Source organism: Anopheles moucheti, chromosome 2, assembly GCF_943734755.1.
Source record: "Anopheles moucheti chromosome 2, idAnoMoucSN_F20_07, whole genome shotgun sequence".
Classification (NCBI taxonomy): Eukaryota; Metazoa; Arthropoda; class Insecta; order Diptera; family Culicidae; genus Anopheles; species Anopheles moucheti.
In genome coordinates this window covers 11,011,534-11,154,293 of record NC_069140.1, presented here as the reverse complement: position 1 = coordinate 11,154,293, position 142,760 = coordinate 11,011,534, and the positions used below count along the sequence as shown (strand labels likewise).

At 45.0% G+C, this 142,760-nt stretch overlaps 10 protein-coding genes and 1 pseudogene across 10 annotated transcripts; 4 read left to right on the top strand and 7 right to left on the bottom strand.

The window, feature by feature from the left end:
• Nucleotides 1-14,814: 14,814 nt before the first annotated feature.
• Nucleotides 14,815-19,220, bottom strand: LOC128310867 (MFS-type transporter SLC18B1-like). Its single transcript, XM_053047606.1, has 7 exons — nucleotides 18,047-19,220; nucleotides 16,090-16,738; nucleotides 15,850-16,015; nucleotides 15,687-15,782; nucleotides 15,284-15,619; nucleotides 15,076-15,201; nucleotides 14,815-14,954 (listed from the first exon to the last, which is right to left on the bottom strand). The coding sequence occupies exons 1-7, from the start codon at nucleotides 18,155-18,157 to the stop codon at nucleotides 14,870-14,872; spliced, it is 1,569 nt and encodes a 522-aa protein (XP_052903566.1). The 5' UTR covers nucleotides 18,158-19,220; the 3' UTR covers nucleotides 14,815-14,869.
• A 4,436-nt stretch (nucleotides 19,221-23,656) lies between these two features.
• Nucleotides 23,657-35,285, bottom strand: LOC128309336 (protein takeout-like). Its single transcript, XM_053045692.1, has 5 exons — nucleotides 35,245-35,285; nucleotides 31,742-32,043; nucleotides 24,670-25,044; nucleotides 24,433-24,582; nucleotides 23,657-24,331 (listed from the first exon to the last, which is right to left on the bottom strand). The coding sequence occupies exons 2-5, from the start codon at nucleotides 31,815-31,817 to the stop codon at nucleotides 24,177-24,179; spliced, it is 756 nt and encodes a 251-aa protein (XP_052901652.1). The 5' UTR covers nucleotides 31,818-32,043; nucleotides 35,245-35,285; the 3' UTR covers nucleotides 23,657-24,176.
• Nucleotides 35,286-42,143: 6,858 nt separating this feature from the next.
• On the bottom strand, nucleotides 42,144-50,592 carry LOC128299042 (uncharacterized). Its single transcript, XM_053034881.1, has 8 exons — nucleotides 50,231-50,592; nucleotides 50,019-50,152; nucleotides 49,792-49,941; nucleotides 49,579-49,712; nucleotides 44,654-44,885; nucleotides 43,158-43,250; nucleotides 42,750-43,084; nucleotides 42,144-42,656 (listed from the first exon to the last, which is right to left on the bottom strand). Exons 1-8 carry the CDS (start codon nucleotides 50,419-50,421, stop codon nucleotides 42,414-42,416), a joined length of 1,512 nt encoding a protein of 503 aa, XP_052890841.1. The 5' UTR covers nucleotides 50,422-50,592; the 3' UTR covers nucleotides 42,144-42,413.
• Nucleotides 50,593-58,436: 7,844 nt separating this feature from the next.
• Nucleotides 58,437-60,992, bottom strand: LOC128297706 (protein takeout). Its single transcript, XM_053033393.1, has 5 exons — nucleotides 60,914-60,992; nucleotides 60,352-60,470; nucleotides 58,884-59,139; nucleotides 58,654-58,806; nucleotides 58,437-58,585 (listed from the first exon to the last, which is right to left on the bottom strand). Exons 1-5 carry the CDS (start codon nucleotides 60,990-60,992, stop codon nucleotides 58,437-58,439), a joined length of 756 nt encoding a protein of 251 aa, XP_052889353.1.
• A 2,066-nt stretch (nucleotides 60,993-63,058) lies between these two features.
• LOC128297148 (uncharacterized) lies at nucleotides 63,059-70,833 on the bottom strand. The gene is made up of 5 exons (XM_053032722.1): nucleotides 70,414-70,833; nucleotides 65,600-65,709; nucleotides 64,061-64,191; nucleotides 63,670-63,953; nucleotides 63,059-63,594 (listed from the first exon to the last, which is right to left on the bottom strand). Exons 1-5 carry the CDS (start codon nucleotides 70,478-70,480, stop codon nucleotides 63,443-63,445), a joined length of 744 nt encoding a protein of 247 aa, XP_052888682.1. The 5' UTR covers nucleotides 70,481-70,833; the 3' UTR covers nucleotides 63,059-63,442.
• A 7,709-nt stretch (nucleotides 70,834-78,542) lies between these two features.
• On the top strand, nucleotides 78,543-79,434 carry LOC128298377 (uncharacterized). The gene is made up of 3 exons (XM_053034130.1): nucleotides 78,543-78,714; nucleotides 78,795-79,217; nucleotides 79,283-79,434. Exons 1-3 carry the CDS (start codon nucleotides 78,543-78,545, stop codon nucleotides 79,432-79,434), a joined length of 747 nt encoding a protein of 248 aa, XP_052890090.1.
• A 166-nt stretch (nucleotides 79,435-79,600) lies between these two features.
• Nucleotides 79,601-84,502, bottom strand: LOC128309908 (soluble guanylate cyclase 88E). Its single transcript, XM_053046408.1, has 11 exons — nucleotides 84,335-84,502; nucleotides 83,960-84,241; nucleotides 83,683-83,888; nucleotides 83,446-83,569; nucleotides 83,114-83,382; nucleotides 82,699-83,050; nucleotides 82,504-82,636; nucleotides 81,689-82,425; nucleotides 81,556-81,626; nucleotides 81,245-81,496; nucleotides 79,601-81,124 (listed from the first exon to the last, which is right to left on the bottom strand). Exons 1-11 carry the CDS (start codon nucleotides 84,500-84,502, stop codon nucleotides 80,857-80,859), a joined length of 2,862 nt encoding a protein of 953 aa, XP_052902368.1. The 3' UTR covers nucleotides 79,601-80,856.
• Nucleotides 84,503-114,725: 30,223 nt separating this feature from the next.
• On the top strand, nucleotides 114,726-134,855 carry LOC128299534 (nuclear protein localization protein 4 homolog). Its single transcript, XM_053035528.1, has 10 exons — nucleotides 114,726-114,883; nucleotides 115,154-115,303; nucleotides 115,388-115,489; nucleotides 115,557-115,765; nucleotides 115,830-116,557; nucleotides 116,619-116,779; nucleotides 133,410-133,643; nucleotides 133,723-133,910; nucleotides 133,988-134,113; nucleotides 134,172-134,855. The coding sequence occupies exons 1-10, from the start codon at nucleotides 114,863-114,865 to the stop codon at nucleotides 134,182-134,184; spliced, it is 1,932 nt and encodes a 643-aa protein (XP_052891488.1). The 5' UTR covers nucleotides 114,726-114,862; the 3' UTR covers nucleotides 134,185-134,855.
• Nucleotides 120,847-128,544, bottom strand: LOC128298653 (keratin, type I cytoskeletal 10). Its single transcript, XM_053034423.1, has 3 exons — nucleotides 128,527-128,544; nucleotides 121,844-124,505; nucleotides 120,847-121,422 (listed from the first exon to the last, which is right to left on the bottom strand). Exons 1-2 carry the CDS (start codon nucleotides 128,542-128,544, stop codon nucleotides 121,878-121,880), a joined length of 2,646 nt encoding a protein of 881 aa, XP_052890383.1. The 3' UTR covers nucleotides 120,847-121,422; nucleotides 121,844-121,877.
• A 220-nt stretch (nucleotides 134,856-135,075) lies between the features above and the next one.
• LOC128299041 (uncharacterized) lies at nucleotides 135,076-137,653 on the top strand (annotated as a pseudogene).
• A 350-nt stretch (nucleotides 137,654-138,003) lies between these two features.
• Nucleotides 138,004-140,481, top strand: LOC128299039 (uncharacterized). Its single transcript, XM_053034877.1, has 2 exons — nucleotides 138,004-138,901; nucleotides 139,651-140,481. The coding sequence occupies exons 1-2, from the start codon at nucleotides 138,151-138,153 to the stop codon at nucleotides 140,433-140,435; spliced, it is 1,536 nt and encodes a 511-aa protein (XP_052890837.1). The 5' UTR covers nucleotides 138,004-138,150; the 3' UTR covers nucleotides 140,436-140,481.
• The last annotated feature ends 2,279 nt before the right edge of the window (nucleotides 140,482-142,760 follow it).

Here is a 142,760-nt window from a genome sequence, read left to right as displayed (position 1 = left end):
AAAGTCCATCTTAAGACTTTTCCAGAAGATCAGATATATTTTACAGCATGGTTGAAGTAATTGGAATTTCATTAAAACATGATTTAAGGTATTGGAATCTATTGAAGAATATTGGAATGGAGAGATAAGTTGGACTAGATTCATACCGTATCCCAAATTGGGTTAAACATCTACTACTTTTCATATATTTTAACAATTATTCCATTTATTATAGCAATTATAGCATTAATTATAGCATATGCATATACACGGTGTGTACCCTCATCCTATACCCTCATCATTTTTGTTTTACGAAGTATCTTGTGTTCTAGAGACGGACCATTAACATAAATTCAATAAGCTGATTTAAGTTTAAGCCGTTCTTAGGCAATCACAACCTTAAGGGCGGATTCTACAATTTCATTAACAGCTTATAAAATTAGAAAAATAATCCATACCATTTGTACAGTTCACTGATTTTACAACCCTAATGCTACTTCACGGCATATCAAGAATTATGATCGACAATATCGCGCTACAGCTAATCAACAGTCGTGCATCCATTGATGTAAATCCAACAGCGATGGTTTTGTAAGTAAAGTTTCACCACAACCACCCGAATACCACCCGAAGATAAGCAAACAAGAAGAAGGTCATAAACATGGGTGATGCAATAACAACCCGAGAGGAAGATGCGTCGTGTCGAGTTCCACATACCTAAGCGACTTCCAAACTGTCGTCTTCCCATTCGTGTGCCAGGAATGTCAACATTTCTCCACACACCTCTCCGGGGATGTCCCTCACCTTTTGACATCCAAAGAAATGCACACGGCACGGCAAGTTTTGGGCCATCGAATGTAAAATCTTAACGGAATCCCGTTCCTCCCCGGTTCCAGGTGGAATTATGTTGAACCATTGGGGCACCCACTCAACTCACTTCCCCACAGGAAAGGACGCAATGCGAAGAGAAAGATAGAGAGAGAGAGAGGGAGTACGGTGCAAAATCTTATCCGACGTTGATTTGTTTGCATCTCCGATCATCTGCTGACCCTTTTACGTTTTGTGGTTACTCTTCTTCGAAATGATTTCTCGGTGTGTCTTCTGCTGGCCAAGTTCCTCGCACAGTGAACTGCATGCCCAGGGGAAGGAGAAGATCTTTACACGATCGAACGATAGTCGTCCGAAAGCGTCATCGATACGCGATCGTCTTCGCTGTCGTCGTTGCCGTCGATGATCATAATCAACCAACGACGACTATCAAGCCTATGGAAGGCCGGATTGGCGCTGGCTCATTTGAATACTGCCTCACACACTGTCTCATAGTGGAGTAGTGCTTTTTTTTTCGTTTCGTGTGTGCCATCACCACTCCCTAGCTAGTGCGGGGTGCGTTTACCCCATCTTTGGGGAGTCATTTTTATGATTCCGTTCCCTCCGTACCCTTTCACCGGCACTATCACCACACTTCCGGCGTCCGGTGTGGCCTCCCCCATTTGTTTCGGGTTGAGGACGGCTAACTGTAAATCGAACGGATTGGTTCGGAGTGCTAGCATAAAAATGCCTTCTAATTCTGATTCATATAAAGGTCAGCAGCCCTTGTTCTGCACGGTAACGGTGTGCGCCATAACAGGTCGTACCGATCGTTCGGGGGATCGTACAAAAATCCCTTACTCATGCTGATCGATTCATCTACGCTGCGTTGGAGGATTTGCTGGCAGAGTTCGGGTCGCTAAGTGCGATTCTTCCATGTGGGGGTTACGGGGCGCGTAAAACATGTGAAGAAGACAAACCGGTTGGGCGAACCAATACGCGTCTTCCATGCGCGAAACTTGCGCGATTCAATAATGGATTGGTTATTAAATTAAACAAACGAAATGTGATGGCGAAGCGAAACCAAACAGCACGACCAGCAGCAGAGTGCAAACTCATCCCGCGGGGTGTAATCGAACGTTTCATTCATGTCCGCCACGATCCGTGGTCTAGTTTTGGCGAAAATTGAACCTGCGTTTCTTGCGTTCGATGCGTGGCGTGATTGCCAAAAAATGGGAGTGAAAAATTCAATCGAAAACGTGTTAGTAGCTAAAGGTACAGTTAGGCCGAAGCTGCTGCTTCAAGAATGAAGTTTAACCGCCTGGTGGTGAGAAAAGCCACTAAAACCCATTCCCTCTGTTGGATGCGTTTTATTCTTCGCCCAAAACAAACGGCTCCCTGATGAGATGAAATGTTCTGCGAGAGCTGTTTAAACTGATTAAAGTTTAACGGAAGTTTGGATGCTCGAATGTCCACCCGAACTCCCATTCCTGATTGCGTAGAGACACTGCCTTAGTGCTTTTTGTTTGCAAATGGTGCCGTGGTTCTAGAATGTCGTCGGATAATGACTTCAATGGTTGAGTGGTGAGACCTGTTGAGAAGAATATCCGTGTTGAGAACATGATGAGATTCATTAAAACCAATCTTCCATCTTTCTCACGAATGTACCCACGAAAAACGCTGGCTGCAGAAAAAGCCCCGATTTCGGAACGATGCTTACTCGCTCAAAATGGCTGAACGACCTTCAGGAATTGGTTTTTGGGTCCCAGGTTTACCGCTTAATATGCAGATTCGCCCCAGACAGTGGTTGTAGTTCGAGGTGTGATATTTCGATTCGTAAGCAACCGAGAGCGACTCGAGAACGAGAATTTCCCCGCTTGTCGGTTGCGTCACGCAGCAGAACAGAAATACCCCACGTGAGTTGTCTCTTTACGCGGTTTAGGGCTGCGTATGTCACTTGCACGAACAACCGTCTCCGCACAATTTGAATATTCAATGCGAACGGGGTCGATTAAAAACCGGTGCCGAACGCCAAGGAATCTCGAAGGTGGGTGGAATTCGCTGCGATCGTGTGTGGTGAGTAAGCGGGCTTTACGTGTGTGTTTGTGCATTACCAAATGTTTTGCGGATCGGGAGAACTGAGGGGGGGGGGGGGGGGGGGGTGGTGGTGGCAGGAGATGGTGTTTACCACTTTTGGGTCGCTGGAAATCCTTGTTGGAGAAAACTCGTCATCACCGCCTTGGTCTTGGAGGAGTCGTTTGTTAATGTGTTGTGCAATCGATCTGTTGCGTTCGGCGGCTAGATCGTGGCGACCTGAATGTTATTGCTTTATTGAAAACAGGTGAATAGATAAAAAGTTGGCGATTGTTTTTTTGAGCTATTTTGAGAATTGGATAATGATTTGATGAAGTTAAAATCGAATATTCAGATTGGAGATAGTCCATGGTATCTCTTTAGAGTTTTTGAATGTTGGACTCCCTCCCCTGGATTTTTGGGAATTTTAATTCATTTTTACAATCACATTCAAACGATGACTAATATTCTTTCTTGAAGAACCTGACCTGAACGAGTTAGCGTGATAATTAAACCAAGAAAAATGTTTAAACTGTGGCTGACTGCATCTTTTAGACCAACATCATCAACTTTTCCCCAACGATTCTGTCATTCTTCTACGAACGTTCGCTAAACATTTGAAATTTATTTGCCAACGATCGTTGCAACAACAAAAAAAAACCCTCTGACGCCGGCTCCTTCTAATTGAATCAACGTATAAATAAATCGTAGCATAAATCAACCATGTCTGCATTCCTGCAACCTTATCGACACGTTGCAACACACATCAGCTGACGGTGTGCATATAGTGGAGTGCAAGAAGCTTAAAGTATGCGAGCAAACCCCTAACAAAACCGATGCTGGCAGGTGGCTTACCACGTTCTACCACCCCGTTCCAGAGCAGATTGTGCAACGAAAGTCGGGAACGCTTAAAAGCTACGGCACTACGGGCAGTAATTGATACGGTTTCGCTTTCCTTCAACGGTGAAACCTGTCCACCATGCGACTTGTTTGCCACCATTTATCCCACTTAATAAGCTTGAATGCCACCCGCAAAAGGAAAAAATGCCCCGGGGCTGGTTTCCCAGGTTGGGATGCCGAAGGGCTCAGAACATGTTCGCGCTGGAGGCGCAACAGCATGGGTGTGTTGGGCCCCGCCGTTGGGCCACAGATGTTTTGGAAAATCTTCTCGTGCAATTGGGCCTCCATTTTGTGGGGCCGCTTTGCGCTAGTTCTTTGGTTAATTGGCACCGGGAATGTGGTGGCACGTGACCACCGACGGGCGCCAGATGGTGACAGGTGTGGGCGATGTGCACACCCGGCACTCAACGGGGTGACTTCTATCGGCCAAGGTGGGGGTCTCGTCGAGGGTTGCGTTTAATTTTGAATTTCAACACATCGCGTAATGCGCGCAACCTTGTCGCAAGTACACACCGGTGTGTGAGACTATTTTGTCGCTGCTTTCTTGCGCAGGTACTATGCAAACGAAAGATAAACGAAAGATGCATAATGTGGACGGTTTCTACAGCCCTGCTCATCAAGGCTCCGGAAAGTGCGGTGAAACGGTGCGCTAGGTCGGGTTAATGTGATCATGACACTGGCGTTTAGCGGGCTCTGTTTTCACCCGATTTGACATATGCTGATGACGGTTGATGAGCATTTCGAAAGCAATTAGAGTGTTCCGCGGGCAAATAGTGGTGAGAGCATCCCGTGCATGGGTTTGCTGTAGGTTGCCGTGTTACGCGACGGACGATGGACGATGAAAAATGGACTCGTGCGCCCGTTCGTCGATCGATGGCTTGTTTGAAAGGAAAGTTGACGTAGGAGAAGTAACCGCCTCCTAACGGATGTGTACGGAGAGATACTAGCTGATAAGCGGTGAATGTTGTAATGCGATGAGTGAATGTGTTATTAAATTGAAAAGACACACGAGCAGACAGGATCATGCCTCAAATGGAGTAAGTAAACGTTGCTCAAAAGCAGTTGCGGTTTGCTGGAAGCGGTGTAATTTGTTGAATTAATTTAGGAAGTAATTATGGAGGTTTAATAAAAATTCAACTTGAAAGTTTCACATTGGAATTGGAAGTCTGTGAAGTCATTAAAACGGACGTTTGTTTGTACGGACGTGTGAAGATAGACTTCTATACCGCGGGAGTGTGGTAATAGTCAATCCGGTTGAATAGAGCTTCCAGTAACTTTGGAACTCTGGGGCGACCCGGTGGTGTATTGATAGCAGGCGCAGGACTTCACATGACAGGATTGATCCAAATTCCCATCCGGACCAATCTCTCGTAGGAAATAACCGGATATATGTTAAAATAAATCTAGTAGACCAGAAATGACAGCCATGATCTAGTAGGTCGTTGTTCCAAGAAGAATAAAAACTCTGGAACTCAAGAACAAGAACGCGAAAACTTTCAATAAAATTCAATGAAGGTTGAAATAATTCTATCTCAGGAGACAGATCTGAAGACTAAGCAGAGATCGATCCCAACATGGTTAGAATAGAAGTTCAACAAAAAATGGCGATGTGGAGAAGAAGAGAGATCATTAAATTTTAAAGTTATTTATGCCTTCTCTTTTTGAGGATTACTTAAAAGGATTGCTCAAATTTGCTCTGTTTGGTGTCATTTTCATGACGTGACTAAAGACATAGTAATTCTAGTGAGAAAATTTCCTGGATCATAATGTGTAAGAGCTTTGTCTGACTTCTTGACACGAATTCATGCGAATCCACGAATTCACAAAGAATAATCATCAGAAGTTCTTGTTTGTCTATAATTATTGTATCTTTTATTGATCTGCTCCATGCTTTGTTCAACTCAAAACCACTGTCAGTAAACATTTGAAGCCTTTGGATATTTTCTCCTTCAAATTCCAACTATTATTGACATTATTAACACCATTATTTGCACACACAAAAAGCTTCAACAACCATCCGTGAAGGTTCGGCTTCAATCAGCGCAGCACGATCAATAATGCATTCATGTATGTTTCGCAACATATTACATACACATACAAACCGAGAGACAGCTTACTGATCAGATCGATCGGTTGTGTCGGTTGATCAGCATAACTGCATCGCAGCAGCATGCACCGTCCCCAATGCATCTGGCTTCAGGGACAGCATGTGATCGCCTCCATCCGTAACTCTCGCATCTTCGCCTTAGCTCTCCTTGCACCAGCAGGCAACATGCCTACACAGGTTGACATTATTTGCCCTTTTTTTTCTTACAAAGAGTTTTTCTTCAACGGTGCAATTTTTCTCTTGCCGTATAGAGACGTACAAAGCAGATAGCGTTCAGGTGGGATGGATATGTGTTTTGTTTTATTTTCCTTTTTGCCCGCTTTTAGCCTTGGCCCGAGCGTCGGTCGGTAGTGGGCTAATTGAATTTAACTGTTTAATGCCGATACTTCTTGGTTTGCTGTTACTATATTAATCCTCCCTCCTGAATCGACCCACTCACGATCGCTGCACCGACCATGCAAAAACGACCATCGCCGAAGGACGTTTATTAACTTTTTGTGGCGGAGTGCTTTATCGTTTCAATCGTCGGTGGAATTAAAGGTACGTGCTAGTGTCGGTTGTTGCGTAAAGTAACGTTTGCAAAATACAAAAAAAAACCCAAATAATACTCCGCTAAACGGTGCCGGGTAAATTGACCCCAAATGGAATGGTTTCGGTAATAAATGTGCGAAGCTGTAATTGTTTTGAAATTAAAACCGCACGTCGAAAAGTGAAACCGATCAGATTATTTCGTACATGGTGCTGAAGTTTTTTTGTGTTTGAGTGTGCGAATGTGTCTGATGTGTCCAAAACAAACGAAATATTTCCGCTCACGAAACAACACCGTCCAACACCGTGGGGTTATAATACTCAGTTTGGAAAATTGGCGATCGCGTTAAACGTTGCAAAATGTCTTTTTGTTGATAAATTGCCCCTATGCTGGACTGCAATTCAGGCAGTATCGGGAGGATGTATTACACCAAGCGAGTCAATAAACCTCATCGATCATAAGAAATAATTTACTATCCCAATAAAGAAATGTTTGCAAAAGCCGTTCGGTTCCGTATTTCGGTTTGCATCCCGTTCACCGGGGGGAAATTCGACTGGTGATTGTGGGTACCGGAATTTCGGGTGCCCTCATCTGATCTCGAACTTTCGCTTTCCTCGAGTCCCTTGCTGCTCGGGTACCAGTTGCATGCGACGGCCACGAGGCACGGGATGGAACTTTCTTTCGGTAATCGGTGGTTTATTTCTTCCTTCGAAAAAAATAAAACCCGAACCTGTCACTTTGCCATACTGGCAGGAACGGCCGTAGGTAGCGGGACATGGATTTAATTTTACTTAGTGTTTCGGGAGGTTTTTTTTGGTTTTATTTATTGTAAGTTGCTTTTATGCTGCCGGGAGCAGGTTTTCTTTGCTTGCGGGGGTAACATGTGTCCGTGAGTGTGATGCGAGAGCCTTTTCGAAATAATGTTAATTGTACAAACAACTTTGTTTTCTATCAAACACGATAATGGGGGTTTGGTTTACATAAATGCAAGACGCCTTTACGACTATGGCCGGGGGAAGCAAACAACTAAAACACAAACCCACCAGAAACTGGGATAGAAAACCCGGTGACACTCGATGAGATGCAGTCTCAGTGCTGACGGGCTGCAAAACGGGCTCAAATATCGCCATCATCGTCCCTCTAGGGGGTTGAAAATTGATTCGTGCTGTTGCAGCGACTCCATGCCCCAACCCGGCAAAGAAATGCAGTTTTGCAGACCCGACCGTAAGGTCATTTGCTGCGGCGTAGGAAATCGAACCGAATTCGAGTGCACTTTTGGAAGGCTTCGGACTCGCACCTTTCGCTCGCATCGAAAGTCGCACCTTTCGCCCGTGGTAACGTGTGTGTGGCGGACACTCTAGATGCTGCAACGGCACGCACGGGCACATGGAAACTTTCGCTTTCCAACCGATGGGTCATACGAAAAAAGCACACGGGGAGGGGACAATTGCTGAACAACCTCCACAATCCAGCCACTGTGTCGGACAAATCGATCAATCAAACGCAAATGAAGCGCCCGCACGGCGAATTCGCGAAGGACGATGCGCATGCTGCGAAGGTCGCTTTTCTTATTTGTCGCGCCAATGGTCAAAAGAGGACGCAAACGTGTGTTAGGAAAATGTGCTGCCCTGCGAGCGATAAACGATGGCCGGTTGCAATTAATTAATGGCGTTAAGCAGCGTGGACGATCTGTCGCCGTCATTAGAGCGCTTAGCTCGCGGTGTTGAATAGGATGGGAATGTGACAGACAAGTGGGCTAATATTTGAATGATTTGTCGATGCACATACTCCTTACATGGGGTGATACGTGTGACCGGTTAGAGCGCAGGGGAATACGTGTTGAAGGTTGATCGAACGTGATGCGATGAATGATATAACAAAGTATTATTGTCACCTCTGAGCGTAGCTTCATTTAGGAATGTTCGTCTTAGAAAATAATATTTTTATGGCTGCTGTGAAGTATTTTGCTGTAATGTACTATAATTTACTAATATGTGTGTTGTTTTAAGATTGCTGTGATTGTTTTCAAACACATTTATATTTTACCAGCCATTAATCAATTAAAACAAGACTAATATTAAGCATTCCTCCTTAGAGTAATAATCGTCAAAAATTGCTTAAACATATTCTTGTCTTTACGAGATGGCAAACGATTATAGCAAATAGTGGAATTCCCCTTAAAGGCCATTTAGTGAAGAGATATAATCTCGTCTAATCCTATACTATCGCACCGCCCTGCCTCATTATTTGGCTAGGTGTTAAAGATTCCAAGTTTATAACAAGCCATCACAGTGTAATATGGCATGATCTAGCAGATCGTGTTACGTCAAACAGGAAGTCGAAAAAGATTATTATTTCCCCATTGACGTACTGCCAAATTGAAGTCCATCAAAACATACCTTCTGGCACATATTCAACGGAAAACACATCGCGTGCTAGACGAACAGGAGCACCTCCATAATAAGCTATTATGCTTTATTTGGCGTCGGTTTGTTGGTAAGTTCTTGATTTAAATCACGTAATCGTTTGACACGCAAAAACGATTGTCGCTTGCGCCTTCCTCTTGGCGGAACTAATTAAACTGTGTTCTAAGCACCTTTTGCTGGTGGGCATCTGTCCGTAGAATTTGAAAGGGAAGGGCTTAAGGTTTTGTTTTTGTAGCTCACGTGTTTAAATTAATCTAGCTCTAGCTGCTCCCTCCGGCAAAAACAAAAGCAATAACGACGATCAAGTGGTAGGTTGATGAAAAAAATGAAGCAAACTATTGGACACTAAAATTATGACAGATGATCGCAACGCTCCGTATTGCGTTGGTTCTTACGATTGGGTTCCGGTTCGAATGAAATGGATCTGATGAAGTAGGAAGTAGTCCGGGGGCATACACACACGCATTTATTCGGATGTGACCGACCCGGAAGAAGACCTTCGCGAAGGTTGTTTATTTCTCTGTCAAGCGAAAGATTGGAGCGGCTATGATAAGCTGGCACCGTAAGCGAACACTGTTGGAATGTGGTGTCGAAATTGGTGCTCGAATTGTATCACTCAAATATTGCGGCTAAGGAATGGAGCAAACTACATTCACCAGGTTGCTTGAAACGATTTTTAATCAAACCGCGTGTTGTTAAACGGACGGAAAATAAAAACCGATCGCGATTAGGGTGGTTTTTGGTGTGTCTCTGCTACCGTGAGCGACGATCATGACCCTATGGCGCAGTGTGCGGTGGAATGTGCTGTATACATTTTCCGGCCACTTGCACATCTGTCTTCAGCCGAGCCGAAGACACGGAAGATTGGCTAGCGGGCTCAAGGACGACGTTCACGAAATTACATCCAACATGATGTGGTCAAACGGCAAGCAAGCCGAACGGTGCCTTATCGTTGCACCGTTTAACGTGTCCTGTAACCGCGGGATGTCACACGGTCTGGTCACATGATGACATCGCGCATCTGTGGAGCGCAATAACGCAAACCCTGTGCGATCAGGTGAGTGTTGGTATAATGTGGCGCAGAAACTGGAGCACCGCTACATAAATAATGCATCACATTTCTCACATTGCAACGCGCACATTTCTCACTAGGGTCAGGCGGTATCGCGGGTCGCGCCCGTAACTCCCACGAAAGAGCCCTTCTGCTGAGCCGTTTGCTACGCAATTGATTGCAGACTGCAGACCGTACCCTGAGATCACCCGAAAGCCACCATTAGCCACCGGTTGGGCAAGTGTTGTTGGTTGGTTTTGATAGTATTTCAGTTGGCACCTTCTCTCGAGCTGGGTCTCGTGTTTTTGTTGTTGTTGCTTTTGGAGTTGGTTTGTGAAACATCACTTAAACGCCAAAAAGCAAACAGCAGTTACCATGTGCATGCGATGCACATCTTGCGACAGCTCGCGGGTCGTTTGTTTGTGTCACTAATTTTCAATCGTCGTTTCGAACGTCGAACAACGCTTCGAAGATTTTCGTTTGTCATGGTTTACGTGGATTGTTTTCCGAAGATGCACCCGGATGAGAACGGGAGAAAGAAGCTTCGATCACGGCCGATTCGCGCGCGATAGTCCAAGGGAAGGAGAAAGTTTCCGACGAGTTGCAATAATGGTTGCATAATTGTTTGCATCGCTTTTACAGTACGATCTTAATTGAACATGATCGTGTGCCGGTGCGCTGTTCTGCTGTGGGTGGAACCGGAGACGGACGAGCAGACGAGGCTTTTATTGAACGCTTTGCTTTGTAAAGTTCAATTTCGAGTGGTTACCTACCGAAAGCGCGCAGGGAAGGAAGTCCGTGGGAAAACGGAACCTTGCGCAGTCGGTGGTTTTTGGTGGTTGCTTGAGCGACCTTTCGAACACCAGATGGAAGCTGCTAGACAAGAGCTTTAAAAAAGTTTATATTTACCAAAAAATCCCCACCCAGTATGCCATGCACAGTGCAGGGTTGGCACGAGCCACATGCTACATTCTTGAACAATAAACTGTTTGATTTATTGATCGAAAACAACAACTCCAATATTTTGTGCAGCATTTGCCACAAGGCACGTACACACGTTCTTGAAAGTGTATGTGTATGTGTGTGAGTGTGTGTGTGTGTGTACATAGAAGGGGAACGGGTTGTCATAAAGTTAGGTTCCTTTCCAAATTCAAGCGCCAAAGTGCGCTGACTCACCCGTTTGTCACGGTGGCACGGGGTTCGTCGCTTGCAAAGCTGTGGGCGCTGGGAGGAGATTAAATCTTTCGTTTCCATATTTCTGACAAGGCCGTTCGGGAGGGGATTGTTTTTTTTGCTCTTCGCTAACTCTGTTTAAATTGTTCATTTTTGCTGACCCCATTCGCTAGTGCTGCACTTACATTGGCGGTGTAGTGAGATGTGGAAATTTGCTAAAATTATTTAAAATAAAAAATACGCAGTTTGCGTTCTTACCTTTTTTTTCGGGCAGTTTTTATCAAATCTTTTCACTTTTCACCGTATCTAGCGACACAGTTTTAAATCAACTTTGTTCTCGATACCTTCACTGCACTAAACACCGCACTTTGAGTTCACATTGAACATTAAGCTCTAACGGCCTGTAGAATTATAACAGAAGTATAAAAATGCTGAAAAACTTATCACTTCTTTAAATTTCCTTTACATTCACAAATGGAGCTGGGTTAAATCACTTCAATATTAAACTCCAATCGAACAACAACAAAAAAATGGCCACCAAATGTTTGTGAAGAGAATTTACACCACAACAGAATCGAGCAAAAGTTTTCTCCATGCTTCACTCCACCAAACGTACGTAACTTCCTTCGGGCACTTTGGGCGAACAATTACCATCCTGCCGCGAACTGTCCCGTGCACAAGATGGAAACGGTTCGATGCCGGTACGGTTGTGTTGGTGCGCAGGAGTTCGTTTTGCGAAATACGTACGAAAACGAAGCGAACGATCAGCAGCGGCCAACGAATGGATGGAAGCAAAGGAAATAAATCGCAAACGAACGTTTTGGGGGATATCATGCTGTACAAACAAATGGGAAATGGAAATATACAAATCATGACCATTTATGAAGCGGGCATGGTGCTTTAGTTTTGGGTTTCGGGAAAGGTGAGAATCGAATTGGACGATCATGAAATTTGACACCTTTGGGAATGTTGCAAATTAGCTATCGCCACCGAACGTGATCTAATTCGAGTAGCGGTGGTGAAAGATTTGAAACAGAAGAGAGAAATTGTTGGGCATTGCCCAAAAGAATGCTGGGCAAAAAGGGGAACGGTTGCTTCTTTTTCTTTCACTCGCTTTTCCTATCGCACTTTGTCACTAATGATCACATGAATGTCGACGTTTCGACCGTCCACTGGTTGGGCACATCTTGGGGCACACCGAGTTCGCCTACACACCGAACCGACTGGCAGCAGCATTTGAACGTCTTGCAGTTCATGGCTTGCGGCCAGACACACACCTCGGCCTGTGCGACACTTGACACTCACATTGGGAAAACGCATGCGCCTTCGAACCGCACAACGCGCCCAACAACAAGCCGTTCACTGCGAATTCGAATTCCCTCCCCGCCGGGCGTAGGAAGGCAAACAATAACCGGTTGTGTGTCGATCCCTACCTTCACTGCTACAAAACACGGCCTGCAGAGTGTTCACCGACTGCCACCATGCGCTGCGAGCTCTGGAACGCTACTAAGCTGTGATCGGGCGCCGTGCCGGGTCCGAAGCCATCGAGGGTTGCTGTTTTTCGCTGCTCGGCCACGCACGCCAGCGCCATCCGCGAATCAAACGCAAACATACGCAGGGCGAAGCCGTGCGCGGACGGTGTGCTTGAGTTGCTTCTGCGCCCGCTGCGATGGCTGTTTGTGTGAACGCGGAAAAGCAATGTGACACCGGCAATGAACGGAAGATCAGTCTGTGTCGTTGGGGGTTGAGGGTTGGGGTAGCTAGATTGGCGAGTCTGGTTGACCGGTTCGTCGCTCACTTGCGCTTTCAAATCGTTCGATTACTTTTGAAACGCCGGCCTGTTAGTAGCTGAGCAGTGCAATGGAAATTGTTTCAGATAAGTTTGCGAATCAGATACAGTAAGTTGATACTTTTGCAACTTCAACGGTGAATCTAGAATCTTCAATCTAGAAGATGAGGAGAAACTATGGAGAAATTATTTAATTTTGCCTCAAAATTTAAAAGTGTATGAAGTTTAAATGGACTTGTTGGCGTTGTTTTGCATATTAAATTTTATCCATACTAATTTTATAATTATTTGTTGGTTTTTCATTTAATTTTCCCCAATTTACAGTTCAGTAAATCGAACACATTTCCTTTTTTGTCAAGTACTGTCAGGTACAGAAGTTGCAAGTATTGACATATAGGTGGCGCTGTTTACATCGTTCGGAATTGTTTTCGCTATCGAATGGATTGTTCACAAACTTTTTATTTTAAACCTTTTACTTTTACTATTACATAATTGTTTCAACTTCAACCTGATATACTTATTTGTTTATACTTATACCGACTGTAATTGGTTTTACTATTTGACATGCAGAGGACGCTAGTTGCATTTTGAGCCTGTTTTTGAATTTGATGTTATTTTGGTAAAATATATTTTCTACTCTGGTTTAATAAAGTGCTTCAGAAAATAAAAGCTTTAAACTACGTAATTAAATTCCACTTTAAACAATAACGGAATGAATGAGTCTTGAACAGCTGGGGCCGAGATGTTGTTTGATTACAACATGTAAACGTTCGATAAGATTGTTTGCTGCCAGATGAGGTTGCAGTTCGTCGCAATAGGAATAACCATTGTACGACAACGTCGTCGTCACTGGTATTACTGCAACACGCTTGTTTGTATTGAAACAACATCAAAGGAAAGTTCGTTCGGTTCGGAGCACCGAAGAAGTTGACAGCGTAACGTTCTTTCACAAATCCAACATTGTCGATACGAAATTTCTCGAACTGGAACCAGCCACCACCCACTCGGAAAAACAAAAACCCACCCCATCCATACACGCCGACCGTGTCCGTTGATTATAAATACAATATTTTATTTCCTTTTCTACTTGTGTGTTTGCTCACATGCCTTATCTAACATACTCCCATTTCACACCGCACAAAAACTTATCAACATCACACATAATGCTGGGATTACTACCACTCGCTCCCTGCCAACCGTCGTGATCGGGCGCATCAAATTGCAAACTGCAGCCTCCAGCTGTTGGACCGAGTGTCTACCTCAGACGGATGCAATTTGCCCAGAACCGCTACTGATACTGGATGATGGTATTGCGGACTGTAGAGAGACCGAGGTCAGCGGCAGGAAGCGAGCAATCGAGTGACACTACACACACGGAACAGGATAGAAAGACGAAGGCCCGGACTAAGGCTCGGGCCGGCTATCAAAATGGTTGTTGGCTTACATTAAAATTAAAGGTCGACAATGAATATCGTTCGTGCTGGACGAACCAACGGTGATGTGGACAGCACGATGTTCAAGGTGGTCGGACGTACGGATGCAAAAGTTTTGGCGTAGCCTTATCGTTGCAGCTGATAACTGTTGAAACCTGCCAACAGTCTGTTTCACCTTGTGGCTGTATAATCTGTCTGCAGGGGAAGCTATCCGTTTTGACCGCCAGTCCGCCGAGTATTGCATGGGTATGGTACAGAAGGTCTAGCAGGCCAAGTCTTTTGCAATGGTGTGTATAATGTTCCAGAGGCCCTAGAGTTGCCCGTGGGTCACTGGACCTGAAGAGAGTATAGTGTGCCGTCCGTGTAGCGCAAGTGACGACGTAAGAAAAATGTCCCTCCGCAAGGACGAATGCGCTCATAACACGCAGGAGGTAGTTACAACTAGTTAAGCTGGTTGTCTTTTGGCAGGTATAGGTGTGCGCTTCGATTGTTGCGGAACGATCCGCATGGTCACGCGTCGCTGTTGCCGGCATCAGGGGAGCGACATCGAGGTGACCGGTACATGGGACACACGATGCTACAACAGCAAGGGGGGGGGGCGATTAAGCCATCGTATCGTGATAACCGGGTCGGGCGTCAAAGCTTCCGTAGTGTGTACCGTACTGTGTGCCAGTATTCGTCTCTAACCTGGTTGGTGGATTTGAAAAAGCCAAAGTCAAAATTGTCAAACGATCAACAACAAGGGGTCGCTAATTTCATGGCACGCCTCGACCTGGCGCTTGTTTGTTAACCTCATGTGACTACTTACTCCGTGACGGAACGTGCCCAGTGTCCTTGTTTGCTTTGATAGCTGTTGCTGATTAGCAGATTGTTTACCGACGGGCGCCAGGAACCGATGAGTGAACTCTGACTGCCGGAGAATCCCGATTTGTTACTGCAAATGGTGCAACCATTATTTTTATAATTAGTTTTTCTTGTAAGTTTCGTACACGCACAGAGCCGTACAACCAACTTACCCCCGGTAGGTGATGTCAAGACTGCTGGTGCGGCTGACGCTAGTCTCGTTGTGCGAATCACCATCATGTGAGCTTGTGGCGGGCTTGATCAGTGACTCGACGGATGAAATTTCTTTGTACGGCGTTGGGGAACGCTCGAAGCAGAGGAACAGTATGGTGATGATGCCGACAACAAGCTGCAGCCCGATAATAAACACGGTCGAAGCACGGAAACCAATTGCATCAAACAGCAGCCCGCTGACGGACGGTCCTACGAACGCACCGAATGCGAACGTCGACGTCCACAGGCCAGATATGAGTCCGTACGTTTCAATGTTGTCTGGAAGTCCTTTTTTGCTGTGGAGAGAAGCAGAGAGCTGTGGATGATCATCATCCTAGAGATGGTGAGATGGTTGCTACGTACATCGAGATGTTTAGTGCGTCTGTGAAGCTGGAAACAAGCACCGCAGCAATCCCTAGTCCATGTAGCACCAGTCCGGTAATGACGTATGTCAGATTCCTGTAATACAGTCAAGGTTAGACACGAAGTTCACAATACAAGGCTGCGAAGATAACACGCGACATACGTTTCGAGCGGGATGAACGACGCGGGTCCGACCATGCAGAACGCTCCGACGACCAGGAAGCATCCCACGGCGGAGACAATTTTCGGGTTGAGGAACTTGTCCACACCCCAACCCCAGACCGGAGCGGTCAATGCGTACACTCCTCCGTTGATGACGAACACGACACCTGCCACGGTAATGGCAAAAGAGGATATCACCCAAGGTTGCGATTATTGAAAGACTTTCCTGTCCGGTACTTACCAAGCAGAATGGGACTGAGGTCGAACTGTCGCAGGTGAGGCTCCATGGTCGCACTGAGGAACCCGATCGATGCGCTGGTCGCACAGATGGCAAGCGCACAGACGACCACACCCGGTATCTTCAGCACCGAGATCAGCGAGGCGGACTTTTCCCGGTTCGGTGCTTGATCGTTCGGGTGCTTCGGCAGAATGCACAACGTCAGGATGGCCGTCACAAACAGTGCCGAACCGAGTACGACAAACGGCAAATAGTATCCACCGACGGCGTACAGCGCACCACCAACCATCGGTCCCACGATCAAACCCAGTCCGAAGCACGTCTCCAACGATGCGAACGTCGTGGCGACATTGTTCGGGAACTCTTTGGCAATGATGGCAAACGATGCGGTCAGAAAGGCGGCATTTCCAAGCGCCTCCACGATGCGTATCACGAACGCGAGCGTTATGAAGGGCACGTGGCCCGGCACGCGATCCAGCAACCCGAACAGGATGGCCGAGGTGCCGGTGGTGAAGATGCCACTGTTGAATAATACTTTCGGCCCGATACGGTTGATGTACTGGCCGTAGATGGGTGAGATGATGAATACCACCAGCTCGAAGATGCCGAACACGAGCCCGTACTCGGTGGCCGTCGCACCTTTCGATTCAGCCTGCCGGATTGGAGGAGGACCGGTGGTAGGGAATAGATCATAGGAATAGGGTGAGTAAAGAAATGAGATTTACTCTCGATCATATTCAGACGCAAGCATCTTGACTATACTAGGCAAGAGATCGAGAGGGAATCAATAAACAAGGCGCCTCACAGCCCAACTAACAGACACGGTTAGATAACGGTGTTGATGACATTCGAGTGTACGGGAAATATGAGTCGTTCTAGTCGGCACCCTTCTCATCCCCATCCCCACCCTCGGGGCGGGTGAGATGTGTTTTTCATCCCCCATCAACGTAACATGGGCCACCGCCTTTACCACGGTATGGCTACAGCAACAAACCAAGAAATTGGCATCTTCCAATGATTCATGGTCATTCCGTACATTATCAGTGTTTTGTGGCACTGATCCATTTCTTGATTCCGAACGGATGGCACAGGAGAGGGTGCACAGTTCAATGTCAGATTTGGCAACAAAAAGTTTATTTTGCTCGCAGATAACAGCAGAGCTGTATGTTTGTTTGTGAATAGAATCGCGCGAGTTGGGGGAATTGGAGTCGTTAGATTTGGGATGTTTTTAAAAGAAATTAATCAAATATGGAGTGGACAGTGCGGTAGCCAATAAGGTTATTGACGATAAATCATAATGGACGTCCTTTGTCAAACTGAACTGCAGAGAGTTCTGACTAATTGTGGTTCAGTTTTGTGAGATTGTACCCATGAAGAAGTTCAATGATTATTTCGGGGATTGTCGGGTTTAGACTTTTCTCTGAGATCTTGATCGTATTGTTATCTTGATAGTTTGATGAAGAATTTCTTTAAACATCCTTAAGGTTGTGTACAATACAAACATACAGTTCTAAAACTCGCGATGCTACTATCGTAGACTAGGCATAGGACATCTGGTTAAGATTACTGATGTGATTATTGCATGATTTATAGCAGAATTAATCATCTTCAGATTAGACGGTCCTTGGGGTTTGAGGTTTGTTGTCTGATTTTTATTTTACATTTAAGAAAACACAATGGAACTGTGAACACTGAACTTCAAGATGGATAATAGTTTTCATGATAATAGGCTATATCTACGGAGGAAAGAAGTTGAAGCGTTGTAAACTATAAGACACTATTAACAAGGATCTATAGCTCTGAGTCTTACAGCAAACACAGTGCGTAATAAACCATTGAAATTATGTTTCACTTGCTCAGTTTGTATTTACTAAGCACAAAACTGAAGTAACGTGTAATAAGCGTCAAGGAGGATGGGTATACGTGCCCTAAGGATCATTTCCATGTTCGTTCTACGTACCTCGTTCGGGAAGAATGGTGCCTGTAAGCTCACGCAGATCGCATTGCAAAAGTCGGCCAGTCCCATAATCATCAGTGTCAGCCACTGGCGTCGTGTAAAGTCTAACGCCATCGTGTGTTAGCTTTTCTTTGGAGCTTTCAGTGACGTTTGAATCTCGCAAGAGGACGTCGTTAAGGATTCGACGGGAAAAGATAAGCGTATAAGAATCGTTTAGCAGAGCCGTTCACCTGAGTGTACAACAGCGCGTACACTTGTCCACTAGCTCCGATGTGTCCGCAATGGATGCAATCAATACTGTCGATAAGCCTGCGTACACCACCCTGGATCACTTTTTTGCGCTTTTGCTTAAGGACTGCCACACATTATCTCACTCACACACTGTGCAGTCACCTACGCAACACAACCACTACGTCTCGTTGCCTGCGCCAAATAAAAAATGAGGGCACGAAGGACACACGGACACACTAGCATATACGGCAACGTTGGTGTCGTCGTCACTATCGTCGGGTTGGGTCAGAAGGCTGACACGGTACCTAGCACGGGATTTAGCATCTTCTTTTGCGCCGCCTGTGTGCCGCCGTTCAGCAGCACACCTTGTACCGCGATTGGCAAGCTCTACTTGGGCCGCGAGAAGGGAACAGACCGCGCGCGCACTATCGATGTTGATAACTGACCGCAGGGTTCGCTACCCGTCCAATCAGCACAACACGTTCGATACGGCAAGCGTTCCGTGCACGGTGCAGAATCACGATCCGCGGACAAAAGAATCGCGCCCGGTATTGGCGTTCAATGCGAGCGCTGGCAACGATCCGTAACTGCGGCTGTTCGAACCGTGTCGGGAAGTGTGCTTCCAGCACGATAACCACCGTGCTCCGTTTGTTCTGATACACTGACAAGTGATGGGCACGGGCGTCGCTAGGTACGAAGGTATCGATTATAGACTTTTGCTTGGTATGGATTTCGCTACACTAAGCATCTGAGCACTGAGCATCGTTTGGTGACGCACTACACAGAGAAACACTTGTTCGGCAGGATCGGCGTAGATCGGGCGAGACACTGTACGGGAATGGCAGGCGGGACGTAAAATGAAAGGACACTGCGCGAACACTGCTTCGATCGGTGCTTGGGAGCTCCACGGCAGAGCACCACGGTTCTGCGTGCCTGGGCGGATGTTCGGTCGTTGGCTGCGAAGGGACTGATCGCGCTGGGATCGTACAGCTCACAGGGAAGATGTGCGCTGCCGCGTATCAGCTCGAGTGCCGAGCATGCTTGAAGATGATCGTGTGTTTTGCGGAACCCATCGTTACGGATTAATCAGCTTGTAGCGGTGTGCGAGAGGCACGCGTTATCAACGCACTATGGGCACTATGGAAACACTGGAGGACTGCAGACATGTTGAGGTATTAAATATTACTGATTTAAAATATAAAGTTGCTGAGTTGTATGGCTCAAGACCTGAGTTTGTGCTCTGGCATTATTTGCAGATATCCTCATCTTGTGTACGAATCAGTCTGATTGTTTATCAACAACATGTAGAAAAGTGTGCTTTAGACAAGTTCACTTTCGTCATGTACTATAATCCTGACTTATGATGAATCTAAGATTCTTGGAGAGAATTGGTCTAACTCACTCACTCGCTTCTTGGAGATGTAGTTTTCGAATCCATCAGCAATTACTTACTTACTACTTAATTAAGGTTAAGTTCTTAAAATCATATAATAATAAGACTTAATTTTTATAACAGTCACATATAAGCTTCTCATATGTGACCTGCTAGCAAATTATGCGTAGACATTTTATTCTATATTTAGATTCTTTCATTTCCCAGTATTGTAGTACCCTCAGTAGTTCTTCGTTTCCTCTTTTTTGCCTTCGGTACGAGTCCGATCTGCGTTCCCCGGTTGGGTTCGATGCTATCATCGCACTGCTATCGTCCTATCATCCTGCAGCATATCAGCAGAGAGCCATAAGGTATGTGTTAACATAGCGCCGTTCAAATTCTTTACCCAATATGAATCACTGTACTGCCCGTCAGTGAGTGATGATGACGTGATGAACGGCGCATACCACGGTGATGAGCGGACCTTTTGTAAATGAACAACTTCAAGGGTATAAAATTAGGAAAAGCACGAACTGTGCCAAGGAGGTGATATCGATAGGCATTTAAGCCATCCTTATTTGAAGGGATATTAGATTTTGTGGAATTCACTTTTTGAATTTACATGTTTCTTGATTTCTTCGCACATGCAAGAACAACACGAGAACAGAACATTTTTGGCATTCCTGTACCTCTCAATCTCAACTAGCAACAGCGGCACACGGTCGGGGGAATCGAAAGATGATGCAACAATCCTAAAATGATTGTCATTCATTTCGGAATCGCTGAAAATGTGGCGTAAAAAATGCCGCCCAAAAAGCTTTCCAGTTCGCAACGGCCTATTACAAATAGTTGTCCCGTTGGGTGTTGCCCAGTTTGCAGAAACATGCTCCAAGCTGTGCGGTTGAGCAGTCGGGGGGGTCGTTCTTGCGTAGCGGGGATTGGACGAGCAAACTTACGCAAGGCCAAAGGTGGCGAAGGATTTCACGAGGCACGTTTGATTGGAGCGGTCCAATGCGTTGATAGTACTGCTGGGGCTGCTTGGAGTCGGAAGTAATGAGACGACCATAATGTCACGCACGTATTTGAGACTGTTTGTTTTTATTTCCCTTCCGTTAAAGTTCATTTTTTTCCGTTTTCCGAGTATGATTGTATGTCGTTTGATTAGCGTGATTGTATTTGTTGCTTTATTTTTAGAGCTTGCTGATTCTGATAGTGGGAGATGCTGAGGAGCACTGTTTGGATTTATGTCGGCGTTTTCTTGATTAATTTGACGTATGCGTTGCTTGCTCGTAAAATGCGTGCTAGGGGGAAAATTATTGAGATAGACATCGGGGAATAATCGATGTTTCGAAGATGGTTTGTCTCTCTTCGATATGTTAATATTAAGTTATTTACGTACTTGATTTAATTACCACCACTAACTGCCCTACAACAACGTATAATAAAAGCGACAAACTGATTCCGGTGCAGCTAGCGAACCGATTTTCTCACGCTAAGAACTTGAAACGCATGAATGGTGATCGTGGATGACCACCACCCGGAAAAGAAGCTCGTTTTACACAGCGCATCCAAAAAATCCTCCTTGCTGTTCATCTTATCAGCTAAGCCGGGGCGGTCAAGATTGTGGGGCTAGCAGCTTATGCGACGACGACGAACCACGAGCCGCCACAATTGGGATAGAACAATTTGGACGTTAATAAATTACTCGCACTCGCACGATTGGGCAATTAACATTATCGCTTTGTTGGCGACCGATTCGGGAAGGCCATCGGGAGGACGTAGTTGGTTGCCGGTCACTGATCGCGAAATTGCGCAAAAATTAGTGTACACCGTGCCGTGCCGTGCAGCGATGGCAGCTAGTTAGGGGAGAGTAATTTTCGGGTTGAAATGGACGACTAATGGGAGTGGTGACCTTCGGTATGGGATGTTTATGTTATTCCGCGGCACGTTTCGTGTTCCTGGAGCTAGATTTGGAGTTTGATTGTTTAGACAGGCTGAAGTAATTGGTTTGTTTACCGTTTTATGAACTGAGACCCAATGTGTGCGATAAAGACTTGTAAAGTTAAAGTATAACTTAGTTGAAAAAGTCTGCAGTTTATGCAGTTTGAGTTCAACTACCAACAATAACTCTTATAACAATGTTCAATATAAATACAGGTGGGAAAGAGTTTTTTGATGTAATGTGTTTGAAATACTTCAATGGATACAGCATTACCGCCACGTAATTATTGCATCGCCTTGCCGTATACAGCAATCTAGCACCAGCAACGCAGTCAGTTGATCGCTTTCCGATCACTTCATTGCAACGGCACGATGCGATAAGAGACCCTGCAGCAGACCCTTGTCTCTGTCCAGAACAATCGGACACATTCGAGGGCGGCCACAATCGAAGGGCTGGCACGCGTAGCTCTTCCTTCTTAGATTGTCTCTCCCAAGATCCAAGGGCCTGTTGTGCTCGTTCCACACGCAGCTGCAGCTGGTGCGTCGACCAGCCGAACCGGTGCGAACCGGACCTTCCTGCCCGGGCCGCCTTCGGATCGATCGTTACGTTGAACCGGACCATCGAGGCGGCATCCACATCAACATCAGTGCGCTTCAGCTAAAAATAAACCCCAGCCCGGCCACACGACGACGGTGGTAGTCCAAGTCGGCTTGGACATCGCGTCCAACGTGGGCATTCTCACTTTCGTCACGATAGGATGGCTTGAAAATAGATCAGCTACGGACCGGAGGTATCGGTGGGTTTCCCCGTTGCGGCGCCCTCCTGCACGCCCTAGTGACGATTGAAGGCGCCAGAAGTCGTCGCACAGTGTGCACTTTGATAAGGCGTCGAAGAAACACGGAACGGAAACAATAAATTTGAGCGAAAAATTAGTCCTCCTTACCGGGATGTGGAGCAGATCGGAATGAAACCGATCGACGTAGACAATTACGCATTCGAAGGAACCGTAACCATAATCAGCAGCGACACAGTGTCGCTCCCTTTTTTGTAGGGCAAGCAAGTAGAATGTAGGGTGAACAGTGAAGGCGTGTGTCGGAACAGAGACAGGCGGAGCTAACGGTAGGCGAAATAGGCAGCCTACCGGAGGGCCACCGAAGAGTAGAAGCGTGTAAGAATTTAGCATGTAGTATGTGTATACCAATCTAGTATACGTCTACTGCTGTACTAATTAAGTATTGTTTTGAGATAAATTTATCATCCGCAGCAGGTACGTGCTACTAATATACCCCTTTCTATATAAGTATATGTCATTTTAGTTTGCATATACCACAAATGTACTAAATTAGTACTGTAGAATATACAAGAAACGTACTATTTTAGCATTCGAGCACTGTAAACATACTAATCTGGTATCCGTATACTATCCATAAACTAACTAATTTAGTATAATCTCCAGTATTAATAATGTACTAATACATTATCCGACTACTAAAAAAATACATCATGTATCAACACAATCTTGCAATAGTTAGTAAACGTACACTACAAATGTACTACTATATAAACTGATTTAATGGTTCAGAAGTATACTAATATGATATTCGTATGCCGGAGATATACTATTATATATACCACCGCTACTCTGCTATGGACTAATTTAGCAGTACAGCAGCAGTCGCCCGTCGCAAACAGTGCAGTAAGGGTTCAAGTTGTTTCAAAATATTGTCATGTGTGAATCAACTTTCCATGCCGCCAAAGAGGAATTAGATGGATCACTGTGTGTAGTAAAAATGGAAATTTGCAATGCGAAAGTACTTGAACAGCATCCCTTACATAAAAATCCGGGACTCTTACAACCCCAAGGCAACATGTTTCGTTAACACTGAAATTGATAAAGGATTGGTATAAAGGATTTTACATGCATGCTCCTGAAGGTATGCAATTTAATATTCAATTTGTCTTTTATTCATCGACGACACAAACGGCCGTTACATGCAGCTAGATCAAAAATCTACTTATTCTTTTAGGGAAAATGCAAAACAAAGGTTAACAAATAGTTTCGTTTTAATTTCGATTTATTAAATTGTGGTTTTGTGTTTTGAAAATCGCTTTTGCAGCCACGCTTTGCATCATCACGACGAAGTATGTACACCTTAAATCTAAGAAAAATGATCGCGTCCGCCTTGCTGTTCGTGTTGTTTGTTTCTCTTCGTTTAGTTTGTTTGTTTGTTTTGCCACACTAAACCACAAGCATAACCCTTGTGGTGGTCGATCGAATTGTATTGAAAAAAAGAAGGGCGTTACGATGAGATTTGATCTCGTGCAACATGTTGGTGTGTTGTTAAAATTTTATCATTTCCATTTTATAATAATCTTTTATCATCAGTTTTATGCGAACTAGAACATTGCCGAGAGATGGCGCCCCTGTACGTGGATTAGTTTTCAAAAAAACAGTACACGATACACGATAATCGTTTTGTATTGGCGTTAGGCACGGGTACGCGATCCTTAAGACTACACTGTGTATATCACCTATGCTTTAAAGACGAATGCTAATGCTACGAATTGGAGAACAAGTCGTACGGGTTCTAGTCGTCCAGCAGCCACAACCGCGTCGGCAGGTTGGTGAAGGCATCGTTCAAGAACTTTCGGAACAGCTTGCCAATGCTCTGGGAGGCCGCCGGTCTCATCTCCTGGATCAGTTCGTTCGCGTTCTGGTTGAGGAACTGGTTGATTGCTTCGCCTGATGGAAAGGGTAATCGTACAGCAGGGTATTAGCAAACAGAGCCTACAGAGCACACACCGACTGCATCGATGATGGAACCCAGCAAAAACCATACTCACCCAGCACGTTCTGCGTGTTAACATGATCCTTCACCTTGAAGCGAGCGTTCTTCATCGTAAAGTCGACATTGATCTTGTCGATGCCCATAAACGATTCTCCGTCCCGTTCGATAGCTTTACCGTAGATCTTGGCAATGGCGGTGATGTCAGCTGCAAGTAAAGCACGCGCAATAGTTAAAGAAAACCCCTATAAATTGAACATCATTTATTTTTTGAAGAATTGCCACATTCACTTACAGAACTCCGTCCAGAACTCGCCGTTCGATCGCACTGGAAGCAGCAGTACATTGCCGATCACCTCGTACTTGCCGCGCGACTCTACCCGCGGAATGGCGATGCTCATGTCAATGCGTAGCTTCTTCAGATCGCTGCGCACCTCCTTGATCGTGTAGTTACCGGCACCTTGCGCCACGATGTCCGTGAACAGGGCCTTTATCCGCACGGCACCGGCATTGTTTTCCATCGCCAGCTCCTCGATGCGCAGCGGTTCGAGCGGTGGTGTCTTGAGCTCTGGCAGACCTCGCGAAACGTACGGTTTGACGAAGTTCAGCGAGTTCCGGATGCATTTGTTGATCTCTGGATCGTTTCGTCGGCAGGGCAGAATGTATGAGGCTGCGGAAAATGGGAGGAAAACACACGGTTAGTAGTGAAGGTAAAGGTAAACGATTCATCCTAACTTGAGGAATTAAAAAAAAAGCACATGTGAAATTATAGATTGCATACTTTCAGGCGGATTACATCAGCATAGCATATTCAGCATTTATTCATCCACCAACGATTTACCAAGGTAAAGTTTCAAAACCCTTAAACAAATCCATCGGTATCAGTTATGGCTACCGATTCCTTCTCATTGTGCTAATAGTGAATAGCTTTTTGGAGCGTAAAGCAATTAAAACCGGCCCAATTAATTTGGGCCACACGTCCGGTGAACATCACATCCGTTGAAGGCGATTACTGTGGATGATTGTTGCGATACTGCTGCAACCTAGTTCACCGTGCTGTGAGGCTTCCGCTTTGCAAAGCGTCCATCGTAAAGGCATATTATAAAATGCCACCGGTAGCTTTTAGTACCAGCCAAGGCTTTTGTGCAATGGGCGATGAAGATAAATGAAGAATGATCCAATTCATCAATGGAGGCTCATGATGGATGATGGAATACGTTACTTCATCGGCTGGGTGCAGCTGATAGGCATCTAAACGATGCAGCTGGTGGACTGTCCAGGAGGTTAGCGGTGTGTAAGTATGTCCACTTGGGGTCCCACTGTGCGGTAGCATTCTGCCGCTTGTCCACTGTGGCACTTGTTTGCCATTTTGCATTGCAACACAAACTGCACACTATACAGAGCGTGGTACAACAACGTACGAGTACCTTTGGAGCGGATAACGATCAGATCGTAAGGTGCAGTATGTAACGTAGCGTCGAAATGGAAAAAAAAATACTCGACAAACTAGGAAGCTTACACTACGAAGCGAAGAAGAGTAGAGAAACAATAACGGAAAATTTCGCTACACACTTACGCACCATTTTTTTGCTGATGGTGGTGCAGACCAGTGGCAAAATGACCTCCGAAAACAAAATAAATCAAAACGATTGCACCAGCAGGACTGTTCGGTGCGCCACCCCCGGGGGATTGCGGAGGTATTCCTAGCGCATGCATCGTGCGCACTTTGACGCCGCTCATGGTTGATTGATTTTCGACACTTTCTCAACACGCTCCTACGAGCCACGATCTCGTCTCCGATGGGGTTTGGAGCGCATGCATGAAATTCGTGCACACCTTACCTTGCGACCTTGAACTGTCTTCATTTCCAAACGATCCTTGGCCCGCTTTTACAAGGTCCTGCCACGTTTGCATACCGTTTGCAACCGCCATCGCCCACCCAGTGATCCACATGGAAAGGGCAGATCCCGATTCAGGAAGTAAAAGTGTGGACTTCAATAATTACGGTAATTCTGTCGGTTTAGCTTTTGCTCGTTCTAAACAAAAAAAAGCGACCAGTACCTGCCAAGGGGACAGAGAAAGATCTCGACCGCGGGAGAGAAAAAAAAAACCCGTTTCGGCTAATTGAACGGTAGGAAAGTAGGATAATTAAGATGCCGATGAGGTTGGGTGGGTGATTGTTGCAGCGCAAATCGTTGGCCGGATTATGCAAAGCAGTGCGTGCTGTTTTTCTGTTGTTACTGGTACGCGCGCGCGCGTGCGCTCGCGGAAAGTATCAAGAATTGTGGCAGCTTATTTCCTTGGAATGGAGCCGCGAGCGGTCCACAATATCTGGCTGCTAAAGGTGTTAATCGGGAAACCAGTTTCAGTGGGCCGGTTTTTCACCGATAGCGCACCCTTAAATGGGAAGCCAAACGTCCTCTGAGCGGGTAGCAAATGGTATCTAACATTCGACAGAAGATGAACAATCTGTTCGGTGTGATCACATGTGATCGCGTTCTAGTGTTTGCTTCGATTCTCGATTCCGTGGCTGCGTTGCAGTGCTGGTGCGATTACTAAATAGCTATCGCCACGGGACATGCGTGCAGATCAGCGGTATCTCCACCTGTTTGTGTGTGTGTGTGTGTGCTTGTTTTGGCCTTGCTACCATCGCCCCATTTGCACTGCCCCCTTTTCCGCGCACACCACATTGCACATTTCGGGGGCCCTTGAAGCGATCGGGCTCGATCGGTGTTCGGTGGCGCGCTCGGCCCTACGAGAAAGAAGACAGAAGAACACAGATTCGCACCCCGTTTGCCCACTGCACAACGGTTGGCAAAACCTGCCACCGATTGCGCCACGCCACTCGGCGGCGGAGACTTTTGCCGAGCAAGGCGACGAACCCCGTGCGTATGGATGGTGCCGCACGCCACCGAAGAAAGACACCATTCTTGATGGCGAGCGCACCAGAACAGCGAACGCAATGCGTACGGCGTTTGCAATTAAAAAACACACAAACAACCGATTTCGACACCGGCCATCGCGCGGTTTAAGGGTGGATAGGTCGCGGGTGTCTCGCGACAGAGTATGCTCGAAGCGAACCGATCGAAGCGGAGGCAAGCAGGAGAAGGGCTGGTAGAATGGTTCTGTGCGCGCGCTGTGTAGAATGTGAATTGGAAACCGGGGCCGTGGTAACTGGGGCCGTCGGTTGGTTGTGTTGTGCCGTTTCCTGAGGACATGTGTTGTGCGAGTGCTCCGAACAATGATGCTGGGGCGCTGACAGACTGTCTGTTTCCTGGGAGGTATATTACGCGAACAGCTTCACCTTCATGGATTGAAGTGAACTGGAGAGTGTGGTTATGAAAGCAATATAGGGGGTCCATGTACTAGACGGCTGTGTAATATTTTGTCTTGTAGGATTTTTTTTGGTTGAGAGATGTCACAGCTATGTACTCCAATGTTCCAAGTACGCAGCCTTGGACGTATCTTGGACCATCTCTTGGACCTTAGTCTGAAGCTTGGGGACAGAATCCGCACTTTTGGCCCAGGACTCCTGGTCTAGGACTCCAGAATAGTGACATTTACTGACATTCGTCCAGAAGTTCACAGATGATCAGGAGATCCTCAAACTTCTAGCAATTCAATGCTAAACCGGAGCCAGTGATCCAATTAATAAAGCTCAATCTCCAACTTCAGATCGTCCAAGAAATTCATGTCCAAAGGATAAAGCAACCTTTAGCTGAGCACCTTCCGAAATGCATATCGCAGATGCCATTCGTTTCGACCGTCGCACACCTTCACATCCGTTAAAACGGTGTTGTTTGCAGATCAGCAGAAGCAGCAGCTGACGGTTGTGGTCCCTTTCGAATTAAGTCAGGGTCGTACATTTTGGACTAGCCACCCCAAGCCAGCTTTGCTTTCAAAACAATGCTGTCCACTGTTTTGCCTGCAGTTCAGGCGCATTCTTTCCCCCCCAAACGCGTTCGAGATCCGCTTGCCGGGCCGATCTTGATCCACTCTGGGTGAAGTGTTTTGCTTTTTGTCGTTGTGCAGAATGGGCAAACAATGCTGGGCCCCCACCCAACTGCACCGTCCAGCATCATCAGCAGGTTTTCGACACGGCTTGCAAACGAATGGCCGAAACGAAAGCATCCTAAGCGCTGACACACGCTCTGAAACACACCCTACCTTCGGTTGCATGTTGGGACCACTCGCCCTCTCCTTCCCAATGAAAGTGACTTGCAAAAGTCGGCACTTTTCCGTCAACCACCATCAAGGTGCATGGTGGCTGCGCGCTGAGTAGGTTAAAGCGCTTTCGTCATCCACCACCATGCGAAGTGCGAACCGTTCCCGGGGACCGCCGGGCCGGCCACAGTTGTCAGGTGATTCATGCATACCCATGCCGGGCCAATGCTGGAAACCTTTCAAAAGCCCACCCCGGCCCCACCGAACTTCCTGTGCCGGGCGGGTGGGGGCCGGGTTCTTTCGGGCACTTTTCCCTCGGCCGTTGCACAAATCGGTTGGTCGGTTGGTGTGTGTCAGCATCGAGGGCGCTGTGTCCGTTTCATCATAACTTTTTATCATTAGCCGTCCGGTTGTCTCGAGCACCCCCCGAGAGAGAGATGGCCCCCATCTGATTCATTCATTCAAACACGGACGGTCCACGTACACACGTACGACATTGAATCGGTGCTGAGGAATTAAACAATAAAGCTTCCCCACTATGGGAGGGGTGGGCGAGAATACCTTTTCGCCGAAAAAGGGATAACAAACGCCATCAGCAGTATGGTTCAAGTTCACAGCAACAAAAAAAAAACATAACACAATCACACACACGCCATTCGCAGATGCGCATTGTCCAGCTGAAATTGATAAACCAAACATAAAACCGTTTTCACGCTTGCGCAGGGGTCGCGCGCACGAGCTGAGCATGAAAATAACTAAATGAAGGAGAAAAGACGCTTTGGTGAACTTGAAACGGGTTTTGTTTGCCGTTTGTGTGTGTTGTGCTTCGCTGGGCGTAAGGGGTTGCGTAATCCATGCTGGAAAGTGGCACAGTGCGGCCATCTTCGCCGCAGACAGCGACCACAGTTTCTCGTGGATTGTTTACTTTTGTTAGGCAGATTCAACAACTAGCTGCGTTTTTGGCAAGATTTATTAACAAACTTTGGTGCCGCTGGGTGTTTCTTTTCGATCCGTTTTGATATTGAATTTTGTTACCGTATTACGCAATGGCTGCTGCTACTGATATGTTGGTGCGTACGCCCAGACGAGTTTGAGATTGATGTTTTGCAATTTTTGCGACGAAATGTTCGACATCCCTGGCGTTGCGACAGCCCTGGCGCGGTGACAGGCGACAGGACGAAAACGATCGCAACGTCAGGGACAGACAGAACTAACCAAACACGTGAACAAGAAGGAGCAAGCAAACGCTAGGAAGTTAGGAAGTAGTTAAGAAGAGGTACGAAAAGTGAGTAAGTAAGTATGATAAGTTTCAGAACCTTCCTGTGTATAAAATATAGGTTGTATGAAAATTCCCGCACAACAGCAATTATAATACTACAGAGATCGAGAGTATTAACGAATTTTGCAGCTTCCTTCCAACACCAAACAAAAAGGGTTTGAAAACTGACCATCAGCTGTTGCTGTTGGAGCTGCAGCAAACGCGAAAAAGGCGAGCTGTGCAACGCTACGTTCGGCACAGGGAATCCATTTAGCCGGTGTGAATGTCGCTCTGGCCGATCCTAAGTAGCGCAGACAGGGAGACACACTCTGGCGGGAGGGTCGAAAATAGGTCACGCGGTACGGGTGGGGCGCGCAAGGGAAACCCCATTATGCGCATACCACGCCGGAGCCGGACCGGTGCGCGCGAAAACGGTGTGCGTCGTGGCCGTAGTGAAGGTGCCGGAATCTCCACCGGTTTTGCTCACTTTTACTCTCATTCACAGCCACCGCCGCCGTCATCGTCTGCAAGGGACGCTAGCGAAACCGCGGGCACGGTACTAGCGTTACGTCGTGAGATAACAAGTGTGGGCCTTATAATACGACACCCGAACGAAACCTTGCATTTTGTCGCACAGGCAACCCCGAAGCCGGTTGTTGGGGAATCGGTTGCTCTCTCGTTGCTTTAGGATTTGGGAAGATGATGGTGGGTTTTTTCTTCGTACTTCACGTCCTTTTATTTGTAGGTTATGTTTCGCACCACACGCCGGACACCGAACTGTTGCCCCAACAACATGCCCGACACGTGTGTCGCATCCGCGTTTCGGGTGTGCGTATTCGCGTACGGATGAGCACCAATTTAACAAAACGCTTCAAACGTAATGAAATGAAGCAGGGCAGTAGTAGTAGCAGAAATGCGTATGAGGCACCATCTGATGTAATACGCACACCGTGCTGGTCGGTGCCAGCCGAAAACGATCGCACTCGCAGCTCGTTTACTTCGTTTTGCTACGCAGGTGGGTTTTGTCCATCATAATCTGATATGATGACACCGCGCGGTACCGTGGCAAAGAAATGGCCTCCAGCGGTGTAATGAAGGTAGCAAACACAGCACCTTCAGCAGCAGCAGCAGCAGAAAAAAGAGGCTCAATTCAATGCGAATGAGTTAAGCCACCGAGGGGAAAACCCTCCGTTTGTTTCGTGCGGATCGAATCAAGGAAATGAAAAACCGGGCCGAAGTCGAAACGCAGAACTATTAATGCCCACCCAGAGGGTGGGTGCCGGTTCCGCATCGGGTCCCGGCACGGAAGGCAACCGACGAAAATGCGCCGAAGCACTTTCGCTTGAACGCGGACGCACACGCAACAATCCGCAGTTGTGAGGAATGGAATGGACGGCATTGTTATCAAGCGACGACGTTTCTTTCCTGTTGATTAAATGGGCGAACCACAGCAACAGCGGCAGCAAAAAGAAACACACGACCAGCCAATTCCAGTGGTGCGTTGTAATGACACGAAGCAGTTTCAAGATCATCTTCTTCAGGTGATCCTCCCCTTCTACCAGGGAGTGCTTTGGGAATGTCAACGAGCAGAGACTGGAGCAGATCACCTTGATCTCAAAAACCATGCGCGGTAGGATTGAACACTTTTTCGGAAGTCAGGAATGGCTAGCTCAATCATCTGCCATGTTCAGCGTCGCCACGGGAAGAGAATCACACTCGCATGAACGCTAACCTTGACGCTGGCTGTGTTCCGAAATTAACAATTTAAATTCATCTTTCGGCGTCCATTCGGCGGAAATCGGAGAAACAAACAAAAACACGCTCATCGCAACCAGTAAAGGTCGGCCCGAGCGCTGTGTGCAGAAATATAACACCGGACAGGATTGTACGTACGCCTTCACAAGGGGCTGCGATAGGAAGGATAGCTTAGCGAGCAAACACTTACGTCTTTCGTAGACACCCGCGGCGGATGCGGTGGCGATCACCAGCAGACTCCACACCAGCAGACATCGAACGGCCATCGTGAAGGACGTACTCGGGGCAGGGGACAACACGGGGTACCCACGGACGGCTCGCTGGTGCTCCAAAGGCAAACAAAACGGGACGTCTGGAGCTGAGTGCTGCGGGAGCGTCCTTGCGGGTGACTTATGGTGCGGTCGTTGTCACTTGCGCCGTTGTGTGCGACCTAGCTGTCGGTATCGGTGCACTTAAACTGAACACTTCTAACGCATACGATTACTCCTACCCCTGTACACGGTGCACGTTTTGGGTTGGGAATAAAAGAGGAAAGGAATTCGTTGTTGAAGCATCAAACAAACAGCCCACCGACAGGTGTGTTTGCTCGTGGAAGACGCGGTCGGTGACGGTCCCGATTTTGACGGTACGGCTTCTCCCGGTGGGAAGAATTATCACCATATGATTAGTGCGTTGATCGATTGAGCCCCTGACATCATCGAGGCGTAAATTAGAGGGCACCGTCTCATCGAAACCCCTGATTTACTCCTCGTGGCACGAACTAGCGATCACAAACCGATCCACCCATGGCTTTAATCGGCGAAGGATCGATTACTAGAATGTGCGCTTCATAGAAAGGTTACTGACGTACCTTACTGCAGTGGCACGTGTGGTAGATGATTGAACATTACCGCTGGACATTAAGCGCTATAAAGGGGTTGTTTAATGTGCCTTTTACCCTCAGCAGCAACAGGAACGCTGTGAGATAGACACTTCACTACCAAATTGGCGTGTGCGAGACGAACTTTGTACGTGCTAATGCGTCGAAGAATTGATCATTCCAAGGTGTCACCTTCTGCGATTTCCAGTAAGGTTTGCTAATGCTAACCGACCGGTATAGCCTGTCGAGCTGGATTCGAGTAGCTCAGTGGAGGGTATTGTTGATTAGGCGGCAACCGACGAGCCGTTTTTTTGTTCTCTTCATCTGCTGTCTCGTAATGTGGTCAAGTATTTCTGTCCGCTTGCGTAAACACATACATCTTGATTTATTCTACGACTTTCTGGCGATCGAGGCACGCCTAGAATGAGGCGGCAGGTGCCGAGGTATTGGCGTTAGTCGGCTGGGGAGGACCTGCGGTTTGGAATGATTTGTGTTGTGTTGGAAGGTAGTTGTTTAATTGACACGCTTAACATTACCGGAGGTCTTTTCTAGATGGATTCAAGATCCAAGGCTTCTAATGAGATAACTTGCTAGAAATGGAAATGGGTCGTAGTTGAACATCAGTGAATTTTGACAGATAAGATCTTTTCGCTACGATGTCTTCGCATCTTGGAATTAGATTGAATTATTAACCTTGGAGAATCTCCGACTACTATGATTAAGTTTGGTAAACTATACAGAACACCGAAGAGTTCTTCAGGAGTGTTATTAATACCAAATCATTCTGTTCATCAGAAATGATGACGGATTGGAACTTCAATACGAGGACGACTAATAAAAAATGAAAGAGCTTGACTAGAATCTCAGACATATGAGTTATTTGGACGCTTCCAATGTAAAGGATCTTCCAATACCATGCGAAGTCTATGAGCCAAAAGCGCTTATTAAAGGGCAGCATAAAGTCCTTTCAAAAAAGAGTTTATTCTGATGGATGTCACTTGTGGTCTATATTGCAAATTTGTTGGAGAAATGGATGATTTATAGCAAAATTATAAACTACCAACATATTTTCACAAACTACATTAACTTCATCCTGACGTCCTTTTCAAAAAGTCTTTGTTTTTACAAAGTCACACAACACAGTATAAAAAAGACACCTAACTCCCCTCTAGCAGTTCCACACTCCACAGCAGTATTCCGACACTCTTACTCTCTGTGTGTATGTGGACTTTCGGCATGACCCAGTTCTGTTACCCGATTGTGCTCCCATCGATGGTAAATAGCAGGAAAAACCGGGTTCTGCATTTCAAAAAAAGATGAAACACTCTCTCACACACCTCGGTCAGTTGTTTGATGCATTTGGCAAGCGTTCAGCGTCAGTCAAAAGGAACGACGTGCTTTAGAGATATAGAAACAAACGAAAAGCACAACAACCGATACCAATTCGTAATGGAAGGAAGGGATGATCTTTTATAGCATTTATAGCAGGTGTCGCCTGGAGTGCAGGAGGTGAAGGTGTAAGTCAACCCAAAACGGTCCGTCGTGGCTTCTGGGCAAATCTGAAGCCATCAGCGTCTTCTCCGGTTAGTGCAAGAAATTGAGAAGCACGCTTGAAACGAAGCAATTGAATTATATAATCTGCATCACTGTAGCTGTCTTGTTTATTATTCAATTTTGCGTTCCATCTCGCGATGTGTGCGTGTCCAGTCTGAGCTATTCCGGCTGAAATGACAACACATCGCCTGCCAACAGAATAAGGCTGGAAATCACTTTATGGAGCAGATTTAAACAAGGGACAGAACGCAGCGTCCCAATCTACGAGGGTGATTAGTTCACTGCATGAAAATGGTGTCGAAAAATGCTTAAACTATCCATAGGATGCAAGCTTTAAGTTTGCACCGCAGGGATGCGCGTTCCTCCGTCCGTCCGGGGGAATTGGTGCCAGACGGTGGAGTTTCTTTCGTTCGGGTTTCGGCACGCAGTGCGGTTGGATAACGCAGTGCAAACGAACGGCGGTCGATGGCGATGCTCGGGACGGGTGAAATTCACGGTGCAGACAGCGCTGATCGTAAATGGCACTCCCCAGTTTCAGTGAGCTTAAAAATATCGGGCTGGTTTCGGGTTTTCGAGCAGCGTTTTTGTGCAGCTGGCCCGCTGCTGCTCAAGAGTCCACGGCCTCGGTACACAACCGCGGCCGCGGTGCTATAAGGCAAGATATACGCGCTTAGAGAGATATTTGCACAATTCCCATCCCTTCCAGTTCGAACCAGCGTCCAGCGGGGTTGTTGGTTGGCACCGGGAAAGGAAAGAGAGCTCTTTCCCTTTCTCTTTCCTGCGTTCGATGTCACTGTGCGTACGATCTGGACGCCTCAAGTGGGCTTCACAAACCATCGAGTGCATTTGCAAACGTTTGCGTTCAATGATTTAATCTCCAATGGAGACGCATCGCTGTTCTTCTTCGATTCGACGCATAAACCACCGAACGAGTGATCGAAGTTCAAGTGTGAACAACGCATTATACATGGACGTACACACACATACACACACACGATCATACACATAGCACACGCTCGTAAACTGTCCAATCGATCGAAAAATGTCATAAGCCATTTGCCATAAATCCGCGCCACTCGGAAAGCTTTCCATTTCTTTCTTCACCACGACGAGCGATAATCCACAAGGCCGAATGTTTAACAAGTTTTTTTTTGTCCCCACTTCCACCCATTTTACTGACGAGTGGAACACAATGGGCAAAGTCTGCATGGAAGATATTTTAAGAAACGAAACAGGGGGCAGAAAAAACCAATCACACACATTCACGAATCTATACGCACCAAACTACTAAACTGGCACTACGCACCGGAGCGACTTTGCGCGAACGAATGAAGCCGTTGCATTCGGTGCGGCACACTTTTATATGGCATGTGCTTTTTTTTCCTTACTCCACTCACGGCCACTCGCCGAAAGCTCGCGCTCAAGCGAGATTTTCTTATGCGGTTGTTTGCTCTCCGAACATGCCTGGCCATTGCTTTAGTGGTTTAGTACATACAACAGCGCACAGTGAAACAATGGGCAGGAGAGTGGATCCGCAAATCGCTCACCCGCAAGTGAGTGACCAATGGGTTACTCATACGCGCATACCGGTTACCGTACCGGTTGGGTTCTAAACAGGATAAATATTCAATTTTAGTCGTTTTTTTTAACGCATAAATATGATTATCGAATATGGTTTTCCTTGTTTTCTTATTTAAGCTTCGTTATTTGTCTATTTACTTTGATCGTGTGCGTGTGTGTGTGGGTTACCATTAAGCGATAAGCCGGTTCGTCGCTTACCCTATCGCACAAGTTCTTTGTACGTAAAAGCTCGGTGGGGCTTATTCTAGAGCTCGTTGGCAAAATACCGGTTCCAAGAGTGGCATTTAACGTATTCTCGTAATAATGCTTCCGTCAGCATGTTCCTGGTTGCCGTGTTTAAGCCAACTCCCTTCAACTCCGATTACCACCCATTCCCGCTCGATGATTTATATTACGAAGTGATAGTGCACAAAAGATGCAAGATTACAGAGAAATCAGTCTATTATGTTTGGGACAATTTTCCGTTCTAACCGGAACGTCATCAGATATAGCAGTGTTATTGTTCGTTTGAGTGACCTCAAATTATCATATTTTCGTACCCATGACGACGTGCGGTACGTCTGCTGCACGCAATCAACAATATCGACCCAAAACTAGTGCACCATCGGAATTGTTTTGAAGAGGCCCGATAAAAAATGTGGTAAACAATTGCTCGGCACCACCCTCTCGGCACCGGTACACCGATTTCCGGCCGGTCGGCGCTGTTTACTGCGTAACGAAGCGGGAATAACTAATTGATTTTAATCGTGTCCCCGGCACGGGAATCAAATTATTGTTGTTCATGAATCCGAGCCGAAAAGTACAGTTCGGCCAGCTCTGGCTGGTACCCCCCCTCCAAACGACACGTTCTGTGGCCAATGTCAGCGAACCATTTCTGGGGGTGGATGATTTTTTCGAACCAGTTCAAGGAACTGTTCGATTGGCTGGTAGCTGTGTGTTATCAGACGAAAAAGCCGGAATTGCATTAATCGGAGTACGAACATTGAAGGACAACCGGCGTAACGATTAGCGTATGCGGTGCGAAAGACAAGACAACGCACTCGAGCGAGAGAATTCTTCATCTGCTGCTCCGCTTCGCCGTCACCGTGTCCTTGTAGCGAGCAAAGATCTCCAAAAACGGTGTGGAGTAACTTTTGAAACATGGTGCCGAACCATACACATTTACAAACAGAAACTTCAACACTCGACACGCTCTACTTTATGTATAACAGGCGTAAAATCCGTTTCCACATTGGCGCTGATCGAGAGGGTGTTTTTTTTTTGGGGGTACTTTATTGGAATTCCGCATTCTTTTGCTGCTTCGACTACCCTGTTAATAAGTGTAGTAGTACATCGAAAGTTCTGCCTAATCCATCACTGTAGGATGTGTCTAATCACCGTCAAACCAGCATCAATGAATGACTGAGGGTGGAAAAACGATTAACTCTACGCGAACATCTAAGTCAAGGTAGGGTCGTTTAATTGCATAAGATAAAATCATTCGACCGATATCAGGTGGAATGAGTGTGTGTGTGTGTGTGTGAGTGTGATTGTGCGAGAAAGGGACAGGGTGGCACAATAATCGATTATTAGCGTGCCCTTCGCGTAAATGGAGCGTTACAGTTATCAGCCCTCAATCGGTCGCACGCAATGGACACTATTTAGTGTAAGGTTAGGAAGTTTTTGCGACACTTGGTCCAGCGGTTGAGCGATGCATTAAAGCAGTTAATAGTTGGAAAAACATCATACATTCCATGAGCCATTTTCACTTTATTAAAATCACTTTATTTCTTTTTTTTTTTTTAATAATTCTTAAAGCACAGTAGAAGTCTCCAACAATTCACACAAGCTTCAAGCTTGAAGAAGATCGATCCTTTCCATTGCTGAAACTTAATTTGCGAGACGGTCAAGGTTGTGATGCGGAGTTTCGGAACGTATCTTCCGAGAAAACGAAAAGGAAAACATTAATTCCGGTTCTGGCCGTAGGATGCTAATGACCTATAAGTCACGATAATAGTCCCATACTCCGGTGTTTGTTTCGCCGCGTTCATAAACCCCCGAGAATGGTTCGTTCAGCATGGTTTGTTTGCATTTCGTTATAGGAATTATGGATACAGAAGTTATCACACATTTAATCCTTCGAGAATAGTCGCTAAACTTGAGATCGACACCGGAAAAAGAACAAGTTTGTGGTTTATGTTAAAATGTGTGCCAAAAGAGAACGAAAAGAATACGATTCTGATTCGGCAAGTTATTTCGTTTTGCAGTAATCCGGTTCTGGATTTGTGAAAAAACATCGCGAAAAACCTTCGAGATTTTAAGCACAAAAATTTCCCTTTCAAACGAGATGCAAATATCTAACAAACTCACAATACAAAATGAAGGGAAAGATATTCACTGTTTGCCATTCACACATTGAACAGTTTTGTAGGTTGTGGCTAAGGAAAAACACTCTCAGCAACACTCACCGGTTGTGTTTTGTACTAGATCTCCGGCATCGGCACATTGTTTCACACATTTCCCATTCTCATTTTCTGTGGTTCTCAGGCCGTTGGGTTTCTAAAGCAGCAAACCAAAGGAGCGGTTTGGCAGCAAGCCGGTTGAAGCAATTCCATACCGCAGTTACAGTTTACACACTGCGATTGCATACACCGGCATGCAGTCAGGTTGAGGTTTTTGCAGTGTTTGCAGGCGAAGAGAGGAGTTATCGATTAAGGAATTCCCATAGCCCCGCGCCCGCCGTTGGCGGCCGTTCAATAAAAGCCCACGTTGTTATGAGTCAGCTGGAAAATGGGTAATTGTTTTCCGAGCGAAGCCGGCCGAGTTGAAACTCCGGTTCCCAGGTGGAATGAGAATTTCCAAATTTTATTTGCTGTTTGTTTTGTTTTGCTCTATGATTTCATGCGCTCATTGACAGGAGGTTTGAGGGTGTAGCACCAACATAAACTAACTGTGGCTATGGTTGGTATAAAAGTTTTCAATGCGACGCTGCATTTAAATCTCTTTGTCTGTTTTGGAAATGGGCGTAGAGCTTAATGAGCATTTCACATTCGCCTTTTAGCGACGAAACGTTTTTGACACACCCAAACGAGTCCAATTTATGCCACAATGAAGAACAATGCTATATTCGTTGGGATGGATTTACTAGCTGGACCCAATTTTATTGATCTTGAAACGAATCAAACCCACGCGACAGAAGGCCGTCCATACAATCGGGTCGCTAAATTCGTACGGAAAACTCTATCGGAAACCATGCGACAACGCTCTACAACTAAACTGGCATGATGTCCTTGTTGTTGTTAGGCCCTGACCGCGAAAGCGCCACTACCGTACCATCATCCGGTCCAAATCGGTTGACAAGCGTGATGGAAACCGGATGGAAATTATTTTTTTGTCTGTTCTCGTTTTTTTCCTACCCCTCTGTAATAGGTGCTTCAGAACTGATTTCAGTCACATTCTGTTGTTTTTCGTTCTTTCTTTCTGCACCATTATAGGATTTTGGAAAGGTGTGGAACCAGGGGATGTAGTTATCCAGCAGCACGAGCCGGTTCGGTTGCTGATAAGTGGTGTGAAGGCTGCAGAGAACCGTGCGAGACAAGGTTGCGCTAGCGCTACGAGCAAGCGTATCATTGTGCCAGATAGTGTGTGGAATTTGATGTGTAAGTGGAATGAGCTGCTGGTGAGGGAAATCGTCATACAGAGCGTGAAGTCATCGTGAGAGAAAGAAACAGAAAGTGATAAAATAACCGAAAAATTTGTTTTTAAACTAAAACATAACCTCAAAGTCATTTAAAATCTCTAAATTTAAAGCACAAAAAAGTAATTATACTAATAATATGATAGCGATGGGAATGAATAGATGGGTGAGTAAATTCTTAAGATTTGTTTATTAAGACTTTCATTAGCCTAGCCCGGTGCTTTTCATTGAAATTGATCTGTGTCATTTGTTTGAATTGAAACTTAGTTAATTAATCTGATAAGTATTAATTACTACTGTTTTCAATAAAAATTAGGTTAATTTGCACGAGTTTTACGACACTCATTTGATTTGCAAAATTAATTCAAATGCGCTTCGATGTAATGATCCTCAAATCACAGTACTGCAAAAGCATTTGCATAATGATTCAATAACTGCAGGAAATTATCTAATGCTGCAGAAAAGTTGTATATTAAATAATTTCAATTAAATGTAGAACTGTCATGGATTGTTATCACCACATTAGGAATTTTGCACTTTAAATATGCAATTCTCGTCGTGAGGGAAAAATACGGCTCTACTTCCAAATTCAATGACACGATACGGTTGATTATGCATACTGATCGCTTATGCTTCCTCGTGAACATTAGCATAAGCTATCTCGCTAGTGCCACTTTGTCGCTAATCCCAGCTTGTCAGAGAGCACATCTAAATTGCATCTCAACTGGAGCAAAAAACGTACCGTCAAACAATTCGCGCTGTGATCAAGCGTAACATAGTGCGATCGTGCGCTAAGGTTCGTCGCCTTCGATTAATGTGCAAGAAGGAAGCGATATAAATAAGCAGTGAAAGAGCGTGATGAATTTTTTGCCGCCACACAACGCTCTGTTGGAACGTGTGCTGTCTACCGATGGAAGATCGATTCGTCATGGAAGCCTTTCGTGACACGACTGTGACCCTTTCCGTTGTGAATTGGAAGGTAATGCGTTTTGCTCACATTAATCTTGAAAAAGGACCTCGAACGGCTATCGTGTCACGTGCTGGTGGAATTTTGATCTTATCGTCACATTGAACGAGCAGAAAAGCAGTAGAAAAGGATGGAATAAAAGGTCATATGTTGCTGGTAAAAATGTGCATGAAACGAGAATTAGTTCTGATTGCTTTTGCCAGCATGTCATTCGTTATCAGATCTATTAATTAATGATACTCTTATGTCGTTTTTCTATTCAATAATGACGACGGCTTTGATTTTTTGTTTGATCTAGACCGATAGGATCCTACTAATGCACAGTTCTTCTAAGCCTCTTGATCGAAACGATCCTTTGCTACTTTGTGAACAACACTTTAGAGACCCGGTTTAGCATGCAAAACAAAATATAGTGGTCGCTCCATAAGTTCAACAAAAGATGTTTGCACCTGTCTCGAGAGCCGGGCGTGGATGGTTGCGTTACTTTTTTATCTTTGCACCTTCCGCACTGGTCCGGCACGGTGATCAAGGTGGCGAAAAGCTCGAAGAACGTGATGCAAACAGATTTCTAATTGTGCATTCACCAACATCAAAGTTCAATGTCGAACCTCCCTGTCCATTTGATCCTATGATCGTTCGATTCTCGGCTTGGATGGAGCCTTCGATATGGGAGCTGGTTGATGAATGGTGCGGTTAGTGTGTGGTCCTGTTCCAGAGTCACGAGGAGTGTTGATGCACCGATGCACCGATGATGCATGTTTTATTGCTGGTAGTATCATTATAGCAAGTTACTGTGACCTTACGTTTATGACGGCTAAACTTGTACTCAGCTTTGCAACAATTGATTGAATATATATTTCAAAAACTCTTATCGTGTAAATTCGCTACTCACGCTGGTGTTCTTTTTTTGCACAGAACTGTTACACCACGCGCGTGGTTTGCTTTGGTCAAATGTTTGTCTCTTTACGGGAAGGTATGCAACAACGGTTGTTTTCTGTTTGCAAAACTTAGGTAAAGTGCTTTCGATTATTGCGTCGTTTACGGTTGGGATAGAAACCACACCCGGTGACTTGATTTTGTTCCGGTTGCTGCTACTATGCGAGGAAACCACATACGAACATGTATCTAGAAAACCAACAAAAAATTACGTAGCATTTGATATTCTAGCTTTAAAATAAATAAACTTATTGTGATACCAGTAAAAATATAAAAGAATCGTTTGAAGCACGTTGCACAGGACTGTGAATGCAACTTTTATAGCAAAAATTGCATTACGTGCTCTAAACACAGTTAGCGCCTGTGTTTATGCAATTCACATAGCATCATTCGTTATAGCATAACCGACGCAGATGATCAATTTTGAATTTTAACGTAATTTTTGTCACTACCTATCACTCTTTATTGATTCTTTCTATTTTCAATTTGCCTAATCAGTGATAAAATGCATATTATGTTTGGTTGTAAGAAGGTAATAGTGTTTGCGTATTTGATTAAATAGAATAAGTCGAGGGTAATCCGGGATAAGGCAAATTGCAAGGTTGAAATGCCTTGTAAAATTGTACACCACTCAACACTACGGTGTCGATAATACGGCGAAAACCGTCATAATGGTAATATAAATAAATAAATAAATAAGTCGAGGGTAATACATATCATAACACGGGGGAATCGCATTTGACTTCATACATATACTACGGAATGACGGAAACTTATCTTGTCCATCAAGCGAACAAAAATATTCTTATCATTAAATTCTAATTTAATCCTGCAATAATTTAACAGAAACTTGAAATTAGTTCTATATTTTTGTGTAATGTATTATAACAATTAATCTTAAACATGTTTTCTCAAGTAACTACTGATGGTTTAAATTGTAGGATGCGTTCAGCACGATTGATTTACAACGCATTTTGTTTCGGATTTATTTCAGTAATTAATCTACAAGCATTTTACTACGAAGTATTCAACAACGATTTATTTACCAATGAAACACACATATCCTGGTATTAATTTATTTTACTCGTTCGTATTTACAACACTTTCTTATCTATAAGGTTACTGTATTGTGAGCAATTCCTATACTAACATCACTATTTTTGAACGTTCACGCATTATCTCTGTAGCTGTCATTACGCTTACACTAAAGAAAATGAGCAGAGTGCTTGCGCGAGTAAATTATCGTCTACTATTTACAACAGGACCTCCTCCAACGGGTGTCCTTGGAGTTAAGCGATCCATAGCTTCAACGGTAGCTTATTGAACAACTCGTTCCAGAGCCCGGTAAATATGTCGGCCAGCCCGTTCTCTAGGTCCGACCGCAGCTCCGCGATGACTTCGTTCGCGTTCTGGTTGAGGAACAGGTTCAGCGATGCCCCCAGCACTTGATTCCCTTGAAACAGGTTGTCCAGATGTATGCGCATGCCACCAACAAGGAAGGTCACTTTCATTTCCTCGATGAAGATTGCATCCTATTGTTTCGATCGTTCAGGTTGGGAAACGGCGGGAATGGAAATAAGTAAAACCCAGGGGCGGTCATGGGAGCACAACGATAAGGTACTTACTTCCGGTAGTGGACGCACGGCAAACTTGGTCACGACCGTTGTTTTGACGTTCTTGAGCGACATCGTGACGTCCCCGTCGCCAACCAGTGGCAGCAGCAGAACGTTTCCCTTCAGGTTGTAGCTGGCATCGATGCGCAGCTTCGGGATCTCGAGCTCGAAGCTCAGCGCGTGCTTGTCGAAGTCGAGAAACGCCCGACGAACGGTCGTGTTGGATGGCCCTTTGATGCTAAGCTTCTTGAAGCCTCCGCTGAGCGTAAGACCACCGGAACCACGCGACACCTGGATGGATTCTATCCGGAGTGGGTCGAACGGTTGGACACCGATTTCCGGAATTCCTGTGGAGCAAGAACAACACGAGTTGGGAGGTTTAAGAGGTTGAGCTAGACAACGGTTTGGACATGGGCATACCCTTAGCGATGTAGGGGAAGGTTCCTTCGAACATTTTCTTGAAGCAGTCGTCTTCGTTCGGATTAGCTCGCTTGCACACTCGCAGCCACTCAGCTGGAAGAAGGAAAGTCTTTTCAATAGTCGTATGATGCAGGCTACCCTTCTAGTACATCGTTGTTTTACAGCTTATCTTAGTGATTATACAACAACCAGCGTTTCGTATAGTTTGTTTGGATATCAATATCTCTTCATCTTGATTTTATACAACCGAAAAAAAACCCTCCCAATGTTCGTTTTTCTCATAAAACTTTGAAGTTCAAAATCAAAACAAACCCTCGCGTCCCCCTGCGCGTACATAACGCGCACCGCCGTATTACGTCAGAGCGACGCCAGCAGCGTAAGCCATCCACGCGCACCGTCCGTTCCGTCTGTTTTCACATTCAATTTTGCCCGCGCGTTTACTTTCTCCACCGGGGCTGGCTTACTGACCGATAAATCTTCTTACCCGGTGTTTACTCCAACCCGATATGGGCATTTCTTTGGATCGCACATTCACGACACGCAACCGGAGCGCAGCGCAGAAATGCAATGCCACGAGTTCCAAGCGCTCCCGTCAGGGGTTTTAATTTGGATGCGAAAAATCGATCGGTATGCAACGTGCAAACCACGCAGGCAGTTCAGTGTGACGCAACAAAAATGTCTGATCGTAGGGGTTTAGCAGCATGGAATAGGGTATATGCGATCGATGTGTCCTGGGACCACCGGGTTATTTTGAGGATCTTTTGCGTTCGTTTCGAGACGCCAATGTTTAGTATGCGCCAATTTAGAGGCGTGCTAAGAGCAAAGTTATTGTACGAAGCAAACTAGCAAGGTGTGAATGTAAAGTGTCTAATTTAGTCGAAATAGCTGTTTCGTGATGAAGTGTGACGATGCACACTGGTTCGGGAAAAATGGTATAACATGACGTTTAAATCACTTGCGATAAAATAACTTGCAGCCAGCCCAATTGAGACAACTATTTCAAGGTTAAAAATAATCTCCACTGCTGAAAATCAATTTCCTATGGTTACATCTAATCATGAGGTATTATGATATTTGTTTTAAGTAAAATATTAAATACTTGATAATTATTAATTAATAGCAGTAATATACATACTTTACTAAAATGCACAAATATTGATTTTCATAGAATTTTTATGATTTCGTTCTTGTAATTGTTGATCGTATTCGTGATTTAGTTTTGAAAATAAAGTTTCAAATATAATAATTAATAAATGATTTGCCATAACGAAAATTCTAGTAATTAATAATCAACTACAGGGTGTGCTACCAATTACTGTCTTGGTTTGCCGTAAATGTTCCTTAGACAGTTAATTAAATTTATTCCATTTATACAATGAATTACTCTAAACAAACAGTATCTCGTTATGGCAACCATTAGCGCAACATAACACACAACACATATGTTCATCGAAGAAATGCCATGTGCGCCTGTCTGACTTCCATTCATTACTTACGCTTCTCTTGTAACTGCGGCACGTCCTTATTCCTAATCACGATCTCCTTCGCTTCAGCCACGTGGAAAACCACCGGCAACAGCACCCCGAACACGGCAATCGTCGCCAAACCGATGGCCATGTTGCAACGTAACCGTGTCACCCTCGAATGGCCTCGGTCAGAACGACCACATGCACTTCCAGAACGATCCATTGCGGGGCCCGGCTGCACGCGGTCCAGTACTTGCACAATTTAAGCTGCCGTGAGTGCGGCACCGTACGCTGACACTGTTTCGATTGGACTGCAGCCCGTGCAAAGGATGCAGGTTCTATATGTTGCCCGTCGCAAGCGGCCGAGCGTGTGTGGTTTTGTTTCGTAAAAATACAAATGTCGTCCTGCTGCGACGATACTGATCGTAGCTGTTGCTACTGCTGCTACTACTGAGGAGCGGTAGAACCGAACCGCCTAATGACGGGAGCCTACCGGGGACAGTAGTAGATGGCGGATGGATCGTGAATTTCGACACACCTTCGACACTTTGCCCGGTGCCGGTTTTCCGACGTTTCGCACCACCGCCGTTTCGCAATGCGAATGTATATGGGCGCCCACGATGCAAACGAGCTTAAATTGAACCAAGTTTCGAGTATAGAACTTCGTAACGGATACAGCACCGGATCCACGAGACACACACACACACACTCACATCGATCGTAAGCGTACACGACACACAGGCACGCACTGGCACTAGCGCTGGGGTCGAATTTAGTAACGAAAGATTTCAACGACCGCACAGACAAGGAACCGGCCCGTGCTGGATGTGTAAGAACGGGTCAGGTACGATCACACTCGCCGTATGTCAAGCGGCGCCACTGCAATTTCAATCTGTATGGCCGATCGTCAGATCCGTCCGCTATGTTCGAGAGCTGCACGATTAATGGAAAGTGTGTTCGCTTGTCCGTGCGGCTCTTTCGCGGGCTGGATTTCGAACAGAGGGAACGCCACGGCACGGTGTACCGGTGGTGGGATGGGTCGGTGCATGAACGCAGGCTCCCTCTCCACGATGCAGCTTTTCGACGGCTGCAGCCACGGGTAAATATTGGAGTAATTGTTTTTATTTACCATCGCTACGTTAATGCAACAAAAATCGCAACTTCGAATTGTATGGTGCATCGTACTACGCTGCATGCTCGGGGTGGGATCCTAGTGAAGAATGTGGTATGCGGCAGGTTAAGAAGGTAAACATTCAGTGTCATATGAGGCCGTTTTTTTGTGTAAACTTATTTTTTTCCATTCCTGGAAGATGGAAACAGTAAAGCTATTGAACGGATAAACGATCCGGGAAGGGGAGGAACCAACGCGCCGATAAGTGGCTTTGAATGCTGTTGTCCTTTTGGTTTGATCTATCTGAAGGTAAACAACCATTCTGAACAGAAGGGCGAGAAGGAATGTTGATAGGTATCTTCTGAAAACTCTGGCTGGATTCTGCTTTGAGGTATGTCTTGATATGTTATATTACGAGCTGTCAGATAGATTGCCATTCTTTTTTATTTAAGGTTTTTTTTATGTTTATTTCAATGTTATATGTCATGGCGTTTATGTCCCATACGGTGGGCACCTCTAAAAACGGTGTATTATTAATAAATTTATTTTTTTTTATTCACGCACCACTTCCCAAGCGGTGGGACGATCATAAAGATTTGGCAAAAAGATCATAGACGATCAGTGGTGTTGGAAGCAGGTGGGAGATGGTCCCCGCTTCGGTTACATCGTTGGCACGCTAGACGCCATAATTAGACATAAGCACCCGTCACTACGCCCGACACACACGCGCGCGCGCCCGCCATACCGTTGTGCAACGCGGGTTGATAATAATTCACTTCCTAGTGCGGGCTAAATAAAACACTGGCAGCACAATAGTTTCGGTCGCGTTTTCGGCTGGATCGTTTGCGCTCTTGTGCACACACGCAACCCAAAACAAAACGCCAAACCCCGTAGAAGCAATGAGCGTTTTCGGTGAAACCGAAACCGCACAAACACACTTTCCAATCGGGAACCATCGAAGAAAAAGGGGATGTGTTGACTTTTTTTCTGTTTTGAAGGAAACTTCACCGAGTGCTTCCTGCTCAGCTTGGGACTTGGGGTTGGTGATTTATTAACTATTCGGCCTGGCGGGAGGCGAATAGACGAATCGCATGCCACAGATAGGTGATGCGGTAACGTACGTGGATGAGCGCTGCCGAATGAGCTGAAGAGTATCATGATCGAATCATCGGCCATCGACATGCACAGCAAACCGAACCGGGGCTCGTGACCGTGGGTGAACTTTCTTCAGGAAGGGTAGCGAAAGGAAGCTGGAAAAGTTTGTCCCTCCCACCCGACATCTGCTGCTTTTGCCATGCCGGCTGCTCACTTGAATCGGTCAGGAGTTCGCTCGCCGGCCCGGAGGACCGATAATGACGATAAGTGCTTACGAAACGTGCCGTAGGAAGGTGGTGATAAGTGAAAGATGCCAGTTTTGCGCCCGTAGTGCCGTTGTGGGTGTTGCATAATTTTTGTCTTACCTTCAGGAAAGCAAAAAAAAGGGGGGGGGGAGGAAAAGAGAAAGACCGCAAGTGACCGGCTGGAGGACGTGGATTGCCGAGGAGAGATGGTTCACCTACTGACCATCATTCGTTCGGCGAATTCGCCGTCGCGGAATGCATCCATGTGAGGAACGGAGTAAACCAGCATGAACACGATCATTAATCGACGTTATGTGCGGATGGAAAGATGCGAAAAATCTGGCTTGAGCATATCGGAAACATTATGACGATGGGTCGGTTAGGTGGAGGTGAAGAGAAGATGCTGATGAACAGATTATGTATTAATTATCCCTGTTGGTACCACCAACCAAATAAGCTACATTATGTTTAAATTTAATACATTTGCTAAATCAATCTCGCTTGAAACTGTGTGTGTTGAGAAACAGTTGCACAGATTCGCTACAATTTGGTAAATGGTCGGCATAAATCCAGAAAAGGTTCCCGATATAGTAACTGCAGTGATTATTTGCATTATCAACAAATACCGTGAGCTGCAGCTACACATGATGTAATAAATTAAATAGCTACCGATAGTCAAATAAATTCTTCGATGACGCGCTTCAAAAGCCACAGGGATGGGCTCAGTCGATTATTTATTTCCTGTTTAGATGAATAAAATTAATATTTTTTTCTTTTCCTCCGACAACCGATTGAGCTGTTACAGTCGAACTGCTAACTTGACGATGTTAAACCTTTCATCTACCGCATCTATTTACAATTGGGAGGTGTCTGTTTGATTTCGCCATGCCTTGGTACGCGTTGGTTTGCAAATTAAATTTAATGTTTTTAGGTGCTTTTTCTCCTTCCACTCTGTGCCATTTAATTTCGTTTTCATTCGAACCAACAGCAAGAACCATCGCCGGCTTGTGCGTTGATCGCTGCAGAGAAGGTGTGTAAACGGTTCCGCGTGGAATGTTAAATTCGTCCCAAGCGTGATTGAATTGCGGTCCGTGCGTGACGTTATGTCATGCGTTATGGTTATTTTTTATGTTGCTTCTGGAAGGGTCTCTCTTTCGCGCTTGAAGACCGATGGAGGGAGTACCATCTCTTTGCGAGTAGGGAATGTTATTGACAATAATGGACGGTTAAAGAACGTTTGCAAAGCCCTTTGAAAATTGCGCACCGAGAAGCTTCAAAGACTGAACGGATGTGACAATGATCAGAGCTGTGCTAATGAATTGTAATGATTATAGCAAACAAACGTTTCTTGTTATTTGAATGCACGATCACTCGTTTCATTTGTACCCTTAAACGGGCACCTAATTGTAAACAATGTGCAGATGTTTAGTTTTATAGTTTACAAAAGCTGTATTTTAACTTAAAAATAAAGACATAACAATTACATTAGCTTAATAAATTATGGTGGCAAGAGTCGCAATTTTGAAAGAATTGTTGAATAATTTAAAACACCATACAAAATTCAAATAAAAATCCCATTTACGAGGAGGAACTTAGAATGTTGATTGCTGTTTTGATAAGCTTGCCAAACCCTGGGGGTAACATGATCTTGGTTAACGGAATATTTAGAGCTTTATTTTATGTGCCCCTCATTTGCTATAATCTTTATAAGAGGGGTACAACGCAGGGGTGAAAATTTAAAAGTAAGCTTTAGCGTGCTATAATTTTGCCATAATCGAGTTAATTGTTTCGCACATACGACCTGTTGCTGACTCAGCTCAATTTAATGAATAATTAAATTAACTTTGAGCTTAACATAGCGATTTAAAACCAAGCGAGGTAACAAGAAAATTGATTATGGTTCTTTATACCTCAGAAAGGTTATACTTTTATTCTACTGGTTTAAACGTTTGAATCAAATTCATCTTATTGTTTGAAATCGTTATTGTCATCGGGTCTTTGGGTCTTCGGGTCGGGTAAATAAAATCATACATCCATTACCGTCACAGAGAAGTGAACATTAACCAACTGTCATCAAAAGAATTAATGTTTTATGAACTTATCCCTTTTAAAAAAATTGGATCCAACATTGAGACTTTATTATTATTCAAACCACAACTACGATTTTGTTACAATCCATTTTCGATCCAATACGTATCCAGATTTGACTAAACTTACTATGTACAGGTCGTGAAATTGCGTGCCACCATAGTTCGGTTTATGGGTGGAGTACTGTACCATTTGCTCACACTGCGCAATTCTAAGCATTGCATCACATCGTGAGCAAACCGCAAGCACAGACGAAAAAACAGTGTTTTAGTTTAGAAGAAGAAAAAGACACAATTAATCCAACGCAGCATTGGTGAAACCATAAAACAAATACTACATAATACACCCTTAAGCGAAAGCTAATCACATATTACAGTTGTTTACCGAATCGTTATCCCTGCCTAGGGAAACAACACCTCCTCGGGGAAGCGTTCGAGAATTTTATTGCCCGTCCGCTTGAATATCCTCTGCAGGGCTTTCTCGATCAGCGGAATGAGCTCGGTGCTGAGCAGATTAAAGTTCTGATTGATGGTTTCGTTGATGATTTCACCTGCAAGAAGCACGGAGAAGCAAAGTGGTTGAAATATGTCCCCTTTCTTTTCAAGATACGCACGATTTGTGACACTCACCTAGTACACGGTCACCACCGAAAAGGTTCTCCAGCTTTATCCGTCCATCGGAGACTCGGATTTTGATGTCGAGCTTTGCGAGCGAGAGATGATCCTTGCCATTAATGCGCTTCCGATCACCCTTGATACGTACGCTGCCGATACCTTGAGCTGTGCAGGAAAACGGGTTTGATGAATAAATCGTACCTTCCCCCGTTGCAACCATCCACACGCAAAGAGCTACTTACTAAAGTTTCCAGTAAATTTGCCCGAACCTTTCACAGGCAGCAGCAAAATTCTGCCATCCACAACGTACCGGCCCTCGACGTACAGATGTGGCAGCTCCAGCTCAAACGAGTAGATCTTGCCATACTCGACAACACTGTGCCAAAGAGAAACGAAACCGATCGTGGAACACGTTAGGGCCGGCGATAACCGCATGCTTCGGCAGTTGACTTACGTGAGCTTTTTTAGCTTAAAGTTCGACGGACCGTACGCCTTGATGTCCTTCGCCGAGATACTGACGCCCTGGCCGGGCACACTCTCCGCCACGATCAAATCGCCCAGATGGATCGGATCGATCGAGGGAATGTCTAGCTCGGGGATGCCTCGGGCCAGGTACGGTCGAAGCGTTTCGATCGATTCCTTCATACATTCGGTCAGCTTGGGATCTTCGCGGTGGCAGACGTGCAGGTACTCCGCTAAAATACGGACACACAGAGCAGGAGGACCAATCGGTGGGTGAGTGTGGCTCAGTACGAATATGGCATCCGCTCGTCATACTTACGGAGATCAACCGTCTCGGCGTTAGCACCGAAAGCTACCAGGGTCACTAGGAGCCACGAAGCGCGGAGTTTGTTCATGATGTGCGTATGTTCTAAAGAGATGAAGTAAAACAAGAAAAGTGTAGGAAAAGATTAGCTCTCGGGGTGAAAAATTAAAACATAAATATTGTGAGGCTTTAATGAGATCTATTTAATGCCACGATGGAGGCTGTTTTATTTGCACGAATGTATAAACCTTGACTTTATGAGTGACAGTAATGTTTGCATCTTACATCAACTAATTTGTCAACTTGAATGCTAATTTGTACGTCACGCCATTATAAATCATAACCACTTTCATCTCGGGTTAAATCCACAATTAATTGTCACCCTGTCACAAATAGTTTTCACAACCACCATGTCGCATGTCGCTTCCGGAGCTTCGCTGCTAATCTTCCGCGGAAGGTCACAGGGCCCCTAATCGATGGGGGTCAATGACGGGGGGCCCGGCACAATGGAGTTTGTCAGCAGGGTACTTAACCCCTTAAACTTAACCTCCACGGCTTTGCGTCAGTTTCCGTCTGTCGCAACGAGTGCCATCGTTAGCAGGCCGGGGCCGGTGCAATAATCCACCGATCGTTAGGCCGCGGCTATTAGTGTTCTTGGTTTTTTTTGCTCGAAATGGGGTAGCGCTTCTCAGCGCACTTGTTTAATTGTATTAATTGCAAACGCAGCAAAACCGAACGCGAAATCGAGCCGTGCTGCAGTTTCGTTGCTTCATGGTTATTTTTAAAACCCATGTACTTCTTCTAATTGCTGTACGAAAACTGCAACAAAACGGGGACACCCATGGGTCAGCCATGGGAGGGTGCGAAAACATAAAGATCAAACACAATATACGCTAATCACAAGGTTTCGCGCTGCGAAGGGCTGGATGGTGGGTGGTGGACACAAAAACGGGGGCGTATAATTAGTGGACAGGTTCTGGTGCGCTCCCACTTGATTGTCATGATCGATCGATCGGTGGAAAGTGGTTTCCAGTGGTTGATCTACAACAATCCTTTGGCGATAGCGCTCAGCAAACGGGTTCTTAATCCTTTTCTTGCAAGGTGGTGATTTTTTGCGCAGAAACTTGACATTGATTAAACAATTATGCCGATCAGATTACTTTCTTGCAGCTGAGTGTAATTATACTGTGAACTTTGTCCTTCTAATGGGAGTGTTTGGAACGGAGCTTTGCAAAGGGTCTGTTACCCTTCAGATAGTTATGCATGAGGCTTAGTTTAATGCAAAATAAAGTTTTGTAGGAGCATGTTCTGCTTAAATGTAACAATTAATATAAATCATTAATTTCGTTTAGACGTGATCAATCGAAAGATCAAGCTAAAAATAACTTTAAAATCTATTTTAAACCCTGCAAGTACTCCCTATCAGCTTCAAATGAAAGATATTAAACGATCGTCTAAGCGATCTCTTCAGCATAAGTTTTCCACCGGATTTTCCACCTCACCAATCGCGGGGATTTGCTTGGCGGAGTTGGCGATACAGAGTGTTAGACCGGTGGAGCCAAAAGAAGTAAAACAAAACCGCACAGTTTGCAAAACCACCAGCATTGCACCATCGCCAGCACGGTAAGAAACCGACCCGACAAGACCGGCGTTCGTGCATCGCCAAGATGCTGGCCACCTGCGCCGTAGGTTCGCCGCTTGGCGGATGTTGAAGTCATGCACTATTTCAAGGTTCACCGTCGGTTCATTTGTAGCTCGGCACATGTGAGGCTCAGTCTCATCGTGCGGCGCTAGAAATCGATGCGAAGTGCACTGATGATGCTGACGAAACCGAAAGTTAGCTGCTTCCTATCTAACAAGTTGAAGAGTCAAGCAAGAGGCATGGTGTAGAACGATTCAGAACAGTGCGAAGGATTGCATCAGAAGATTGGAAAATGGGGGTCGGAGCAGCAGAACTTAATACACCCTTCAAGGTAAGTCCAGTGGGGTAAGTCGAGCTTTTCGTTCTGATGGAAATTGGGATCCGGTTGCGGCCGGATTCGTCCGTTCAATCCGGTTCTTTTGCTCCCTACTACCGAACCAAGCTAAAAGCGAAAGCAAATCTTTGCATCCGTACGAAGGTGGCAGAAGGTTAATTAAAATCGTTTGAAGTTGACTGCATCATGGCTAATTATTTTCACTTAGCGTTCTGATTGGGATTCTATAATAAAATTCGTTCGTGTTTTTAGATATTTTATAGCAAAAGTATAAATAGAACAGCGAAAGAATGGAATTCAGTTAATGGTCGGAAAATCTTAACAAAAAGACAAGCACTCAATCTATTCGCATAAACAAAACCACAGCCTGTACACAGATTAGTGTAAAGGTTTTTATAGCATCTTTTTGCTTGTTCGTTATTTTAAAAACAAAAACAATTTTTTACTGAAAGTTAATATTGGCGGTCAAAAACCTGCCTACTATTAGGCATACAGTTCGAAGTACAATCGAAGATTGTAACTGGTTTTTGTGCGGCTACCCGCAAAATGCCGATATCATATGTTGAAGAAGTCGAATCGAGCCGAATCTGAAAGAAAAAGAAAGGCGCTCGTCGTGATCATGAAAACGGCAAAACACTGCGCAAAAGGGATAGAGCGAGAGCGGCAAAGAGAGAAAGGCTAAAAGAAAAGCCCAAATCAGTAGGCCTTGGAAAACGGTTTGGCTTATGTTTGTTTGGGCTTTATGTTTCCCTCTCGTTCTTTCTTTTTGGCCGTTTTTTGGTTGTCTTCCGATTGCTCCATCGATTTATCGCTTTCGGTGTCGTTTATCACACGCTTGCACGCGCTTCTGCTCCACCACCATCGCCCAAGTCTCCTTCCTGTCTCAAACTGTTTCGTCACCCGGTGAACGCACGTGTTGGGCTGTACGGTGTTGTTATCTGCGTCGACGCGCCAAATGCACCATCTCGGATGCATGTGCATTCCACGTCGATCGGGAGCAGGTTTTGGGGTATTTTTTTGTATTCGTTCATCCAATCGCGACCAATCGTGAACTATACCCGACGGGCCACCTTGAAAATGCAGTTTTTAGGTGTCAGTTCGGTGATCTTGAATCTTGCATTCCAACGTCCAGTTCCCCTGGTGGACCAAAAACCGTTGCGCTGCCAGCCACCCTGCTTTTTTCGCTCCCCCCTTTACCAGGGATTACCCGGTTTAGAGGACTCGCTGGACACGTCTGCCAGATACGCTCAAAAACTCACCCGTGCAAGGTCACGCAACGAATTTGTTAAACCGGCTTTTTGGGTTTGGATTATGTCCAACCCGGTGGCTACCCGAGGAGGCTTTCAGATTTTTCTTCCCTTCCAGAGTTAGCTAGGCAGATGCAGATGATGGTTTTGCATGACGATGCTGATGATGATGATGATGATGTTTGCAATCGTGCCTATCGTGACGGGCCAGTTCGACGAGCTGACCTTCCGAGTTTCCGCTAGGGAAATGTGGCGAAAATAGACAAGACTGCTTGAGCAAGCCACCGGTGGCTTTGTACGGTGGGGCGATGAGGCTGCTTTGAATGTGATGTGTGGTAATGTCAAAGCGGGTCAATGAAATTTCCTCGCCGAAGAGGACAGAGGGAACCAAATGTTGATGGTAAAAACCAAACATCTTTGTGCATCCGGAATGTTAGAAAAATAGCAACATTCTTCAGGTCAAAAACCTGAAGAGACAAGAACAAAACTCTTTAAAATGAAGTAACATTAATTGTTTGTCTTGGTTTTGCTATAAACATTCCATCCGTACACATCTCTTCCAGCCATCCAGCTAGTCGCCTCTTATGATTCGTCAGTGTGGATAGAATTCCCAGCACTTAACGATCACTTTACGATCCACAGGGCACCTCGCGCCTCCACCAGAGAACGAAACCCAATCACTACGGTGGCCGAGTTTCACAACCCCTTAAAACAACAAACCCTTTCATCGAAACTGTGCAGCATAAATCTCGCACCGCGTCGCGTTCGCTGTCCCACACGCGCGCTGCAATCACCCTGTTGTACACAACCCAACCGCAGCAGGCCCAGAATCGATCAAACGCCGCAATGGAACGCGAAAATTCGCACCGGTTCGCCTTGGAACGCACCGAAACAGGTGCACGCGGTTGGCTTCACCCGAAGTTGATGCAACTGATGCTCGATTCGAAGCGACTGTGCACCGCAAGACCTCCTCCAAATACCATCTAACAGGAGCGGTCACATAGGCGACATATGGGGGGAAGGAGGGGCGGTAAAAATGGGGGACAATTTAACAACGGTACCGTTACGCTCATCAGTAGCTGGTACCGTAGTTGAACCGTTCGATTGAGGTGCAAAGATGTGACACTGGGAATTCCCATTAAAACTTACCTTTTTCAAAGAAAAAAACGATCTAGAAATCAGTACAACGATGATCTCGGTACGGCTTCTTTGGACACTCAGAACAACACTTGCGATACGCTGGCTGAGACGAGCGCGACTGTGGGCAACCGCTTGGAAACCGCACACGAACACGGATCGCGCAATAATCACCGATGCGAACGCCGATCAAACGATTAACCCTACGGTTTGGGTCTGGGATTAGAGAGGGAATGCCGTTGGGACAGCGTGACTGCATACACACAGGTGTAGCGTCTGCATCGAGTCACGGATCTGCGACACAAAAAAGCAAAACCGGCCAGCACCGATAACTCCAAACTTCCAAATCGCACCAGCAAACGAAAGTACGGAGAGTCCAAAGAAAAAACAAAAATCAAAACAAACACACGCACGCACTCACAAAAACACGGGCACAGGTCACACGCGTACCGCTTGGCAAAACTTCACTTCAGCCGGTTTTCCGCACAGGATCTCCGCGCTGAAACCGTGTCCGTTCGGTTCGGTGACGTTTTTGCAAATGAATGTCCGAATGCCCGAAACGGAACGATGGTGAGAATTTCAGCGATCGACTGGATGTGGCAATCGGCAACATAAGTTTTATATACCGCGGCAAGGGCAGCCGGAGTCGGAGCGAGACAACCGCGGCCAATCAGTGCAGGCAACACGGTTTACACACACATTAAGAAAAAAATAATAATAAAAAAACCAACCAAGCAAGCAACAGCTGGGGGTTCGTGGCTGCGTGCCGCGTGCAGTCTTTCGTTTGTGCCTGCACCGGCTGCGGAGGGGAGGGAGTACGAGAACAAGCGGTGCCGATCGGTGATGGGCGGCCAATTGACACATACTGCACGCGCCGCCGGGTGGAGGAAGCGTGCAGGAGGGCACACGGTTACGATGAAGCCGGTGACACCAATCGGATGACACACGGGTGGAAGCTGGCGCACACGGTTTAGGATATTCTGCCGCTATTCCGCTAGCGCTAGCGAACGATCGAGTGTGATCGGTAGTTGCGTTTTGGAATACATTACCGTGCTGATTAATGTGGGTTCTGGGTCTGGGTTCTGGACCCGGGTTTGCAGGTGGTGTGCTACCGGTGACGGCGTGATCGTGCCTGATCGTGCGTCACACTCCAGCCAGTTGCATATTGCTGCCCCCTGACGGCCGGATGGTAAGGATCGGTTGTATCACTCCTGTGCGATACGTGACACGGAACCGAATGACACCATTTCTTAAATGCCTTCCGTGTCGCAGCTATTGGAACACTTTCGTGTTTGGCAACAGTAGTACTTGCGGAAGATCTGTTGGCATAGGGATCTACGAACATTTCTGTATGGCGAGCTGTCGATAGCAATTCAATTGGTGGAGTGGATTTGATCGTTTAGTAATAAACAAGATGAACATCTTGGACGTCTCGAACCAGAGTTCTTTGATGACAGAAACGAATATATGAACAATATTACCAATTTGGAGATGGTTATACTAAAAAATATTAGAATACAGCTATGCTTTTTCCGTTCTTATTGCTAAAACTTCCAAAATTTTCCCTTCCACCCTTGAGAAAATAAATCCCTAAAATGTGAAATTTATTATTTTGAGTACATTGTTAGGGAATTGAGGTACATAGAATAAATTTTCAGTAAAGTTTAAAAGCATTATACTTAAAATAATACTGTGATAAATTGTAAAAACCAGTAAGACACGTACGTTGCTTAACTGGTTGTATACACGGCATTCGTTCATTTAAGTTTATCGGATAAATTGCGTTTATCATAAATTATCATAAAAAAAAACTGTAAGAAAGTATCAAATTGTGTGCAAGTAATTTCAATCAGTTAATGCGTGCTGCTTTTTAAATTAACTAAAGGTCCAATTTTACTTAAGTTTAAGTAAATAATACAGTACTGCTTTCCACGATTTCATCGTGCAGCGTTGCCTTACCACAGACAATCAATTTAGTTGCGATTAATTTACTTCAATTAGATTTAAGATAACAAGTTTTCGCAACACAATTCCACCGACGTAAGCCATTATTATTATTGCATCGCTATACTTAACCCTTGGCACCGCGCAGCAACCGTTGCCAGTAAAGCAAAATCCTACTGCTTATTAGCATAACTATGCATCGACAATTACGAGCGAATGATCAGACGGTTTTTCGCCTCCCCGCTTTTCGTGGCAAAGTGTGATTGTGAACGTGCTGCTTTGATTTTGTTCTACAAAGTGTGGAAGCATTTTACAGCAGCAGTGTAGAGCAATGTCTGCTAGAAGATTTTGGGGTGCACCACCATTTGATGAGTGGTAAAAATCGAAAGCCATTAGGCAGCGCTGCGGTTCGCTCTTCAAACCAGCCACATCTAGAATCTTCACGATAATTATGCATTGTGTTTTCATCCCGAATGATGTGCAAACAGTGCTGAAGTGTTTACCGGCCAGGCGGAGTTGCCGTTCCGGCGCTCTTTCGGCGTGCCGGTGGTTGACGTCACGGGGCCGAATTTTGAGCCATTCGCTCGGCTTAGAATAAGCGGTATCCGGTAGCACCGCTTAAATCACCACACTTCAAACCGTATCGGAAGAATTTTTCGTAAAAGGTGGTGCGCAAAAACAAAACAAAACAAAACAAAAAACTGAACACCATTTTGACCTTCACGGCGGCTACGCACGTTTCGGGTCCGACGGTCATCTTCGTCCAATCGTGATGAAAGTCAACGAAGGCATTAATCAATACGCCGTTACTGCTGACCCGGCGACACGATTAGGCAAATAGTGGCTTGCGTCCAGCGGTTCGGGATCCAGTTGAAACTCGTTTTGTATTTATTTTCGTTCAAAGAAAGATGAAACTTGCATTGAAGAATTGTGTTGAATATTTATATCTACGCTGATCGCTTTGCTGATTGATTTCTCCACACTGGTTGGGTTATGAAATGATTGATGGTCGCGAAAACCGAATGTTGAGGGAGTGTGTTGCATTAGAACACAGGATGGCAATGAACAGGGTTTCTATGGAAGTTAATACTATTAATGTTACGCTAACGTACACAACTGTTTCAATTGCTTAATAACTGCAGTGTTTTATTTTTAGATAAATTGCGCTTAAATTTCCTTCTCGCCAGCGTACAGTGGAACTAAAGGTTAGCAAGAATTCAATTCTTAACCTTTGCACAAAAGCCCAACATTCAACGTTCAATTGCAAAACACGCAATGAGGCCCCTTCCCTCTTTACGGAAGCAAAATCGTTCACTCGAACACACATCACGACCTTGCTTTATATAATTTACCAATAATAACCACGTTACCGGCCGATCGTAACCTGCCCCGAGTGAATCAATAGTATTGCTGATAGTAAAAAACGATCAGCCATGACGAGTGGAAGCGTATCGATACGTACAGCACGGTATCTCAGTCAGCGCATTACCCGACGGCGCAACATTCAATTTATTCGTTCGTGTCGCTTTTATAACTACAAAGTACAATAAATATTAGCACAAAGGTGTAAACATTCCCGGCCGCACCGGCTCAGTCCAGCCACTGCTCCACCGGAATGCGATCGAACAGCTGCTGCAGGAAGGAGTGCAAATGTTCGGTCAGCTTCGTCCGCAGCTGGGGCTTCATCTCCTTCAGCAGCTCCTGCGCGTTGGTGTTGATGAACAGATTCATTGCGGCGTCTGTTAAAAAGCGAAGCGAAAGCAACGAATGATTTCAACGGTCGCACCGGCGACGAACGCGTACTCACGAATAATCGCATTCTGGTTCGCAATGTTTTCCACACCCATCTTGATCTCCTTCACGCTGAAGTCCATCTTGGTCTGGTCCACCGTTAGGTACGTCATTCCATCGTCGCCCTGATACGGGGTCGCCTTAAAGTAGGTCTTTGCCTTAACGCCCTCTAAGGATAGTACGATAAGGAAAGAGGGGCGCAAATTTGATGAGGCGAACGATTGATGGTGCGAAACGTCTACCTACCGTACTCTCCCCAATATTCGCCCGCACCGGATGCCTGGATCAGTAGCAGCACTCCGGACGATTGATACTGGGCCGTTGCTTTAATTTTCGGAATCTCGATCGTCATCTGAAACTGCATCGAATCGATGTCGGAGCGTACGTTCACGATCGACAGGTTGCTGACGCCGTACGCCTCGATGTTGCGGAAGCTGGCCCGGTAACCGTCGGGGCCACTTCCCAGCGCGATGCTGATCTCATCCACTACGACGGGCTCCACCTGGAAACGGGCACAAGGGTGAACACAAAATTTGCGGTTAGTTCCAGTGCCAACTGCTCCTCCTGCTGACCCACTAACCCAAGCATGAATAGGGGAATTTGGGGTAACCAGAACGTTTAATTTTGTATTCCAAACATGCTGCACCGAGAATGAACAGCTACTGGGTGTATTGTTCCTCCACATGGCAATACACCCAGTAGCTTGAACCGCGTATGACGAGCGCGCAGTTGAAAGATTTACTACAGATTTAACAACGGCAATCACATCCGTAGACGATGCAAATGAATCAATTAGCTGGAAAATCTTCCACAATTTCACACGTAACCGTCGGTTCGTTCGCTACAATTCACGTCAAAAGCTCAGTGTCTAGAGCGACATGATTGATTCGATTAGGTTTTATCGAATGCTACCTGAACCTGGGTTTAACAGTAGCGGAATAATACCAATGAGTTTTGTAATTACATGTCAATTGTTCATTTTTGAATGTCCGATCATTTCCTTGCGTACGGTGCAATATTTTTAGATATGTTTAAATCTTCTTATCTAGTATTTATTTAGCTAAATTATGTGGCTAATTTAAGGCTATATAACTGAAAAAATATTACACATATTGCACAAAATTTACAAATTAGAAATTGTATCGCAAATTGAAACATCAACGAACGAATATCTTACAACGAACCAGAACTCACCGAACCCTCACAAGGAAATAAGCAAATACAACATTATAAACAAAGAATAGGTAAATAGTTAACAAATGGTAGAATAAAGAGGAAAGGTTACTTCATTTCTTGTGTTACTTAATTTGAGAACTAAACAATATCGAAAAGATCGTCATAGCATTTTCAATTAAATGGCTATTGGGTGTACAAGAAAGTTTTCAGAGTTTTTTTTAAATATTTCTGTCATTGATGTGATTAATTGGTGCACAGTACAACGGAATTTCTCATCACGAACTACAACTTTTTCCCTATTTTATGGCAAATTAAATTAGTTAATTAGGGAATTTCATTATTGACGAAAACATATTGAGCAGGTCTCGCCATTTCCTGCAGAAAACAACAATCCTCAGACGGGATTTTTTTTCATAGTAAAGAATAGGAATCAAACTTGCCACATTGAAATTCAAATTCTATTCCAAAATGGTTTCTTTTCGTTTGTTTCTTAATTTCTCATTCCTTCGCCGTTTCACTAATCGTAAACAGTACTTACATCAACGATACCGATCTCCGGGATTCCCCGCTTTATGTAGCCCGCCAGCTTGTTGGCAGTGTACCGCAGACAATCGTTCACATCCGCCGCATCCCGTTCGCACCGGTGCATGTAGTAGGCTAAAAATAAAAATCGCAAACAATTCAGACCCGATGTAACATTAACGTTCACCCCAAAAACCGTTCGGCACTATACGCGATGATTACGGTGCAGCACATAAGATTTAAAAAAAACAACCCTCTTCTTCCCGTCAAGCCCACTCGTCCGCCCAAAAAAAAGGTGGACAAAAGGAAGGAACAACAAAACGTGCAAAGGAAAGTTAAGCAATTGGCGAATTGTGGTGAATGAGCGCTGCAGAAAATGAAACGAAGACAGACTTGGGTGAGGTTTCCGCTGATGTGTCTCGTCACAAGCGGAGGATCTGATTTCGTAACCGTGCTGTCGAGCACTGAAAGCTTTTGTAGCGCTGCTTCCCTGCGTGGAAACAGCTGAGCTAGCACGACGGGAACTGGACGGAGGGAAACAATAATGAGTTTGCCGTGATTATCCGGCAGGCACTTACGAATGTCTTGGGCGAGAACTGCCTGCAGGAAGACCGGCAGCATCAGCAGAGTCAACGAACGCACGGTGACGATCGCCATCGTTGGTTGGGACGGTTGCGGTCACGAAAGCCAGGGGGGATAAAGATGAGAATAAAAATGGCCAACGGTTCCCCGTTGGCTGCCGAGGTAACGAAGAACGCGTTCTTTGCCGCGACCAGTCGTACCGGTTAGGGACGGTTTCGCTCCGCTATGTCGGTACCGTTGGGTTGTGCTTTTTTTTCGCGAGCCGTCGTGACGCACGTCGGTAGTAGGATGATCTGAAACGAAGCCATGTCAAGGGTTGGTTAAGATGTGCTTTAGTTTTGAAGCATGTACACAAATGAAGTGTGCCTTCCTTAAGACGCCCCTCCACCTTCAGCCGCTTCGAACGGACAAACGGATAGAATGCGCAGTGATTCACTCGTCAATCAAATTGCTTTCTTCTACGCGATTGGAAAGTGGCGTGTTTGTAGCCACGTTCAACAATGGAACAATCGTTTCATTTCACTTCCGTCTGTGACAACGAATTCCACTACTGTTGCAAGTAAATGCATACTGTCGCCCTTTCCTTCGCTTTATGGGCTTGGCTTACGTTGACCAACACCTCAGCATAAACGCATTAAAAGCATACTACTTCATCGGCACTATCAATTTCTCTAGCAACGAATTTTGTTGGCTTTTCATTATGACACATTCTACTCGCACATTTATTGACTACGTACAAAAAAAACACAAATCTTTTTTGCCTTCACAAACAGTACTTTACTCACTTAAGCTTAGCTTCTGCTTTTGGTTCTCCGCCGCTTCGTCGAACGTGATCTGGTGGTGGACCGTTACGATGTTACCGGTACTGTGGTTCACTCGCGAATGTTTTGCGGTGTGTGGTGAAATGTTTGTTTTATCCACTTTCTCCACGCGAGAGAGTTGTTGAGCGTCAGTGCTTGTCTTCTGCGTACGAAGATGCGTATGCGGTTAAGCAATCACTATGGGAAACAGCAGCCTGGTGTTCCCGATGGAATGGAAGTGTTTTTACTGTGCAAATGTTAGTGTATTACAATGTGCATTTTAAGTTTTATGTTTCTTGTTTTCCGTTACATTGATTATCCTTCCGTTTAGTTTGCTTTAGATCTAGAAAATCAACCAAACAATGAAACATAAACGCCTAAAGTCATGCAACACGCAGTACACGTATTTGATCAGCGAACAGCTGGCGTACAGCGAACAGTGTGTTCCACGACAATGATGTTGTCTGTTAATTTAATTTACCAGGCTGCTGTCGGACTCTTATCGGGCAGCTATTGGGCTTTGTCGGTATCTTTTGGAGCTGTTATCGGAATATTCTTGGATTTTTATTGATTTTTATTTGGAGATTTTCGAGCTATTGTCGGACTGTTATCGGAGTATTATCGGACTATTACCAGACTGTTATCCACGACTGACAGTTATCGCAATGTTGATGGACTAAATTTGGACTATTTTTAGACTTTTATTAAGTTCTTATCGTAGATATGGAGGGTCGGATTTTCCATCACTACTATCTATGAATAAGTTTGTATTGCTGATTGCATACCTCAAGGGAACATGAACATGAACATGAATCACAGTGGGAAAAATTCATTTCGTTTTCCCTTTTGACATTCGGCGTCAAAGGCAGAGATGCTAAACTCTCTCTTTGCTCCCGACCGGCGTTAGGAACGGACGTGTTGATGTGTTGAGTTTTATCTGTTCAATTTTTAATTTGTATTGTATTGTTAATTTTAGATAATAAACCACCTCATTTGTTAACAACACAAAAGTGTTAACACACATTTCGACCAAACTGTACACATGCAGAATGTTATTATTTGATATTCCCTAACTTTTGACATGTGCAAATGAGCAGCAAATTAACCGATTAGAAATCTTGAATTTGCACTCGTAGAGAACAACATATCCTTCAACTATATCACGCTGCATGATGATAACTCCTTAACCTTGAGCTTCAAACATCGTTAGTTTTGACTCCAAATGAACACATGCTGGTAAATGTGATTCAATCATAACTTTCTTTCCGAATTTTATATTATATTAGTACAACGTAAAAGGAATATTTACGTAATAAAGCAAAAAAAACAGGGTGCTTTTAATTAATATCTCTTTATTACGTCAAGAAGTTGGGTCCTGCACTTTTATTCACCTTCTACCACATTTTGTTTGGTGATGAATTTTAAATTTAACAAAACCAGAGCATCCAGAAATGATGTAAAAATTTGTTTGCCTTATTTTTTTGTACTGTAAGGGAGTGGTTCCTTAACCATCGTAGATAAAGCGCTGAAACTGATTGTTCCTATTTGAGAGCTAAATTGCAATTTTCTTTCAGCCTAGCTCTTGGTCAGGAAACGCGTTACAGTAACAGCTGATATGCCAACCAAGCTTAAAAACGTCATCAGATTGGCCTGGTGTGGGAGCTTAATTCTATAACAAACAGTATCACATAGTGCCCGTCCCGAAACAACACACGTTCCCCGCTATTAGTCTACGATGAAGAAGCGAAGCGGTACGTTGTCCAGCAGCTGGTTTGCGATGCCAGTAAACTCAGCGGAAAGCTTCTTCTGCAGCTGGGGTTGCAACGCACGCAGCACCTCGTGTCCGTTCTCCTTCAGGAAGAGGTTCGTCGCTTCGGCTGCGGGGAAGTAGAATGGCAGAGGTTTTTTTAGAAGCCCAATATCAGTCGCTCGAAAGTGCAAAGCGTACTTACTCAGAATGCGATTGTTGTTGAAGATCTTCGAAACGCTAAGGCGTGGCTTCTTGATCGACAGGTTCAGATCAAGCTTGTCGACGCGCAGATGCGTTCCCGTCGGTTTCTCGTTCGTCGACACCAGCCCCTTCACGTCGGCAGTGACACCATCGAACACGGCATCGAAATCACCCGAGCCGCTCGCAGGAATGATGATCAACACACCGCTGCTGGTGTATTTGGCGTGGATCGTCAACCGCGGAATGGTCAGGCGGGCCTCGAACGGCTTGCTATCGTCGGCCAGTCTGGCGGAAGGTGACACCGAAAAGAGAACGTTAGACAAATGTTTTACCGCCAAAGTAAACAATGCAATGCAGTGTAAACGAAATCAAATGAAACACATGTCACCTACTTGATCGACCGGACGGTAAAATTGCTCGCACCGAACACTTCCATATTTTTCAAGTTGATCCGGTATCCTTGAGGTCCACCGGTGAGCTGCAGCGACAGTTGATCCATCACGAACGGTTCGACGGAGGGTAACTGGAGTGTAAAATGGACAGAGTGAACAAAACAGACCGTTTGATTAAAAATTAGTCACCCCGAAGCAGTGTGAATAGTGTGGAAGGCCGAAAGTCGCTGAACCAATACATTTCACCGGCGCACCGCTAGAGGGCGGACATTTTTCATTGTCAACGACAACATTAGTTTTTATGGCACACCACTAGAGTGTAAGCGGCGCATGGCCGGCATGGCCTACGGCAGCACGCTAAGCCGATACATTGGAAAACAATAAGGAAAACATAAATTGTGCATGGTAATGTTTTTTGGATGTTGTGCCCCTCGGAAGGGATGTATGTCGTCAATTGACCGTTGCTTGGTGTCGGTTCCGATGCACTTAACCGTGCTTGAACTTACGCCGTAGTTCAACTGGCTGACTTTTGGCGGTACTGTAACAACGTAAACAAGGTGTTGTCAAGGTTGGCATTGTACTAAATGCCTTAATTGCCTTGTTTACTGTTGTTCACATTACGAATAAGGTTGTTACTGAGCCTATGAGTAATCAAAGTTGTTGTACAGTTATTGGTGAGAGTTTCCTCTTCTCGTCTGAATATTTTTGCTATAATTCCAAAGGAAAGATATCCATAGTTCCGATCTAATTCTATTCTTCTGTCAGCTCTCTACTATCTACTCAAGCTAACAAGTTACGGCGATTAACCAAAGCTTGTCCAACGGCTTCCAGTCGAAGCATAACATCATCGGAAGAAGATTCCTCAGCACGGAAGATGGCTCTTGGGGCCATCCTGTTGGCCCTCACCAAGCACAACTCGTTTGAAGCTCCAATAAAATGGTTTTTCCCCCCAGCATATGTTACCGGCGAGACGCCATTGACACTGAACTTCGCCTTCAGCGTGAAGGTTGCACGGGTGAGTGAGTTTGGATGTGATTTTTTGGGGTGTTTTATGTTATTTTTTGTTGGTTTCGTTTCGGTTCGAGGGTGCCACTTCTTCGTGTGGTCCATATTTACTCTTCGGTTTCGCGATTGCATAATGGTTGCACACGCGCGCACGTCACCAGCGACATTGCGCTCGACCGTGAGCGTCGGTAGGCAGTAGGAAGCAGTGTTAGCGTTTGGTGGCAAGATGGTGCCAAAAAGCAGCAGCATCTCACACGGTCCATCGCGTTTCCAGTGAAAGTGGTTTCAATGCTTGTGGGGGGGTTATTTCTTTTTTGTTGGTGATGTTTTGAGGCAAAAAAAGTAACGATCGGGTTAACACACTGCGGACGAATTCAATTCCCGATTGGTGCGGAATGAAGTAGTTGTCTTTTTCTGCTCGCGGTGGCGTGCGTAACGTGAGGGACAGGTTGACCTTAGTTGTTGGCAGCGAGCGAGCAGGTTCTCGTCGAAGCCGCTAACTAGGCTGTGCGTCTCAAGGGCGTCTGGACTTACCTTTATCTCGGGGATGCCACTGGATAGATAGGGACGCAGATGCTGTAACGCTTCCTTCAAACAGTCGGTCAGGGCAGGGTCCGAGCGGCGACATTGTTTGATGTAAGGTGCTGCGAAGGAATGAGAAGAATCAGAATGTTATGCTGGAATGTTGCCTCGGTTGTGAAATGGTTTGGCTGGGATAAAATCCCATCAAATATGTCGCTGATCGCGTTTGCTTTTATCGTTCTCTCTTCCTTCGGGTCCTCTGCTAATATGGTCGTTGCAAACAACTTGACCAGGGTGTTCGATTACACATTCTTATGAAACGTTCTCTATTCGGTTTCACAAAAGAGCTCTGTTTAGTTCAAGAACAAGGGGTTCTTTTGGTCTAAAATAACTTTTTTAGCAGGATATAATACATTTACTATATTATTACCTTTACTAACTGTTTAATTATACGATTAGTTCATACCACTGAAGTTGGATAGTAAAATCGTAAAATAAACAGTAAACCAACGGTCATTACAGTAGAACGTCGATTACCCGGACGAACCGGTTAATCGATTTCCACGGATAACAGACCCTTAAGCTTTGAAGATGGCAGGTCAACGCTAAAGGCATTCGTTTTTAATGTTAGCAGTTATTGTTTATTAACAATATGGAACATTTTAAAGAACACTTAACTCTCTTTTAGACAACTCTCAAGCAGCTCTCGGGCCTACCGGTAAAACGGCTAAAAATGTCAAAACAATTGTACTAACTGTCATGTTTTAGCACACGGATAATCCAACCATCGGTTAATCTGGCCCCGGATAATCGACGTTCTTCTGTATATGTCAATCTAAAAGTCATCTCTCTTCTTCTTGATTTGTTTACTGTACTATAGCTGGGATTACAGTAGAGTCCATTTTGTCTTCTTCTACGATCATTCCCATTCACCTTCACATCCCGCTCTCCAGGAATAGTATACAGTATGCAAATTATTGCTCATATTGACAAAGATCACTGTAATAATCAGCCATCACTTGGTCACAACGCGGAATAAACAATCGACAGTTGCTTTAAGAATAAAACACTGCCGGCAGGTCCGTATTTCCTGTTCCTTTCACAATATCCAAATCGTTGTATCTGCAACTTTATGAGCAGAACCCGTTGTTCAGAACCCTGTAGCTGGCCGCGCAGATAAGAATTTGCAACCGAGCTGGTACAGTCAAGGTCTTGTGCCAAAAGTTTAATGACACCTCCTTACGATGGAAGCGCGTTCGTCTTCTTCTATTACCAGCAAACCAGTGCGAGGAATGTTGCCCCGATGATTTTACGTTTTTGTGACAGCAATGAGACTCGAGTACACGTCATGAAGAAAAAAAACCGGTTAGTTGCTGTCGAAAGGAAGCCAACCACCTCGGGTAAGCCTGGTGCTGGGTGACTAGGGTGTGGAAAACAAAATTTAGGTAAGACACTTTTATGAACACTTAAGCGCACTAGGAGGGACGATCCTCGAAACCCATCCATTACTTACTGGGCAAACCGTTTGTAAGTGACATCTCACCGCTCAGTTCGGTATGCAACTGACTCACTGAAGGTCATCTTTTTTTGGACACACATGTCCCACAGCCAGAACGGTTAGAGCCCGCGAGCTCTATACGCAGGTCTGACCGTTGCCCAACCTGCCCATTAGGTTGATGTGGAGTGTGCGTCACCTTACCATGAAGATGGTTTCATGGACCGCTTCAAGGACTCGGTCGAACTGTTTAGCGAGTAAATATCATTTACTTAGACGAACGACACACATCACCCGTCGAACTGTTCCCTTATGGACGGTTCAGTTCGGTGTTGGGAGCCGGTGCAGCGTTATCCACACAGGGTGGAATGATGAACGGCAGCGGCACGACGGTTCGACGACCGGTAAGGGCCGGTACGGTTTCAAGACGTATCTGACGACATGATCGCTTACTGCTGGTGGATCACAAGCATTTAGAGGTTATTAAACCGTACAAACCTGAAGGGAATCTACTGAGCTAACGACATTCTTTGTCCATGGATGAAGCTCAACTCAAAATGGGGTCTTTGTGTTACACACTTGCTCGTAGTAACCCACAATGGGGCAGCTAACCAGTGTTACCACTCACTAGGGGTGCCATTTTCCCAACTCCTCCCCCCCTTTCAGCGCCCAACGGTGGACCAAATTAAGCTCAACATCACTTCCTCACTTTCACCGAGCGAGCTGGCACTTTTCACACTCTACACAATTTTCCCACCTCATCGGCTAGCCAGCGGACAAACTCTTTACCGTGTTGCATAACATCGGCATGAAAACATTGCACCGTTTGGTACAAGAAAATCAAATATACACAGAGAGGGACACAAAAAAAACACATGTCACTTTGCGGTCCGGTTTGTTTAACGTTTTTTTCTCTCCACCTCACCAACTTGAGCTTGCCTTGCCACCGGTGGATTAGGTTGGCAAGTTTTTGCAAATATTCCCCACGCTTTTCTTGAGCCCATCGTGCCGTGTTCCCCCCATTGCGACTGCGAGACTGCGAGACGAATAGCCCGCAAGTAACACGTGCCGAACGATCGGTGATCTTTCGATTACAAAACCTCAATAAACTGGAGACCCCCGGCCGTAATGAGTTGAGGTTCCGGGTTTACGATCATAGTCGTGCAAATTCTATCAGCAATGGCGCCGTACTTCCCAGAACCGAGCTCGCCTTTCCGATTCTAGAAGATCAAATAAAATGCCCAAGCGTTCTCTCGATTAGCATCTTCCCATTCACACCTTCCAGGCAAGTACGCACCACGGAACAATGGATGGGAATTCGTTCGGAAGCTGTGGAAGTTTTGCATCGGATGGGAAAGTTACGCAACCGATTCAACCGTATATGCAGAGATACCGTATCAACAAGCACAAACCGGGCCGTCCGGCATATGGTTTTTGTTTGGCTTTGTTGGCGGAACCTTCAACAGATCGGTAGACCGGGCACTTGGATTGACCTTCAAGAGCGTACCCCGGAGGGGGTGGGAAGGGAGGGAGGCGAAGTTTTGGTTTGGTCATGGACCGGTGCACATCTGCGGCGCACATCGGCGGTGCCTCGACATTGACCCACTGACACCTCTCTTTGCTTGGCCAGCCTCTTACGGGCGAAACAATAAATTAAGTTCGGTGGCTGGCAGATCTCGTAGACCCGGGAGTCGATTAGGCCCCCGCTCCGGTGGTAGATGATGCTATGCGAAGGCTCCATAAAACATGCTCATATCCCAAAGCGAACGGTTGATGTGTTTAATGACATCTTGTCCAGCGGGGCAGAAATGATGGGTAGTGCTGAATGCCTCGTGCGTTTTTATTTTGTATGCTACCTCTGCATGACATTCCATCACTGCTTAATGAGCATACAGATGGGAGGAGACGAGGTGACGCCAATGTCAGGGAGGGTTCAAAGGTAGGGTACACAAACTCATCAAAGATCCGTTAAAATGTTTCGCGCGACAGTTAGCTGCGTACCGGGCGGTTAATGGATACCAAGTTACTATAAAACTTCTAACCAACAAAATGTTTATTATCCTCAAGAAGAAAGTCGCCAAGATGAGTTGTTGAGAGTTGAAGGATTTGAGCTCAGTAATTAAAAGAGTACTTCGCCAAGCCAATGGATACCAAGTTACTATAAAACTCCTAACCAACAAAATGTTTATTAACCTCAAGAAGAAAGTCTTCAAGAGAAGTTGTTGATAATTGAAGGATTTGAGCTGAGTAATTAAAAGAATACTTCGCCAAGCACTTGTGATCACATTCATCAAAAAAGAGCTCCTTCAATCGGAGATCTTCAAAGCAAACAAAGAGCACGGAATAATAATTAGACGTAATGCTTGTCCAGTAGCCTCTAAACCCCTAAACAGCCTCTGGGCGATGATGCACAGGTGTAACACCTCCGAAAGGGCCACAAAAGGTTATTTCCGCCACTCGGTAGTTTTCTCACGCCATCGCGGCTATCGCGATCGACCACGTGATCTACTCGATCGCTGTACGAGAGAGGTTAGCTCTGAATGTATCCAAGCGCTAGAATAAGTTAAGAGGGCCGCTTGTTTGGAGTGCGCCGTATCGGTATCGAAGAAGGGGCCGGAATGTCAAATGTGGTTGCAAACTTGTTGCGGTTGCATTCTGCAAATACCGGATGCGGGTGCGTGCGTTGCGTTGCAGTCTGGTGCAATCGTAAGTTGGAATTGTTGTCCAGTTGCAGATGCTTTTGGAAGGGATCTATGGCGTTGCTTGCCACATGCCTTCGAATGACTAACGTTGTGCAAGTGGTCTTGCCAACAATCGGGTTTGCAAGATGCCTTAAAACGAATCGCTACTTGATAGCGATTACACCATCGCTGAAGGTAGACGCCCTGTCCACTTATTGGGTAAATGATTCACGATAGCGTGGAACATGCTGTGTCATGGGGGAGACTTTAGATGAGTTTGATGACCATTAGCAGGCTCATCAATATTCTGCCGGTAGCTACTAGAACTCGCACAAACGTCGGTAAACTCCCTGTTTGTTCTGGGGCAAACTTCAACAAACTTATATTCCTACGCAAATAAACTCATCTCTCTGATGGATGGCCATTGAACGGTTTAGCTCTCCATCGGCATTCAACACCGTGAATGGAAGGCAGACATCCTCGCCCGTGTGTCCGTGTGTCACACAAAGGGCAAGTTCACGCACTGTTCCGTGCCTGAAACCTTGTCCGAATTTTTGTGATCAATCCGGTTACGGTGCGATAAGCGTGCGGTCCGATGCTCAACATTCTCGCCCACCCCTTCAAGTATCTTCAATTGCAGCGGTACTTACGAATTTCCTGCCCAACAGCCGAACCGGCCCAGGCCAGTACGCAACACACGGTCACAAACTTCAGCATGGTGTGTTTGATTAGGCTTAAGGGTTTTGCGTACGAATCACTTTACCACGGCACAGTAACGCTTCGCAAACACACAACTTGTCACTTTGCCACGCAGGGAATGCACAGGCCGGACGCTGCCGTCGACGTTGGAATCAATTGAATTATGTGTTGACACTTCCTATTTGGCCACTTTCGGCTCACTGTCACCGGGTTTTTTTTGTTGTTGCTGCGCTTATCGGTTGGATGGCAAGCTGAACTGATCGCAAAACTACTGATCTGTCCACACGGACACTGCACACAGCACGCAAACGGAGGGTGGGGGTAGTGTGGATCGTTCCTTAACCGGAGATAGCAACACCAAGGAAGCAACGGACGTCCGCGATCGTCGAGCTCGCTACAACGTCTGTTAGCTTTCGCGGTGCGTAGCCGCTCTTTTAATGATTTTCGACCCGACGCCGCGGCGAGATGGCGCGGAATTCGCGGACCCACACCAGTTGACCTGCACGGTTAGACGGTGCGCTCGTCGATGCTGGTGGAGGGATAATTCGCTTCTCTTTGATTCGGTCTGTTGCTTTTTTTTGCCTTTGACCAGCCACGTTTTTGTAAACCGATTGCCAGCAGCAGTAATTGATTTGAGGTGGTTCTTAACATTTCTAAAATTTGAATTGCAATTGATATTGGAAAAGTGAAAGGTGGCTGAACGTTTCGAAATTTTTTGTCAAATTTGTGAATCTAATTAGGGACCTTTTATAGAACATTGTTTGTGATCGAATATAGACAACTAGTTAGATAAAGATATAAATTATTGAAAATGGAGTTAAGAGGAGTTGGAAACGGAGTTGCATAATTTTTAAAAAATCTCAGCTATAAGCTTACGGAAGTTTATATATAAAGATATTCACACTTCCTCACGCACACAGTCCTATAAAAACAGCCCAGACAAGCCTCTTCTTGCCGTGAAAAGCGCTTCATGATTCGTCCTCAATTTTCTGCTAGCCAGGCCGTCCTTGACAGTGGCAGTATCGGTAAACAAAGACACTTGTATGGCCACCTCAAAGTCGATACTCCTATGGGGTGTTAATACCGAATTATTCAATTTGAGAATAATTAGCAGACAAGTGAGCTGTTGCTCATTATTTCCGGCCAAATAGATACATTACTGAGCATGAGATTCTTTATTCGTCGTTTTTTTTGCACCATTTTATATTTGCAATTTTACAGCACGTCGGCAGAATGTTGAAAATTACACGGAAGAAACAACAACGTTCGAATCAGCATTGACGTTTAAGGAAGTGAGGATGCGAGAACACGAAACGGAAAGAAAATAGAGTGAACTTTTGGTAGCTGGATGTTTGGTTTAGGATGTAATCGTCGTAAAGGGCATCGAAGGTGAAACGATCCGGTTGTGCTGAACAGTTCGCTGACGCCAATGGGCACAGAACGAAGCATAAGGTATGGAATGAGAAAAAAAACACAAACTCACTCCAGTTAAAAGTGACTCACATGGCATGCCTAAACTGAAATAGGAGGATCGCGCCGGGCGCTAGAATGGGGCTGAATTTTCCACACCTTGAACCACACCACGCACGGGCGCATGCAAGCAACTGTATAAAAAAAAACCAACCGAAAGGAAAGCGACGACTCAATGCTATCAGGTGCGTGACCGGCTTCAAACTGACCGGAAGTAGCGCACCATGCAGTGGGTTGCCCGTAGAGCTCTTAAATTCTAACTGCGGGGGTTGTTTTGGAGCGAGTTTTGCAAACATTCGTTGCCCTTGTCTTGGCGGTGTTTCTGTCTGACAAATAAAAAAGTCTACCATAGAACACGGATAGATGCGAATTTCAATCCAATTCAACAAAATATGAATGAAACATTCTGAATACTGTTTCTGCATTGCATACTATCAAACCCGTCAGAGCGATCGCTAGTGTAAGGAAGATGGATGAAACGGAAAGCATCCTTCATCTCGCTCAAACTTTCCGTCGGCTGGTACGAAATTCCATTCAAAACCAGCTGTTTTCAGATTTCCGATACCAGGAAAACATCCACGGAAGAGGTAGCACCTAGTACAGCAATTTTGCTCGAAAACCGCTGAAAGGTATGCAATGTTTAAACACTAACTTTCCCGTTGTTCGAGAAAAATTTCTTCGAAAACTACCAGTTTCCGAATGTATAGTACCAGGAGAGCATCCACGGAAGAGGTAGCTCATAGTACTGCGCCGTAAGGTATGCAATGTTTATACACTAACTTTGCAACCAACTTGCAATGCAATGCGCCGTAAGGTATGCAATGTTTAAACACTAACTTTCCATACAAACCAGCTGTTTTGAGATTTCCGATACCAGGAGAGCATGTCTCTCAAGAGGTGACCCTCAGACACTCAGGCACTCAGTCACTCAGTCACTCATGAGTACCGGTCACTCAGGAGTGCCAGTCACTCATGAGTGCCGGTCACTCATGAGTGCCGGTCACTCATGAGTGCCGGTAACTCATGAGTGCCGGTAACTCATGAGTGACTGAGTGTCTGAGGGTCACCTCTTGAGAGACATGCTCTCCTGGTATCGGAAATCTCAAAACAGCTGGTTTGTATGGAAAGTTAGTGTCTAAACATTGCATACATTTCGGCGGTTTTTGAGCAAAATTTGCTGTTTTCAAAGAAATTTTTTAGCGATGGCTCTCACGAGTTTGATATTATGCAATGGCAATAGTGATGGGTAAATTTATCCCAAGCTGCAGGTGTCACCTCTTGAAAAACATGCTCTCCTAGTTTCGGAAATCTGAAAACAATTGTGTGCGCGGCAACGATATAGTGGTTTTTCGCAGTTGGCCAGCTGATTTTGTCACTTGACAAATTTGTCAGCATTTTGTCAACTCTCGTGGCCCTGCACCTATTTATTTATTTCGTGACCAACACGCGACCAAGCCACACACGCAAATTGGTCGAAACCAAATCAAGCGGTGAATTCATTTCCGGTCCAGGGCTACTAGATAAGAGGCAGCACGCACAGCGAAACGTCGAAGCATAAATCGAAGAATGCATTAGTATCGTGTCCACTTCCTTTCGGGCTCGTTCCGTAACAGGACGAACCGTTCCGATATATTGCACTGCCCTCTCTAAGCGGTGGTGGAAAGAAGCAAAAACGTCCACTTAACATTGTGACGGCAGGCAAAGCGACTCCAAACGCCAAGGTGACCGAATGCTTTCGAAGACGTTGGGTGCGAAGGGGCAGATGAAGGCAGCAGCTTGTTCGACCGGACAATTCACCTCAACGCAGAAGGATCTATTTTAGATGATTACTTATACGAAAAGACTTCAAACAGTAATCAGCTAAAATGTTGGCAAAGATCAAGATCAATGCTAGGTGCGCTGGCCCGGTGAATGGTAAAACACGCGTTTTCCCTTGATTCTTCACCGTGGCGTCTTTTGATGTAACATGGCCATCCTTCGCCAAATTGTGCTCGACTTTTTTGTGGTGAGTAGTTCCAGTGAAAAGGCTAAGCTGTTTTTTTTTGTGAGTGTGTGTGGTTCCATTCGATATTTGTCCAAGGTCCGGCCACGGAGTCGTTTGCCCATTGGTACTGATGGAACAGTAATTGCCGTTATTTATATGATTTAGCCTATGGGCGATTTAGTGGACGACTGGAGGATGGGATAGAGTAATCGAATTTCCAATGCCATTATGGGTGAATTGATACATCATGATTTTTTAACGCGATAAAATTAGTTTACACTGACTTTAAACATCAGTATGAGTGGAAATAAAGTGTACCAATTAATTTTAATGATAATTTAATTCATTCAAATGAGAACAAATAATTACCGTAGCTAAATTTATTAACTCAGTAGGAAAGGCTTGCTGTAAATAGAAAATTAATAGGAAATGTACAGGCTTATTTCTACGCGATACAGTAGAAGGCACCCTTCTCCTCTGTCGAGCAGCTTTGCTTCGAGCTTTCAAAGCTTCACTGAAATACAGTGAGCTTTGCGCCAACTGCGTACAGTCGCATTTTCCATGCTTGCTAATTTACAGAATTCATAAATAGTAATAATTTAAGGGAAATTTAATGGTTGTTCTGTGAAGGCGGTTGTCACTTTCACACTGTCGGACCGGTTTCAAATCCCAACCGGTTCACTTTCCCGAACTCTCCCGTTTTTTTTAAATAACTTTATAAACTAACAATTGTAATTCAAGGTCCCTTACAACTGTAAATTGTTTGAGGAAAAACAGACCTGTTTAAAGTAGCCTGTTCTGTGTATTAAAGTGCTCCTAAAACCATTTGTAAGGCGCGTTACATACATTGTAAGCTTACGTTAAATGTTAACGCAACGTCAGTGTTTCTTAAGTTCCGTTTCACATGTAGCGGGTTCGAAATTTATTCTGTGATAAGATTGCCTAAGTACAGTGGACTCATCAATAAATTAAAAATGTTTTTCGTATAATTCAGATTGTATAAAATAATACTAAATACAATGACCAGCAATGCCATGTTTTCTGGTTCAACCCATTGCAATTGCCATTCCTGGTGCAATTGAATTAATATTACAATTTCAATATTGTGTTTTTTATTATTCTAAAAAACCTAATATGCTTTAAGAGAAGACCATTTACTAAAAAACTGCTTGAAGGATCTATTGATAAACGACATAATATGACTTTATAGGACTTTATAAAATAAGATGGCATATTATGTCACTATTAGACCTAAACTGTAGATATTAGATCTAGAAAGAAAAATTAATACAGCTGTCAAAAACGAAACAGAAAAGGGATTTTTATCTTGAGGAAATATTAAAATAATATCCCAAGAAATTAATCTCAACAAACAAAATAAATGACCACTTTGCACACATATGCAATTTGCACTCGAGTTGTTGCGTGTTTGCCAACCCTGATGTATGCGCCAAATTGACCTGACCGCCCCTTCCTACCAAAAATTGGTGCACATAACCGTCTCGATCGCGTACGGGGAGAACCGTGCTTGGTTTTACGATCGCAACATGCGCTTATTCGTGTGTGAGCCCAAGTGGTAGATAGACGTTCCGCAGATTCCGTCGTTTTGGTCCAAAAAATCGTCACACCACGCGGTTACGGGTGTACTGCAACAGCAAGTGTAAAGTGTCCTGTCTCTTCACACGCGCAACGCGTCCCACACAGCAGAGGCGAACAGTGAAAAGTGAGTTTGGGTGAGGTTCCGGTGCAATGGGCTGGGTAGCATCGAAATTCTAAACGTGTTGGACCGATGTGTAACAAACATCCTGAAACGGGGTGGGCCGCCAGTGTGCATGCACCGTGTACTACCATTTCGTAGTTGCACCGATTGTGGATGTGGTTTTCGAAAGCGAAGCAAAGAACGTTGCGATGGAAAAGCGTGCTGCGGTTCCAATGCGAAACTAGTTTCCATGCAGTGATCGATGCGCCGGTCCGTTTGGCAAGGCCAAGCAGTCGATGATCTTTCTCCCAACATAGCTCTGCCGTGGTGTCCTTCGACCAAATGTGTGCCAAGGAAATTTGAATGTTGTTGACTTGTTTGCTAAGCTGTGCTTCGGCATCAGGGTGATACGTGTGTCAAACGCCCATAAAAAACGCCCGAAAAAACCGCTAACGTGGAGGCTTGTTTTCATTCAAAAGTGTATTCACTTCCCACGACGTCCTTCGATAGATTCATTCACATCTCGTTGGAATGACGTCGGCTAATATCTGACCGTTGTATTTCACTTAAGTTATGCACTTAAGAGATACATTTTAATCATCGCCAGACTTTGATTGATTTCGAACAAACAAAAGCTTCATATCCTAACGATCGAGCATGATAGGTTGTGACACGATCAACGGGGGCCGATGATGTGCGAATTCTAAAGCAGACACGGTACAATACCCCCAACGCAACCGTATCTTGATACTGCATCGATAGTGACCGGTACGGTTGCGTGCATCGATTGGCGGTTGCAGAAAAGGTGCGTTATGCATCGCAACGGCCAGCGGGCGGCTTTTGTTGCAATAATTATAATCCTCGGCCATGTTCGGCGGTGTGAAACATTTGCGCCGTTTTGTTGGACATCGAACAATGTGGGTCATACCGATGGAGGTATCTTTTTCTGGATCGTGCATTATCACAATCGCCGAGAAACACATCGAACGGAGATGGAGAGTATAAGGGGTTTTGTAATGTCTGAAATAGTTTGTCTTAATTTTAGCAAGCCGTGGCAACTGTTGCTTGAAATTATTTCATTACATATAGGGGAGTTTCATCGGTGATTTCACATTAGTTTGGTGGCTAATTGTTTATGAAGGCTGAAAAATGTTTTATTGTTTATTTCATCTTTCTTCGGGACATTGCTTAGCGTTATTAATTTCAGAAATCTACTTCCTGAATAAAATGACCAATGAAAGCTCATCACAACTTAAGGACTTTAAGGGAAATATAAGCTTTTAGAATATCCCATTGGATACTAGGATTGATTGTCAACTCCATTGACAGCGGTTTGACAGTTGACCGTAGGTAAACAAATCACACCAACAGGTGTCATTCAAAATTGAGCCGTTATTCGTGCCTCCGCATACGAACGCCACAGGTGTTAATTGCATAATTACCCAGCAAAAAGAGCTATTTTTATTTCACCTATAAACCGACACATTATCGTTTTGTCACGATTCACTCCTACATACCCGTTCATTAGCAAATCAAACAAAACGACACCACGGTAGTTACCGTATTATGACCTTTAATCAGCATCGACCAGCACCAACATTGCCATGGTGAGTCATGGTACACTGGCATACCCCATCCCAGCGGGCATCGTTTACCCCAAGCAGGCCAAACCAGTTGGCGGAGTCGAAGCGCGAAGAAACCTTCCCACCTCCCTGTTCCATCCCTCCATCCATATATTATGCGCACGTGTGGCTTGCTGTGATATGATGCCGCGGTATTTTGGGCGGTTTGGTGGGAAAAAGGCAATGATTGCTTTTCGATTTGTACTTCGATTTGAATGCTGCTGCTCTTACATTTGCTTTCGCTTTCCATTTGGGGTCATCCCTTCTTGGGGCGGGTGCATCAATGATGCAAGTTTTTGGCAAACATATTAGAGCAGTTTGCCTTTGGGTAAGGGTGTTACATGCAGCGGTAGAAACAACATGATTGATTTGCCTCATACCGAGTGTTTTAATGTACTTATGCTCTGGTGCTAAATTGGGGGGGAAACAACAGTTTCGTGTGCCGAAAAAAAACCAGGGCGCATATTTGACATTGCAGCCCACACCGAACTAACAGCTGTATGTGTGTTTTCGCTTGTCATTAGACCGCAAAGTGGGTAGTCGCATTAAGCAGCACGAAGGTAAACGACTCGTGAAAAAAGCGCTTGCTCTTGAACGATTCACGCTCGACACAGTGCGATTGCTTCACAGCGTTAGCGGCGTTCCGTTGCATAAGCCGCTGCATAAAGCTCTTTCCCACCTTTCCACCTTTTCTTAGGCTGAACCCGCATTGAAGGTTGTCAACTAGCATATAACGCGCAGCTTCCGTACCGGTCACCAGGTAGACGCCACTTGTTCGGTACGAATAACCTACCGCTTAATGATTCCCAGTGGTTAGTTGCATACCCGTGTGGAATCGTTATATAAAGGAATTGAAATAATGCCTCTTCGATGCATTATCAGTGCACGCTGCAACTTTCATGATGTTGTGAAGGTCATGCCCAGCCTAACTGCGGGAACGCAAGTAAATGCCATTTTGCTTCTGCATAAACAGGTTCACATGAACGCTTAAAGACTAATGCTGCGTACGGAAGGTATGCCGTAAGGGACTTTATTGGAAATCTACCGAAAGACTTGCGTTTTATTTTTGCATAATTCCTAATGTATGACAGTATGACAAGCAGTTATAGAAGGCTCCGTGTAGTCCATTAAGTCGTAAGTTAATTAAGCTTCTAATTAGTTTCCGTCAACTAACCTGAACGAATCAGTAAACTGTACAAAAAACACCATTCTCCTTGAAGATTTTTTGATCGAAAACCACTGTCGGCTCCAGCAACATACCATTAAAAACTCATAATAAAAACTTACATCAATTACAGCTGAAATATGAGGTGCTCTAGGTTACAGCTGGTGCCGGTGTTACTAGTTCTAGCGATCCAACAGTGTGCATGCCAGCGCGAGGTGTTTCGACTCTTCTCCAACTGTCGCTACGGAAAGCCCAACTTTGATCCGTGCATCAAAAAAGCGTTCAACGCACTGCGGCCATGGTTTAAGACAGGTATGGAAGACCCTGACGCTCGTATGCGAAAGTGTCCCTCAGTGTAACTTAATGTTTCATCTTGCCCAATCAACGTCTAGGTCTGCCCGAGTTTAATGTCGCTCCATTTGATCCGCACCGGGCAGAATTCATCGAACAGCGGCGTGGAGATCTGGGAGGTCTTGGAGGCTATCGGTTGCTGCTGTCGAACGTATCCGAGTACGGTTGGCAGCAGTCCGAGGTGACCAAGTACCGGACGGAGTCGAAACACGATCGCATCGTGTACTCGCAATTCTTCCCGGAGAAATCACTCGACGGCAGTTACGACTTCCAGTCGAAAATTCTCGGCCTACCGCGACACACGCGCGGCATCTGGAACCTGACCCTGTACGATTACAGCCAGACGACGACCGTCACACGGATCGGTGGTCCCGGTGGGCTGCTGAAGGTTCGCGTCGAGATCGACAAGATCGGTAACATGAAGCTGCACATCTCGGACCTGTTCCATGGAGCTAAAATCATTGGTAAGCGATACATACTCTCCACAGGAAGTACTCTTTGCTAACGACATGCTTCTTGCACTCTGTAGAATCGATTGCCGACTTCTTCATCAACACGATGTGGCAACCGAGCTTCCCGTTCATTAAGCCGCTGATTAACGATCTCGTCAGCGTTGCCTTTACGGACATCTTCAACGAATCCTTCCGATACTTCCCGCTCGATCAGGTGATACGCAGCTAGAACCCGGTCGGGACAGACCACAGACGACATTCGCCGCCATTTCGTCGAACTGCGAAACCCATGTGATAAGCTTTATATGTTTACTAGCTGCTCGTTGGTAATAAAATCAAAGGACTAGGCTACGAACGAGTACATCGAAACCACTGAGCGAACGTTTTGTGAGGTATTCTTCAACATACATACACGTATAGTTTTGCTTTATTGTCAAAGTATGTACAACACCAAGACGATCACTAAGACGCGACGGAAGCGCCAGTTCTGTTGACTTGCGCCCCGCGTTTGCTTGCTCGGGAGTGTGAAGTTATTGGGAGGGTTGTTGCAATCGGCGTACCTTATCGTGCTGCTCTTCGAACCTGAAACTAGTATGCGGTGGACATGAGGGTTATCTGTTTATTGTCAATTGAACCTGAATGTAAGATACTTTCCCGACCACTTCCTGGTTACGCGATTGGTGCTTTAATAAGTTACCGAACGATTATAATATTACCAAACGACCTGCTGGTATTCTGGATTTCGTAAAACTCTTTACAGTACAACACGAATGTATAGCTTTCTCTTGATGTCTGTCACTTTGTCGTACATTTTGTCTATTTGGTGTGTAAATCTACAACGTCACATTAATGTTTTTTTTTAACACCGTACCACTTTGGTAGCGATAGACTAGAGCCTAGTGATGAAATAACTCACTTAACATCACACACAGTGAGAGACAGTGAGTGAGTGCCGATCTGGACGATTTAGAGTGCTCTCAACGATTGTTTTAAGTACCGCAGTTAACGATTGTATTTAAGTACCGAATTGCACTACTAGAGCACTGTCTTCAGGGGTTGGTTCGTTTGTGCCGCTTTTCTACATTGTAATTATCCTTTTAGGCATTTAAACAGGTAAGTAAAGACATCTAGATAATAAATAAACTCCATCGCACATATATATATGCATCCAACCCATGGTTGTGTCTCTGGTACTGCCCTAAATGGCAGCCAATTGGTTACATTTCGCTAGAACAATCACTCGGCTTAAGTTACTCTGATTCGTACGGTGTACAGTGAAGCTCCCGCGGGGTTAAGTTGCCGATAATACTTTAAGTACAACATGTACCACGCACACCAGCGCGCTCTTACATACGTCAGGTGGCTTCGTGCTGTTGCTAGACACCTGTTAGAAACGTAAAATTATAAAGGACACACGAACACATACAAAACACCTATTGACTTCCGGTTAAAGCTTTCGTCCGAATGACCCAGGCGACTGGTTCAGTGCTCGCTAGGATGTCGAATTCCACCGAGAAACCGTATCGTACTATGTACAGATGGCGTGCTGCAGTGGATGTGTACGTGCGCTACTACCGCGAGGACCAACAAAAAACACACACACACTACGGGGAGCTACCGAGCGCACGATCCTTGTCGTGTGTTACAGTCTCTAGAGTATGTGACAGGCGTTCGAGTGCACTTTGTGTCGACCGTTCTGGTGGTGCGTCGCGTACGCCGCCGGGCAGCACTTGTGCTCTTTCGGATGCGAAAAGCTCATGCTCTGTGGAACCTTCCCCGGGGCGGAACCGGGCCCAGCCACCGGTTCACACCCGTGACAGTGTCGCGGGGGCAGATGGGCGTGCTGTTCGCAGACGGGTACCGGGCCGGTGGACGGGCCCGGTACCGCACCGGAATGCGATGGGACCGCTTGCGGCCGGCTGCCGTCCGGTGCACACGTACACGCGGGTGGACATGAAACGGGAAAGTAAAGATTGAGTGTATAGAGTGCGTGACAGGAGGTGGAAGCGGTGTCGCTAGTGCGCTCGTCCACTACGGACCTACTGCTACCGAGGGTGCAATTGTTCGACTGACAGATGTTGCCATCGGACCGCGAACCGGGCGGATTGACGAAGCACATGCCGGGCAGATCGGCGTCGTAGATTTCCTGCACCATCTGGTCGAGCTTTTCCAGTGCCTTGGTCTGCTGGTGCTTCACCGCGTCCAGTTTCGCCTTGCGCACTTTCGCCTTCTGTTCGTACGACGCAGCGGCTGCATGTTCGACGGTTTGTGATTTCGCCAGGATTCCTTTACTGCAAGGAGACGAAGGATGAGTTGTAGCTGGAGACACCTTGACTCATGGGAAACTTACGGTTTTTTGGGTGCTTCTTGCAGTAACGCATTGCTAGCACCGGATAGCAGTTCGTGATCCTTATCCAGAAACTGCAAGAAAACGAGGAGCTCTTAATGAACGATTTCGGAAACTGAGCATAGCGACCATTCACCTGCGCTTGATAACATGATTTCGATTTGGTGCGAAACTGTTGGGCCGGCGGACTAAACGGACAGGGCGATGTGGTGGATGGGGAGTAAAGTGTGTTGCTCAGCGAATTCCTATGCTGCAGATCCTCCAGAAACTCCTCCGTATCGTTCACAAGCGAACCGAACACGTCCGACACACTGTGCATGAACGCATGACCCGTCGAGTTGGACCGATTTTCCCGACCTCGTGGTCCGAACGCGTGCAACTTCACCGGTGAGTTAGCGATACTGCGGCGTGCAACATCTTCGAACGTTACCGGCGAGTACACGCGCCGATCTTCCAGCCCCGCCGAACTGAGACCGCCGAGCGATTGCTTGTGGGGTTGCTGTACGAAATTGTACGACGGAATGCTGACGCGCCGGTCCTTGCTCGCTTCGATGTACTCGATCGATGGGCTCTTGATGTCCTCGTCCAACAGCTGTAGCGGGGGACGATTTTCGCGATAGTCCAACCAGTACGTCTTCATCGTGCCTTTCCCCTTGACGTCGATCTCACCCCGCTCGCTGACGCGATAGTTGGACGAGAGCAGATGCTTGGTGGACTCCGATATGTGTATTCGCATCGCCTGGCTCGTTGACTCCATGCGCGAGGCGGTATTGACTGAGTCACCGAACAGGCAGTATCTTGGCATCTTCAAACCGACGATACCCGCCACCACCGCACCAGAGTGAACACCCACTCGTATACGAAGATGAGATCCTGTGGAAGATTGCCCAAGAGAACAAGGCGCTGCGTGAGAATTTGGTACACAAAGCACCTCATGTGACACCTGAATACCTGTGGAGGGATCCTTCAAATCCGTTATTGCCTCGATCATATCCAAGGCCATATCACAGACTTTTTCAGCATGGTTTTGCTCTTTGGCAGGAGCACCAGACACCACCATGTACGCATCACCGATCGTTTCGACCTGCAAGTGATCCCACTGGAGTTAGAATACCGGCATGTTAGTGATCTCACCCAGAAGTCTACCTTGTACACGCTGTTCCGCTCGGTAAGCGTATCGAAGATCGAGTACATTGCGTTCAGCATGGAAACGACCTCCATCGGTGTGATGCGGGAACAGATCTCGGTGAATGTGACCACATCCGAGAACAGTATCGAAACGCTGTTAAACATCTCACAGGTATCGATCGGGTTCTCACCACGCCGTAACCGATCGGCGACCTGCTTCGGGATCATCTGATACAGCAGCTCGTCCGTCCGGCGCATCTCTTCGTCCAGTTTTCGCATCGATTCTTCAAGCTTTTTCGACTTTTGCTGTTCCTGGTCGAGGGCCAACTTTAGTTCGACTGATTGCTGCGTTCCGGCTAGCATGAGATCACTGTAAAGATTCGATACAGGAAGAATTAATCGAGATCTCAAAAGCAGCGGGGGTCAAGCATACCGGCTAAAGTCGTGCATGGACAGATCGTTGATGTATAGGCCGGTACTGATAAGGGATGTCAGTTTGGGCATGACCGGAGTCCCCAGAAACATGATCATATACCAGTTCTCCATGTAGATCATCTGCCCCTTAAGTCGCAAGCGCCTTTCAACCTCCTCCTCTGGCTCGTCCTCCGAAAGAACGAGTTCTGTTTTTCGCTGATTTTCAGGCCGCTTTTTAACGGACTGCACCGTAACTAGCTCGAATATATTATTCGTGCGGTTGAGTATCTGAGTAGCAGGGAATATGTAACTATATTACAACCTTCAACGTAACCCTTACTGCATCATTACCGTTTGGAATTTAAATGCTATCAATGGACGTCTCAGCTCGAACCAATCCGTAATCTTTTTCGACAGTAAATCGGGCAGAATGACCATCAGCGAGTTGCCTATACTACGGACTACCATATCCGACCTGTAATGTGTGGCCGTAGCGTGGAAAAACAAAAGCATTAAATACTTCGTGCTCGCGTGTGAATGAAGTACCGACGTAAAGGTACAGTAAACGACGTCCACGCGACTCCTCACCCAAAGACGATGCAGAAGGGGAATATCTCGAACAGTACCGAGGCGCTAATGGGCAGGTGCTTCTCCTCCCGCGTCATCGCCAGGGTGGCCAACGAGAAGGCCCGGTTGTCGAACGTCAGCTGGAACGTGTAATGGTTTGTTTCGCCGAGCAGATCCGATTTGACCAGCTCGATTTGCATATCTTTATGGTAGAAATGACGTGCCACCTGTTGGAAGGATAGGTATCCGACTATTAAATGAGCGTTTCTTTTGTTGTGACGGTGGCCGTAGTACGTACCTCCCTAATTTGTCCCATTGTGTAGTAAACGAAACCCTTGCGCTTGGTTCGATAGTGCAGCGTCAGTCCGTGGCGCGTTTCGTTCTCACAGATGAAGCTGGGCGCACGCATCAGCGGGTAGGAGAACTTGAGATATTCGTGCAAATTATCCAGTCCATTCAGAAAGTCGCGCATGTGGCGGCCCAACACGGACAGCACCCGATCGTACCCGTACTGGCTGACGAAGTTGACGAAGTACACACCCATCTGGTCCATAAAGTCACGCTCCGATATTCCAAGAATCTGGCAGGGCGAAACAGAAAAACGGACAGGTGGAGTTAAATTTTTGGGCCATCGGTTGAGGTACTCTGGTAGGTGGTTGGCCCCGTTCCTTACTTCTTGCGCTTTCGTCGCCAGCACGTTGAGCAGATTCTCGTCGTAGTCATCGTGGACGCTGAACGAGGGCGACGATATGCCCGTCTGTCGGCGGATGTCATCCCACTTGTCCTCACCGTAGACAGCCTTCACGTATTCGGACAGGTTCTCCAGCAGCAGCCCGTACATAGTCGCACCGTGGCACCGGCGTCGTCCGGACGCATCCGACGGTGGCCCCGACGGTCGTCACGTACACTGCCCTCACCGTCCGATCACGCGTCCCACCGTCACCACTGGCCGCTGGTGCAGTCGTCTGTGTCTTCGGTGCGCTACTTTCTAAGGAGTGGAACTGGTGCCTGCTATGTCTGCAACGAAAATGCGATTTGGAAAATGCATAAACCTGTCAATGAGTGTGCACTGACGTCAATTGATTTATTTGTATTTTTATCTACCACGCCGTTAGACAAAATCGGACCGAGGCGATGGTCGCCATGCAGCCAAACCGCAACCGGCGCAATGTTATTTTAGCTTCCCTTCCCGCTCCCGTTAGTGTATTTTCTGTCAGATTAAATGACTTCCAATACGGGACACACATTGCCCGGAGGGCCACGTACAGCCACATCTATTGGAGTCACTATTTCCCGTGCCATCCACCAGAGTCAAGCTTGAGCACTTTGTGTTTGCTTTGAGTTCACACTCACCAAAATACCACAAGAACCGCAAACCACGAAGACGCGAGTCGGAGGGAGATAGGGAGATACCTCGATAAAATCTACTACAGTTAATTGAAAATACCCCACGAAAAGAAGAACCTTCCGTTCGTAAACACGATTGAAACACAGTATCATTAAACGATCCACCAGTACGGGAGTTTGCAGCTGGGTTGATAGTTGTAAATTGGATAAAGTTTCAATTCAACGGGATATCCCCAGGAAAAGGTCCGGAATCCGAACGAAGACAAAGATCACGTAGGTTAATTAGTATGTACACGATGAATAAAATACAAAACGTGGAATTTATGGGAAACATTGTTACTTCCTAGAAGGCTTAGTTGATAGTACGATTTTATTTTAGGCATCGATTAAAGTACGGTGTATTGCATGACTTATTTAAATTGATTTTAACGCACTAGCGAACTCCAATTTAATCAAACATCCAGCCCATAACACATGTGACCGTTGATGCTCTATTATCCATTAATTGTTCATTTGGGAAGGTCCTACTGCTAGATACTAAAAATGGTAAAGAAAATCTAGTCTAGTCTAGTTGCAGAAATTGATGACATTTTGTGCACATTGTTAATTTGCATTGTGTGCATAATGAAATGTGTGAAAAATTGAAGAAAAAATGGTAATAACACTTTTGTAGTTGTTTTTTTACATTAAATTGTGTCTATGGAAATATGGCAAAGAAAGTGGAAATTTATACACAAATTGCATACCTCTAGGCGCACAATGTGGTTGCAGAAATTAATGACATTTTGTGCACATTGTTGATTTGCATTGTGTGCATAAAGAAATGTGTGAAAAGTTGAAGGAAAAATTGTAATAACTCTTTTGTAGTTGTTTTTTACATTAAATTGTGTCTTCAAATACATATGTTTGCATATGTTAGTCTTCCCCAACACGCATTGAATACAATTCGTTTACGTTTCGAAGCAAAATTTATGAACTGTATCATGTTAATAAATTAATAAATGAGATTACCTAAAGCTACTACAGCTAGGCACAAAGTTGAAACAATGTATCACAATTTTCTATAAACAAATTATAATCAAAAAACTTCCTCCTATCTCAACACTCCCTCCACTGCCTGTGTGTGTCAATTCAATTTCCACCCCAATGTCTCTTATCTAACACCGTGGGATACTCCAATAAGTTCATCATTCCGGATGGCTAAAGTTTAATAAAGAGCCCCATCGGATAGCAGGCCGCCCGAAAGCTCTGCTCACCCGGTGGTACAAAAATTCCAAACACAGATGAATAAATAATGAAACCCAAAGGCACAGGAAGTGGATCGTTCGGCGTACTCGATATAACCGAAACGAGGGAGTGAAACCCGTGGTGAAAACTGGCAATCACGAATGTCGCGTGGATCATTTACGCAGGAGCTTTTTTTTCCTCACTTCCTATCATTCACAGCATCCTTCAAATGTGTTTATTGTTTCGCTTTGCTACGGCAATTCGTTTTTTTTTGTTCATTCTTAGTTTCACGGTCCTTTTTGTCAGGGCACAAAGCTCCACCAACGGTGAAAAACTGCCGCATTTGGCACGGTCCAGGCCCGGGAGACTATTCCATTCATGGTTGCGTGAAAATGTCCACCATTTCAATGATTGCTGCCGTTCTGTAGAGGCCTCCTTTTGTTGTTGTTGTCGTTGACGTTGCCTATTTATCGCTTGATTGTTGAGTTGGAACAGAGAAACGAACGGTCTGCGGCCTCCCTGCAGCTACTGGTGACGCCATTGTTAATCGTCACCGCAAAGCTTTGGAAACAATTTTGAAATCGTTTCGGACATATTTTGTCTAATTCATTTACCACGGACAAACCACAAATGATGCCGTCAAGCAGTGGATGCGATAATCGGGGATAACATCTCTTATCGGAGCTTTAATGGCTCAATGGAACCCAACGGACGATTATTGTGCGATTAGTAATATGGCGTTCTGGTAAAGTGGATTAGCGGATAATAGAAATGTCCTGCTTTTTACCATATCCGCTTCCTTAATTGCTGTTAACATAAGCAATTCAAGACTTCCTACTTAAACTATTGATCATTAAATAAAAATATAAGGGTTTTAGGTAAATCTACCAATAAAAAATCTTTTTTATGGAACTTAAACTCAAACTAGTGAAGAAAATTTTACCCATTCCTTTGCAGGCCACAGCTGTAAAGAGAGAAACATTTGTGGCACCCTGTGTCAAGCTCATAACAGAACGGAAACGTTTAGAATTGTTTGCTCATTAAAATGGTCTCCGACAAAAGGAAGCGACAGGGCAAGATCCATCTTTCGAAAAAATGGCGTAGCACATCGCCAACAAGAAAAGATTAATGGACGATTTGTTCGATGAATTGTTTGTCCCACACAGGGAGTCGTTGAACGGAAGTCTGCGGACTTTGAACTGCACATCGTCTATTGGGTGACAATGGTCTGCACAGCTTCATCGATTTTTTTTTCTATTTCCCACTCCTGTTTTTATGTCTTTATTTTGTTGTGGCACTTTTCCTTCGTACAGGTTTGTTAACAGTTTGCTTTTACTACTCTACTTTAATGATGGAAGTTAGCGAAAAATAGGATTTTTTTAACCTCCGAAAAAGTTTTTCATCGAAAGACACTTTTACGATTAATAATCACCCTTTTATTGTGCATGACCCGCCCAGCCGATGTTTTATGCATCCAATCAAACTTTTCCCCCAAAAAACTAGCCCCAAATAATTAAAATATCCCATCGGCAGATACAGAAGTAGCACTCTTCAGTGGCCGTAAGAAGTGTGTCTCACAAACTTCGTACACAGGAGGACAAACTTTAGCACGTCCATCATAAGGAGGCTATTCTTTTCTGACTTTTCCCATTCCTGGGTCGAGAATTGCTTTATTCCTTTCCACGATGGGTCAAACTTATTTTGCCGAACTAGGTCAGGGTAGGCATAATACATCGTCCATCCCACCGTTCGTCCTCTGTATCGGATTGATAAAACTTTCCGTCGCAGGATAAACAATTCCGCAACAAACACACCCAGGGTCAATTTAGCGACGTGAGAGGTACGACGTCCAGAGCGCCACAAATGTCACTTTTCCGGTCAATATGATCGATGCGAAAGACAAGCAAATGATGACACTTCTGCCTTCTAAATCTTCCCCTTCGGTATGGCCTACCACGCGAAATAAGCTTCTTTATATAGCTAATTTTGATTACCGGGAATTGATGAAAAGATTCCTTCCTGGAAGGAAGCAGGCAAAGGAAATGGAAGGTGTGTGTGTGTGGGAAAAACTTTCAATTTCCCATGCTCCCATCCCTAAACCTCAGCTGTACGGTCCGGAAGGAAAACTTCCCAACGGAATGTTGATTCAGGACGACATCTTATCATTCCGATCACAGGCAACCGCTACGGTTGCCATCGTTATCGTTTCCATTCTCTGGATTCTTCGCTTCTTCGTGTCCTCCCGCGTTCTTCGTTAGCGCAAATAAAGCCTCTCAGCTTCCAGCCTTCACTCACGCAAGTTGGCACATTGTGGCACGATGGCGTTAATTAATTCTTATTGCTGCACTTGAAAAGGTAGCGTGCAAAAAAACAAAAAAATGGACGAACAAAAACGTTCCTCGCCATGTGCGCCGCAGGGCACCCGGTGGTTTGTTGTTTTACAGGACGGGAAATAATTAGCAATCGCGTAATTTAAAGCTGCCTCTATGTGAAGCAAGGGAACCGGGCGCGCTATTGTGGGTGCACTCGGTGTGCGCTAATGAACTGTAAGGAATACAAAATAAATGATGATAATGTTTTTGGCCCAAAACTTTGCTCACTTCACGTGCATGTGTGCTTCTTCGAAGTCCCGTACCGTCAGGACCATGCTCGTAACGGCAAGCTGACTTCACATCGCTGGAAGTTGAGTAAAACCCATTTTGGCAAGCGTCCCCAGGATAATGCCCGCTGGCAGGAGTAACGATGGAAAATAATTTGATTTGGATTAAGATTTATGGTTCTGTCGGGTGGAATCGCTTCACCAATTTCACTGACCAGCTGGCAACACGGGCGGAATGTAATTTCGAGCGCAATAAAGTAACCGAAAAGGGCACCAGAGGAAGTACCCACCGATAGGTCAAAACCCGTATCGGGTATGTGTGCTGCACCAGGGCAAGTAGGGCAATCGTGTATTACGAACCTATCCTACAGTAAGGAATGTTGCGCTGTGTATCGCATTTATCGAATTACCTTCGGCTAGATGGATTGAGAGCGCAGCGCAGATGAATTGGAAAATATTCCTAGATATAGGTATATTTTTTTCATTCCTCCTGACCGGGGACCTAGCTGGTTTTCATTTTTCTTGAGGACCCACTAACCGTGGTGCACCGTTCGATTGCAATGGAGAAATATATAAAACTAATCATTTGGGAGTACAACAAACGGGGACTGCTAGAGACGCATGAGATTAAGCCTGAAGAACGTTTCACCTAATATCCAATAACAACCCGACTGTCCATGATGCATGATAAATGGAGGTAAGGCTCTGCAGCGACGAACCGTCGGAAGGTAGATAGAAACAGCGAAAGGTGGAAAATTTAATTTGGCCAATGGATGGAACAGATTGTTTATCGCTAAGTGTATACGAAGTCATTATTGAGGCTGTGCTTCCGTCCCAAACACGGGAGAAGCAACAGGCAAACTTTCTGACGCAATAAGACGCACGACGGTTCGGGGAAATTGAGGTGTTTTTGGCACCGTAAAATAAAGAGGAAAATGAACTTTTCGCATTTTCCGTGGAATTAATAGCACCTTTTTTTTCATCTTTGCTTTGCTATAATGTACTTTTCTAACCCCCATCTCATGTTCTGTGGAATGATGATTTGTATCTTTGGAAGTGTGCAAAATATTTCATAAGCAGTACTTATCCTTGGAATGGAAATGGCAGCGAGTGTCGTTTGTTTCCGTGGGCCGAAATGAGTTTACTTAAGCCCAAACAGGGCAGTAAAAAGGCATTCTTAATAATACTGATTATTGCATGCTATAAGAAGGTCTAGCCTAGACTTGGGATTGATGTTCAAATTTTAGAGTCTCTAGGCTGCTGCTTCTTCTCTAGTGGCAGCAATAACCTCAAGAGGTCTAATCTAGAGGTCTACCAAATACACCACCGAGCCGCAAAATTCTCTATTAAGCCAAGGCTCTATCAAGTCATTGACAGCTAGCCATTGTGGAAAGTAGCTCATAAATGACAAAGTTTGTAAAACCATGGAGCATATAGATACATGAGAAAGACTAACTGAAACATAAACACCACTGTTAAGCTAATAAGCTCTTGTTTTCTTAGTTCTTCTGAAGACCTGAAGCCAATTATAAGCTTTTGTTTACTGTTGCCGGTTATAACTTTCCTTTTTAAAATTGTATACTTAATGTTCAGACACAATAAAGAAACGTTTCTCGATTGAACCTCTGTGCGGGAGATACCTCCGAATATTTGCTACCACCAAACCATACTATATTGCCCATAAGCAATATACTCACGAGACTGCAGTTGGCTCGCCGTTGGGCGGTGTTACCTAAACTGCCTTCACCGTGGTTATGCCGTGTGCCATAATTAATTGCAAACATGGGAAAGCAGACAGCAAACTTCCAGCAGCACCACGCTCCCTGGAATGCGTCCGATGCACATCGGAACGTGCTTAAACTGGAAAGCAAAGCTAAAAAAAAAATATCTGTAGAACAAAAAAAGAGAATGAAGGATGAAAAAGCAGCAAGTTCAGTGCTGTGCCCATAAAGACTGCCCAAATTTGGCGCCAAATGATCCCGCAAGTGCTCGGACGGTGCCGGCCGCAGCACGCGGGGCAAACACGCCGTTCAAGGACTGTCAGCAGCAAAACCGCAACCACGCTCAGCTGCTGAGCTGGTTGTGTGAGATGAATTTTGTACCGGGTTTTTCGACCATTTAACCATTAAATATAGTGGCAAATGGCCAGCAGTGACCTCCCGACTGCTTTCCATCCCGCCCCATTCCGTTTGCCCGCCCGCCAAAGTGGCCGGACGTATAGGTAATAAAATTGGTTTTATATCGCTTTATGAGCACACATTATCGCCATTTTAGCGATGGGCCGAAGGAATTTATTTTCATCATACGCGTGACCATTTTTCGTGTTGTTTCGTCCGTTGTCTTGTGTTACCTCGCGTTTTTTTCGAAACGAAACGGCTACAAATGCGCTGGACGTCAGCAGGGTTCCGTCGCAGTTTTTGCACACCGCTACGTGACCCGTACCGGGTGGGGCATTGCACGTCCCGGGAAGCTAAAATAAATAAATAAATGTATGAAATAATAAACGACGTGCCAACGTGTGCACGCTGAACCGGTGACGGATTAAATGGAACCGAGCGCGATTTGCTTTCGGAAGTTCGTTGGATGAGTGGTCACTTTTTTATGGCGTACACTTGCATACTTTGGTTGATGTCCTTCAGGGTGATGGATGGATGGTCATAGTGGTCAAAAGCAGTGACCCAACTTTGATAGGTGTATTACCGGATGGAATATTTATTACGCTGAAAAGGATTCCTAATTGGTAGGGATATTTATGCAATAGCGTCTGACATTCCAGATATTCTCAGTAAGGCATTCTTCCATTACGTATTTAGCCATCGTGTTGTGAAGATTTCGTTATGGAAAATTATCATCAGATGATTGGAAGATAAATTTCTATACCTGCAAGATGCAATGTCCTAAATACTCTCCAAATCATCCTTTTATAATGATCACGATATCGAGATCACGATGATCACGAAATGATCACGGCTATGCCAACTTTGGTTGTCCGACTATAACTGCGACTAATTGCTCTGATCCTTGAAGTTCTGAGAAGATGAACTAACAAGTCACTTTGAAATTCGTTTTAAAATTTGTAAATCTCATACAAATTATATAAATTATCACCAATTATATCCAATTATGTTAATTGTATGGAAAGTATATATCGCATAGATACTACGTAGAAATTATACTTCATTCCACTCACAACATAAAATCCACTCCAGGTTTGCTATAATTTGCTTAAAATTCCAAAACCTTCCCAAATGCACAAGAAAACAAGTACACTTGGAGCAGAAAATAAATAAACGCACCCTCGCCGGGCGGTCGATAACGCAGCCTTCCAGCGTGTTACAGTGCCGATCGAAGCAGAGTCCATAAAAATCTTCACTTTGTATGGAAATGTAAACCTCTATTAAAATTCAAATGAGGTAGCGCAACCGATGGGTGAATCGCCCCGAACGTCCATCGGTAGATGTAGATTGGGATGAAATAAATTCGAACTGCAGATGCGTCCGTTGGCAAAAGAATGGTAGTTTTATCACGGTGTATTATACCACTTCCCGTCCCATTCAGTGCAGGTGCACATCAGGTCAAAACAGGCGAAGATGAATTTAAGCTTCGATCGTTTGCAAATAGAAGTGCCATTCGATGGTGCAGTTGGAACCCCAATTGAAGCTCTACGGTGAGGTCATAAATTATGGAGGGCTAATTGTCCTTTTGGTCTGTTCTTCAGCAGGTTGTAGTCTTCATCGCTAGTATCGCGGGCCGGCGAAGAGTTGGGCCAATACGAGCGAAGAAACGCGGAGGAATTCATCAATTTAATTGATTCCATTGGCACAATTAAGAAATTACCTCTTCCCAGCTGCTTCGTTTCTTGATTGCAGCGAGGTGGAAAAGTATGTTATATTGTTTTTTATACAACACTCTGTAATTTAGAATGTAAAATCTGAATACATAAAAGAAGAATGGGCATCTATGTGGCAACCATAAGTTCAATTTACAAATTAACTTCAATTACAATATTTTTCAACAACATAAGATCCATCCAGCGCTTTACGAGTAAACATACTTTAATAGTCTCCGAGAAGGATGCGTAGTTGGGGATAATTCGATTCCGTTCGCCGATGTACAAAGGGTAGCAAAATAAAATGTTACAATTTGCTCTTCCCTCTAGCTTCTTCCAGCCTCGTTCGGAAGCCGTAAATTACAGTCTGTTCGTGTCAGTGTCACTTTGCCAGTGAGTGACGAACTTGTCGCATGTTTCACGCACTCGCTGGTGTCGTTTTGGAGCACTCTGCCCACGTCTATTCTATCCATCATACAACCCAATGGTATGATGTCCGGGCGAACGAAATGGCCGTTTAAGGACGTTCAAGCAGCTAGGTACCACCACCGACACCGCACGTCCGTTGTCATTGGAGCAAATAGTCAATAAACGAAGAATAATTCCCAACCACATCCAAGGCTCTTGCTTGGGTTACTTGCATTCTGGCGTTTTGTTTTACGGGAGCATCTCTAAGGATACGAAATATCCAACGACCTTCTAAGGGTGCCCCATCCCAGCGGCTGTTGTGGGGGGGGAGGAAATGAAATGGGTAAGACGATAAAGACAATCATGACAATGACAACGTCAATATCGTTGATCATTTCGACACGGGGCAGAAGAACTTTGAGGGATGTAGGCTGACCAGGGGAAAGCGAACGGTCACCGGAAAGAGATCACCGGAAATCGGTAATCGCTAGAAGAAAAAACAGAATAGTATTCGTATTCGAGCTTTGAAGATGTCAAAGAAAAGAATACAGCACAAAATAACTATGAAAACTAACCGAACGGTTGAATGCCTTTAATGTCCGTGGGAGGGTGATTTTCCTCCTGTGTAGACATTGGAACGTTGTTGGAGAAGGTTAGTTTGCGTTTCGATAATTTCCTTGGGAGCAATAAAACTTGATGTCTAATCGGCACTCGAGCAATGGAAAAAAAACCGGGAGGGTTTTAACGATTGTATTGTTTTGTAACGGTGTGCGTTTTTTCATTGTTGGGTAAGATATTTCCATCCCATCGATTTTACTCCATATGATATCATGAAACATCATCATCACCATTGTCCTGGGGAATGTTACCAATCGTTTGTTTTTGGAGCGGTTAAGACGGTTAGTGTCCTTGAGAAGTCTTGGAATCGTTCGTTTGCTGATGCTATCCTTCTTCGGTCATAACCTAACCTCAATACTTTGATCCTTCTGCTAACTTTTGGAAATACCCCGGGAGGACACGGACCCGGTGCGAGTTGTTCTCGTTTTATCTGTTGGATTAGCTACGGCTTCAAGAAGCAGGCATAGGAACGACATTCCCAAACTACGATAAAACGACCAATCCTAACCGACCGATCGATTATGAAATATACTTCCATGTGTGTATTTTTATAGCAGCTCCACGGTGACCACATGAAGCAACAAGAAACCCGAGAACAACAGCACCCGGGCTCTAAACGACCATAAAGTAGCTTTTGAACAACAGTTTGTCAACCGTGTGCTGTTGGAACCGCGCTTGTTCACAAACTTGTTCGACACGAAAGTTTATCCTAACAGCGAGATCCCAAACCGATGGGACGATGGGATGTGGATGGGAAGAGAAGCTGCGAAACAAATCACAATACAAGAGAAGGCAACGCAACGTGGATTTTATTGCACCCTGGGTGAAGCATTCGGTCGGTGTAACACACCGTCGGTCGGTCCGGCAGGGTCTTAATGTGGTTGTTTGCAGAGGTTTCGCCGGTATAGTTTCTATCAAATAGCGATTTTTCGTTTTTGCATTGTATTTCTGTTTTATTTTCCTTCGTTCTGCAACAATGGTTAGGTTTGTCGTTCCACTTGGTAGCAGTGTTTATGCTTATACTGCAGTACCGTTCTAATCGTCTGCCTTTACCCGTGGAAGTTAACGAGAGTGCGGCAATCCCCAGAAGGAAAGAATATGTTGCGGTGTTGTTTTGCTTCACTTTAACAACCTTTTTGTTGGGGTTTCTGCAATTGGAATGGACTTTATCATACATAAAAGCACTTTCGTCTAATTTAACATAACAATACCTGCTTTTTGTAGTTCAGAAAAGTATCCGAGTGGTTCATTATACGTAAATTGGAATTTTAAGCTCAACATTACTTAGGCACCAAAGAACTTCAAAAGATTAAGATTTACTCCTTTTTGGTCATAAATATTAAAAATTCCCAAAAAAAAACCCTTTTTAAATTCGTTCGAAAACGTTTTTTATCTTCTCTTTCATGTCAGATTGCTTTCCTAATAAAAGGTGTAAACATCCACGAAACAAACGCAATCAAAAGCATTCATCACATACCCACAATCGGACGTTGCCTTTTTTGAAACATTCTTTTGATGTCCGACTACGACGAGCAACGGATTGACCAGATTTGGCAAGCGTTTCACCCTGGCAAAAGAGCAACCATGCCATGCGTTCAAGGGCGTTCTCGGCGTACAACGAAAGCTTCAGGACATTCGTACGAGTTTCTTATGGTCTTTGCAGCTCCCAACACCTGCCATGCTGTGGAGCATATTCGTTATCTGCACAACCGAGAGTAGGAGAAGAGCGGGCTATGTAATCCATACCAACCACATTCTGGCGCAGCTAACACATCATGATCATGTGCTCAGTGCGCCAGCCGATGGAGGCGCCTGGTGTTTGTGGTGATTCAATTTGTTTCGCTGGGGCGAGCTTTGTTTAGGGCAGCTGCTCGTGGCGGGTCGGTGCGCATACATTCGATGCATAAAACATGAGCACAACGACTGCAACTGACAGCTAGCAGTCGGTGTTACCACTGACCATAAACAATCATAAAGCAAGACAAGCCATTCCTTTTGAAGTTGAGCTTGAGCTCCGAACCCCGTAGCATAAACAGGTGGTTATCATTATTACTACCAAAGTTTCTCATTTCGTTCCGGTGTGTTTGCGATTGATTATGCTGTGGCGCCTCGTGGCCCATACCGAGCGCGGAAGGTAATTAATGCGAACACACCAGCTGTAAGCTGGCTGCCAAGCTTAAAGCTCGTGTTACGGTGGGATTGCTTTTCCCCCGAGGATTCTGGTCACATCTTGCGCACACCAACGCGCGGGTAGCGTGCGTTTGTTAGATAACAACGTTCGATCTAGTGTTGGAATTCAAACACCTGCCACGAGCGGCACCGTTGTGCTACCTCATTGGAAACGATTTCGATGCGGAAGTGAACGTTTCTTCCGGGAGTTAATTGAAATCATCTTCTGCCGTTACGGAAGGTAGGCCGATATCGTTGGTGTGCAAACACCTGGAACATGTACAACCGAGGGTATGGAAAAGCATTATGTAATGGAGATGTTGTGCAAAAGAAAAGAAGGTTAGCAACGGTGTTGAATTAAAGATACAATAAATAACCAGTGTAAGTAGCTTAGTAACTTAGCGTGACTTTTACGAGACTTTGTGAATTATTTTTAGAATACAAAACAAAAATAAAACAACATAATAACATAAACAAATTGCAACATGGAAAGATGAGACTAATTTGCATGCATCCTTTTTAAAAATCGCTTCCATAATACATTCTTTGTGAAATTATGATGAAAGTAATTGATTGCCTCGCCCACGTTCGGTCTGGAGCTGCTGTAGCAATCTGTACCTAGGTGTAAAATTAATCGCACATGAGCGACACATATTTATGCAAAACCGCCCCCCAGAACCCCGCGTACACCCAGCAGCAAGCGTGTCCCTTTTATCGCATCAGCGAACAACAGTTCGGTACCATGTATCAAAAGTTTGCGTATCAACCAGCACCAGCTTCCTTTACTTCCTGCCCGTTTTGCCAGCCAACCACAAAGCATCGTTTCGCATCGGTGCTGATAGATCCTATCGGCATACTCTTTCCTGGCTACCAGGCTACACCGCATTATTTCGAAACATTGATTGATTTTGTTTTCGCAACCCACGGTCCGCTGCGTGTTGTGGGCTGTGCGTGTGGGTCCCTGCTTCGTTCCCTGCACAATGAAGGTTTAAATTATATTTCACAACGCTTGGGAACACTTCACCCGTTGGCAAGCTATACAGCGTTTAGAAAGTGTCCTTTTAACGCCCATCGTCCTTCAGTGCTCTCGGACGCGTTCGCTTACGGTTAACAATAAACGTGATACATTACGACCTCAACGTAAACCGATTAACGATCGATAAATTTTCAAACTTCGCTTTGCCCATCCCATTTCCCATTTCAAAAGCGTGCCATCAGTGTGTGAGCACCATTCAGACGTAAAGCTTCACGACCGAATCAAGGCAAGGAAAAGAGTTTTTAAAGCTCCTGGAGGCCATCTCTGTTTTCGTTTTTTCCTTCTTGGTTTATGGTTTTGCCGCGCGGTGTGGCAGTTATTTACAAATGGGATCTCCAGAAAAAGCCAACCATATCCCCGGGTACGGGAAGGTTGTAAACTGTGCGAATAGACTCTTACTGCCTACAGATTGACTTTTACAGTAAATGGAGAAAGAGAAAGGCAGAGAGTGAGGGAGAGAGAGATGAACTTTTTTTTTTCCTTGTGCTCATAAAGCTTATGCCCACAGCTTAAAATTCAATCTTTTGACACTGCTTTGTACTGCAGAGGCATTCGATCTGCGGGCGGCTCGCACCATTGTACGGTGGCGTTGAACCTGAATGAAATTTAAAGCGCTACTTTTAGTTTGCAACTTTGATTAATTTGATTACAAGCTACCAAGCTTTCGGGTGGAATATTCCTTTCGGTGTACAGGACTAATCCGCTTACACGCTCGTTGTTTGATGCGGCAAAAGCTTTAAATCAAATCAACTCTTGAAGAAAGAAAGTCCCCAACGGTGTGACAGTAGTACGAAAAAGCGAGTCGAGCAGTACTAATTTACGTAATGGTTGCTTTCATTGCTTCATTGCTCCATTAGTGGTTTACCGTCTTATGGTTTTGGTAGTGTACCAAACAAAATCCCAAACAAATCCGTCCCATTTCATCCATCTCTGCATTAAACGCTTTGTGCTACTTGCTACTTGCTTCCGGATGTTCTGTTCCCATCTATTCAATCAACAATCATCCACTGTTGGCAATGCGTTAGACAGCAGCTTACACAACGATTTTGTTTTTTCAACTGAGCTCAAGAATTCAATGTCGGTGCTTGTTTCCTGAGTGTACCGAAAGCGGCCCGAACGCATAAAGCTGATTCGGCATGATGCGCTTTATCATCATCTGCCAAAGAAAAAAACCAACGCCCGGAATGGATTATATATGAGATCGCATTATCACGGGGGGATTCGTAGAATGCGTACCATTTCGATAATGTTCCACTTCCAACCAAAACCACCTCCCCAAAAAAAAGCAACCCAAAAATGTTTCGTGGAAAATTTTATTCATTTTGCAGCTTCCATCCGGAAAACCGAAAGCATAGCAATTCATATCGAAAAGTTGATTTTTCCACGTGAGAAAACTTTTGCCGAATCAGCAAAATACAACTCGAAAATTAAACATGGCTTTAATATTCATTATGCATTTGCGCTACATGACGGCAAAACGTTACAATGTTTCAAAGTTAAACATTTGGCAAGAATTTTTGGAAACACTCCACCACCAAGAGAGTGGCTATCTCTTTTGATGAGAATAACACGGCGTAACAGTTATTCCTCGCTACCCTCCTGGCAGTGGCTAGTTAGGGAATCGGACCACGCCGGTCAGCGTGCAGTTAAAACACGGTATGAAAATAAATAAACCAAGGGACGCATAAATTTGGCCGTTTGCATTTGCCAAAAAGGGACAAACCCCGTTTGCCGGATGTTGTTCCGCATTTCTAGTCGGTGGAACTGTGGCATGATGATGAAATGGGTAGCATCTTGTCCGACCGGACAATCATTTGCTACACAACGCAATGAGGCGTGCGTTTTTTTGGGGGCAATTTATTGCCTTGGAAGTAACTTTTGAAAGGTAGTTTTTTTTGTTTGTAGTGAATCAAATTATTTTTTTACGTTCTTTATGAGCAAGAACAGAAGTCACACACTCATAACTAGACACTCATTTTGATTTGCCGTTGGTGAGTAAAGTTTGTGCTCGAGCCGTTGATTTAAACATGAAAGGTAAATCATTCAATTTGAGCACCACAACACCAAGTGCTGTTACAAGCTTTTCCGCTGACTTGCACAAGACTTGCGTTACGCAAGCAAATCACGTACGCAGCAAGGAGGCTTAACTTGTAGGTTCAATTTTTAGCCTTTCCCTTCCCTGCATCGGTGTCCATACATTAGCACCAGGATGCTTTATCGTACCACACGTCTACAGCATACTAATGCACCTGTCTCTGTCGAATGTTTTCCTTCAAGTTGTTTGAACAAATTGCTTTCAAAATTTACCTGAATCAGCCATTCTACTCTGAGCCGAAGTCCGCTTCCTGAGCTTTTACCCAAACACGGTACACATCTCGGATGCTCTATCAGCGCCTAGAGTCAATAATAGGGCGAGATGGTGCCTTTATCTTATCCATTAGCACGATGGTATCGCCGCGGAAGTGGAATGTTATTTAATTAATTGAATTAATCAACCCCAAACGGTGTTGGGGTCCACATGGAACATGGAACCTTCCAACCGCTGAGTCAGCGTGTGATTATTGTCCAATAAAACCTCGTCCTCCTTGATCAATCCTTACCCATCTTGGGGGGAGGTAGGCGAGCTTCAACAGTTGCTAACAAGAGTAATGATAAAAGCATTTGTGTGTGTGTTGTTTTGACAAGATTTCGTGATAAGCTACCGCTCCTTAGTTCTATGCTGTGTTTAACATTTTCAAGTTCTTCAGTCAACAATGCTATAAAACGCTGATCCTGGTTGGCGCTAATCCTAACAACACAAATGAAAACTAACGAAAAAAATCCACTGGGTTGTGGGTTGAAATTAAGGGTTGAACAACAGTCTTCCATTTCTGTCCGGCAACGGTTGGATGGATGTAGTACAAAAAATGCGCCGTTCACATTTTCCTAGCAAGAATTAATGGCTGAAGGAAAACAGTGTAAAGCGAGACTGTTAACAAGACAGGCAACGAGCAAAAAACACACAATCCCCTCTACCCATATCCAAACATCTCAAAGATTGGCTATTTTAGGGCCGGATTCACATCTCCATCCGGACACAGCTCGCGGAACCTTCGCGTGGGATAGGCGGAGGTGGATTTTTTTGTTTTGACAGAGGATTTATCACCCCACATCCAGCGTCATGTCATACAGCACTTCACATGGAAAACGGACGCAACGAAAAGAAGTGCAAAAAAAATCCCCCCTCGGGGCAAGAACCGTCCATTTTCTTCCCTGATTCCGGAGTTACGGAAGCAGCGCTGGTGAAGTCTATTAAATTATGTTGGCCCGGGGAAAAAGGTTTTGATCTAGCGGCTTTAAAAAATACTACGCACCCGCAAACGAGTAGTAAATGTTACGCTTTTACGAACGTGTCGTCCATAATGTAGCTACACGCAGCGGAAAGAAGTGCTCCATAAACGTGCGTGTGTATATTCTGGCCGAAAGAATAGATGCTGCAGTCATGCTGATAAAAATTATTTTTGGTTTTTATGAACACTTTACTCTTGAGGGACTAAAAGAGAGTGGATGGAAGAAAGATGTATGGTAAAAGAGGTGTTTACTATTGCTAAATTTCTTCGTGTTTATGAGTGACACAGCTAGAAATGTATTGATTCCAGCACAGCAGTAACTTCATTAGGTGCAGGGCCACGAGAGCTGACAAAATGCTGATAAATTTGTCAAAACGAAGCTTTTGTCACTATTTGTGAGCTTTTGTCAAACTTCAATTTGTAGAAAATCGACGACAAAAAGTTGACATAATCTTGACAAAATGCTGGCAAAATTTTGCACCGCTTGCTAATTGTGTTTTATCGGAAATTAATATTTTATGTTGCATTTAAAGTACAAAAGCTTGATTTTTGAATGAACTATACCTTATATTTTATCATTATTCCGCAAATCTCTTAATATTTACACAAAAATAAAAATACTAAATAAAATCGGTTATTTTTTTGGTAACAACTGTCGAAAGCTGCTTCGATCATGTTGATATTCTTGTCAATTAACTTTGTCAAAGAGTACAATTGTGTGCGCGGCAACGGTATAGTGGTTTTCGCAGTTGACAAGCTAATTTTGTCACTTGACAAATTTGTCAACATTTTGTCAACTCTCGTGGCCCTGCACCTATTCACAACACTCTAGTTAATTTTGTTAAATAACTCTTGCAAACATAATTTAAATAAAAAAAAACCTAAATTAAATTATATCTACAATTTTACGGCTCACATACTAAGGTCATCTACAAACTAAGCTCCAGCTTGATCCTTGAGGATGACCTAGGCAGGCTGTATGTATTGAGTAGCTTCAGTGGCTGTTGCACCACGTACTGTGCCCAACAAAGGTTGGCGAATATAATTCTCCACAATAATACTGAGAAGATGAAAGAGCTTTCACCATTGGAATGGTTCCTTTATTATCCTCTAGCGAGTTTAAACCTCTCTTAATCATCTTCCTTTGGCAAGAAGTTCTGGGTAGAAACCATGTCCATGGGCTATGAATACTACACGTTTACTCAGTTCCAACTATGGGCTGTATGGCTTGTTGGTGATCAGCACTTATGAACATCACGTTTGTTGGTGAAGTTATCGACGATTTAAAGCGTCTTCTTCACCATTTCTTCATTTATATTTTTTTAAATAAATATTCATATACAATAATTATTATTAAATATTATTTTAATATCATTTCATATTATGATTTTTTAAAATGTTCTGTTTAAAATGACTACTACCAAGACAAGTTAGATTTTAAATATAATAGTAGCAGTAAGTAGTTTTCGCCACTTATTTTTTGTAGCTAAGTGCACAATTAGAGAAGGAGCGATTCTTATTCTCGAATTCTGCTGCTATTATTCATCAATAGTTAATAGATATCTAAATTGATGCTAAAATGTACAACTGCGCGGTACAATTTTTCCCATTCTTCTCCGAGTCGTTATGCTTGAAAATGTCCTTGGTCGATTTCCCTATAACGTGCGTCATAATCGCCACAAGCAGCTTCCACGGTCGAAGTCTTACATGTACACAATTAATCGCACACACTCCCACCATTCATCGTGTATCTTCAGCCTATGCTCACACACAACGGGTGTCGGATGTTGATCGATTTCCAATAAAAACCGCCAACTGCATCCCAACTGACTTGCTCTTTGATGATGTATTTCAACCCACAAGTGTGTTGATGTTCGATGTTGGTGCACTGCTAACGAACGGCTGGGTGGTCATTTTGCCCACACAAACTCATAAATTGCGGCCTATTAAAATGTGTTAGTGGGTTAAGCTTTAGAACGGAACATGATCATGGGAGGGGTAAAAACTTTTCCCATCCCGGAAAACCTGTCCAGAGTCGGTGTTTCTACATTCTGACTGTTTGCAGTTTGCATTTTCAATCATGGTACAGTCAATCACGGCACGGCAGCAGTAAACAGAGGCTCATAAATAATTCTAGCTATGATTTATCGTCACAATTTGCAAAACGCGATGAAAGTTTAACGCCTACGATGGTGAATCTTTTACGATCGTTTACTGCACAGCTAAATCGACGGCGGTACAATCACAAACTCGAGGCGGGTGTGGAAATGCGTGTTCGATTGGATATGATTGCGATTCCATTTAGTAAACAACGACTGATGTTGGGCGGGCATTAAATTGGCACGGTGACATATATTTACAAATCTTAGACCGTACCGAAGCGATGGGAAAATCCTTCCGTTTCACAAGCTCCATCAAATCCGTACATTTTTGTTCATCTGTTTTATCTTCGATCTAGGCACGATTTCGCCTTGACAAAGTGCCTTCTTTAGTCACTGTCACCATCAAGTAACAATTTCGTTCATTTTGCTATAGCTAAACATCACATTTATTCGCCACAGAACAAAACAAAAACCTTGGAGCACCAAAGCACCGTGATGCAGTGGGCTCAACACCTTAGCTCTCATATTTTAGGATGCTATCCGAGCAAAAGGAAAAATGTTTCCGAGAAAAAAGGAAAGATGGTGAAACAAATCCGTTCGCCACGTACAAACACACTCTAGCGCACCTTAAGAACCTGCGTAACAAATGACAGCTATTGGACGCGTGGGATATAAGTTATCTCTACGCTTTAGCAGCGAACACATTGGGCTAATGCCTTGGCGAGATGTTGTTCGGTTGATAGGAGCCATCATACTGGTCTCGCCCGTCCGACGGCTTGCAGATGTTGAATATTTAAGAAGGGAATGCTCAAACCAAACCCACCAAAGCCCAGCACGGTGATTCGTACCACCCCGACACGGGGCGAATGTGGCAAGCAACGAACAAAAAAATCGGGATAAAAGCACTTTTCACTTGAAAGGATTTCCTATCGCGTTTGATATTAACGCCTAGCTGAAGGTGGTGAAATTGGGTTCCCATTCGTGATGGTGGAGTGATAAGGGATTGCAGATTGTGGTTGATGACAGCGGGATTTTGCCTCTGCTTTCCCAATGGTGTTTGGGTGTGTGTGTGTCTGGTTGGCTTATGGCTTCTTCGTGTCCAGTGCAAAACCACGTGGACAAAACTTAAACGAAATGCTAGATTGCAATCATAATTCGTACCATATTAGGTGACCACAGCTGCTACTAACTTATGAATAAAATTAAATGATATATTAGCAATAGACTGAGGTTGCGGACATAATCAACTTTTAACGATAACACTGAAGAATATTTCTATTTCATATCTAAAACGTTTAAAAAGCTCTTTAACGTCTTTTCATTCTCTGAAAGAAATGAAGAAATCTGTATTTGTTAAAAAAAAGTTCTTTAAATTCGTGATATCCTTTTCGTTGTTAATTAAATAATCTTAACAGAAGATCGTTAGCTCAATTACAAAGTTTTCCCAAAGATGGCACTCAAGTACCTTTCGGCAAAACAATGCGTGAAACATGTTTCTCCTACTACAAAAAAATATAACTCTTGAAAGTATCCTTGAAAACACTTGAAAAAAAAAACCTTGAAGGATACTTATACTGAGCAAACATATTCTTCTTCACACGCATTCTGGGGCAACAGGAGCGACACGCTCGTATCGACAGTTGCAGACAAACATTTGCTGCCATCCCCGATTCCACCCTGCCAAACATGAATGAGAAAATATTTGCACGATTTGAGTGAGCTTATATTCCCATGTTGGTGGTTATTTTCTTGCTTTGTTTAAATGCCGAAATGGAGGGAAATATTTGCATGTCACGAAATGAATACATGTTGTTCTATTGTTTGTTCTATGTTCGATGTGATCGAAACTGGGCCGATGAACTTTAATTTAATTCCCATAGTTATTGGTTTATTCGTTTGTGTAACAATTACAATGCAGTATCTAATAATTGTAGTACAATAGTAGTATAAATATAGCCGAAAACAATGTTGTCTTCCCTTAGTAATTGCAACTGTCAAATATGAACTGTTTTAAGGTTCAGATATATTTCTACACTTTCAGTATCGATATAAGTGAATGCAAATAAAAGAGTGAATGAAAAAATTCTTTAAAAAAAACTTAAAAATTATTATTTTACGAACTTTAAAGAAAAATATGATTTCTCACAAACAAATGAGATGTTTCTACTCTTTAAGGATAATTTTGTTCTTCAGTGGATTCTCGGGCTCGACACTGGATAAGACCCGATCGATAAACAACAACATTAACATGAAACAGTAACGGTACGCCTTATGAATCAACAAACACAACCATTCGAAGGCTTTTCCTTCCATATCGTCCCACATCACATTCTCGGGGCTGGAAGATGTGATGCGGCTCAACGGAAAGCTTTTTTTTGATATTATTTTACGCATTCATTTCTTGGAATCTCCGAAATAAAGCGCAACGTAAATACTAATTTCACATGCCTCTGCCAACGGCCCTACTGCGAGAAACGATCCCTATGGGGCGGATGGAGCATCCAGAAAAAAAAGTTCATTGAGAGAGAAGCATGTCGTGATGAAATCGTTTAAATTCTTTCCATTTTAACGATCGATGGTATGGTTGTCGTGCTGCCGGTGCCCGTTTCCATTCAAGACGCCCGGGCCACATGTAGCAAGCAAGCGCAAGAAGATACAATTGCCTCGACCTATGCATGGCTAGAGTATTCCCGTGGCGACATCTTCCAACCGTCAGTCAGATTGATCGATATGACTGGTGAAGGTGTCAGCTGTACCGTACGTATCCCGTGTCCCAGCGGGGCCCAGGTCAGCAACAAATGAATACCCTCAAGACCTGCACCTTCGGTAGCCGCTTCGGAAGGATCAAATTATGAGTAATGATAAGCGTCTCATCCCGCCCCGTCACACCCGGCTGATATCAATTTACTTACCTTTGTTTTACCGTGCACTCCACGCTGCCTCTGGCTAGCTTCTTGGGACGTCAAGTTGAACCTTTCTCGGGCGTTGGGAAGCTCGTCGCAATGAATGATGCCGTTATCAATCTCACTTCTTCGAACGGGATCGCTTTACAAGCAGTTGCCACAGTTGCAATCGTTCACCGCTGCCGGGCGAAACCAACAATCACTGCACAGTGTCCACCATCGTGAAGATGGCCGGGTCTCCCCCACTCGCTGGTGGACAGAATGCGGGCTGCACTTTGTCAGAAGAAGAGAACAAAAAAAAATGTCGAGTGGCACATTAGGTACAACTACACGGCAAGCTTACACACGTGTAACCGTTATTGGATGCTCGCTTTGAAGCTTTTCTAATCCGCGCACAGTGCAAATCGTCGCTTTTTGCGACGTACGCAAGGCTGCGAAAAGCTAAGGATGGTGTAATTTCATCCAATTTCTGATCCTTTCAAACGGAACGTCTTCTGCACCGTGTCCCGGGCGGATCGAATGTGTCACTTTTCTCATTTTCCTTTTTCAGTGGGCGAGGGGGGGGGGTTGATTTTCTTGGGGGAAAACACACACACACACACAAAAGTGCATGTATCGAACGTTTGTTCGTCGTTTTCTTGAGCTGATGTCTCCCTCTCTCTCGCGCACACACGAGGGATGCTGAAATTGACAGTTCGAAATAAAGTGAAATTCCCCAGAGCGAATTCCACTTGATCCCTGGCGACAGAACGCAGATGGATACGGATGATAAGCGCCCGCGTGTACGGTGGGAACGCAAAGCGTACGCTAAAACGCTGCGACATTACCCTCCATTGCTCCAAAATGGAATTAAGGTTGAAAACGGAATGGAATAACACACAACCAAGGTAAGGAGAGGCCGCATGTCCCAGCTTCTAATGTTAAAGTTTCAACTCCACTCCGACCCGAAATGGACGTACGGATGATGGTTGGGAAAGTTTAAGCACGGTATTACGCGGGGTAAAGTTTTTCCGATGGACCCATTCCGGCGTTCGCGTTCGAAAATCTTCACCAAGACGACGACGGGGAACGCGAGTAAAGGATCAAATTAAGTTGCAAATTATACGGGGGTAATTCCGGAACCCAATCCGGGGCGTTTGTGGTGGTTACGGGGCTGAAGATGCGTGAATAAAATGGCCAAGTAATGTCAAGGATGGAGGGAAGTGTTTTACGCTAATAGAGGTTTGTTCATTAACGTTCAATTAAAGCCGTACGGCGGGGGTTCAAACGTTCAAAAATAGCTCCCGTTTCTACCACTTCGACTCAAGTGTTTACACAGAGCTCTGTAAGGGGGGGAAGACCTTCCTCAACACAAAACATAAACCACCCTATCTGGGGGGAGGTTCGTTGATCCACATGTAACGCACACGCGGTTACTAATAAAAACGCAGACAAAATCATAAATTCTCGATGATAAATTAAGCCACCCAGAACCTTCTGCCGCCCGCCCTGCTAATGAATGCTAACGAAGATTGATGGTCCCTACGGGGCACGCCGCCGATGGGAGCATACCGTTTGACGTACGGTCACCATTTGAATTGAATGCCAAATCGTATTGCCGCTCATCCGAATCAATGCAGCATCGCAGATACTAGCGTGACAGTCTTCCGGATTTTCCCAACACCCGTTTCCGCTCGATAAAACCTGCCACCGCGCGAGCTGTCAAACCCTTATCACAATGTTTCCGATATGTTGCGTTCCCATTCTCTGGCGGGAATTCGAATTCCACAGTAATCATAATGTGCGATCCGGTTACTAATCGTGCAATGGACCATTGTTTGTGGTGGCTGTGACACATCAAACTGTTATTTAATTACCAATCATTGCCGAATGTCCCATTCCCCCAGATAACAGTGTGTGATCCCTTCAGCGTTCATCACATTTTATGCGATGATTGCAAGCTTATACAAACAATTTCATCAACGTTCAACGCTCGGTACGAAAGAGGGCAAACATTTCCGACCGCCTCACTGGTGTGTCCCGCGGGAAGTTGCACTCACCGTGAGCTGTGGGTGATGTTTTCATTAGCGGAGGAAAATGGGCATGATCAAGTGGGATTTTCTCGCCGCGTCACGAGTCCTGCTTTCAACACATTTCACTCTTTACAAAACAAACACACGCGCGCGCGCACACACACACGCACACCAACAAACACCACAAACACTAACCGTCAATTGTTGTCACCCAGTGGTTGAGGTCAGATAAACATTCACTTCTTGCACGGTTGTTGCAAAACTCCTAACCCTTCAGCGCCGACCATCACGTGGATGGACGGTTGCTTTGATGAACGCCGTTCATCCCCGCATTTATGCACCCGTTTGGCGTACGTACGCGTGTAAACAAAACACTGCACTTCCACCTACCAGGCAGACAAATCACACACAGTTGGCCGCACCGTCGAAGTAACGATCGAATGCGTCTGACCGCACGGGTAGCACGTCGAAACGCGAATGATGCGCTTTTATTCGCTAGCAAGATTTCGTTGGTTTCCACCGCACCGGATACCTGCTGTTCGACGACTGAACGGCACGCACCAGGATCACAACCAACAGAACCCCGAAACGTTCACACGCGCTCTCGTTCTCTTTCTCTCTCTCCCGATGCTACTCGTTTGCGCAACTCAAACGTTGAAGTTGTTTCTTTGCTTTTAGCAAATGACGCTTTCCACCATTTTTTCGTTGTTGTTTCGTTAATTCGAATGGTGCGTCTCCATCGGGGGCGCTTGTTCGGGCCGCGTGTTCGCTCGGTTGATAACAGAGTGTGCGAACGGGAAAGCGCATGTTGGGCACGCAGATGATGATACTTGAACGACCAGTTGCATTCCAACCGCCAACCGGTCACAGGCAGTGCTCGAGATGCACGGTATCTGATAAATGCGGATACATCTTAGGTCTTTCTTCCAATTTTTTATAGCGTCACCGTGCAACTAAAATAGTCAAATGCTTTTGATTTAATTTAATTCGCGGAAGAATGTCCCGTATATCTATTAAGCTATCCTTATTAGCTTACATTTTTCAACTATACAACTTATAGTTATGTGGATGAGGGACATTCCTCATCGCAAGGATGTACATTATCCCGGGTTAGCTCGGTAATGACATGTCCTGTAGGTATGCCTTGACGATGTTTTCGTCCTTTAAAGCCCTTTCAAGCCCTCCACATGGCAGAGGAGTCGTGATAGGCCCTAAACGAGCTGGAGTGATGGCGTTAATATATCTGCCAGAAAGGACGGAAAAATGTATCACCAACGAGTATTCTAGTGGCCTCATGCAGCTGGCCAATATCTCCGAGTGGTTATAGCGTCACAGTGGAGGATCAATACCCTTGGAGGCCCAGGGCGGATTTTTTAAAGGGGGCCCATAATTTTGCTACGACATTATCGGTGTTAGGGAGGTGTACTTCAAACATGATTTAACAACACCAGCAAAGTCTCGGAAAGAATGCTCCCTTGCGTACACCTCAGAGTTCTTTTGCGTAGCCCTGTAAACGGGCCTAGTAAGCCACTACTTGGATCACATTTTCTACGATTTACGTACATTTACGATTCCTGATTAGTCCAACGTCTTCTACGATTTTTCGCCCAAGGTACAGTTTTCAATCGGTTTACTTTACGGTAACAATCAGAGAAATTTCTTAGAAACCTGTTTCGCTCATGTTGATGTTTAAGACCATGAACGACACAATTGTTTTCAGATTTGCGAAACCAGGAAAACATGTTTTTCAAGAGGTGACACCTGCAGTGTGGAATAAATTTGCCCATCACTATTGCATTGCATACTATCAAACCCGTGAGAGCGATCGCTTGTGTAAGGAAGATGGATGAAACGGAAAGCATCCTTTATCTCGCTCAAACTTCCCGTCGGTTGGTACGAAATTCCATACAAAACCAGCTGTTTTCAGATTCCCGATACCAGGAAAGCATCCACGGAAGAGGTAGCACCTTGTACAGTAATTTTGCTCGAAAACCGCCGAAAGGTATGCAATGCTTAAACACTAACTTTTCCGTTTTTCGTGAAAAATTTCTTCAAAAACTACCAGTTTCGGAATGTATAGTACCAGGAGAGCATGCACGGAACAGGTAGCTCCTGATACTGCGCCAGAAGGTATACAATCAACTTGCAATGCAATGCGCCGTAAGGTATGCAATGTTAATACACTAACTTTTCATACAAACCAGCTGTTTTCAGATTTCCGATACCAGGAGAGCATGTTTTTCAAGAGGTAACATCTTCCTTCCCCCTCCCCCCCCCCTTGGCGGCCAAGATGGCGGACAAGATGGCGCGCAAGATGGCGCCCAACTTCGAACTTGCATGCAAGTTTGCATGCAAGTTTGTATGCAAGTTTGCATGCAAGAACTTGCATGCAAACTTGTATGCAAACTTGCATGCAAGTTTGCATACAAGAATTTGCATGCAAAAACTTGCATGCAAGTTTGCATGCAAGTTCGTTGCATGCAAGTTCGACGTTGGGCGCCATCTTGCGCGCCATCTTGCTCGGCCGGTACAACTTGCATTGCAAGTTGGTTGCAAAGTTAGTGTATTAACATTGCATACCTTACGGCGCAGTACCAGGTGCTACCTCTTCTGTGCATGCTCTCCTGGTATTATACATTCAAAAACTGGTAGTTTTTAAAGAAATTTTTCTCGACCAACGGGAAAGTTAGTGTTTAAACATTGCATACCTTTAGGCGGGCAAAATTATCAGGAACTACCTCTTCCGTGGATGCTCTCCTGGTACTATACATTCGGAAACTGGTAGTTTTCGAAGAAATTTTTCTCGATTAACGGGAAAATTAGTGTTCTGGTCGTGGTGCAATTTCGTTTATACTTTTAAGTCACAAAGTCGATATTCTTCTTTGCATTTAATTTATCACATAGAAACAAATGTTTTATATAACCAAGGAAGATACTTTTGATCAATTTTTTACCATTTAAATCAATTTTTTTTGTTATAAATTAACTCTGCTGTAATATTTTCAAAAATCGCACAATCGGCACAAATTTGTTGGGGCCCCCAATACGGCGAGGCCCTAGGCGACCGCCTACTCCGCCTACCGTATGATCCGCCGCTGTAGCGTCATCTTTAATCCCAACAAACTGTCGTCCATACTTGTAGTTCCAGATTACTGATTAGTTGTCCAAACTTGGAGCATGTTTTATGTTGAAATCTGATGTCTCATTTTAGTCTCCTTTGATCTCTGGCAACAATAGGATTGGTCCCATGTGTAGTAGGTAAAAATCTATGTCGTTGACAAAAAAAATTGTACAAAATGGGGCTCAAACTCCTGGGGACTCTTGTGGAAGTCCAAAGAAATTCGTCTTGTTTGAACCAGACCATTATCGAAATTCATAGGCTTTTTAGAAAGGAGGTTGCAAAGATAAATGTTCAACTTTGGACTTAACCCCACGTTTTGAAGTTTTTGACTCAGTACACTGGGTCTGAGACTTACAGGCTTACTGAGTCAGAAACCCCCTTGATATCCAGAAATACACAGGCCTCTCTTCAGCTCTTCAGCTCGCCTCACCCTTTTATGAGTATGTGCCAACTCTACTTTCGTGACAAGAAGCGCTAAGCAATAGTTTGTACCCATACCTTTGCGAAAGCTAAACTAGGTACGGGACAACAGATTGTGATCTTTTTGAAGCTGGTTCGAGTAAGTCCTTACTGGTAGTTGCTCTATTTTCTGATTTAAATGTACGTTCCTGATGCAATGTACGTTCCAGTGGATACACCTCAATCCAAACCTCCGTAAGACCATCAGTAAGAAATTCCACCAGTTTGCATGCGACACAAGAAGTGACGCGGTGGTAATTTTGAGTTTATTCTTCTTATAACCTAATCCTAGGCGGTTGTCCCAGGCACTAATCAAATAAATATTTCACTCACTGTCGCTGTTAGTTTGTGCACGCACTGGCGCTTAGAAAGAGAAGCATTCGTCTCCATTTACACACCCCGCCTCCACCTAATCGTGTATCTAAATTTATCACGCCAATTTAGCCACGCACCGGAATGCATGCGTTGCGCGTGGGGCAGCAAACTGTTGGACACAGGCTTAACATTGACATATTTTATCGTTGGTTTTATATAGATGAAGTTGTGATCGTAAGCTTAGCTAATGTCGCTTAATAAAACTAAACTTTACCGGTTAGATAGATTCATTTACGAAACCATAACTTAACGAACGTGTTACATTAAACATTGCGTTACATTATGCAAAACTTTAATACTTGAACGGTTGGAGCGTGGATGAGGAGTGCGCAGCAGACGACCACATAAAACCTTATTTATCAGTGATGATGTTAACGTGATGATAAGCGATCTGCTATGCTTTTACGCGCAAACCGCTCCACGTTGGTATCACTCGCAGGAAAAGCGTATTTTCCTTTCCACCATTCACGTTTTCCACCTACAAATTCAAACACTGTCGTACCGATCGAAATGTTTTAGCACCGAAATTGTTATCACAACCCCGACCTTCGCACGAATTTTCGAATGGTCCTGCAGAACAGGCTAACTAACTTCCTCTTTTTGTTTCGCCTATTGGCCCACTCATCATGGTTCTCATGGTTTATATTTATAGCGGTACAGCACATAAGGACAGAAAAATATACGCCGGTGACACAATATCCTACCCAGAGCGAACATTTCACCAATTCCGACCGACGAACCGTTGTCGTGTGCTGTGTTTGTTTGGGGAAGGTAGTATTTTCATCTGTTTTCCCCCGAATCGGAAGGCCGGTTCACAGCGTATCGCACGATATGGACCCACTTGCAAGGCTTCACAAAAATGTGTGTACACAATCGGTCGAACATTTGCTTTTGCGAATTGTTCCACACGGAATGGGTCCAAACACTTTCCTAACCTTCACTGGAGCTGGTTGTGCAAGTGCGTTAATTAAATTTCAATCATCTTTTCCAATCCCGGCTTGAAGACGGCTTAGATAGGAGCACCATGGGCACCCGCGTGTATGCCGAACGGATGAGAGATCACATCAGTTTGTACAAATAGATTGTTCTAAAATCCATTCCGTATGGTTCCGCAGACTCGTCTACCGTTGACGAAGCTAATCAACACCACAAACACGTTTCGTGTATCGCGCGTCGGTCTACTGACTCAATCGGTCATCAAAACACACACGCACCGGAGCGTCACCCAATTGGTTTGCGTCGAATCGTACCGAGCCTCCGGGCATCAGTCGACCCGAGAAACGGTTTGATTTGCAAACGGTTCCAAACTCGCCCCCGAAGCGTGTGGTGGTTTTAGGGAGGGCCACAAGGAATCCCCTAGTCAGAGCATAGCAGGGGGTCAATCAACAAACCAGTGGATAGGGGAGATTGGGGCGGGAAACTCAATGACGCTCCAAATACCACACTGATAAACTGATCTGGTTGTGAGGAGAGAGGAAGATGTGGGAAAAGGGAATGGACTGGCCAATTGTCGTTTTGGTTCCGAATATAGAGGCAACGGAAGGCATACAGCGACGAAGGGGGGTGATGGGATACCAACGAGGAGATAATTGGCCAAGCTCGGGTTGTACACTCGGGAGAAATTTCTGCCCCCGACCGGTACTGGGTTGATGTGCGCCTTCGCCATCTCGCACATGCGTTTTGCAAACCGCATTTGTTGCAGCAAACAGCAGCTGAGACTGAAATGTAAATGGTCCTCAGAAAGCTATGTGTGTACCTTGCTAGCGGGATTCATTTATTTAAAAAGTTTTAGAATTTATTCGATTCTGAGTGTATTCTTTAAAAATCTCTCAAAACATGCGAATGTTTTAAATCTAATCTTTTTCCCTGGCATGATAATTGTGTGCGTTTCTGATCGGTCATCCTCAATGACGTCCTTTTCGTCCTTTTTCGCGCGATAACAACTTTACACAGGTGCTCTTGAGAAGTCACCGGCGGACATAAACATTCTCTTGTTCTCCAGATCCAGTATGCAGTCTCTCTTGTTCTCCTGCGCACCAAACGTAAAGCATTTTAAACCATTTACAATACTATGTCAAAGAGATTCTTTTCGTTCGTTAAATTGACTTTCATTTTTAAGTTTTCCTCTGCTTCGTGCTGCTCTAGTGCAGGACACCATCAATGCGCGGGAAGATAGCATCGTTATGATGCCAACACGGTGCGAATGTTACCGATGCGCGCTACAGCTGAAGTTTTCCTCTTTTTTACGATCGCAAAATTTTATGTTGCAGGGAATGAAAAATAATGGCAAGAATGGTGTGCAGCAATTGGTAGTGTGTATTACGTACAAGATTTGGTTTTGTTCAAATGCTATCCTTTGGAGATGCCAGAAGTCATTTAAACTGATGGGATTTAGTTGGTTTAGAAAGAGGATTTTCTCTTTACAAAATGTTGCTGTAATTACGAGAAAAAGGTGCGTACTTTGTTATTTATTATATTGATTAAAGGAATTCCATTTCGACATTGTTATTGTTGCAACCCCATATCAACAACCCGTTGAGGGTTTATAATGGTACCGTTGTAAAATAAAGCTCAGTACATTATACCCGAATGCTTATTGCTTCACAGCTCGTCCAACACACCTCCCCGACGGATCTACATTGTCTATTGATTTTAACGAACACAGCGCTATTATAAAAAGTTGTCGCCAGTAGGATGCAATTGAATTGTGACGCCCTACAGCCGCAGGAAGTCGTACAGATCATCATCGATTCAGTTCATTTGTGGTGAAGATGCATTTTCAATACACCGATAAAGCACAACCAATGTGATGCGTTATGAAGTCGAACAAGTTCTGAATGGATGCCCCATTTAGGGGGTATCGCTTGCCTCCATTACACCAGGCACGATTTGTTTTTATAGTTCGATAAATGGTGTCAGTTTGGACGGTTTGTTTAGCAGAAGCTTCATCAGAAAGGATTGTCGTGTGATTTTACATTTTTTAAGTCGTATAAAGGAGTTTACTAAAATAGATAAGCATTAAATTATGTACTTTTCGCGATAAAGCGGCAAATGCATGCACATTTTAGAAAAAGACTAGTATAGGTCGATTCTACTTTTATTACAACTAATTTAGTTTGAAAACTTATTTGTTTTCAAATATTCTTTTACTTAACTGCCAATAGCGGTCATTTTGCATGCAATTCAAATTCAAATAAGAATGCAATTTCGCCCTACACTGTGAAATGCACTCTCGCTCAACATTACGAAAACTCCTGCCAACAATTACGAAACAAATGCAATACCACACATTTTAATGTTGCACGTTCTTCTGGTTATATTATCAACGAGAAGTTAGATGATAAGTTATTAATAATAAACCAACTAACAGCGTAAATTTCTCGCTCAACTCCATGTACACTCTTGACCCGTACGCTATAAACGCGGCCCTTCTCACAATGAAATGACAATTTTCGCCTGCTTTGCCTGTCAAAGAAAACCACCAACAACAAGAAGGAAATCGGTTGATCTGTCAAAAAAAGAACAACAACGTAATCTTCCCTTGGAAAAGCGAATTCTGGAAGCCAAAATTGAACCCGTAAGCGTCCGTTCGCACCTCGAGCCGGAAAGTTACTTGCAGAAAAATTAAACAGGCAATCACAGCTTACCGTAGCCGGTGCAGGACACAATGTCCAAATCGAATAAAATTGTAAGTATCTAGATACTCACTGGCCTCCGTCCCGCTGCTGTCTTCCGGAAAGTGATTTGTCATGTTGGTTGTTTTTCTGCCGTGCAGGGAATGTTTATCATTTCCCGGCCGATTGTACAAAGCAACCTGACGAGTCAGAAAAGAAGTAACCACCCGCTAGCACTGATATGCCGGTTCGGCTAATGCAAACATTAGGGACGGAAAGCTGGTGCTGATGGTTTGTAGCCGAAATTCTTTCTAACCTCAAACACAAACGATACTTTCTGCTAGGTGCTGCGAATCCAATCAGCTGATGGCACTAAACGCGTCGAAACAGAGCTATCGGTCACGACAAGAGGCCTCTATGAGCTGGCAAAGGCAGCGTGTGGGTTCGATCATTTCGACTTTGCGCTATACCGCGAGCGAAACTACACAAAGGAGGTAAGCTATGCGCTGACAATCGCGAACACTGACGTGGTCAATGTTACTACTGCATGCGTGCAATGTCTGCTCTTACACTTTCAGATTGTCTCCAGTGGCTCGCAGGAAGTGAAAGATATTGGTCTCAAACATGGTGATATTGTATATTTACGGCTAGTAGAAGGACCTTCTACTTCGAAGGCCACGGTAAGGGTCGCAATGAAGACATAGCAGAGTGAAATGATGGTTAATATTGTGCTTTTTTTCGGGACAGGAACGAAGTGCATCAGTTAATTCGTTAGCTTCAAGCCACAGTTCCTCGCTCAGCAATGCGACATTTAGCCGAGAGGCTACCCCATCGACCAGTTCGAAACCATCCGCAGCAGCAGCAGCAGCAACAGAGCACGCGATCACAGAGGATTCGGTCGACCTGGAATTATACAAGCAGGACGGCCGCATCAAACGTGAGCGGGACGAAAAACTGTACGTTTCCATTGTCTTTCCTTTACCACGATTCATGTTTATTAATTTTAATAATCGGTTTTAGCTGCCGTCACAATTCAAACGGTTGTTGTGTACACTGCTCGCCGGTGGAACCGTGGGATGAAAACTACCTCAAGGAGCAGAAGATAAAGCACTTCAGCTTTCACTCCTACCTGAAGAAGCTAACGTCCGGCGCTGCCCGCGGAAAGTTTGTTGCGCTCGAGGATTTGAACTGTAAGATTAAGTCCGGCTGCCGGGATCATCCACCGTGGCCGAAAGGCATCTGTTCGAAGTGCCAACCGTCGGCGATAACGCTTAATCGGCAACCGTACCGTCACGTGGACAACGTGATGTTCGAAAATACGGGCATTGTCGAACGGTTCCTTAACTACTGGCGAACGAGCGGCCACCAGAGAATCGGTTTCCTGTTCGGCAAGTACGAGCTTCATCCGGACGTGCCGCTCGGCATAAGGGCGCGTGTGGCCGCCATTTACGAGCCACCGCAGGAGAGCAACCGTGACTCGATACGCCTGCTGGACGATCCGCACGATGCGGACGTGGACGAGCTGGCTAAGTTGCTTGGTTTGCAGCGGGTTGGGTGGATTTTTACGGATTTGTTAAGTGAAAATCTGGCCAACGGGACGGTGAAACATGTGCGCAACATCAAGACGCACTTTTTGACCGCGCAGGAGTGCATACTGGCAGGACATTTGCAGAACAAGTATCCTAACCGCTGCAAGGATTCGTCGAACGGATACTTTGGTTCGAAATTTGTGACAGTTTGTGTGACCGGTGAGTGTTTCTGTGTGGATAATGGCATGATTCCCATTTTTCACCGCCATGTTGTTTTTAGGTGACGTAAAGAAACAAGTGCACATGGAAGGTTATGCCGTATCGGCACAGTGTATGGCGCTGGTGCGAGACAACTGTCTCATTCCTACAAAGGATGCGCCCGAGCTAGGATATATTCGGGAGTCGTCCGACAAGCAGTACGTTCCGGACGTTTACTACAAGGTAGGTGGCATTTGCTGGGTTTCTGTGATATGTCAAATGTATGGATGGGTTCCGTTCAAAGGCAGAAAGGTGTATAAAAGCTGTTATGCTGACTTTGAAACATAATTATAGTTGGTCTGTCATGTCATTCGACGAATTGAAATATTCATTTATCGATTCGAATCCTTCGTATGGGGAGGACTCGACTCTACTCGAGACATTGATCGCGTGATCTGGTCAACTTGGGTCGTGCTTAAACGACTATTTGAGAGACTGGAACTAGTTACGGTCATTCTAGGCCCTGTTTTTAAATATTGCGGCAGATTGCAATATTATTCCGGGGGGCGTCCGGGGTCTTCTATACCGCTCACTCGTCTCGCTAAACTCGCCATTGTCCTCATTGGCTTCCTTATTATCCTTCCAGACATATGGGGTCAAAAATCCTTTTGAGCATCTTCCATTCGAACGCTGTTAAGAAGGATTTGTCCGATTTAGTCATAGTTGATGTCTCAGATGCTCATGTTAGGCGCAAGATGTCGATCAAATTCATTTTAGATCTTGAAATGATCGTTAATGATCCATGATACATCTAAACAATTGAAATTCCAGAATTTCGGATAGAAACAACAACAAACAAAAGCAAAACCAACTTAATTTCACCGTTTATTTTAGCCGTTCTACCGTTGAAGGGTCTTGATCCGTTTATTATAGTTTTTTTCTGTGGTTTTGTTAAAGAAATTATCCGATCTTCGCCGCTCGCTTTCTTATCTCGCTCGCATTACCGGCCGTATGCCTCCGCACCCTTACACGTAAAGCGTGCATACTCAACTAATAAACCGTCTCTCGAGAGCACATACATCGATTGTACTGGTTCCGTATTACCTTATCCTTATAAAAATCGATTTTTATACCCGCCGCCCCATCATGTTTCCCACCGTCACCCACCGATTAATCGTTCTTCCGCCTTCTACCGGCACCGCACACAAAACAAATGTCCGTGTTGTTTGTGATTTAGCCTTTGCTTTGCTATCATTGTATCGCAATGAAACGTGTCCGCAACTGTTTCCGCCCGGCGGGGTACGTACTGGTAAACATATTCACACTTGTATGCTTGACGATGCGTTTTTGCTTGGTTGTGGTTTAATTGTTGTATTCGTTAATTGTCCGGTTTTATTTGGTTTACGCAAGATGTTGGCAACGATAGGGTTTGAAGTTGCAGTTACATGTTCTAAAGAATACTGTCTGCCTAGATTGCACCGATTTCCCCCCTTTGCTGGATATACCCGTGCCGTAGGAAAGCAGATGGGGGATGCGCCCATGTATTATGTTGCTTGTACTTTTTCGTTATCCATTGCATTTCGTTTCGACTGGTAAAGCTTATCTTATCTGCAAACCCCCTTACCTTTTTACCTTGCAAATCGTTGTGGATTGGGTGAATGGTTTTTAAACCATTGCTCTAACCTATGCTGGTGCTGCGATCTGTCGACAGATGATATACATTGTAAAACATATGGGAACGATCGTCTACATTTCCTCTCTCTCTGTTTGTAACCCGTTGTTGTAGCGAAGTAACGTAAAGTAGCGATAGAAGGGATGCTTTTTGCCAACATAAATTGCACCATAAACCTTTCGTTTTCATTATCTTCTATTCGAGAACTTTCTAGCATTGTTACCATGCATGTTCATTATCGTGAGAGTTGTTTTTTTATTACGAGTACTATTGTGACTAATGTGCAATCGTGTGCTTAAAGTGCTGGCATGTCAATTATGCGCTTGTTACTTCATCGTGTCACTCGTATGCCCGTTTTTTTGTATCTCGCTAAATGCTGTATTCATCGACTTTTATTTCAAAACTTTGCGAACAGTAAAGTAAGGGAAAACTTTACAAAGCTAAAGGATGTATATTAAACCAATACGAGATTGCTACTCATTGTAATGAAAAGAAACACGAAAATACGCTCGAGGCAAATAAGTCTAGAACGACGTTTTTTCTGGTGCCCGATTGTACCGAAAGAAGAGAGTGCATTTCGTGTGTATGTGAGTGTTCTTTTTTGCATATACTTCATTCGTTTATGCTTACTTACAAACATACCGGCCCCTTACGTACGACAAGGCTCTAAAACTCATCCGTTTGTTATCGATTTTGTACTGCTTTGTAACGTGTTGCATTTTTGTGTTTTGTTATACTTTCGTGTTCAATATAGCGCGGGTTTAAATAGATATACGCGTATTCGATCCTTTTGTTTTTCGTTAAATACATCGACATTACTCTTTCGCTGCGTGTTGCCTAATTAAAGTCTACACCTAAATGCTCGCCCCTCGCTCCCGAATTCCCGTCCTCGCCTTTCGTCTTCCGGAAGGATTTGTTTCGCTTTGTTTTCGGTACAGTAGTGCAAATAATAGTGTGTTAGTGCTGCTGCGGTTTCCCTGTACTACGGCTTACATGCTGTAGTAGGGTCACACGTGTTTTCCGCTCGGTTTGCTAGGTTTGATTTGCTCGTCTTTCTGCCAACCTGCATCCATGCCTTATCATCGATCACTTGAACATTTAACGCTTGGCTATTTTATGTTGCATTGTTTGCTGTAGGATTTCGTTTTCTACATACTTTGTTGGATAACGTGTTTTGTATTATTGGTAGGTTTTGTTTACGGTTTCATTCCCAAAAAACATTCAGTCTCTTCACAGTTCATTCTGACATCTATATAATTCTAACAATAGGCTTTGCGATGGATCGCCCGTCAATCTGCGGGGTTAGTATTTTTGTTTTTGGTTTTTTGCTTTTTTTTCACTCCCTTTATACGCTTCCTTTTCGACATCTCTTCGCATAACGAGCTTGGTAATGTGTAAATAATGCTCATCGCTTCTACAAACGCACACACGTACACGTAGTGATTTTTGGTGGAAGGTAAAAGGTTAAATAGGTTTTGGTTTGCTTCTTTTGATTGGTATGTTCGCTGAGCGAGAAACGCTTACTATTTGCCAGCAAAATGCTTAAGCAGCGCAGAGTGGCAGCACCGGCATGAACCCTCAGACCGGTCCATCCGATGTACCAAACGGCCATTACATGTTAAAGTTTGCTGCTTTGCTCTCGATTCTCGAATGGTTGAGCAGAGAATGGGGATATGAATTTGTTTGTTTTTTTTTCGTTTCGTTTACATGCTGGTTTTCTGTACCGTTGTAGTTAACGCTTTTTAACACATTTATATATATATTTGTTTTTTTTTCTTTGCTCTTCTGCTTCACACATTGTTTTTGCTGTTTTTCTGTTTGTTTGTTTGTTTGTTTTCCAACTACTGCACAATAAAAAATATAGCTTTCTCTCGGTAGTTATTACGTTTCGTTTTCATGCAGGAATATATAGATTTCTATACATTTGCTCACGACTATATACGCTTACGTTCCGTTTACGTGCCAAAAAAACTACATCTCGCTGGTACTGGTGTGTAATGTGTGTTGCGTGTATATTAATATATATATACTTTTCCTCCCTTTTGCATTTCCTTCTTCTGTTGCTATTCTTCGTGTTTATTTTGTTCCTTTCTTATCCTGCAATCGTTCCTTTCCTTTTTTTTAAATCTACCAAGTTTACTACATCATAGCGCTTAGCGTTCACACGTGTTACGATTTCACTAACATATAACAGTTAATACAATTCATTGTACTTTCTTTACGTTCATGATTTATTCCCGCCTCGTTTAAGGTTGCACTGTTTTTTTTAACTTGTTCGCGCGTTGGTAGTTTTGTTTTGTTTTGTTTTTCTTTGTCTTGTATATCTTTTCCTTTGCTGTTGCGGTAATATAGTTTTCCCGTTCCGTGTTTTGTGGTTTTGCATTATCGATCGACTAAGAATAATAATTGTTAGCATATTTTGTCGCACTTGAAGTCATTTAAAATGGTTTTGCATATTGCACATATTCTTTGTTGCTCTTTTTTTTGTTTGTTATTATAGTTATACGCGCTTAATGCCGATCGTGCCGTGCCGATGTTTATGCATTATTGTGTGGTTCTGTGTGTTCGCGACTGTGTATAGCCGATCAATGTCTAGCAGCTTCTGTACACGCCCGTGTTTCGATACATACGGTGCACTTTCGCCGATGGTTTCTTCACCCATCCAAAACAAGGGAAGATCTCGTCCGTGTTCTATTTGTGGTTATGTTATGAAGTGAAATCCCAATCACTTGTTTTTTTGCTTGTTTGTTGTTATCGCATCATGAACCCTTCAAGAGATTAAGAGGGGGAGTTCTGTTATTGGGGATTGTTAGGAAATTGGATGAATCATTTAGGGGGGGTTTTCTTCGAAGTGTTCGTGCTCCGTACCGGTTGCGCTACCCTTCTTACTCGTATCACGCGATCATATGTCGATCGTTTCCGCTGTATAATGCAATTGGGTTCGTTTCGTGCTATCGTGCGGCGTACTAATAGTTCGCAATCGGCCACCCATATCCTAAGGAAATGCTACATCTATTCCGTGTCGAATCCGTATCCGAAGTTTGCTTTTTAAAATCGCTACCCTGCCCTTCCCTAACCTACTGCCGTGCGCGTGCGCCTGCTCAGTCTAGTATAGAAGCCGGCCACTACACCGCGTATAAGAACCGCGAAATTTATTGGTCCGTTACGGTGCCCCCGCTAATCCCGCGTATTCAGTGCGTGCAGTGAACTCTAGCTGTGTACAAACGAAACAAAAAAGGGAGATAACAGTGGTGGTTATACCGTACAATGCGCAACAGGAACCGAAGCCTGGCTCTAAACAACAATACTAGCAGCGGAAGGTGTTTCACGGGCTTTAAAAGAGACATAAACAAAATTATACTACTAGTGTACCTACTACTACTACTACTACCATTATATCGCCCCAATTTCGCCGTAGAGGCCCCAAAACGAATCACTAAAATCTATCAACGCGCCGATCGCAGATTACTAACAAACGATGGAAGTTGAAGCTTTGAGCTTACTTCCGCAACATTGCTCTTTGGCCATTATACGGTGCTGCCTTTAATCCCTTTAACCCCCTGCTGCCTTTCTGTCCCTGCTACCTTGCCCTACCCAGTTATAAGTAACAGAATGAAGCTATCAACAAAACGTACCTAGAAGGACACGACTACACGTGACTACATCACCCTACTGCCACTTGCCACAGTTAGCGATCAGCACCGTGCTCTGTGGCTTGCCGGCGGAATCGCCCGCCTGGCTAATCTTTTCCACCAGCTCGAGGCCCTCCACCACGAACGCAAAGATGCCGGTGAAGCCACGCATTTCCCGCAGGATGATGCGGAACTGGGACCCCACCAGCCCCATATTGTCATGGCGCTTCTGGCTGCGTCGCATGCCGACCGAGCCGCGGATCGCCAGTATCTTCGTGTCGTCCGGCATGAAGAAACCCTCCTCAAACACGGACCGGCCACCGCGCCCATTGTTCAGCTCGAAATCGCCGGTAATGATGCTTTCGTTTTCCCAGCACTGGAAGATGCTGCAGCCCTTGTAGCCGAACCCGAGCTCGCCGGTGCACAGGGCGCCAAAGTTTTTCGCCATCTTCGGCGCGACATCGTTGCGCACCTCGATCAGTATGCGCCCGAACGGTTGCCCGTTGATCTCGATGCTGAAGAAGTAGATCGGGTAGACGTGCACGGACGGATTGCAGAGGAGGGTGGCGGCAACGGCAGCGGCAGCTGCAGCGGCGGCCGCCGCCGAACTCGACGATTGGCCCTTGCCCGCACCGACCACCACCGAGGATGAGCCGGCCGAGGAGGACGGTGCCGGTACGAGCGATACGACGCTCGAGCAGGACGAGGACGATATGAGCCCGCCGGGCGAAGCGAGCTGGGAGGAATGTTGCTGCTGCAGGGCGACGGCTGCATGTTGATGCAGTGTGGTGCTGCTACCGGCACCGTTTAGAATCTCGCTCAGATAGCCCGAACCGGAACCGGACGTGCGGGCCGAACTCGACCCGTCCCCCGTTGCCCGGCCGCTGCCCGGTGCCATCCGGTCCGGTGGTGGCGCGATCAGTATCGCCGATGCCATATCGTGCAGCTGGCTCGCGTACGTACCGGAACCGGACAGCTGTTGCTGGTGCTGTTGCTGCTGCTGCTGCTGATGATGGTGCAGCTGCTGGGCGACGTGATGATGCAGATGGTTCATCGTGACGTGATTCGGTGACTGCTGATGGACGTAATGATGCCCACCGAGGCCAACACCTTCGAGTGAAGCGAGCTGCGAAGGAAGTGGTTGTTGTTGCTGCTGCTGCTGTTGATGATGCTGTTGTTGTTGGGGTTGCTGATGCTGTTGCTGTTGCGACTGCGAGGGATGATGCTTGGTGGTGAGAATGTGCCGCGAGTACAGCTGGGAGATGCAGTAGTTGGCAAGCAGCAGGATGGAGTTATGATGGCCATTGATCGCGGCCGACCCGGCCACCGTCCCATTGCCGAACGAGATGGGATCGATGGTGTTGAGGTTGGAGAGCGCCTGCTTGATCAGATCGAAGTCGAACAGTACGCCGTAATGCTGGATCAAATCGTCCAGCTTGCACTGCAGAAACATCTCCTGGTATTTCGACTGCAGACGCTGCTTCTCGATGTGCAGATTGGCGTACAGCTTGTACGCCTCGGCCGGGGACTGCTGATCGAGCATGCCCAGGAACAGCTTCGCCTTGGTCAGGTTGCTGCGGATTTCCGCCACCTCGAACGTGGGCAGATGGTTGATCAGCTCCGTCTCGACCTGCGTCTTGAGCGCGGTGCACGCCTCCAGTATCTTGAGCAGAAAGTCGCGCTGCTTGAAGACGAAGTGCTGCAGCTCGGCGAGTGACTTCTGCATCAGCAGCAGATCGGACGCAATGTCCGTGCGTATGTGGTCGCGTGCCTCCGCCTGCGTCTTGACCGGATGCTGCCGATGCTCGTCACCGCTGGCACACGCCCGACAGACGGCGGTACTACACTTCAAACACCAGAGCGCATTGGGCATGGCGTGTGTGAGACAGTTCTCACCCTTGCTGCGATACTTGCCCGACCCGATGGCACTGACCACACCCCCCGGCCCACTAGTACCGACGGCACTGCCACCGGTCCCCCCACCAACCGCACCAACACCGAGCCCGATACCAACACCACCACCACCACCACCACCACCTACCACCGCACTACCGATCACGCCCGCCCCGTTCGAGGGCAGCCCGGTGGATCCGTTCGATCCCACCGAGGAACCGACACTGCTACCCGTTGTTACGACCACACTAATACCGCTTCCCACACTGCTACTGCTCGTGTTGCTACCACCACTGCCACCGCCACCACCACCCACGGCCACACTGATTCCCGACCCGGCCGCTCCATTGCCGGCCGTCGCACCACCGCTCGTGGTCGGTACCGAACCGCCGTTGGTTGTGCCCGTGGTGGGGACCACCGTACCGCAGCTATCGCCCCCATTCGTCGGCTTGTCCGGTGGCTTTTTGTTCGTGGTCGCTATGCTACCGCTCGAGATCATGCTTAGGTTCTGCGACAGATACAGGATGGCGTTGTGTGTTGGCAGCGCATCCGGCTTCATGTCCGGCCCGGTCAGCTCCGTGCGCTTCCAGCAGTGCACACAGTACAGCTCGTTACCCTTCAGCAGCACCTGGTTGACGCACTTGAGACAGAAGTAGTGCCGACAGGAGAAGAGTTTCGGCAGTGCGTCCGTTTCGTTGAACGGCAGGTGGCAGCAGCTGCAGAGGATGAGCTCCTCCAGCTCGGATGGTAGCGGAGTGAAATCCATCGTCGACTACGTAATTGATACAGAAACAATTGAGAGAGAGAGTGAGAGTGAGAGAGAGAGAGAGAGAGAGAGAGAGAGAAAGAGAGAAAAATCTATATCAGTTAATATGATCGAATTTTAAAGGTATCGCCTGTTTTTTGGAACGGTTCCCAGAATGGTGGATCTTTGCTACTGAGACGAATCCTGCTTCGTGTAACTAGATCCTTAATTTAATTTAATTGCACGTCCCTACGTTACGTCCCAGCAACAACATTCCCCGGCGCCCTGCTTCGGTACAATTATGTTTGTGAGTGTGTTGTTAAACATCACAAAAAAACCAACCACCCACCCACCCACCAACGAAATGAACGATATCATCCGGTTGGTCCAGATCCTGTGACCTCTAAGTAGCACAAATTGTTATCGTTTGTCGTAATGCCGTGGTGGTGGGGCGAGAGGGATTCTATTTTCACCGAGTTCGCCTTCGCCGCAACGACGAATTGGGCGTTCCAGTACAGGTGAGGTCCATAATTCGATTGTCACCCGCCGCACCGTCGAAACGGAAAAATTGAGCCGATTATAATGAGCCCTGTCCTGTTCTGTTGTCCCACGACCCCCCAGGCTCGGTCGGCCAGTAACATCGTCATCGCGCTAGATCGAAAAGACGCGAGGACGGTCGTCTCCTCTGGACCATAATTTGAGGGTTTCTTAATTCAATACACTTCTCACGCGTTTTGTGATGGTTTGGTTGTGCCTCGTTGCGTTGGAAGCGAGCCTACGGATCTACCGTCCGCCCGCCATCTTCACGGCGTTCTTCCCTCCCGTGATCCGGAAAATGGAAAACATATTGTTGCAGCTCACAGCCAGCGCTTGTGCGTTGTGTTCGGTCGGTCGGGTCTCCTTCACTGATGACGAATTGAAATTCGGCCGTTCGATCGATGAACCCCTAACTAACGGAAGGCAATCGTTTTTGATGGTGTTGTTTTATTTTTAGTACAGCTTTTGTTTGTACTAAAAGCAAACACCCCGCACAACACTTCCGCACACTCTATATATTAACTTTGCAGTTAAGTTGTTCGTTTTTTTGTTGCAGCAACAGCACCAGATGCCGATTGGTTCTCGCGTCTCCAAACGGTGGACTGCTGTTTCGTACGAATCGATACCTATACACTCACAAAACAAACACAAAACGGGGGTTTGCTCTAAATTGCGCGCTCGCTTCCCGAAAAATCCTCCCGTGAAGGTCACTGCGAACGTCGACCGAATCCAGCTGGAATGGCTGGCTGGTCCTGGTTTTCGTGGCAGCAGGAAGGCACGGCAATAAATCGTACCCACGCTGCCAAGGGCTGCTTCCGCCTGGTGGTATTATGCGTGGTCAAACATAGGCTTCTCGCTTTGCACGCACCTGACTTGTCTAAACCTCCCTCTACCCACCCTGTCACCGGGAGTCACGATGTTACGTGGGGCAATGACTTGGAACTGACTGCGTCACACGCACGCAAACGCACACAGGCACACTGACACACACAAAGGCAGGCTCGTCCTCGACTCAAGGACACAAACACACACGCACACACACGCGGGTCCAAGATTCTCAAGCACCCAAGCGTGTCCCACCTCGTCGTGGACAACATTAAGCACGAATCAGCGAATCAGTGGTGAGTTGTGAAGTGCAACTACCACCTGGGCCAACTAGGATGACAACTAGCGCAAAACGCAGCAGTTAGCTTATCTGTTTGTCGACGTTTCGACAGCTTCGCGCGTACCCTGCACACTGCTGGGCAAATGGTGCGGTGTAGTTGCCGTTCTGCTTTCTCCGTGCCTAGCAGAGGCGCGCAAAACAGCCTGTACATCGCACTCCATCACCCCGGTTCCGCCACCCGCCGCCAACGCCTTGCCTCCGGTTGGTGATGGGGGCGATGCGTAGAATGGAATGCCGACAGGCGTACCAGGGGGCGGAGAGGGGTAGACCAGGGCAGGACGGATCCAAAGAAGGAAAAAAAAACAACGGTTTGCCCCCACCCGAGACACACTCGCTCGATGACGCACGTATCTGTTGATTTTTGTTTTTCCTTCCACCACCACCACCATCCACTCACAAACACACACACACACACACACACAACACGCTCCCTGGCATGTTATTACTGGGCATTGGGTCCCGCATGTGTTCCGCGTTCCGTATCCACGCGCGAGGGGCCAGCACTTTCTCTTTCACTCATTTTCCACACAACTCGCCTGGACGCGCGCGCGATCTCGGTCTCGCAATTTCCCTCGCCACTCACTTGGGTGAGCGCGCTCACGCTCACGCTCGCTCCCGGTTGTCTCTCGCGCTGCTCATTATCCTTCGCACAATATCAAATCCGGTCGATTTTCACGGCTTCATTTTCATTCGCTTTTTCCGTACATTCTCTCTCTCTCTCTCTCGCTTTTCCTCAAACGTTTCTAAATTCGATTCGATTTGTTTTTTTTTTTGTTTTGGGTTGTATTTGGCCCGAGCGGTCAGCAGCTGTGTTGGACTCACCCGTCCACTCCCTCCCTTTGATTTTCCCATCACCCACGCCTCAGCGGCACTTTCCAACGAAATGGAAATGAGGAAAAATTCGGCACCAAATTTAGATCTACGCGAGTGTGTGCGGGTACTCCGCACCACCTATCCGACATGTTCTCCTACTCCACCGCAAAGTCTTTGTCCTTTGCGTCTTTGAGTGGTTTCGAAGCGAAAAAGGGTGGTCGGTAAAACGAAACGAAAATATATGACACTGTGTCCTAAGCCACCAGTCCCCCAGTCCCCCATCCCCCTCGAACAGAGCACAGAGTGGTGTATTGCGTATTAGGTTGAAGTATGCGTTAGCGACAATACAACACCACCAAAGGGAAGGTCTGGTTGGAGTATGCCACAGCTCGGGAATCAAATTGCGTTGAACGATATGGAAAATTCGGAGCCAATCGTGATCAAACATTGTATCAACTGAGAGCCGTCATTGGGTTCTGCATATTTGGCGAATTATTATGGAGCTGCTGCTGCTATACCCACATTTGTATGATGCGTGATGCTGTTCCCGTGATGCTTTGCCGCAGGATGTACGCTGCAGTCGGTTAGGACAACTGCCTACCAACAGTCGCACACACATACAGCAAGGCGGTAATCACGGCAGGCTTTTACTCCCCCGTGTGCCACCCCCGGCCTCGGGGGGAGGGAGGTCGTCCTTCTTGGGACGCGCGCTATACCTTGTGTGTCCTCTAGGCGCGTTGTGTAAGAAACTTGGTTTTTCGTTTGTGGCGGTGCGGTCCGTGTGCTTACTGGAGTTGGGTAAACATTTTCACACTGCCACACAACACCGTTCGTCGTTCACATTCACACGCGCGCACATATTATAACCGAATGGATGAAGGTGGATGGTTCTTCTGCTGTTCGATGGGGCCCGTGGTTGGAGCATACAACAGCTAGCGTGGCCAAGAGTGGCTCTGTTGTGTCCGCCGCGTCTGTTAGCAAGTGGACGGCAGCAACATGGGAAACGAACCGTAATCACTGATCATCCGGGTGTTTTCGCTTGTTTGTCGTGCCCGTCCGTCGGGACGGTGCTGGTGATGATGGCGGCGATGGTCGTCGTTGGGGTCGTCGTCGCCGTTGTCCTTTTCGCTGTGGACATGCTGTTCGACTGACCCACACTGCACCAGGTGCGGACGAATCGAGTAGAACAATCCAGAGTTGAGATGTGTGAGCTTATGGGATGAGTTTTCCAACGCGGTGAGAGACGTGCGAGCTGGCGAGTACGCACGGGAAAATGAGTTCCGGTGATACGGGAGAGTGTGTTGGTGGGTCCTCACGCCTGCTCCCCTTTTTTCGAGCAGTTGGCCCCGTGATTGGCGTGTGTGCCGACAGGTGGTGGACAGCCATTCCACCATTCGAGCAAGTTTGTTGTTGTTTTGCTACGAGTGTTGGCCAAACGTTGAAGCTATGGGGTATAATTATTTATATCTTTTCCTACAAAACATCCTACGCAGCCAATAGCTGTAAAGGTGCGTTGTTCACTTTTACACTTGCCAATGTCATATCCATCATCGTGTTATGTGGTCCTGCTTTTATCTTCTTATGGTTGTTCGCCTTTATCAACCCTTCAAGTTAAAAGGTCCATTTTGTTGTATTTCCCTGGAAATGTTGTTTTATTTTCCTATTTTTCTATCCTCGGTTTTTGGAAACTATTGGTTTGATGATCGACTTACAGCGCTATTTACAATTTCTCACACGGTAACTCACTCGCTCTCCATACGAGAGCTTCCACACACGACTTCAACTCCTTCATGCAAAGCGAGCTGCTACTCATCGTTATCTCACGAAACCCTACTCTCCAGTGTCTTGACTATTTGCCGTTGGTGTTAGTGAGCATTGGTGCTCACCGAGCTGGGGTGTTTTGCTCACCAGGTTCGCTCTCTCGCGCGCGCTCTCTCTCTCTCTCTCTCTCTCTCCCGACAGCGGTTGACCGTGACCTTGTGATCTGGTGTACCGTGGCAAGGCAATAATAATCTTGCTTTGCTGTGGGAACACATTTGCACGCCTCACGTTTCTTTGCCATGTACCGTCGGTTGGCTGCCGATCTCCTTGCCGTCCCCGTGCCCGTGCCCGCGCTCCCGCAACAAGCGCGGCAACCATCGATGGAGGAAAACAAATACACAAGCGCGTTCTGGCGTTGAGCGCGCGAATTGCTCCACCGTGCGTCCGTCAGCAGAGTCAACGCTAGTAGTTCCCGTCGGTTGCTGATATGGTGTGACTGAAAAGCTTTGGACAGACGAATTTTGCTGGTTGTTTTCTCTCGTGCTCTATGTACCTATTGGCGGCGATAGTTTATGTTTAAGCGCAATAGTTGAAGATCTCCCATAGGGGGGTTTTATAAACGGTTGTCTGGTACGGTATTCTTGGATTAAGTTTTAGCGGCCCGCTATGTAAACGATCGTCTGGTTCACGATTAATTCATGGTTTGGGATTACACCGAGTTACGTTAAATCGATTCCCGATGTTCCGGTCGCAACGGGGTTATCCGAACCGGTGAATGGAAGGATACCGGTCAAGTGCTGTCATGTCTGGGCTGCACTGGCAACACTGTTTCATTTGATTCGTTTTCCGTACTTAAGCAACTTTGTAACTGCTTTCGAGAACGGTATCACTTCCATCGAACTTTCGATATGATGCAATCCCTTTCGGTAATTTGTTTCTTTTTATTCCATCCACAAAAGAGAGAGAGAAAGAGAGCGAACGAGCGAGAGAGTGAGAGGTCCATATAAAATCACACTTTTCACACCATTTTCTTGTTTTCCGTAGCGGGGGAATGAAAGAGCAATCGATTCGAAAAATTCATCCAGCCGGCGGAGTTTCAGTGGCCAACCCGTGGCTCCGCGGTTGCCATACATCTTTGCATCCATCGCTGTAACACGGGCGGTTACTGTGCGGCGGTGTATCAAATTGTGTAACCGATCAACGACGCCATCCACAGCCAGTGGAGGGCTTCTAGTTGCGTTACGGGCAAATTAGTGATTTGCAGTGCACTAAGAGTGTAAGAACCATGCTAGCAAATGAACGTCAAACCCGTTTTGGAGCACACAAAAGATTCAATTAGTTTACGATAAAAACGTTTGCGGACATTTCCATGGAGGCGCATGGTGCGTGTTGTTGTTGCACTGTACGGAAGGGGGATTTTATGTTTCACTCGAACTGACATACGACGTAGAAGAATGAATTGCCTTTTTTGTGTTTTGCTTTCTATCTTTTGGGGAAAAAAGGTGAGCGTTAAAATAATAATTTTTAATATAAATATATACCGAAACCGTCCCTCCCCCGGAACCATGGAGGCGGATGGTACTTCACGTGCGGAAGCAACAACACATACATGACATCTCCGTTCCATCCAAATTACCTCTATATGGTGTTTTTTTTTTCAGCAGCAGAATGATAATTACGGCAATGACGGTGCGAAACGAATCATTACTGCGTACTGGAGGTTTGGTTGTTTTTTTTTGCTGTTGCTGTTTTGTTTGTGTGTCGCGTTGTGCACGCCGCGCTCAGCCACACTAGCCGCCTAGTGGCCGTATTGTTTATTTTTGCCAAATCGTTCGAACGCCGTCAGCCGGAACTGGGCTGGTAGATTGATGAACGGTACAAACAGTACCCACTGCACCACCGGTCTCCTCCGGCTGTCCGCTTCATAGTGCGTCTTCCTGCGCCACCAGCACGGTTTGCATACACATCGCGGAATATTCGCACACTTGGAATAGGTGTTTTTTCGCACTTTGGTTTTGCTTCGTTCACAACCCGGAGCTGATGAGGTTTCGTCTTCGGACAGGCGGAAACCCACCAAAAATACCTCTCCTTATGTTGCTTTCGGACACCTTCGAATGACTGGACGCGACTGACTTTTTTGACAACTCCGAGACCCGAAACCACGTAACGACCTTTGGCGCTGATCGTGATCAACACACTTGGGCTCCGTTCCGTGCCACTGGTTTGTCGCGTTGTGACTGCTGCCTCCAACCGATCGCACCTTTCGGGGCACCGGGGCAACCGGGAACGCGGGAACCGCTCACACAGAGCAATACACAAACCACCCCTCTCGATACGTGTGCAGGCTGGAACCGTACGCCGTACTTTGTTGTTGTTTAGGTGACTGCGAAAACTTAATGCGTATTTTTGTTATTCCATCTCCTGCGCTCGCCTCTCGGCATGGTGAGTTTGGACGCTCGCGAGTGTCGCGCTTGCTCACTCACACACTCACACCCGCTCACCACTCACGCGACTGCGAGTGCGAATGTGGTTGGCAGCAGAGCAGGAGAATAATAAATATCTAAACCGACTACTTCACAGTTCTCTCACACACTAACGTTACTTTGTGCCGTTGTTGTTTGTTTGTTATTCTTCCGCCCTAGTCGAAAGGTTCACTTTTGTTTTCACTTCAAAATGGTTGGTTGGGGGAGAGGATGTGTGTTGGCACTGGCAGATAAGACATCAAAGCTGCTACGGCCAATTCGAGCAGTTTCGAACCGGTTTTTTTTGGTCGTTGGTTTAGAATTTTCCCAAAAACAACCGCCACACACCCACCCGTTCGCTACTGAAACGATCGATTATCGATTCCGGGCGATTAGGAAAGCGATTTACGTATCGGACCATTTACGTGTGGGCCATCGAAATCGCGAGAGAGAGAATCCCGCGTGTGGCGTGGAGTGGGTTTTGCTGTAACATGTAACCAACAAAAAAAAAATCGCACACATTTGTTTTCTCCTCTGTGCTTAATTTGCTGCATCGTCACCCATCATGGAAGTCACTTCAGCAGTGCTGTGTGTGTGTGTGTGTGAGGATGTTTTTTTTTGTGTGGTCACATTTTGTAGCTTTATCGGTGCGAACTGTTGCCGTAGTTGTTACGGTAATGTTTTGACGTCCTCCCTGTACCCTTCTCATCATATACTCACTTGAAATGACGCACAATTGAATAAGGTTCTTTTTTTTGTTGTTTCGATTTAGCTTAACCACGTTTGGGCGTTTTGTTGTTAGGTTCTTTGAAAATTATACATCATGGTGATGCAATGAGGGCAAAAGCAAAAAAGTTAGAATACATCTCATCTCCAATCAACAAAACACAGCTGATGACGACCGGTTCTCTGCCCTTTAGGCGGTTTGTTTGCGCGTACACTCACATGCATTTGCGCCACACATTGGCAGCAAAACGCACACTCAGGTGTAGCGTCGATCAACACTGAACACTTTAGCGATCGTACAAATAAGCACGAACCACTAGAAAAATCATCATAACCTCAGCATCATCATCATCATCATCGTCAGTGAGTGTTGATTGATTGGTTGTATGTTACGGCACGACACTAACACTATCCCAGCGTGGCGCCTACAAACCGGCAACACACTGCCGGGGTTGAAGGGGGACAGCAAAGGAAGAAAAAAAAAACAAGAGGGAATTATGCAAATTACGTCGCAATCAAGCACATTCAACCTGCACGAAACGTTTGAGAGAACGACTCACGAACAGGAGGGGCAAACCAATAGTTACCATTGCTTGTGAATCTCTCTTCCACGAGTTATCATTAGCTGGGCTGGGGTGAACGGGGGGTGGTACTAGTAGAGTACTAAAAGAGCCATTTTAGAAGAGTGTTATACTTTGCGTTTTGTTCAACTCTCGTACTTCTCTCGCCAAGCCTGCCCTACTGGTGGCGGCGTGTGTGAGTAGCTCAGTGAGTGCTCAGGTGAGTGAGTGAGTGAAGTTGATCATCATCATCGTTGTGCGATCGTTTAGATGCTCATGGCGGAGCACTCACCACAGATTGATGATGTTGGTTAATCAGAACACTATTACCTTTCGGTCATCTGGTAATAATTAAACCGGTTTCTTGTAGGTCATATTCACGACTCATCTATTAGAGCTCCTAAGCATTGTTGTGTCAGGTTTATTCTTCCTCACGTGATAAAACAGATCCGCACGGTCAGTTCAATGTCGTCAAGAAGTTCAACACTCTGTCAAATAACCATTTCGTGAATAATTTTTAGGAACGTTAAACGTATTGCATAGTTGTTCAGTATTTGTGGCCTAAATAACTCATAACTGAATAGTGCAGCCTCCTCAGAAGAGACACGGTGCAGAAGCCTTTACTATTTGGTTTTTAATCACTGATACTGCAATCACTTGTGATCTTTTTCGTTATAATACACTTCTATGGTATGGTATTGATTGTGATTGTCTCATTCCCAGCCACACATTGTTGGTTTTTATTCGATCGGATGTTTAGAACTAGAACTTGAACTTGAATTTCCCTGAAGGGTTGCTACAATTGATAATAGTCTTATATAATAGTATTGCAATATTTCCTTATATTTAGTGCAATAATCTTTTTCGACATTTGCTAAATTTGTGGTATTTCCTTTTTTTATTGCAGGAAAAGGATGTGTACGGGAATGAGGTGCAACGCTTGGGGCGACCCCTGCCGGTAGAGTATCTGCTGGTCGATGTACCGGCTTCGACACCGCTCGTACCGCTATACACATTCCTGGAGCGGAAGAATGCGAAGCAGTACTTCCCGGTCGAGAATAGGCTGATCGACGGTCACATACAGGATTTCGCTGCCCTAGCAGACTATTTGGCTAAATCACGCTCGATGCCCTTCCTGGATGTACGTAGACACTGCGTTAGTTGATTCGCTTCGGTGTATGGTATATAACATCAGCTTCTTCCTTCCCCTCTTCCCACAGGCTGTGTCCGATTTTCACTTGCTGTTTTATCTGTACCGCATGGAGGATATGCTGCCGATGAAATCCCAGCTGGGCCCGCTGCTGGAAGCGGTACGCACCAAGGACAAGGCTAAGGCTAATGAGTGGAAATCGCGCGAGGTGTGGAAAACGCTCGAAGAGCTAATTGAGGCCAGCTCCAACCATGATGAGTGAGTAGTAGTGCCGTTAGTGCCACACATTGGCATGATTGTCCGCGACTAAATTGCTGTTTACAATTTCGCTCCAGCTCCAGCATGAGCAACGATGTCGAGTTTGTGCCGAGTGGCGATGCGGAACAGAACTGGATTTGTACGTTCTGCACGTTTATCAACAGCCGGGAGCTGCCCGCATGCGAGATTTGCAATCTTCCCAGGTACGCTGAAGCTCTTTTTATACCGCAAGTTTTCAACGTGCGTTCTTTCGTTTTCCAGATCCAGACAATGAAGTGCTAAGCTTGATTAAAATGGCTGCTTGTGTAACAAAAGAGGAAGGGAAACTGACAAGCATCACCTGCAGCTCACTGCAAAGATACTGCGGAACATTGAACATTTTAAAAACCAGTTCACCAAACAATCGGTGAAACAAAAAACTAACTGGAGCGGCAACTGTGCTTTGGAAGGCAAACATTATCATGCAGCGGTACGGCTACATACATAGCTATAAGCTGGGGAGGGAATTTTTTAGCCTAATGCATTAAACGAATATCATTTCGGATGGGCAGAGGATGATAGGGATGGAAAGCTGCACAGGTGTTGTGCGGTCAGAACAAAACTTTCTCTCCCGCACACACACACATTCTTTTTCTCTCTATGTCACACTACTTTTCGATGGGCGGGGGTTGCATTGAAGCAGCCGCATAAGGCACAGAGCGCAACTGGATGAGCTAAGCGTAGAGAAGTGATTAAATTATTTATTCAATAACAGCATCCTCCGGCTACGGTGTGAGCCATTCCCTATTTTCCATCCCCAAACCCTTCCCCCCCCCCCCCCCCCCCCCGCCGTATCAGCGTCCAAACAAGGTAATGGAAGAGATGATCACATTGACGTTGAAGCAGGTGACAGTCGTCAGCAAACGGAAACTGATAAATCGATAGCAAGGTAAACTGATTCAAATAAAGTCCATCATACAAACATTTTCTTTATGATACGTTACCGGCACGAATGACGATGATGACTACATATTAAAATATGGAAGACTGAGGTAATGTTTTCAGTTCACAATCATCAGTAAAATACATTGTATTGTTTAAATATCTTTTACTTGTTTAGCCATATGTCATTGTATCCATTAATAAGAAATCTTGCAGTACAGTACACAACAGTATTCATATAAAGATGAGACATCAGTGCGTCGTAGAACTACTCGAACAGACTACTGGCTTGATTGAATCAACTCTCGACTTGAATTGTAAGTCGCATCCTAACTGAAGGTATTTGCGTTAAATGTTACTTAGTTACATAGTTTATTAATGATGTATTTTTTGTCTAGTTAAATCATCAGTGAACAAATATGGGTGCTATACATATTTTGTGGACGATATGCCTAACCCAACAAACATATCGCCTTCCGTCTGGTGCGTTACTTTACGTTTGGTGGTGTTCTGCAGATCATATCCGAGGACAGAGGAAACCCTCGCGACAAGCTAGTTGAAGGAGGAGCAAGCCAGTTGCAGGATCAGTCAAGTGATTGTGGGTACGAAACTCATGCGGCACACATAATTCGTGTTGGTTTCATCAATGGGGAACTGAAGATAAAAGATGCATCACTTTACAGAGCGCCAGAAAACTATATCGGACACACACAGAATGTGCCTCGTAAGGTTAATGTATGGGATAGATCATTGGACGCGCGATAGATCAGTACCAATCCAACATGCTATCCGCTTTAGCTACAAGAGACTTTACTAGTACATTATCGGATGATCCGGATATCGCTATACAAATTTTAGTTGGAGAGGACGCATAACGTTTTCATGGTAAAATTGTTTCCCACATCCATGGATCATTTTTTTTTTTCATGTGAAGCATTTTTGATTTCACATCTCCTTTCTTTCGCTATGCCTTCTATGATCCCGTCACCAATAATTTATTTTTCCATGTATACTATGGTTTTAGCAAATGGTTTTTACACGTATCCACAGACGCGCAATTTGTGAAAGTTTTTATGTGTTGTCCTCGGGTATTCGCGCGTTTTCTTGCATGTTCAGTCGGATCCTTTAGAAGATTTTCAAAAAGATTTTAATTTTGGTCGGTGATACAGTGTGAACGGTTTCTTAAACGACCTATTCGAGCCTGGTCATCCATTTCAATAGCCATTTCTGGCTTTTTGTATCTTTATTTTCCCGAAGCTGGATAGTCAGTCCTGAGTACGGGTGATTGATCCGGATGGGATTTTGGTCAGGTCCGATCGTATGAAGACCGGCGTCGCTACCATCAAACCACCGGGCGCTCCAACGCTTCCAAGTGCCAAGTGAGCGACTCACTATCCTGATTAATACAAATCAAGGAAGACCAGATATGGTCGTTGAATCCACTAAAATAGCAGCATTATTTTCTAAAATAATACCACGCTTTACAGTAGCTTATAAATATTTTAAAGTTTTGTACTGCTTGATTCGCTGCAATTTTTCATGATTTATTTTTCACTAACAGAAATGCGAGAGTGTTTCAGGAGTAATTGCTGTTGTTGTGCTACGTTGCTTACTTCTCAGTTTAAATAGAGAAATTTTTATCAAACCAAGTAACCGAGAAGATTTTTAGTAGGGTCAATTTTTTCGTCTGTATTTCAATAACCAATACAACAATACCAACACAAGCACAACATCAAGAGATATTGGCCAGCAAATTCTGGGCTTTTTTTAACTTTATTTACCCGCAACCTGGATAGTTGTTCCTGGGAACGAGGGATTGGTTGGGTTGTAATTTTGTACCGGTCCTGTCTAAAGAAGACTGGCGCCGCTACATCTGATTAAATGGCACCATATGAAATTTAAACATGTATGTGTCTGTTACTGGAAAGACATGACTCAAATCTACTGTCTGTGAGGAAAAAGTTAAAAAAAAAACTTGAGAAATCTGGGATAACTGAATGTGAATGGCTACTTAACCTTAGATATATCCAATCAGTTGCTTTTATCTAATTGTGAAAGTCGTCGACTTTCGACGAAATTATGTGCGATGCCTACGAAAAGCATAAATGCATAGCAAGCAACTGGGGATCTGACGGAAAAATATTAAGAAGTGCTTTAGTGTAATTTGGAATACTCATGTTAAAATGATCCAGATGGGAGCTGAACGCAAACACGGCGTGTCGTATATTTTTACGATACATTTCATTCGTGATAACTGACCAAGGTTTGGGACTTATCAACCACAAAGATCGAATATCTAAAACACGACGCAAGATGTACAGATCAGAGGAATTGCTTTATCAGACTAAGAGAAGAACGAAGTTATCAAGGCTCAAGGTCTGTTAAAACCAATAACAACAACAAAAGCTCATAGTGACTTGGAATATGCTTTGCCAAATAGTTTTTCATGAGAGCCAAAGGGGCCCGAGGTGAGAAATTTGATAATTTATTAAACTAAATAAAATAAAATTAACAATTTCCTCCAATTGGGAAGAAAACCTCTTTTTAAAACATCTTTGAGTTTGCGTACACAACAAAATTCTGTTGCATAGCCCTGTAACCGGGCCGATTAGCTAGTCATTGCAAAATTGCTAGCATCTTTTTGAGAAATTGTCGATAAATACGAACTAAATTAAACGAATGACGAATCAAGGAAAATTCTTGAAAAAGTTAAGGAAACGGTTGATTTGATAGAAGACTACTTGTTGTTCGGAAATGGCACCGCAGGATATGACATGGTACGGAACGGAACGTTTCTACAACGTTACAATAGATTCGGTTGATTTACAGGAAAAGACTTAAAAAAACTTCTCCGATTATTTTATAAAATACGAAGAATTTATCTATTTTTTATTTAACGTCAGAAGTCAGTTTACGGGTCAGACATGCTATTGCTTAATCAGTAAAACATATTGCATATCAGTAAAACACACCATCCGCACGTGAGGATGCTATTGAAAGTACTCAGCTGTAGGTTTGTACAGCGTAGAACGGGCTGGCCCCTTTCTTCAAGGCATAGAAAAGATTATCTCGCTGGTAAACGAACCATGTACATGATCTATCGGTAGCTTGAAGCATTGTTAGGTATATAAACGGTCGATTCAACATTAACGTTTCATTAGTTGCATGCTGTTGGTCTAGTGGTGTGGTAATCGTGTTGCACTCTCGCATTAGTTAAATCATCTATTTGAAAAGGTGGTTATCGGACAAATGGATCGTTGTGCACATTAATGTGTTTGTTTTTTCTGTAACGTGTTAGATCCCACAGTTGGAAGTCACCATGGTATCGTCACGGTTCGTTTGGGTAGCTTGTCTAGTGTGCATTAGTGACATCAGTTCAGCGACTGGTGGAAGAAAAACAACCTCTCTTCTTTCCGACGTATGTTCGACCAAGTATGAACCGTCAGTACATGGCACAAGGGAAGAATACTATAATCGTGTGCGGAATGATCCCGACAAACACATCTCAGCCCGTCTATTGCGCTACCTTATTTTTGGAGGCATTTTACAGGCAATATCGGAGAAGACGAAAATCCCTCGCAGTGAACTAGTGAAAGGAGGCGCGGTGCAGTTTCAGGATCATAATAGTAAAACTCCAGGAACCCAAGCATCGCACATTATCCGTGTAGGTGCTATCAGTAAAAAACTGCAGGAAGAGAGTCCAACGCTAAACAAAGCACTGGAAAACTATATCGGACACACGCAAATTGTACCTACAAATATAAATGTATGGCATGGTATTGGAGGCGCAATTGACAAGTACCAATCTAGCAATCTGACCATTTTAGCTAGAATTGACTTTAATGGAGAAAATTTGGATAGTTCTGATAATGACCTAACTTTATTACGTAACAATTTTTTCGATGTTATTGATAAATACTCAAACGCAATATCAAGTGCCGACTCAAACATAAATCAACTTAACGAAGATAGGGATACGGTTTATTTAATAGATGAGTGTATGATGTATGACGAAGGAAAGAAAGGGTATGAAATGGTAAAGAGTGGACAGTTTGAAAGTCATTACAATAGAAAAAATTGATGTATTTAGCGGTGAGGTTCCCGATTCATGAAGATTTTACGGGAAGAGTGCGACTTTGGGATAATTTAACACACAACCCGCACGCAGCACGCAAAAACAGTTTGGATTCGATCCTGCAGTCGGGTCACACATGAACTAATGACTTTTGCCTGCTATAGCTGAATGGCTGTCAGTGCGTGATGTACAATTTTTGCAAATGGAGAAGACATCAATAAAAATATGTTCTATCAGCTGCCCGTCAAGTCTTTTTATATTTATTCCATGTGTCTTTCGACTTAATCTAATCTCAGTTACACTCGCCGGCGTCGCATGAGTACGGTGTTAAGATTTCAGCGGCAGAGGTCATTTTACAAATCTCGTTGCAATGCCTGATTAGTAAATCAACCTATCTGTCGCCCTCCTGCCACACATTGTTTGTTTATTGAACTCGGGAATTTCACAAAGTTTTCGTTGGATTTAATTGTTTGTAAACACATCTTTAGCTTTCAGATAACCTCGCAGTAAGAAGAGCGACGACGTTGCATGCTCATGATCAGATCAGTCGGAAGCATTGTAGGGTGTATAAAACCGAAAGGTTAAACTTCTGAGCGTTTCATTCGTCAGTTGAAGTTCAACTGTTCGAGCGGTCAATCGTATTGACTGCAGCTGTTAAAGACGGTTTTCCCGGAATCAAGTAAATGTAGAAGTAACGGACAAGTCACATGATTAATTAACTTTTTCTTTTCTATACTATTCTAGAGATTTGGATCCCACCATTGGAATTAGGCATGGCTTTTCTACGGGTTGCTTTGGTTGTTTGTCTAGTGTGCATTAGTGCCTTCCACTTAACGGCAGGTGCCAGACAAAAATCCCAACCTATTGCGGACATCTGTTCAACCTCCTTCTCCGATGGGCCCTTCGAAACAATAGAGCAATATCGTCAACGTGTGCGAGATCCAGACCAACACATCTCGGCCCGGTTGGTACGCTATTTCCGTTTCGCTGGCATACTGCAAGCAATTTCGGAAACAACGGAAATCCCGCGCGATGAGTTAGTGGCCGATGGTGCGAGCCAGTTTCAGGACCAATCAAGCGGTCGCGGACAAACCATCCACGCGGCACACATCATCCGCGTAGGTGCTATCAATGAAGATCTGAAGACTAAAAGCCCATCGCTAAACAAAGCACTGAAAAACTTCATCGGCCACACACAGAATGTGCTTCGTGCTGCTAACGTTTGGCATGGCGTTGGTGGTGAAATTGACAAATACCAGTCGGAACAATTGGGCGTTACAGCTTCGATTGATTTTGCTGGCACGCTGGTAACGAACGACCGGCGCACCGTGGAGACTATGATAACGGGCTTCCGTGCCATCATTGACAAGTATGTGCATGATGGCACTCACAGCAACGATAATTTAAAAATTCTCAACGCGGACAACGTGATAGTGTACTGCGTTACACCGCTGATGTTGCACGAGGAAGGCAATTTTGGTTATAACTGGGTAAAGAATGGCGAATTTGTAAATTTGTACGGAAAATGATTAGTTTCAATATAAAAACGTCTTTAAATTGTCACGATGGCTTCATTCAGCGTTGAGTGCTTAATGCACCAATGCTAAACCTTGACTAATGGAAAGATGTATGGTAAATTGTTTTATTTTTCATAGAATGCGTGTGTGTGAAAGAAAGGAGGAAGTGTTTCTACAATTGCGAGTTGTATGAGACTTGTGAGAACCTTAGTATTGGGCAGTAAAATAGTGTCAATTAGAACGACATCAGAAGACTTCGAAGTCAACCATGGTCCAAGGAGCTAGTAACGATTGATAAAACTTTCGCGTAAGAAAGATCTCTTCCTTTTTCCGAAAGTAACCAAAATCGCCGGGTCGTTCTTCTCGAATCATAGGGTATGCTTCACAAAGCACCTATATTGCATCTGATGTATACTTCGTTTTCGTAACCTTATCCATCAGGCTCATAATTCACTTAGCGACTTGATTGTAACACTTTGCCGGCTTTCGATCGATCATTTCTTCCTCATAACTGACCTGGGACACAATATTTGTAGACAGATACACTAAACGATCTTTGTATATTAACCCGGAACTTCTTTATTCGGATGTTATAACCGGAAGCATTCTTGTTAGAATTTCATTTACCAATTTTACCATTCCATTTTCCAGGATGTCTGAACAAATTTTTCCTATGCTTCGAATGTCCTCAATCTTGTTCTCAGTGGAGGATCAATCCCCTTGGAGGCCCAGGGCGGATTTATAGTTGGGGCTTCTAATTTTAAAAACGATGCAGGAGAGAAGAGGGGCATTAAGGGGACTTGAAATGAAACAAGGCGAAAAGCGCAGTAAGAAGGGGCCTACTCCGCCTACCGTTTGATCCGCCGCTGGGCCGTCCCTAACCATGTTCTTCAATGGCCAGGGCCATCACCATCTTCGAATTCAATATCGGAACCGGCTATATCACCACCAACACCAGTTACCACTGTATCTGCACTCTTCTAAATGGAGCTACAATCATACGTGCGCCACGTGGTGGAATTTACAACTACAGCATCCAACGAGCACTTTGCTATCGAACTGGATCGCTCGCTGTGCTTCCGGGAGATTCGCCATGCAACACTCAGTTGTACTTCTTCGATTTTAACTTAACTTAACAAAACACTCAAGCACCAGTAGTTGGTGGTGGACTTAATCGTTATTGTCTATCCTGCATCCTGGGTATTTATCATACGCAATCCACTAACATGGATGTTCAGTCATACGTATGAACGCATGTCTGATCGCGATGAGCTGCGCCTTTGCCTCTTTTCACGTATACCAGGTATTGACCAGTGTCAGAACAACGCACCGACTGCAGGTGAGATGGGTCATGTGTGTTTGTGACGATATTACCGGTAGCACGGAATATACACGGGAGATTGTGCTGCAACATCGTGCTACAGGATCCTTAAGACCAGTGTATGAGACCATCCAGATGATGCGTCCACTACAGTACCCGATCCTGTTTCCACGGGGTGAAGCCGGTTGGACTCATGGTATGTTTAAGATACGTCGTCGAGGAAGACAGCCGAGAACACGGGGACAAACACAGATAGTGGTGACGTCATCAATGAGAATGATCCCCAGATGGAGCCGAATGCAGAGGAAAATTTATCCAATCAAATTACTCCACGTAAATATGCTGCGTATATGTTGCATATCCTGGCGGAAGATCGCTCATTCTCAGATGCATTGTGAGGGGTAATCACCTGTCATACATTTTGCAATACAGAATGTGCGAGTTACTAAGTGGTGACTTTCGATTTTTTTGTATATTTATCATTTAGTGGATTGTTTAACATTGTGTATCCCATTAAAGAAACAACGCAAATTTTAAATAATTAAAATACTAATTTGTGTTATACACAGCCGGTTAGATTTGCATAGCTTTTAGCATTTGATAACTAAAATGCTAGGTCAAGTTTTTGTGTTGAAAGACTACCTCCATGATCATTCGCTCACATCGATGTTTTAGGCGATGAACAAAAATTAACGGTTGATTTCTGCGGTGAGCTTCTACTTACTGAACTACTTCAACAATTGATTATGTTTTATAGCATTCTTTGATCCATTAGGTGAGCATTTGAAAATGCTGACATATTTGTCCAATGACCAAATCAGCTGGTCAACTGTAAAAACCACTATACCATAGCCGCGCACACAATTGTTTTCAGATTTCCGATACCAGGAAAGCATGTTTTTCCAGAGATGACATCTGCAGCTTGGGACAAATTTGCCCATCACAATTACTATTGCATACTATCAAACGCGTGAGATCGCCAATGCAAGTGAGATGGATGAAATGGGAAGTATTCC

Bases quoted from the DNA above. Each gene is read 5' to 3' on its own strand.
- LOC128310867 (XM_053047606.1), bottom strand. From the start codon at position 18,157: ATGGCGTTAGACTTTACACGACGCCAGTGGCTGACACTGATGATTATG. The intron at 16,016-16,089 runs GTAAGTACCGGA...TTACCGTGGCAG, and splicing joins CCTCAGTCCCATTCTGCTTG to GTGTCGTGTTCGTCATCAAC. The intron at 14,955-15,075 runs GTAAGTAGTCAC...TCCACCAACCAG, and splicing joins TGGGCACGTTCCGTCACGGA to GTTAGAGACGAATACTGGCA.
- LOC128309336 (XM_053045692.1), bottom strand. From the start codon at position 31,817: ATGGCCGTTCGATGTCTGCTGGTGTGGAGTCTGCTGGTGATCGCCACC. The intron at 24,583-24,669 runs GTAAGTGAATGT...CTTTACTTGCAG, and splicing joins CGAGTTCTGGACGGAGTTCT to CTGACATCACCGCCATTGCC. The intron at 24,332-24,432 runs GTGAGTATGGTT...CCTTTCCATCAG, and splicing joins TAACACGCAGAACGTGCTGG to GCGAAGCAATCAACCAGTTC.
- LOC128299042 (XM_053034881.1), bottom strand. From the start codon at position 50,421: ATGAAGGAATCGATCGAAACGCTTCGACCGTACCTGGCCCGAGGCATC. The intron at 49,942-50,018 runs GTAAGTAGCTCT...TTTCCTGCACAG, and splicing joins CAAATTTACTGGAAACTTTA to CTCAAGGTATCGGCAGCGTA. The intron at 42,657-42,749 runs GTAAGTACCTTA...TCGAAACAATAG, and splicing joins CCGTGCGTCCACTACCGGAA to GATGCAATCTTCATCGAGGA.
- LOC128297706 (XM_053033393.1), bottom strand. From the start codon at position 60,992: ATGGCGATCGTCACCGTGCGTTCGTTGACTCTGCTGATGCTGCCGGTC. The intron at 60,471-60,913 runs GTAAGTGCCTGC...TTTTATTTTTAG, and splicing joins AGTTCTCGCCCAAGACATTC to CCTACTACATGCACCGGTGC. The intron at 58,586-58,653 runs GTGAGTACGCGT...GCTTTTTAACAG, and splicing joins GAACCAGAATGCGATTATTC to ACGCCGCAATGAATCTGTTC.
- LOC128297148 (XM_053032722.1), bottom strand. From the start codon at position 70,480: ATGCTGAAGTTTGTGACCGTGTGTTGCGTACTGGCCTGGGCCGGTTCG. The intron at 65,710-70,413 runs GTAAGTACCGCT...ATTCCTTCGCAG, and splicing joins GGCTGTTGGGCAGGAAATTC to CACCTTACATCAAACAATGT. The intron at 63,954-64,060 runs GTAGGTGACATG...ACCTTCCGCCAG, and splicing joins TTTACCGTCCGGTCGATCAA to ACTGGCCGACGATAGCAAGC.
- LOC128298377 (XM_053034130.1), top strand. From the start codon at position 78,543: ATGAGGTGCTCTAGGTTACAGCTGGTGCCGGTGTTACTAGTTCTAGCG. The intron at 78,715-78,794 runs GTATGGAAGACC...ATCAACGTCTAG, and splicing joins GCGGCCATGGTTTAAGACAG to GTCTGCCCGAGTTTAATGTC. The intron at 79,218-79,282 runs GTAAGCGATACA...TGCACTCTGTAG, and splicing joins CCATGGAGCTAAAATCATTG to AATCGATTGCCGACTTCTTC.
- LOC128309908 (XM_053046408.1), bottom strand. From the start codon at position 84,502: ATGTACGGGCTGCTGCTGGAGAACCTGTCCGAATACGTGAAGGCTGTC. The intron at 83,889-83,959 runs GTACGTACTACG...TCCTTCCAACAG, and splicing joins CAATGGGACAAATTAGGGAG to GTGGCACGTCATTTCTACCA. The intron at 82,426-82,503 runs GTATTCAGGTGT...AATCTTCCACAG, and splicing joins TTTGAAGGATCCCTCCACAG to GATCTCATCTTCGTATACGA.
- LOC128299534 (XM_053035528.1), top strand. From the start codon at position 114,863: ATGTCCAAATCGAATAAAATT. The intron at 133,644-133,722 runs GTACGTAGACAC...CTCTTCCCACAG, and splicing joins GCTCGATGCCCTTCCTGGAT to GCTGTGTCCGATTTTCACTT. The intron at 133,911-133,987 runs GTGAGTAGTAGT...ATTTCGCTCCAG, and splicing joins GCCAGCTCCAACCATGATGA to CTCCAGCATGAGCAACGATG.
- LOC128299039 (XM_053034877.1), top strand. From the start codon at position 138,151: ATGGTATCGTCACGGTTCGTTTGGGTAGCTTGTCTAGTGTGCATTAGT. The intron at 138,902-139,650 runs GAAAAAATTGAT...ATACTATTCTAG, and splicing joins GTTTGAAAGTCATTACAATA to AGATTTGGATCCCACCATTG.